Consider the following 140,223-nt stretch of genomic DNA (forward strand, 5'->3'; position numbering starts at 1 on the left):
ATGACAGCTGCAGGTTCGTGGACTGGACCCCAATTGCATTGGCATATCACTTGCCTGTAGCTGTTGGCAGTGATTCTTGCTTTCTGCTAGTTTCGATCAGTGCTGGAACAGAAACGCGTGTTGGTCAGGACGGACATTATGGCTGTGATAGCACATCTACAGTAGGGGCGGTATACACTCAGTGAGCAGTCTCAGCTCACTTGCCATCTGCTCCACTGACATCAGCACTAGCCAACCGGGAGAAAACTAAACTCATTCTCCCTGACCTGGAGATGTGTGCGCTTATTTTGCTCTGCTTAGCAAGTTATCAGGCGAACACTGAAGAGTTCGTCCGAATCAGTAGAGGAGATTGGTGCTTAACCCATTATGTTGTCAGGTATGCCTGCCTGGTCTGCCTGCAATTTTGGGGATTGGTGCCAGCTATGCATGATCCCCAATTCATATGCGTCAGTCAGTGGCGCATAATAAGGTGTGCGTCTCTCGTAGAAGTGGTCATTGTGCTTGCAGTGGTGCATAAGGTGTGCTTCTCCCGTAGGAGTAGTCACTGCGCTTGCAGTGGTGCGTAATAAGGTGTGTGTCTCCCGTAGGAGCAGTCACTGCGCTTGCAGTGGTGCATAAGGTGTGCGTCTCAGCCACGGTGAATTTCATTCTTCTGAGGTGGATCAGTGTCTCCCCTACCTGCTAACCATCTTATCATTGCTGGGGAAATTGAAAGGTTGCACCTAAGGTTATGCTTGAGCACTCACGATATGCTTCACGAGTTCACACTTACAGATGTTTAAGAATAAAGCATATTTGGCATGCTGTCCGGGGAGATGGCTCTGAGCTCGGGGAAGACGCCCCAACTCGTGTTATTCCCCTTATCAGAGAATAGAGAGAAGTTGGGATTCGAGCGAAGTATCTAGCCCGGCCCCAGAACGCTTCCCAAAATTGCTATATGGTTATAGGACAGCAGCCAGACAAGTGTGCGAGCCCCCCAAAATTTGCTAATCTTTAATATTTGGTGTGTTAATAGTGATGCGTTGTATGTGTCTCCAGCAGGAGTGGCCGCTGCACTGGTAGTGGTGCTTATGGGGTATGCGTCTCCAATGGGAGCGGTCACTGCACTTGCAGTGGTGCATGATTATGTGTGCGTCTCCCGTAGGAGCAGTCACTGCGCTAGCAGTGGTGCATAAGGCATGCATCTCCCGTAGGAGCAGTTACTGCGCTAGCAGTGGTGCATAAATAAGCTGTGCGTCTCCCGTAGGAGGGGTCACTGTACTTGCAGTGGTGCATAATAAGATGTGCGTCTCCCGTAAGAGCAATCACTGTGTTGGCAGTGATGCATAATGAGGTGTGCATCTCCCGTAGGAGCAGTCACTACGCTTGCAGTGGCGCATGATAAGGTGTGCGTCTCTCATAGTAGTGGTCATTGTGCTTGCAGTGGTGCATAAGGTGTGCGTCTCCCATAGGAGTAGTCACTGCGCTTGCAGTGGTGCGTAATAAGGTGTGTGTCTCCCGTAGAAGCAGTCACTGCACTTGCAGTGGTGCATAAGGTGTGCGTCTCCCATAGAAGCGGCCACTGTGCTTGCAGTGGTGATTAATAAGGTGTGCCTCTCTAGTGGTAGCGGTCACTGCATTAGCAGGGTTGCATAATAAGGTGTACGTCTCTGGTGGGAACACTCACTTCGCTAGCAGTGGTGCATAATAAAGTGTGCAACTTCAGTGGGAGCGGACGATGCACTAGGATTATAAAGATATAGTATAAATGTATGTTTCGAAGGAAGTGCCTTATAAATTGTCAATGACGGAATGTGTTGTGAGATGTGGTGGGGTGGGCTCTAGTGGATGTAAACTTTGGATCCTAGAGGGGTTGGTGAATAAGGGTTTGATGGGCTCTTCTAATGTGAGAGCGGTCAGATCGAATGTATCGCTTAAAGGCCTCTGAGGACCAGCGTCCAAGTGTTTGGATCTGCTGCTCGGAGAGACCAAAATAGGCACAGCCTCCACCGCAGCATAAATGAAGGAATGGTTGGAGAAATTGTCGGCTGGAAAGCCAGACTTAATTAGGATGCATTTGAGATGCTTCTGAAACCAGAAACGAGTGACTGGGCGTTTGTAATCATCTGTAAAAAGAGGGTCTGATGGGGAAGTGGCTCGTGATTTTCTGATTTGTGAACAGGCTAGCAGTGTTTGGTATGGACAAATAGGTTGAAGGTTGAAGATGTAAATGTAATGGCCTCTTTTTGCTTGATCAGTTTTGCTTTGTTTGATGAGAAAATAAATGGTTTTGTTATCCAGTGCTACTAGATCGGATATGGTGGGATGAAAATTTGGGTTAAACCCAGATGTAATGAGTTCGGAACACCTTAAAAATCTGAAGAAAGCTAAAATAAACATGGTGCCGAGTGTACGCGCTGTGTGGATTGATTCTTATCCTTTGCAAAGAGTGGATATGCATTTAGTGAGTGTTTTCAGTGTTATAGGTTGTCGGGTGTCTTGACGTGTGGGGTGGGTTCTTTGGATGCCTTTGATGAGAAGGGCTGTTTGAGAATTAGTTATGTGAGGTGCAGGGGAACCATAAATGAGTTTGTTGAAAAATGTAATTGCACTCAAATAGCCTTTGATGGAATTAACTTGGATTTTTTTGATAATTGTGAGGTAAGATATGTAAAAACAAATGGTAAGTGGAAAAAATAAATAAATAAATAAAAAAAATAAAAAATAAAAAAATAAATAAATCGGGAAATAGTATTTTGTAACATGCGTGGAATGCTTTAAAAACATTTTTCATGCTGTTAAATATGACTGGAGGGTTCTATGTGCTACTGCTTGGAGGATAAAGTCGAGGGAGGCTCCAAGCAGGTTTTTTAAAGGATGATCTATGGAAATATCAGCTCTGAAAAAGGATGGACTTGGATTGGAAACTGATCCGCCTCTGTTGCCAAATGTCTGAATTTCTGACATGATTTGGCACCTGATGATGTTGGAGACGGGTGGAGGATTTAAAGTGAGGGTGTTGGATGGAACGAGTAAAGACGTGGCTGTGGACAGAGTAAAGACTTAGTGTAAGAAAGTGGCTGTGGAATGTTAGAGGCTGGAGCCGTTTGCGGAGGCATGCTCGCACTACTGATGGCCCTTGAATCACAGGTGGAAGGAAAAGAAAAGAGAGGAGGAGCTGCCGGCATTAGTGACACCAGCGGAGGCTGCCTTACACTGGAGCTTGCGCCGGGGCCTGAGAAAACCTGGGGAAGAAGGGGAGGAATTAGAGGAGCTGGGGTTTGAGCTGGGAGCGGAGGCGGCCTCACGCTCGCATTGGTCATGGGAGCTTGATAGGGATGAAGAAAGCAGATTAGGAATTTGGGCCTGTGCTTCCTGTAGCGACCTTGCGCTTGAGTTGGAAGGAGGGGCAGCAGGCCAAGGATGGAGCTGGGAATGGGATTCTGGTGCCGCTAGCGGAGGCAAGTTCACGCTATACTGGCGGCTTGTGGGAGCGTGTGTAGAGCCGGCGTTGATTCCAACTTCCAGGGATTGAGATCCGATGTCATCGGGACCCGGGGCTCGACCTAGACTCGCTGACAGAGGACAGGGCTGAGGCGAATGAAGAGGCTGGAGAAGACTGCCTTCTAGGAGATGGAGATGGTGCGCCCCGTCGTGATTGAGCAGCTGTAGTTCAGGCTGAAAGGTGGCCTCGAGGTAGAGCTGCAGGCCGAGCTGGTGTGCCCTGCGGGGCTGCGGTCCTCTGTGTACCGGCGGGAGATCTAAGAGGAGCCTCGGAAAGGAAGGTGTCATCCTCTGTGAAGAGATTAATCTCGGACATGGTTCAGCGGTGATGGTTTGATGCTTAAGGCATGAGATACTGCTGGTAGGACAGCTTTGGTATATATAGGGGTTTGGTCAAAAACTGATTGGATAATATAATGATTGTCAATGAAGTATTTAATGCTCAAACATCTGCGCGTACTCCTTCTGAAATTTGTTTGCAAAACATCCTTTTGTAAACATCTCACCAAATGGCGGTGAGTTTGTGAGTGTTCAGCTACTTCAACGAGTAAAAGCCTGGCTTGCTCTCTTTCAGGTGCAGGTTGTATGCATTCCCAACGTCTCTGTAGACACAACGTCTCTATTCCCTTCTTTGGGGAACGTGGGTTATGAAAGTAACCAGGACCTTTCTTGTATTTGTGGCATTGGTTGAACTAAGATATATGTTTTTGTTTGATTTCTTCTAAATTCCTTTACATATTTACCTCATGTTACACATCCCCTAGAATGTGACATCCTCCATTGAATAGCTAACATCTTAATAATAGGCAGATAATTAGCCAGTAGTAAATAGTAGGGCTGTGCGATTTGGGGAGAATATCTAATTGCGATTTCTTTGGCGGATACTGCGATTGCTATTTGATTTACAATTTAATTCAAGCTTCAGCTCAATAATCTGTAAACTGTGGCAACAATTCTGCAACAGCTCTAATAAATTACCTGTTTTTGTTCGGTGTCTGTGACTTTGAATCCAAAATATTCCCATATTTTAAATGCTGTTTTTGTTTAATAATAATTTGTCTACTAATGCTTCTGAAGTAGCAGATGCCATAATCCCACTTGTCAGCGCTTTCCTGTTTGTTTTCTTTTTTTTTTTTATTATTGTGGGCTAAATTCAGTTGTGCAATTCTGATTGGGTAGAACAAAAGTGTGCTCACTCAATTGGCTAGTTATGAAGCCCAGGTCAGATCACATGATTTCGGCATGATTTCCATGACATAGTGTGTCGTGGGGAGTCGTAAACGACAAATGGACGTCATGACACAAGATTCAATCGTTTCTTCTCATGTAATGTGGCATAGTTCACAACAACCAATACAATGTCTGTGAAGCCTCACGACACCATCGCAAAGTCAAGCATGTTTAATTTTCTAAAGCATAGCGGACTGGTTCTGAAGATATTATTCGTTATTTTTGTTTACATATATACATATATATTTTATATTGAAGCCTCTTGCTATTAACTAATTGAAACATTTCAAATTGCGGTTGTGATTCGATTAATCGCACAGCCCTAGTAAATAGTTATTCAAAATTGTGACCCAAGCTTAAATGGTACAGAATATTTTTATTGAAGCAGCCAAAATCAACACGCTGTCGCCATTACCAATAACCAACAACAAAAGACTAAGTTAAAACTCTAAGACTGAAATTAGAATACATGGCCTTGAGAATAAAGTTTTACAATGTAAACGAAATCAAACTGACCAATTATCAGTTTGGCCCAAAAGCAAAAGCACAGGGGAGCAAGTAGCAGCAGTTCATATGCTAGCAGAATTATTGAAACAATGAGGTGGGAAATGGGACATAAATGGGCAACCTAGTACAAATTAGCATTAAATTCATAAGAGATATTTAAAAGCAGTACATGCAATATGCCTAAATTCTTAAATGATTGCAGTATATGTGAATGGAGTTGCAGGGGATGAGACAACTCGGTATATTTTGCTAATAATCGATTAACTATGATTTAACAACAACATTGAACTGCTGCATAGTGCAATACAAATTGGTCACACAACAACAATGCTTTCCCACATATGTTGCTATTCTAACTGCACTTAATTCTGTCATTGGTATATAAGTGACTATAAATGAATCATATAAATAAACAATAACTAATAAAACAAATACATTTTTACACCATCATGCTTTTTAGTCATTCGACAGCTCTATAGACTGAACCACTGCGTGTTAATATATAAATGCTAAATATTCATAAAAAAATTAGAAAAATAAATGTGTGAAATTGTTTCAGCATATGTGATCAAATAAAATGATTAAAAAGTATATAAAATAAATATTTATTGTGATGCCTGATTTATTAAGGTAAACTGTATTCATTCAAATGTTAAAGTGTCTGAATTCCTAACCCCACAGATATGTGGATATGAGAATCTTGAAGGCTTTCTGAAAACAAGGGTAGAAAAATCCATAAATCAAGGGGTTACAAGTGGAGTTCAAATATGCAAACCAAAATAAAGCATCAAAAACCTCAGCAGAACTTAAAAAGTTGAAAAAAGGGTCGAGAACAGTGAGAGTAAAAAAAGGCATCCAGCAGAACAAGAAGACACCCATGACAATGGCCAGAGTTTTAGCTGCTTTTCTCTCTCTTTGAGCAGAGCTTTTGCTCTTCAACCCTCCAGTCACTCTTTCTGACATAACCTTTGCATGTTTTCGTGCAACATAGAAGATTTTCATATACAGAGAGCTCATGATGGCCCCAGGAAGAAAAAATGCAAGAACAGGACATATAAGACTCCATTGTTTGTTAAAAAACACAACACAACTTCCCACACAGTAAGTCTGCAATATAAGCATCTCAAGCCCAACTGCAGTTATCCCTGAAAATACAACATAAAAACTGTAGACAAATGAAAACAGCCATATAAAGACAGTAAATACAATTACAGTGTTGTTTGTGACTGTTATTCTGTATCTTAGTGGGTCACAAATGGCCCAGTACCTGTCCACAGATATTAAACCGAGATGCAGTAAAGATGAGATACAGAAAGTCATGTCCAAACTCGAATGAACTTTACACACAACATCTCCCAGATACCAGCAGCCTTCAACAGATCGCACCATGCTGTACGGCATGACCAAAGAGCCCAGCAGACAATCACAAGCTGCAAGAGACTGAACGATCAGATGAGTTGGAGACTGCAGATGTTTGAAGTGAGAGATGGAGATGATGATCAGCAGGTTCCCAAAAACTGTGGTGAGGATCATCAGCAACAGGAAAACATACAATCCCACTTGAACTACAGCAAGACGATGCTGTTTCTGACAGGAGTTTGACAGAAGTGGATAGCAGAGAAGGATGTTTTCAGTTTGAGTCTCATTTGAAGTCATCACATCTGCTCAAAATGCTTAGATAATTTTCTTGGTAATCATAAAAAGGCTGACAATTATAAAAACTAGAATAAATATAATAAACTCATGAAATACAGTTTGATAAAGACCAACGTACAAAGAAAGATAAACAAATACATAGTACATGTCCCTCTACTGTAAGATCATATAATGTTGCTCATATATGTCCATATATATACTCTAATGTTCAAAGTAACCCCTTCTTCACCTTCCAGTGTAACCCATGGATACAAAAACAACCCAGCCTCAGGTGATTAGAAAAAAAAACATAAGACCAGATCTTTGATGTTCATATACTGTATCTTTATAAAGTGTCTTTAGAATATATCAGACCCTTATAATAATAATAATAATAATAATAATAATAATAATTATAATAATAATAATAATAATAATAATAATAATAATAATAATAATAATAATAATAATAACAACAACAACAACAACAACAACAACAACAACAATAATAATAATCATCATCATCAAAAAATAAGACTACGGCAATAGCTGCCATTCGCCAGAAGTTACTCAAAAATATGGATAAATGTTTATATTTTTCTTAAAAAAAAAAACATGGATTCACTACATGAGATCTCTATTCATCCCACAAAGCTCTATGAGGCATATTCTATATGAATGTAAATGCTTTATTAAATGTCTTTCAGACTTGATAAAGCACTAGACAACTGCCCATTTGCCTATTTAAAGCTGCAAAACCCCATTTTAAAATTTTCTAAAAGCCTTTTAACTGGGTTATCTGCGTCTCTTATGGCTAGAGCACACACCGCCACAGGCCAAGTTGCATTCGACCTGCACGACAGTACCAAGTGCAAGCATTGGCCGAGCTGCACGAGGGCAGTTCTTCCCCAGGCTTGATGCATGAGCTCTGCACGGTGGCTGACTATGTTCTCATGACAACCAAATTGGCCACCCGTGCCCTGGGAAAGACGATGGCCACACCCGTGATCCTGGAACACCATCCCTGGCTTAACCTGGTAGATATGTGCCACGCTGACAAAGCTCACTTTCTTGGTGCGCCCATATTCCAGGGCAGGCCTTTTCGGCAACACTGTTGGGGACTTCACCCAGGAGTCTCTTTGGGCTGTCCTTGTCTCCGCAGGTTTAAAAAGGTGCCCTAGCACCTCCTAAGGCTTGCCAGCACCCACATTCTCAGCTATTCTGATGAGTGGCTTAATTTAACATAGTATCAGTATCAGTCAATTATGCACAGGGACCTGGTGCTCCAGCATTTATACCTCTTGAGGCTTCGGGTCAACGGGAAAAGAGTAGAACATCTCTTATCTCTGGATAGAGCTGGACTCTATCTCTATGCAGCGCTCCTTACTAAAGAGAAGACCAGGCTGGCGCTGACGCTGTACAGTTACGACAGGAGAACAGTGGTCCCTCTGAAGTTTTTTCAGAGGCTCCTGCAGCGAATGACCCCTGCAGTTGCTCTCATGCCACTTGGGTTGTTTGAATGTGAGCACTACAGCACCGGATTCACATTTAGGTACCCAGATAGGTAGGACAGCTGCAGGTTCGTGGACTGGACCCCAATTGCTATGGCATATCACTTGCCTGTAGCGATCAGTCCTGGAACTGAAACGCGTGTGGGTCAGGTTGAACATCACTGGTGTGGTAGCATACATCTACTGTAGGGGTGGTATACACTCTTACCGCATGTCTCAGCTTGCTCACCATCTGCTCCACTGGTGTCAGCACTAGCCAACCGGGAGGAAACTAAACTCAGTGTTGGAAAATGCCTGCTGTGCCATTCTTCCTAACCTGGAGATGCGTGCGCTTATTCTGCTTTGCTTAGCAAGTTCCTTATCTGGCAAACACTGAAGAGTTCGTCCGACTCGCAGCCGGGTGCTTAGCCCATTATGTTGTCAGGTATGCCTGTCTGGTCGGCTCACAATTTTGGGGATTGGTGCCAGCTATGCATGATCCCCATCTGGTGATCTCATATGCTTCAGTCAGCCACGGTGAAGTTCCCTCTTCTCAGGTGGATCAGTGTCTTCCCTACCAGCTAACCATCTTATCATTTGCAGTGCAGGGAACATTGAAAGATTGCATCTATCGTGATGCTTGAGCACTTACTGTAACGCTCAGGAAACACACTAGTCAGATGGATCCAATTGCATGTAAAATTTAATGAATGAATCAAGAATGCTCAGCGAGCAACCACACAAAAACATCCAACCTCGGAAGAGGAAGTAGTCGAATCGGAGGTGATCATGAGTCCAAGAGAGTAACAGATCGAGGTTCCTGACAAAACACAGAGAGACCATAAACAAGAGTAACAAACTGACAATGAAGCACGTAACAACGCTTCTTAAATAGAAGAAGCTAAGTGCCAACAGTTGGGCTGAAGCCAGATCAGCTGATCCTAGTGGTGAGTCACGTGATCACAACACACAACAGAAATACAAAACATCCCACGTGACATGACTGAAAGAGCGCATGCATCATCAACCGTGAAACTTACGCTATGCTTGGTAAATATCTCACCAAACGTGTGGCGGGACCAGCTGCTGTGGCACTTTCCATACACATTCCCAAGTTGTCAGTTGACCCAACGTTGAAGTTCCCAATCTGAAGGGGAATGTCCTGGTTCCTGTCATATCCCACAAACTCCAAAGGAGGAAACAGAGATGTTGTGTCTCTTGCCACAGCAGCTAGGTCTCCAACTGGTGGCTGAGTGTTCAGCTACTTCAACGATTAAACGCCTGGCTTGCTCTCCTTCAGGTGCAGGTTGTATGGATTCCCAACGTATCTGTAGACACGTCTCTATTCCCTCCTTTGAGGAACGTGGGTTACGAAAGTAACCAGGACCTTCCTTGTATTTGTGGGCTTGGTAGAACTGAGATATATACATTTTTGTTTGATTTCTTCTAAATTGATTTACATATTTACCTTATCTTATACATCCCCTAGAATGTGACATCCTCCATTGAATAGTTAACATCCAAATAATAGGCAGGTAATTAGCCGGTATATATAAATGTTTGATAAATTTTAAAACACACTCAACTACCTACATTAGAAGTGGGAGAAAGAAGGGGGAATTGTTATAACTGAAGATGAATGGACAAAAAAAAATGGAGGTATCAATGGAAATGTTCTAAATCACAGAAATGGGGGGAATTTGGTTGGAAGAGTTTAATAAGATAAATGCGTGGATGGAAATTACAATGGAAATTTATAAAATCGATCAAATTACTGCATTTGTAAATCTGAAAATGGAACAATTTATTTCTTTCTGGGAAAAATGAACCAACTATGCAACATCCCATAGACCTGAACTTTTCTGTTAACCTAAAATCGGAAGGATCACTCCCTACATGTACATAGTTTTGTTGCTGATGTGTATGTGTATCTTATTTTACTGGTTTATTTGTTTATTTCTAATTAACTGCCCCCCCCCCCTTTTCCCCTCATATTTTATTTATTAATATTTGTTTATTTTATATTATGTATAACATTAGTGTACATGCGCACAAAAGGAAAGCATATGCTGCTGAAAGAGAAAGTGGATGTACAGAATTTGTGCTTATATTTGTGAGTACAGATGTGTGACCTCTGACATGTACCTGATGTAAGTGTAAAACCTTTTGAGAAAAGAAAAATGCATTTTAATTAAAAACAACAACGATCATCTAAATGCAGAAAATACTTGTTTCAGTATTGATGATCAAAAAGTGGTGTAAACAATCTGACATAAGAAAATGTAATATTCATTCATTTTCTTTTCGGCTTAATCCAGGGTCGCCACAGCGGAATGAACCGCCAACTTATCCAGCACTTTTTTTATTTTTTTCACGCAGCGGATGCCCTTCCAGCCGCAACCCATCTCTGGGAAACATCCACACACAGTCATTCACACTCATACACCACGGACAATTTAGCCTACCCAATTCACCTTTAATGTTTATTTATTTATTTATTTATTCTTTTTCATTACTATTACACATGAATATTCAGGACATTAATTGTTCCGTCATGTGAAATATTCTATTAGAACAATTATTCGTTTTTATTCTAAAATGAATAAAATCCATGTTAATTTGTTTCAATTACAACATATCAGACCTTCAAACACAGACGGACGCATTGCAGTAATGAGAATCTCAGTAAAAACAAATAATAATTAATTAATTCTCATGTTGAAATTACTCATTGCACTTGGTACAATATTGTCTTCATTCTTAGGATTTTTATATTACAAAATGACAATCTTTAAATATTTATAATAGGTGTCAGTTTTTGTTGTTTTAATGTCGTTTTGTTGTCCTTTCATGAGAATAACCCAGTTAATGCTGACATTTTAAATGGTTTCAGAATGTACCAAAGGAAAAAAATGAAATAAAAGAAATTGTGTGCATAGCATACTCAAGCAGATGTGTCTAAATTCCTGACCCCACAAATATACATGGATAAGAGAATCTTGAAGGCCTTCTGAAAACAAGGGTAGAAAAATCCATAAATCAAAGGGTTACAGGTGGAGTTTAAATATGCAAACCAGATCACAGCATCAAAAACATCAGCTGGTGTAAAAAAATTGAAAAAAGGGTCGAGAGCATTAACAGTAAAAAATGGCAACCAACAGAACAAGAAGACCCCCATGACAATGGCCAGAATTTTAGCTGCTTTTCTCTCCCTCTGAGCCGAGCTTTGGCTCTTCAACCCTCCAGTCACTCTTTCTGACATAACCTTTGCATGTTTTCGTGCAACATAGAAGATTTTCATATACAGAGAGCTCATGATGGCCCCAGGAAGAAAAAATGTGAGAATTGGACATATAAGACCCCACTGCTTGTTAAAAAACAGAACACAACTTCCCACACAGTAAACCTGCATGATAAAAGTCTCCAAACCAATTGTGTTTACACCTGAAAAAACAACATAGAAGCTGTATACAACTGAAAACAGCCATATGAAGACAATAAATAGAGTCACAGTGGTGTTTGTGACCCTTAATCTGTATCTTAGTGGGTCACAAATGGCCCAGTACCTGTCCACAGATATTAAACAGAGATGCAGTAAAGATGAGATACAGAAAGTCATGTCTAGACTTGAATGAACTTTACACACAACATCTCCCAGATACCAGCAGCCTTCAACAGATCGCACCATGCTGTACGGCATGACCAAAGAGCCCAGCAGACAATCACAAGCAGCAAGAGAGCGAACGATCATATGAGTTGGAGACTGCAGATGTTTGAAGTGAGAGATGGAGATGATGATCAGCAGGTTCCCGAAAACTGTGGTGAGGATCATCAGCAACAGGAAAACATACAATCCCACTTGAACTACAGCAAGACGATGCAGTTTCTGACAGGAGTTTGACAGGAGTGGATAGCAGAGAAGGATGTTTTCAATTTGAGTCTCATTTGAAGTCGTCATGATTGCTCAAGACGATGAGATGATTTAAAGATCATCATCCAATGAAAGAAGAGCATACAGATGCTCAGTCCATGCACAAAGCAGCTCAGATTTCTCCATTTATACTCTCAAGTCTGATGTAAACCTACCTACAGTTGTCGGTGTTACCCATAGTTACAAACACCATGAACTCAGGAGATTTAAATGTTCACTTCACTGAGTTGAAGACTGATTAATGCTAAGGTACACAAAGATAAAAGGCTCATTTTATTTGACTCTTACCTCTCCCCACCACTAGATGGAGCAAAAACTCATTACTGCACTTTTCTAAAATTGTTTGACTCAATAAGACATCCTCAAAGTAATAAGGGGCTGCTTATATAGTGTCTTTTTCATGCTTAGGTTTGTTATTTCAAATGGAGATGGCACTTGGCAAATAACACTTTCTTATCAACACTACAATTCAAAAACAGTAAGCAATACGTAAGGCCCTGTATATATCAAATTAAGTTCTTTATCCTCCTACATTTGAGGGCAAAAAGAAGTTTGAGAAGGCTGAGTGATGGTATGCTGTTTTTGAACCTTCCAACATGATTCAGTAAGCAGGGTTGTAAATGTGTCACACTTATAGAGGTCATGCTTGCGTGTACCCCAAAAAACAACAACAATGGTGGCTGTGAGAGAAGAACAGTTTCATAGACATCTGGCAAACTGCATTCCCTAGCCTGCCACGAGACGCACCACCTAAGCGTGCCAGATCTTTACATTATTTTCTAATTGCAAGAACAGACACCGAAGATGTTTAGAACTTTAAGACGAGATGCGATATGAAAGTGCATCTCTTCCAGTGTGTGACCCGCTGGCTCCCAGTCTTCTAAAATCTCTCTGCGAGCGATCGTACAGGCACGATCAGCACATTATCAATCTAAAACATTGCAAGAATTAGATTGTTTGTTCCCAGTGAAGACTTTGAGAGAACTTGTTCATGCTTTCATAACCTGCAGGGTGGATTACTGTAACGGCCGCCTCATTGGCCTTCTCAAAAAGACAGACAGTTGCAGCTCATCCAGAACGCTGCTGCCAGGATTCTGACCAGAACCAGGAAATCAGAACACATCACACCTGTCCTCAGGTCTTTACACTGGCTCCCAGTTACATTCAGAATACATTTTAAAGTATTATTACTTGTCTGTAAATAACTAACCGGCCTAGGACCTCAATACAATACAGATATGCTCACTGAATACAAACCTAACAGATCACTCAGATCATTAAGATCAAGTAAATTCCAAGAGTTCAGTCAAAGCAGGGTGAATCCACCTTCAGCTATTGTGCCCCTACTGCTGGAATCCGCTTCCAGATGTGATCAGATGTGGGACCAGGGGGGGCCAAGGCGGAGCACTGACTCTGGACCCCCTGGCTCTGCGCTGGTTGGGGAAATTCCAAATTGAACCAAAACAAATTATTACAAATGGCTTGAGATTGCAAAATTCGGGACATTGCAACCTGCAGAACCCGGGAACTTAAAAAAAAAAAAAAAAATCAGATGTGCTCCAACATTAGGCATATTCAAATCAAGACTGAAAACACATCTGCTTAGCTGTGCCAATAGTGATCCAACAGATCACACTATGTCTTTCTTTTCCATTTCATTCTTTTAAAACCATTTTTTTCATATTTTAATCATTTTAAATTCTTTTAATCATTTTTATTTTCCTGTTTCTTTTATTCCTGTTTATGTAAAGCACTTTGAATGACCATTGTGTATGAAATGTGCTATATAAATAAACTTGCCTTGCCTTCTATGTTAGACTGCTTTGACACAACCTACATTGTGAAAGCGCTACAGAAATAAAGATGAAAGATGAATAGTATACTTTGGACAATCGTTGGCTAAAAACATTGATGAAAATGTACACATAACCATATTTTAAAATGAATTAAATTCCTTATTTTCCTCAAAATTCTACAAAACAAATACCCTTAAAAATTATAAATAGTTCTATACCAGCTACATGCATGTTAGACCCAATTCTAACAAAATTACTGAAAGAGCTTCTACCTGTAATAAGAGAGCCTCTTCTTAACCTTATCAACTCTTCTCTATGTTTAGGCCATGTTCCAAATTCTTTCAAGCTAGCTGTTATTAAGCCTGTTATTAAGAAACCACAACTAGACCCCAGCAACTTAGCTGATTACAGGCCCATTTCAAAACTTCCATTTATGTCTAAAACACTAGAAAAAAGTTGTTTCTGCCCAATTTCGCTTCCCTACCGCAGATGAACAATGTTTTGAAGTGTTTCAGTCAGGTTTCAGGCCTCAAAGTACAGAAACCACATTAGTGAAAATAACCAACAATTTACTCTTAGCTGCCGAAGGGTGCATCTAGTAATTAGTTTTACTTGATCTTAGTGCTGCATTTGACACCATTGACCATAATATCCTCGAAGACCGCTTATATTCTACAGATGTCAAGGGACAGGCTTTACAATGGTTTAAGTCTGACCGTCACCAGTTTGTGAATATTATTGGACAGCCCTCACAAAACAGGCCAGTAAAGTATAGGGTGCCTCAAGGATCAGTTTTAGGTCTTTTGCTGCTTATTATACACATGTTACCCCTGGGAGACATTATTAAAAGAAATGAGATCAGCTTTCACTGCTATGCATATGATACTCAATTATATATTTAAACTAAACTTGATGAGAGGTCTGAACTGTCAAAGCAAACTGAGTGCATTAAAGATGTTGAAGACTGGATGACCAACAATTTTTTTTCTCTTAAACCCAGACAAAACAGAATCATTACTTATTAGGCCTAAATCCTGTACACAGCAGATCTCACAACTCGACCTACAATTAGAGGGATACAAAGTTAGCATTAGTTCTACTACAAAAGATCAGGTTATACAAGACAGCATTTAAAATTTTGAAAATCATATATCTAAATGTCACAAAAACCTTCATTCCCCTGAGAAATATTGCTAAGTTACACATCCTCTATTAACAAACTTCAGCTAGTACAAAATGCAGCTGCCAGAATCACCCCAATTTTATCCTCCTTACACTGGCTGCCTGTTAAGTTTCGTATTGAATTTAAAATATTGCTTCTTACATATAAAGCTTTAAATAATCTAGCTCCTGTTTATCTAACCAACCTTCTGTCTCGCTACAATCCAACTCGCTCTTTAAGATCTCAAATCTCAGGGCTTCTGGTAGTACCTAGAATAGCAAAGTCGAGTAAAGGAGGTCGAGCCTTCTCATGTATGGCTCCTAAACTCTGGAATAGCCTTCCTGATAATGTTCGAGGCTCAGAAACGCTCTTGCAGTTCAAAACTAAATCAAAAATCTATCTTTTTAGTAAAGCATACACAATGCATCACATAGTGGTATGATGCATGAATGTGCTCCATGCAGGTTTCTGCATCTCGTTTATATACACTATGAACAGCAGCTGCGCTAATTATTCTCTTTATTGTCTATTTCCAACTTGGGATACTCATGCTGAGGCCTCCAGAGATTATGGGGGCAGCGCTACTGATGCAATCTAAGACCTGTGAAGAAATGATCCCAAGGTTTACACAATCCCAGACCAGGCCATTTCCTGAGCAGCTGCTGTGGTGGTCATGGCGGAGTAGAGAGCATGAATCTGATTACTGTGAGACTCCAGGGACAGACGAGTCGTCGCTGACGTCCAGCGTTCTCCAGCCTCCGGTGCCTAGACTGCAGTTCTGCACAAACCGTTTGGCCATAGTAGAAATGGTCATGCCCAACTTAGCCTGGTTTCTCTCAAGGTTTTTTATCCTTCACTTTCATCAATTGGTGAAGCTTTTTCCTCGCCGCTGTTGCCTCTAGCTTGCATGGTTCGGGACTTCTAGAGCTGCGTATCAATGGATTTGCTCTTCAGTGTTTGGAAAAATAAACCAGTGCAGTGAATATTAAACCAAACTGAACTGATCTTAAACTATAAAAAAAACTGGATGGACAGTGATTAAATTTACTATGATCTTCTATGTGAAGCTGCTTTGACACAATCTACACTGTAAAAGCGCTATACAAATAAAGATGAATTGAACTGAATACCCAGCAATGACAACGTGAAAGTAGTTTCCTCAATCCTTGCAAATGTAAAAAAATAAATAAATGTAAAAAGCTATAACTTATTATTAAGTTCTTATTAATATTAATGGTCGCACTTTACAATAAGGTTCATTAGTTAATGTTAATGCATTTACTAACATGAACAAACAATGAACAATACATTTACTACAGTATTTGTTCATGTTAGTTAACCTTAGTTAATGAAAATACAGTTGTTCATTGTTAGTTCATGTTAACTCACGGTGCATTAACTAATGTTAAGCATGGACTTGGATGTTAATAATGCATTAGTAAATGTTCAATTATGATTAATAAATGCTGTACAAGTGTTGTTCATGACTAGTTAATGTTAGTAAATGCATTAACTAATGAACCTTATTGTAAAGTGTTACCACATTAATGTACCTCATTAATACTTGGGGCTCTGTGTGTTGTCATTTATACAAACAGCAAGGGAAGAAAAAAACAACTCACTAGCATGCATTTATAAATAAAAAAAAAAACTACATTCGTGCATTTAATGACCTTAAAATGTCCAATCAAAAGCTAATTTAGAGTTTAATAAAACTAGTAACTTTCTACTTAAGCAATTTCACTTTCTTATTGTAAAAACATTCATAATAAATGTTTTTGTTGTTGTTGTTGTTTTTTTAGAGTTAGAGATCTAAACCTGTCCAAAACTTGTTTCAAGCCTGTTTGAGATTCTTTCTTCCGTTAAACATGAAAGAAGATAATATCAAGAAAGCTCGAAGCCTGTAACCTATATAATTTGTTTCCCAATAGAATGGTCAATGGTTAAATGTTTTCCGCTTTCTTCCTTTGAGTTTCCTTCCTCTGCTGATTACAGAGGTTTGAAACCACATAAGGGTGAGTAAATGGTGAGTTTTTCATATTTGGGTGAACTATAGCTTTAAGGGATCCTTATCGTCTCCTTTAAAACTTAAATGTTTTTGAACATACTATAAACTGCATGAGCCAACTGAGCTGATGGTAACTTTGAAGGTCAGAGATTTGGGTCATACGGTCAAGGAATGGTTAAAAGAACATTCTACCTTTAGTTCTGTCTCTTATTATGTGCATCATTTTCTTTCTGGCTCTTGCTCTGGCTCTTTGGGGACCTGCTTTTCTCTCCCTTCCTCTCTCTCTCTCTGCTTACCTTTTACATTTATGCTGGATACAATTAATAGTATGCGTTTAATATTTCATGAATGTATTTTGTAACCATTTCAAGTAACCATAACAAAATAGAGTTAATAACTAATTAACTATTCTGTGAGTTGATGTAACTAACATTGAACTGCTGCATACTACAATACATTCATTCATTCATTTTCTTTTCAGCTTTGTTCCTTTATTAATCTGGGGTCGCCACAGCGGAATAAACCACCAACTTATCCAGCTTATATTTTACGCAGTGGATGCTCTTCCAGCCACAACCCAACACTGGGAAACACCCATACACACTCCTTTACACTCATGCACTACAGCCAATTTAGTTTATTCAATTCACCTATAGCACACGTCGTTGGACTGTGGGGGAACCAGAACACCTGGTTGGAAACCCACACAAAGCAGCAACCTTCTAACTGTGAGGTGATCATACTACCCACTGCTCCACCGTGACGCCCTTAATGCAATACAATATAATCAAAAAATAACAATGCTTTCGCACATATGTTCCTATTCTATTCTGCACTTCTGTCATTGGTATAAGTGGCAAAAAATAAACAATATTTACACCATCATGCTGATGTTTATACATTGTTGAGTGTTATGTTAAAACATGGATATGTTTTTAGTCATTCTACAATTCTATAGACTGAACAACTGCAGACAATATAAATATAAATGCAGAATGTTCATATTAATATATATAATGCATGTGTAAAATTGTTTCAGCATATGTGAATGCAAAAATAAGTATGGAAAATAAATTTTTATTGTGATTCATTCATTCATTCATTCGTTAAGGTGTTTGAACTCCTGACCCCACAGATGCAAGTAGATATGAGAATCTTGAAGGCTTTCTGAAAACAAGGGTAAAAAAATCCATAAATCAAGGGGTTACAAGTGGAGTTGAAATATGCAAACCAAAATAAAGCATCAGAAACTTCAGCAGAACTTAAAAAGTTGAAAAAAGGGTCGAGAACAGTGAGAGTAAAAAAAGGCATCCAGCAGAACAAGAAGACACCCATGACAATGGCCAGAGTTTTAGCTGCTTTTCTCTCTCTTTGAGCAGAGCTTTGGCTCTTCAACCCTCCAGTCACTCTTTCAGACATAACCTTTGCATGTTTTCGTGCAACATGGAAGATTTTCATATACAGAGAGCTCATGATGGCCCCAGGAAGAAAGAATGTGATAAGTGGACATATAAGACCCCATTGTTTGTTAAAAAACACAACACAACGTCCCACACAGAAAGTTTGAAATATAAGCATCTCAAGACCAACTGCAGTTATCCCTGAAAATACAACATAAAAGCTGTATACAACTGAAAACAGCCATATGAAGACAATAAATAGAGTCACAGTGGTGTTTGTGACCCTTAATCTGTATCTTAGTGGGTCACAAATGGCCCAGTACCTGTCCACAGATATTAAACCGAGATGCAGTAAAGATGAGATACAGAAAGTCATGTCCAAACTCGAATGAACTTTACACACAACATCTCCCAGATACCAGCAGCCTTCAACAGATCGCACCATGCTGTACGGCATGACCAAAGAGCCCAGCAGACAATCACAAGCAGCAAGAGACTGAACGATCAGATGAGTTGGAGACTGCAAATGTTTGAAGTGAGAGATGGAGATGATGATCAGCAGGTTCCCAAAAACTGTGGTGAGGATCATCAGCAACAGGAAAACATACAATCCCACTTGAATTACAGCAAGGCGATGCTGTTTGGGACAGGAGTTTGACAGGAGTGGATAGCAGAGAAGGATGTTTTCAGTTTGAGTCTCATTTGAAGTCATCACGTCTGCTCAAAATGCTTGGATAATTTTCTTTGTAATCATAAAAAGGCTGACAATTATAAAAAGTTAAATAAAAATAATAATTTCATGGAATACAGTTAAGAAGACCGTTAGTAAAATAAACAAATACATCCAGTAGTACATGACCATCCACTATAAGATCATAAACAGTGCTCAGTTATAGGTATGTCCTTATATATACTCTTAATATTCAAAGCAACCCCTTCTACACCTGCCAGTGTAACTAATGGATACAAAAACAACCCAGCATCAGGTGATTAGAAAAAAAAAGCACTAGATCTTTGATGTTCATATACTGTGTATTTAAGATATAGTGTGAGTTTACAGTAAAAGATATCAGGCCCTCATAATAATAATAATAATAATAATAATAATAATAATGATGATGATGATGATGATGATGATGATGATGATATCATTATTACCATAATATCATTAAGAAGTTGAATACAAATCAACTATGCATGTTATGATGAGTCTGAGAACTCTGAATCCATTTGCAGATTTTTAAATGCATACACAGTGAAACACAGAAGGATATGCAGGTAAATGGTCAGTCCAGTAAACATGGTCAGTCAATGCAACAGTCCAGATGAGCAAATAACACAAGTGTTACCAGCAAAAAAAGTGGATGATGGTTAGGGCAGACAGCAGATAATTGTAAACGATGACACAGGCTAGGGTCATGGGCAGGCAGCAGACAAGCGTGAAACTAATTACGGGCTTGGGTTTTGGGCTGGCTGCAAACAGTCAAAACGGGGAAATAATCAAGGCCAGCAACAGAGTAACTAGGGCAGACAACAGGTAAAAACACTCTGTGTTTATGTTTATGGGGCAAAATAAGACTTCGTATTGAGTGATGGGAGTAAGCAGTATATATGGGGCAATTGGGATTGTACTCAGCAGTACCCTAATAAGCGCCAGGCACAGGGTTGTGAGAGATGTACAGTAGTTCATAGAAAATTAGTACTCTGTTGATGGTGACCACTGCTGGTCAGTGAGGGGATTATTCAGGGCTGAACCAGTGACAGAGGCTGCGTCCGAAATTGCATACTTCCATACTATATAGTACACTATAATCAGTATGCGAGCCGAGTAGTATGTCTGAATTCATAGAATTCGAAAATCAGTATGTGAGAAATACCCGGATGACCTACTACTTCAGGCGAGATTCTGACGCTGCGCTATCCCATGATGCAATGAATGGGAGTGAAGCGACACATCGTACGTGGTTAGGTCACGTGATCATGACAAAATGGCAGATGTAGTATGCCCGAGTTCTATACTACTGACAGTCATACTGTATAGAACATACTTTTCTAAGGCCGAGTAGTACATTTTAATTCAAATGCAGTACCTACTGAGTAGTAGGAAGTGGACTCAGCCAGAGTAAACTATGTGAACAGCTACTGATGTGAAAGTCAAACATTGACAGGGCTCCCTTGGTGTAGAGGAATAGGTCTCTGCAGGTGTATTCTGTGAATTTCCATGAGCATGGATGGGTCAAGGATTTCCACCCAGTTTAACCAGAAACATTCCTCAAGGCCATAACCCTCCCAATTGATCAAGTACTTGAGTGTGGTTCCCTGGCATCTGAAATTGAATTGGCATCATAAATGATGATGGGTTAAGGCAGTGATTCTCAATTATGATCCTTGTGCCCCTGCCCTGCACATTTTGTATGTCGTCCTTACTTAACACACCTGTTTCAGATCACCAACTCGTTAACCAAGAGATCCCTGAACTGATCCTTGTGTGTCAAATAAGAGAGCCTTGCAAAATGTGCAGGGTGGGAGGGCACAAGGACCAGAAAAGAGAACCACTGGGTTAAGGGGCCTGAATACCGTTTGCCAGCTCCCTCTCTACCTTGACTGGACCAGCAGCGGGCTTGAACAAGCATACATGGAATGTGGGAGAAATTCGGTAGTTACTAGGCAAAGCCAGGTGGTAAGAGAAAGGTGTTATTTGAAAAGGACCCACAGAGTTTTTGCAGCGTAGATGAAGATGAAGGTCCCTTGTGGATAGCCATACCCACTGACCAGGAGTATACTCAGGATTGGAGTGATGAGATTGATCAGCTTGTTATGACATGTGCAATGTGGCCAGAGTTCCATGTGGCTTCACTTCTCTATAACAATTCAATTACTGCAGGGAGTTTGGAAGGTTCACCTGACCATGGGAAAGGGGGTGGTTGGAATCCTGTATGGTAGTTTGGGTAGTTCGGTGTAATGATACGGCATGACTTGGAGAATCTGTCTACAACATTTTAGATGGTGGGGGATCCGCGATAAAGTCTATAGCTATATGTGAGGGGTGGGGAGGGGTTGTAGTCCTGGTGGGTGTTTATGTGATGGTTTGTGCATATTGCATAGGGTGCATTTCTGAATGAAATTTGTGGTGTCTTTTTGCCTGGATGGCCGCCAGAACCTTTTTTTAGGAGCTGGATATTGACTTTGGTACCTGGGTGTCTGGAGCTGGTTGAATAGTGAACAAATTGAAGTAATTTTTCTCTGAGTGCAGACGGAATGAACGTTTTGTTAAAAGGGCAATTGATTATGGTGGGTTCCTGATCTAGGGCTTGAGATATTTCTGTCATAATATCCCTTATGACCGGGGGTACGTTGGATGTGTTGGGCAGTATGGGACATTCAGTGATTTCAGCGTATTCTCATCAAAGAGTTGTGATAGAGCATCTGCTTTAGTATTGTTTGAGCCTGGTCGATGCGACAGAGAAATCAAAGCATGTAAAGAATAGTGCCCTTCTGGCCTGTCTGGGATTTAGTCTCTTGGCTGAATGTATGCGTCTTCTTGTGGTTAGTAATTGTAGTAAATTGGTGTTTGGCTACCTCTAGCCAATGTCTCCACTCTTCTAGTGCTGCTTTCATATCGAGGAGTTCTCGGCTATCTACAATGTAGTTTCTTTCCGACATATTTCAGGAGAAGAATGCACATGGGTAAAGCGTAGCTTGTCCAGACAGTTTGAGAATGTTAATGCCCTTTTTTGTCATGAGGTGAGGGAAGCTACTATGGTGATGAAGTTCCTAATAAATCTGCTGTAAAAGTTTGTGAATCCTAAAAGTCGTTGTAGCTCTTTCAATGTAACAGGCTGTAGCCAGTTCAATACCTCATTTAACTTGGCGTCCTACATGGCTACACCCTCAGCTCCAACTACCTCTCCCAGGAATGATACAGACGTTTAGAGGAATTCACATTTTTACTGCTTTGGCATATCAGTTCTGATGTATAAGTCTCTGTAGGACAGCTTGGATGGGGTTAACATGGTCTTCATAAGACACAGAATAAACAAGGATGTTGTCAATTTATACAATTACCCACAGTTTTAGCATATCACAGTAGACATCATTGATAAAGGCTTGGAAAAATGATGGACTATTTTTCAGTCTGAATGGCATCACCCCGGTATTCTTAGTGGCCAGTACAGGTAAAAAACACCATCTTCAACTCATCCACTTCCTTGATCCATATCAAGTTCCATGTTTATATAACGTGGTACCTTTAAGATTCTTTAAAAGTACTATCTCTTCCATTTAGAACCAAATACCATTAAACTTTCAAACTTTAACTGGTCATTTACTCTGACCATGATACTCTGAAATGTAAATCATAAACCATGCCTTTTTGACTTTATTAGCAATTTAACAATGTTTAGACATGATTTAGTTCAGTTGATGAGACTTCTGATAATCAGTGAGATTCTAATGAGAAAATTAGTTTAAAAAAAATACATCAAAATGTCAGGGTTTCTCAGAGAGGGGCACATTTCAATGTAAAACCATTTAAAGTGTTATCCAGTTTAAGATCAATAAGTAGTAGTGCATGTATTAAAAGCATTTTAAAATGTTAAAACTACAGTAGTGCAGGATATTTAGTTTTATTCTAACTGAAATGGTTTTGAACATAGTAAATTGGCATGTCATTTACCATCTCAAAGATATAATACTATATTACCGCTTCTATTAAATGTAGAAATTCATATGAAAATACATGTGTAAAATGGTTTGATCATATATGAAATTTAAATATGTACAAATATTTAATGTAATGTCTTTATTGTGAGCATAAAAGCAGTATTCATTCAAATGTCAAAGGGTTTGCATTCCTGACTCCAAAGGTACAAGTCGATAAAAGAGTCTTGAAGGCCTTCTGAAAACAAGGATAGAAAAATCCGTAGATCACAGGATTACAACTGGAGTTAAAATACGCAAACCAAAATAAAACATCAAAAACTTCAGCAGAACTCAAAAAGTTGAAAAAAGGGTAGAGAGCAGTAAAAGAAAAATACGGCAGCCAGCAGAACAAGAAGACACCCATGACAATGGCCAGAGTTTTAGCTGCTTTTCTCTCTCGAGCTGAGTTTGGGTTCTTCAAACCTCCAGTCACTCTTTCTGACATAACCTTTGCATGTTTTCGTGCAACATGGAAAATTTTCATATACAGAGAGCTCATTACTGTCCCAAGAAGAAAAAATGTGAGAATTGGACATAAACCCCACTCTTTGTTAAAAAGAAGAACACAACTTCCCACACAGTAAGTCTGCAATAAAAACATCTCAAGTCCAACTGAAGCTATCCCTGAAAACACAATAGAAAAGCTGTAGACAAATGAAAACAGCCAAATGAAGATGATAAATACAGTCACAGTGTTGTTTGTGACTCGTATTCTGTATCTAAGAGGGTCACAAATGGCCCAGTACCTGTCCACAGATATTAAACCGAGATGCAGTAAAGATGAGATACAGAAAGTCATGTCTAAACTTGAATGAACTTTACACACAACATCTCCCAGATACCAGCAGCCTTCAACAGATCGCACCATGCTGTACGGCATGACCAAAGAGCCCATGAGACAATCACAGGCTGCAAGAGACTGAACGATCAGATGAGTTGGAGACTGCAGATGTTTGAAGTGAGAGATGGAGATGATGATCAGCAGGTTCCCGAAAACTGTGGTGAGGATCATCAGCAACAGGAAAACATACAATCCCACTTGAACTACAGCAAGACGATGCAGTTTCTGACAGGAGTTTGATAGGAGTGGATAGCAGAGAAGGATGTTTTCAGTTTGAGTCTCATTTGAAGTCATCACGTCTGCTCAAAATGCTTGGATAATTTTCTTTGTAATCATAAAAAGGCTGACAATCATGAAAAGTTGAATAAAAAGAATAATTTCATGAAATACAGTTTGATAAAGACCAACATACAAAGAAAAATAAACAAATACATAGTACATATCCATCCACTGTAAGATCATAAACGTTGCCAACTTGTGTCCACATATATACTCTAATGTTCAAAGTAACCCCTTCTTCACCTTCCAGTGTAACCCATGGATACAAAAACAACCCAGCCTCAGGTGATTAGCAAAAAAAAAATCATAAGACCAGATGTTATATTGTACGTGTTCATATACTGTATCTTTAAAAATTGTCTTTACATGTATCAGGCCCTTATAGTAGTAGTAATAATAATAATAATAATAATAATAATAATAATAATAATAATAAATTAAATATTTATATGTCATCAGCTGGAAAAGACTTTTTTTTCTCATTGTACTTAAGATATAAAAATAAAAAAAACAGCCCTGTCCAGCTGATGGTGCTAAATCCACCAAATAAATAGCCACTGCCCGCCAAAAGTTATGCAAACGTGGTTAGATATGCATAATTATTTTACAAAAACACATGGATTCACTACATAAGACCTTTATTCACCCCGCAAAAACATGAGGCATTGTTATTATGGACTTATAAGCTTAAGCTGACATGTTATGTACTGTTTTTACTGCCCTCTGCCATTGTAGAGCTGCAAAAGCCTAATATAATTTTCAAAATAACTTTGACAAAATGAATTTGCCTGAAAAAAGAACGACATATACACTTAGGATGCGGTGACGGTGGGTAAACATGGGATAATTTACATTTTGGGCCAAAAAGTTTGATGCTGCGTCCCAATATGCATACTATTCGTCCTAAATAGTATTTGAAAATAGAACTAGTATGTCCCAAATCGTAGTATGTTGAAAAGAGTATGCCAAAGGCACCCGGATGGTCTACTATTTCTGCTAAAAATTCAGTGTAGAAGCGTCCATACTCTAACCGTTGATACTGCCCACACTACATTGCACTTTGGAAATGAATTCCATTAGAACTACAAACGCTGGTGAAAAGTGTAAAACTACAAGCATGGTGAACAAGTAAAGAGGCTTTGGTAAAGTTGTTTGAATGACTGTTAATTAATATATTAGCCAACTGGAAAATATATTCATCTACAATCATTAGTTAGCCAATCAGATTAATCCACACTCACTATAAGTAGCTGAGCCAAAATCACTCTTATTTTATTTCCGAAGAAACCCCCCATCCACCCCTTCTCCCCCTTTACCACGGGGAGCTCTCGAGAACCACCTGATCTCGTACTCCCCTTACATGCTCTATTGACCAGGCGGGAGCCCTGGGCTCAATTATCTCCGAGCTCAGGGTTCTCTCCTGGGACAGCATGCCAAACCTGCTAATAGCATCGAGCAATATCGAAGTGTGAACTCTTGAAACCACATTTTCTGTGTTACTGCAACAACAATTCTGACCTTATATAAAGACGTGTTTGGACATTGACGTCTGAATGCAGAACTATCCAAAGACCTGAGGAGATTTCTCTGCATGAAAGACTCGTGAATGGGAGATTAACCTGCTGCTGAATAAGGTAGACAAGTATGACAGTAATGTGGCTGGATGTGTGAATGATTGACAGGGCTCATAACTAAAGCTACACAATGGCCTGTTAACAAGGTAGTAAGTCCCAAAACTTGCATACTCTAGTTACACACTCAAATGTATATACTTTTCCTACACAAAAATAGTACATACTTTTAGGGCTTAGTATAAGAATGCGAATTGGGACGCAGCACTGGATTTAGGTAAGCCATTTCACCAGCTTGTAAGTTTAAAAGGTCATGAAACCCTAAAAACGAACACACATTTTTGTTGATGTTGACAGCTATACAGGGGTTGGACAATGGGGGGTGGACAATGAAACTGAAACAATTTAGTCTTGGAGGTTTCATGGATACATTTGACCAGCCTGGTGGCCAGTCTTCATTGATTGCACATTCTACCAGTAAGAAAAGAGTGTAAAGGTTTAATTAGCAGAGTAATAACAGTTTTGCTTTAAATATTGCAATTCAGACAACATTATGGGTTACATATCAGAGTTCAAATGAGGACAAATTGTTGGTGCGGGTCTCTCTGGAGTCTTTGTAATGCATCAAGTGCCACGGTATGCAGGGTAACGTCAGCATACCACAAAGAAGGACGAACCACATTAAACAAGAGTAACTGTGGACACTGTCTAAAAGGGTTATCTTGAGTGCTAACTTGGATTGCATCCAAAAAACATTAAACCACAGCAGAATTAAATGTGCACCTCAACTCTGCTGTTTCCTCCAGAATTGTTCATCGGGAGCTCCACAGAGTAAATATTCATGAGCTGCTACAGTCAAAGCTTTCGTTACTTGCACCAATGTCAAATGTCAGTTTCAATTGTGCCAGCAGTGAAAATCTTGGGCTGTGCACAACGTGTAACATGTATTCTTCTCTGATGAGTCCATCTTCAGTGTATTTCCCACATCGGGGAGAGTTATGGTGTGGAGAAGCCTCAATAAAGCGTAGCATACAGACTGTTGCATGCCCAGAGTGAATCATGGGGAGGAATCAGTGATATTGTTATTTGTTATTTTAGCATTATGTTTTTTAATGGTTTATTTTCATTACACGTTCCTTCTTCGTATGACGGCTAAACACAAATAAAAGGTTAATACTAATTTATTGTACTGTTTTTATTTCTACAATATTATATTGTTTTATAGGAGAAGGTTTCTTGGAATTGTACAATTCACTTTGAGACTTTTTATATGCAGTAGGAGGCTTTTTAAATATTACATCCGTATACGAATTATATCTGATATCAGTCCAGCTCTAACTGTAACTCTTAAAAATACCATACATCAGTATAAAATGCATAGGCTATGTAATCCGTAAACCGTTTACAGTTTTTTAAGAAAGTTATTCTCAAGGTCATGTAATCAAAAAAAATCTGAAAGAAAGAGACAGCTTTATCTTAATATAACACATTATTTTAATAAATGACATGTGGCTCAGTAGTTAGCACTGTCACCTCAGAGCAAGAAGGTTGCTGGTTCGAGTCGTGGAGTTTGAATGTTCTCCCCCTGTTGGCGTGGGTTTCCTCCGGGTGCTCCGGTTTCTCCCACACTCATGCGCTATAGGTGAATTGGCCGTAGTGTATGAGTGTGAATATGAGAGTGTATGAGAGGGTATTTCCAGTACTGGGTTGCAGATGGAAGGGCATCCGCTGTGTAAAACGTATGACGGAATAGTTGGTGGTTCATTCCGTTGTGGCGACCCCTGATGAATAAAGGGACTAAGCCAAGGGTCACCAAACTTGTTCCTGGAGGGCCAGTGTCCTGCAGATTTTAGCTCCAACCCTAATCAAACACTCCTGAACGAGCTAATCAAGGTCTTACTAGGTACACTTGAAACACCCATCCATGTGTGTTGAGGCAAGTTGGAGCTAAACCCTGCAGGGACACCGGCTCTCCAGGACCGAGATTGGTGACCCCTGGGCTAAGCTGAAGTAAATGAATGAATGGTTGTGTAATTCTGATGCAGAAAGTGGGTTGTAACTTGTCAACGTAAAAAAAAAAAATCTTGCACTAATGTTAACTTTCACTTCAGACTCAGATTAGACAATAGCTGGCAAAAAAGTATCTCTTAGAAAGAGTTAATAGTAATAGATCTTCGGATTACAACGATATTGTCTTAAAGAACCATTTATAATAAAGTGTTTTTAAAGTTAAGGTATCTTTATCACCTTTGTAACTCTGTGTAAGCTCCATCTTTCAACTATACAGACTCTGTCGACACATTTTCAAAATACAGTGCTTCCAACACAAAGTCTTTACTTGGACGAGCCGCCCAGGTATATTAAAAGACACCCAAGTATATTTAGTGACACTTTTTAGTTTTTTTACTATTATTATCATCATCCTTTTACACTTTTGTATCTGCCCAATATAACCAAACATCCACAATCAAGTAGTATCAAGTAGTGGAAAATCTTTTCTTGTTTACCCATTTCGTACTGTGTGCACAAGACCTGTCAACACTCTCACAGACAGTCTCACAAGCTCTATAGAGGCCCACAGAGATGTGGCTTTTTTGGGACTTAAAAAATTGGCCCGGCTGGGGGTTTCTAAAGCATCTAAAATGTCCAGAATTCAACTTTTGCTTTCTAAAGGTCATATGCATTTTTGCATTGTCTTTTTATTTACATCTAATTTTGATCGACTTCGCAGCTGACTGCACATGCACAGTCACAAGAGCGACAGAAACATAAAATAATTCATTCTTGAATCTAAACGACTCAGAAAAACCGTACTATATACTATCTACAAGTTTTATTCTTGTAATTATTATATTTTTAGATATAATGTCTGTTTTTATTCTGTCATTAATTTCTCATTTGTTGTATATTTTATTAATTTGATGATCATGATCATATATTATACATATCTAAAATGCTTTGGATTCAAGTTTGCTTTGAATTTGAAAGAAAAAAAGAAGCAGATTACCTGTCAGTGGGTGCACATTGCTCCTGAATAGCATAAAAGAAAGAGAAATATATTTCTCTTATATATATATATATATCTTTTTATTTCAACAGTCATTTTTTACTTTCACCTTTTGAAAATATATTGTGTATAACAGTGTCGTAATAAATAATTACTGTTAAAAATTAAATTATGTTTTGTTGATCGCACATGTTACTATATATGTGATGTTGGTAAATGGCGTTTTTCAATTCGGCCACCACCGCAAGTACACTGTAAAGCCCAACAGTCAACTTTATCAAATGAAATGAGTGTAGTTAACTCAAAATTGACAGAAAGTTAATTCTACTCATTTGAAAAGAGTTTTGAACTCAGTGTTTAAGCTAATGAGTTAATTTAATACCTCATTACTTCAACTTAAATGGAGTAAGTTCACAGTACAGTCATATAGATCAGTTTTTTTAACTCAAATTGTTTGTAGCGAACAGTTTCCTTAAACGGTTTGAGTTGCCTTAACTTACAGGGTTTTACAGTACTCAGTTGGTTTGAGTTCTCTTCATATATTGAGTTTTACAGTGTTAAAATTGCTTGGTTTACTCAAATGGATTAAGTTCACAGTACTCATTTGGATTCATTTTTGTACGTAAATGGTTTGTTGCAATCGGATTCCTCAAACGGTTTGAGTTACCTTAACTTTTTGGGTTTAACAGTGTATATTTTAAAACTGTGAAAAGCATTGGAATATTTACCCTGGATACAGAGGCTCTTGATACATCCCAAAGACTTGCTGTCTAGGTCACAGATGCGCCAGAGAGATGCACATTAACAGTTTGTTTTGAACTCGGATATGTCACCTATAATGCTGTGTGCATTGCAACGTTTTAAGCAAAACTGTGCTATTGCTCTGCCAATTAAACCTTCACACTTTAATCTTATTAGTGGAATGTCCAATCAATGAGGATTGGTCACAGGGCTTGAAGCCATGTAGCCTCCAATAGGAAATGACACCAGCCATTGTAGAGCTGCAAAAGCCAAATATCATTTTCAAAATAACCTTAAGTGGACTCAACGGAAAAAGAAAGCACACCTACGATGCTTTAAATAAGTCACAGAATAATTTTCAGTTTAGGATGAACTAACCCTTTAAAATAAATAAAAGGGGGAAAAAGTTAGGCAATTTCACTAGTGTGGAACTTTAAAAATGAAAGTCCTTGAAAGTGATTTTGGGCCTTTTTTAAAAGCACTCCAGTGTTGTTTATTAGCAGAGATGGATTTAATTGAATTTGAACCACCAGGTGTCCATATCACAATTAATACATCAGTCACCTATAAGCGTCCATCATTTGTGCTGTGAATTGAGGCATGTGAATAACGGTGGTAAAAAAAATAACTACAATTCTTGGGAAATAATATGAAAAATGGAAATTGCATGTAAAATGGATTAGAAACTTTGCTCCTGACATGTAAACATTATATTGCGATTACTCTGTCCTTACTCTGAGCATTGGTAATAAATGCATTATTCATTTATAACCAGACCCTAATCAGAAAAATGTATAATAATAATAATAATAATAATAATAACAACAATAATAAAGGTACTGGCCCAGTACAGATATTAAATCGAGATGCAGTAAAGATGAGATACACTGAACTACACTGTTCCTATTTACTATGACCTTTTATGTGAAGCTGCTTTGACACAATCTACATTGTAAGCGCTATACAAATAAAGGTGAATTGAATTGAATTAATAAAGTTAGATCAACAAACAGCCAAAATGTCAATGTATAAATCTGTATCATTATGATCCAGTTTAAGTTTAATGAATTCAAATAATTTTTTTAAAAATAATTTTTTTTTCAATAATTTTTAAAAAAAATCAGAATATTGTAGGATATTTAGTTTTTTCTAACATTATTATTTGGTACAAAGTACAAATGCATGTGTCATATCATATCACAGATTACCAATAAATTTAAATAAAACAAATCCAGAAAAGGCAAACGGTTCATAATAAAATACACAATTAAATCAGCATGTGAAATACAAATACATACATAAAAATAAATATTTATGGTGATCCAGCCATAAGCATAGCAGCTGTATTCATTCAAATGTTGATGTGTTTGCATTTCTGATTCCAAATATATAAGTGGATATGAGAATCTTGAAGGCCTTCTGAAAACAAGGATAGAAAAATCCGTAGATCACAGGATTACAACTGGAGTTAAAATACGCAAACCAAAATAAAACATCAAAAACTTCGGCAGAACTCAAAAAGTTGAAAAAAGGGTAGAGAGCAGTGAAGGTACAATATGGCAGCCAGCAGAACATAAAGACCCCCATGACAATGGCCAGAGTTTTAGCTGCTTTTCTCTCTCGAGCTGAGTTTGGGTTCTTCAACCCTCCAGTCACTCTTTCTGACATAACCTTTGCATGTTTTCTTGCAACATGGAAGATTTTCATATATAGAGAGCTCATGACTGCTCCAGTAATAAAGAATGTGAGTATTGGATATATACTCCACTCTTTGTTAAAAAACAGAACACAAGTTCCCACACAGTAAGTCTCCAATATAAGCACCTCAAGCCCAACTGCAGTTATCCCTGAAAACACAATTGAAAAGCTGTAGACAAATGAAAACAGCCATATGAAGACAATAAATACAGTCACAGTGGTGTTTGTGACCCTTAATCTGTATCTTAGAGGGTCAAAAATGGCCCAGTACCTGTCCACAGATATTAAACCGAGATGCAGTAAAGATGAGATACAGAAGGTCACATCCAAACTCGAATGAACTTTACACACAACATCTCCCAGATACCAGCAGCCTTCAACAGATCGCACCATGCTGTACGGCATGACCAAAGAGCCCATGAGACAATCACAGGCTGCAAGAGACTGAACGATCAGATGAGTTGGAGACTGCAGATGTTTGAAGTGAGAGATGGAGATGATGATCAGCAGGTTCCCGAAAACTGTGGTGAGGATCATCAGCAACAGGAAAACATACAATCCCACTTGAATTACAGCAAGACGATGCTGTTTCTGACAGGAGTTTGACAGGAGTGGATAGCAGAGAAGGATGTTTTCAGTTTGAGTCTCATTTGAAGTCATCACATCTGCTCAAAATGCTTGGATAATTTTCTTTGTAATCATAAAAGGCTGACAATTATGAAAACTAGAATAAATAGAATAAATTCATGAAATACAGTTTGATAAAGACCAACATGCAAAGAAAGATACAACAAATATATAGTACATATCTATCCACTGTAAGATCATAAACGTTGCTTAGTTATGTCCATATATATACTCTAATCTTCAAAGTAACCCCTTCGAAACCTGTCAGTGTTACCCATGGATACAAAAACAACCCAGCCTCAGGAGATCATATACAATTCATAAGGTCAGATATAAACAGATGAAATAACTTCCTGTAATGTCCATATACTTTATTTAAATGAAATGCATCTTTATCAAAGATACATTGTCATTAACAATCATAATCATTCATCAAAATACAATACAAAATACATACAGGCTGGTAGCCAAAAAATAATTAATATTAAAACTCTAATCAATTTTAATATAATAAACTAAAATCAGTAATTAAATGTTACATTTAGGCACCAAAATATGCCAACATACCATATGAAACGTCCTGGTTACTCAGTACGATGTTGGTATGCCTGCCTGCCTGATCTGTGCCAGCTACCGCTCATGTAACCCCGCCGGTCCTACACCACCTAACCCGCTCCGAGCTGGGATCAAACCGACAGCCTTACGCATGGGTGTTGCTCTACCAAGAAGGCTAAAGACCCTGGCCTCTAACGGCTGTTGCTAGAGCACCTTTAGAGGACAGAGGAGTGAGGTTTACCTGGACAGCGCTTCACTAGCTGGCCTCTGCTACACTCACTCCCATCCGGGTCATGGCACCAATGTAATCCTGCTGGTCCTACACCACCCAACCCGCTCCGAGCTGGGATCAAACCATCAACTCTTCGCATGGAAGTCGATTGCTCTACCAAGGAGGCTAAAAACCATGAGCTCTAGCGTCTGTCGCTAGAGCAGGTTTAGCGGTCAGAGGAGTGAGGTTTACCTGCACAGCACTTCACTAGCTGGCCTCTGCTACACTCACTCCCATCCGGGTCACGGCACCAATGTAACCCTGCCGGGCCTACACCACCCAACCCACTCCGAGTTGGGATCGAACAAGCAACTCTCCGCATGGGAGGTGGATTCTCTACCAAGTAGGCTAACGACCATGGCCTCTAGCGTCTGTTGCTGGAGCACATTTAGAGGTCAGAGGAGTGAGGTTTACTTGCACAGCACTTCACTAGCTGGCCTCTGCTACACTCACACCACTTACATGATTTCTCTGTGCAACTTAGGCCCAATCCCAATTCTATTTTTGTACCTCTACCTCAGTGTTTCCCAACCCTGTTCCTGGAGGCACACTAACAGTACATATTTTCGGTGTTTCTCTTATCTGACCCATTAACTTCAGGTTTTGGAGCCTCTTCTAATGTTCTGATGAGTCGATTCAGGTGTGTTTGATTAGGGAGAGGTTGAAAATGTGGACTGTTGGTGTGCCTTCAAGAACAGGGTTGGGAAACACTGCTCTACCCCATCCCCTTCAAACAGAGTGTGAAGGGGAAGGGCTTTAAAAAATAAAAATAAAACAATTTCCCCATGACAAAACAGAAACTGATAAGGTTGAAGGGAACATGTACAGGATATAAATGAAGTTATGTTAATGCTTTAACATTATTTAAAAATTCAAAATGCTTAGTTTTATCAATATTTTATTGGTATTTTGTATGACAATGCAAATTAAATATTGAGAGGTAAACAATAATATATTGTCCATTGTAAATCCCATCCCCTAACCTCTCATTCATTAACTCAACAAAACAACAATAAATAAATAAATACATAAATAAATACATAAATAAATAAATAAATAAATAAATAAATACATGCATACAAAATTAAGAAAATTAAATACATAAGAACATGACATCAGAATAACTGGATACAGATGGGAAAAAAAAATAATAATAATTAAAATAATAATAATACTAATAATAATAATGGAAAAAAACTTAATAAATTGGTAAATGTTACAGTTTTCCAGCACCAGGTGTAATAGGCAGGCCTTTGATGTGGTCAAGAAAGGAATCCCAAGTCTTATGAAAGAAATATCGTGAGTCAAAAAGTGAGCATCTCAGCTTTTCAAGTCTGATACAGTAAAAAATGTCCTGTATCCACTTGTCATGTGTAGGGGGGAAAGTGTGTTTCCATTTAAAAAGTATGGTACGTCTGGCTAAAATTGTGGTAAAGGCAACAAAAACTTTTCTGTCAAATCAGGTCAAAGGGATACACCAAAGAGGGCTAGCAAAAGATCAAGTTTTATCATTGTTTGACTGAATTTATTTTTCTGAACATAGTATAAATGGTATCATACAGACAGTTGAAGTCAGAATTAATAGCCTCCACTTTGAATTTTCTTTTTTAAATATTTCCCAGATGTTTAAAAGAGCAAGGATTTTTTTCAAAGTATGTATGATAATATTTTTTCTTCTGGAGAAAGTCTTATTAGTTTTATTTACATTTTTTAAAACCATTTTAAGGTCAATATTATTAGCCCCTTTAAGCTATATTTTTTCAATAGTCTACAGAACAAACCATCATTATACAATAACTTACCCAATTACCCTAATCTGCCTAGTTAACCTAGTTCAGCCTTTAAATGTTACTTGTATTAAATGTCAGCTGTATAGAAGTGTCTAGTAAAAAATATCTAGTAAAATATTATTTACTGTCATCATGGCAAAGATAAAATAAATCAGTTATTAGAGATGAGTTACTAAAACTATTATGTTTAGAAATGTGTTCTCTCCGTTAAACAGAAATTGGGGAAAAAATAAACAGGGGGGCTAATAATTCTGACTTCAACTGTACATAGTATTTTTTGCCCTATATCATGTCCCAACTCCTCTCTTCCACCAGATTACTCAAAATATTCAAAATTACAGTTCCCAGTAAGTGTGGCGAGTTCATAAAATACATTTTCAAAATGCAGAATGCAAACAAAAAGTGCTAGGGGGATAGCTTAATTAGTCTCTGTGCTCTTTGAGTAAGGGATTCATCAGAACAAACAGCAAGTCCAAGACACTTGAAAAATGTGGAAAAAAATATTTAAAATCCTTCATTGACATGCTGGTCGTGTCAATAAAGGCTTTTATTATGATTTAAATTTTTTATTTTCTTTAATAATTTAACAGTACTATCAGTTTACAAATGTTTACCTCCTTTTAACACCCCCTTTTCCCTTCCCAAGAGCGGCAGTGGATGTAATTAGATGTTGCTCATAAACCCAGTAAATACAGATTAATAATATAAACTTAATAAATAAAAAAACACACATACACATAATAACAGTAAAAAAATAAATAAATAAATTTTTTTTAAATACATAAATACAATGCCAACACAATAATTATAATACATAAATATATCAAATAATTCTCCGATAAACATTCAATTTATCTAATAATCTATATGTCATTGTTTCATATGCTGCCACCCTCCCCAATTCTGTAACTCAATAAAGGCTTTATCTATTTATCCCACATTTCTCGAATGCCTTGGACTTACTTTTGACATTTTCAAAACTCATGTAATTATTTTATTTGCTAGTTTATAATGATGAATAAGAACTTCACTGTGATGCTTTAAATAAATATTTGTGCCATATTATTCATATATTAAAGTGTCTGAATTCCTGACCCCACAAATATAAGTGGATATGAGAATATGAAAGGCTTTCTGAAAACAAGGGTAGAAAAATCCATAAATCAAGGGGTTACAGGTGGAGTTCAAATATGCAAACCAAACCAAAGCATCAAAAACATCAGCAGGGGTAGCGAAGTTGAAAAAAGGGCCAAGGATAGTAACAGTAAAATACGGTAGCCAGCAGAACATAAAGACCCCCATGACAATGGCCAGAGTTTTAGCTGCTTTTCTCTCCCTCTGAGCAGAGTTTTGGCTCTTCAACCCTCCAGTCACTCTTTCAGACATAACCTTTGCGTGTTTCCGTGCAACATGGAAGATTTTCATATACAGAGAGCTCATGATCATCCCAGGAAGAAAGAATGTGAGAATTGGACATATAAGACCCCACTCTTTGTTAAAAAACAGAACACAACTTCCCACACAGTAAGTCTGCAATATGAGCATCTCCAATCCAACAGCATTAATTCCTGAAAACACAACAGAAAAGCTGTAGACAAATGCAAACAGCCATATGAAGACAGTAAATACAGTCACAGTGTTGTTTGTGACCCTTAATCTGTATCTTAGAGGGTCACAAATGGCCCAGTACCTGTCCACAGATATTAAACCGAGATGCAGTAAAGATGAGATACAGAAGGTCATGTCTAGACTTGAATGAACTTTACACACAACATCTCCCAGATACCAGCAGCCTTCAACAGATCGCACCATGCTGTACGGCATGACCAAAGAGCCCAGCAGACAATCACTGGCAGCCAGAGAGCGAACGATCAGATGAGTTGGAGACTGAAGCTGTTTGAAGTGAGAGATGGAGATGATGATCAGCAGGTTCCCGAAAACCGTAGTGAGGATCATCAGCAACAGGAAAACATACAATGCTACTTTGACCACAACAAAATGATGCAATTTCGAACAGGAGTTTGGCAGGAGTGGAAAACAGAGATGGACATTATCAGTTTGAGTCTCATTTGAAGTCATCTGCTCCAGGTGCTGAGATAACTGTAAAAAGCCAGGGAACTAAAAACAGAATAATTTTGTAAAATATAGACCAGTAAATGCCAATAGACAATGAAAAGTGAACAGACACAGTACATTCTCATCTAGTTGAACCCTAATGGATTCAGAGCAGCTCAGAATTGTCCATATATACTCTCAGATTTGAGGTAAACCTCCCGATCTGTCAGTGTTACCCATGGTTACAAACACAACATGAACTCAGGAGATTTTAATGGAAAAGGGATCAACCTACTTTAGAATGGAGAACTGGAGACTATACTGTATTGTTTTCCAGCTAGCCTGGTCATCAAAAAAAAAAACTGTTATTATTAATTTCTAATTACAGTCATTTAAAGCCAGCAGCTATGCACATACATTCATATTAAGCCAATAATTATTAATCTGTCATGGCTGAAAACTGAAAAAAAAAATGCTTGATATTATAAATTATTCGCTATTTTGTAAAAATGAATTACTAAAACCTTAACTAAAATAAAACTCAATACACTGATGTCCTTTAAAGACCTTAATGAAAAATTTGGAATCCCAAAGATGCATTTTTTTTTTTAAATACTTACAAATTCGCAGCCATATTAATGCCAAGCAAAACTACGCACTAGCTAGACCTCTACAATCTGAATTAGAAAAAATAAATGTTCATCAGAATCCTATGACAAAATATATTTCATTGTTTTATAGCAAATTGGTCAACGGCTCGTAAGAAACATCAGAATCTAAGAAAGATTCTTGGTGTACAGATTTACAATATGACCTGGCAGATTTAGAATGGAGCCAAATATGTGTTAAAGCCCAGAACCTGTCAATTAATACTAGATTTAAAATGATCCAATATAACTGGGCAATGCGCACCTATATCACACCTGAAAAGCTAAACGAGTTTAACCCAAACATCCCAGATATACGTTTCAAATGCCAAAAACAAAGGAACATTCTTTCATTGTATCTGGGAATGTGAGGTGATAAAGATTTTCTGGCCAAACCTAATCACATTCATCTCCTCAATTATTTTAAAACCAATTCCAGTTATACCTGAAAGTTTGTCATTACCAGGTTATCAAACTAGAATGATTGATATGCGTCTTGTTATTGCAAGGAGTTTGATAGCACTCTATTGGAAGAACATAGAAAGTCCATCCATTGATCATTGGCTGAAAGCTTTGACATTACATTGCACTGGAAAGAATCACCTACACTATAAAGGGAAATTAAAGGAGTACCATAATATTTGAGATTTTTTTTTAATACAATTTTTGGAACATAACTATACAATGCACAAGTAAATACCTCTCACGCTATTGGTTAATTGATTGATATATGTATGTGTGTATTTTTGTATGTGGAATGCAGTATATGTTTGTTTTTTGCTTTAGCCCCTGTATAACAATACATTTACCAGTTCAACAGAATCTGGATGCTTTGGGTTTTTTTTTTTTTTAAGTGTATTTTTATTCTAAATTTCAAGTGTTTTTTCTGCAATAAAAAAAAACATAAAAAGACTCAAATCAATTATTCCAGCATATAGTGTGAAATGTGTATTAATCAAAATGTATTTTCCCCTCATCAGAGCAGTGGATGCCCTCCCAGACACAACCCAGCACAGAGAGTACACTAATTTGTGAACTCCCATTGTTGGAAAACACCCATACACACTCATTTACACCCACACTCATACACTCCGGCCAATTTTATTCATTTTCTTTTCAGCTTAGTCCCTTTATTAATCATGGGTAGTCACAGCGGAATGAACCACCAACTTACCCAGCACATATTTTACGCAGCGAATGCTCTTCCAGCCACAACCCAACACTGGAAGCACCGCAAGCATTTAAAGCCCCGACAGACCAGTGTGTGGTGTGCGCTCTGCCTCGGCGTACCTTTTGTGCTCCACGCAATTTGTTTTTTGCCATGCTTAGGCGGTTTAGTGATGTATTATCTCAGTTTACTGTGGTAACACGAGTTAGCTTGTTGAACTTCGTTGGCTTTAAGTAAAATAATGTGATGGTTGTTGTTTGATTCTAAACGGAGCCTTTGACCGTTTTGTTAGGTTTGTTTAAGTTTAGGTGGATTTTTGTTAGATTAGTTTGAGTGTTTTGCCACCAGCATAATTTTGAGTTTTGTAGTTTATTTAGTTGAGTTCGGGTGTCGTGTACACTGAAGATCTCGGTTTTTATTTGTGTTATTTCTTTTTGTCGCCTAGTTCAGACCTTAGATTTAAGGATTTTGTTTTGTTAATTTCTTTGCTTTGGCTTACACTCGGTTTTGGTTAAAAAGAGAATAATTGTAAATGTTTCTTTCTTTTTTCCATTTACTATTGTTACATGTTGTTTAAACCACTGAGTAAAAAAGCTTAAATAGAGAATTGATTCCTGCCTCATCCTTGATCTGTCGCACACATTACACTTGTCCAGGGGCGTAGCAACCGAGGGGGACAGGGGGGATCCATCCCCCTCACTTTTAGAGACAGACCATTTAGAAAAAGACGATTAATAATAATACAGCGGTCCCCCCACTTTTAGAATGTCTGCTACGCCCCTGCACTTGTCTCACCTAAATGTTACAGCATCCCACTTAAACATCTTAAACTCGTAACAACGGCCAATTTAGCTTATTCAATTCACCTATAGCACATGTCTTTGGTTTGTGGGGGAAACTGGAGCACCTGGGAGAAATCCTACGCAAACACAGGGAGAACATGCAAACTCCTCACAGAAATGCCAACTGACCCAGCCGGGGCATGAACCAGTAACCATCTTGAGGCGATTGTGCTACCGACTGCGCCACCGTGCTACCTTATGGCCAATTTAGTTTATCCAATTCAACTACTCGAACTATTGACCCTTCGCTAAGCCCCGCCCTCCATAGTTACTGTTGTTACGTCTGTCAAGCTTTCAGGCCTGGCACATCTATTACAGTATGCGGAGGTGTCAGACATTGCCAAGGATGTAATTAGTCATTTTTGGCGAACAGGCAAGATATCTGAGAAAGCCTGACTAAAAAGGACTGCAGTATGCATTACAGGGGTATATTCACAACAACCGATTAGAAAATAATTTAATCAAAAGTGAAGCTAGGTTAGCCTAGCCGCCTCATACGCTGACCATTCAACAGCTTAGTTCATGCACAGCAGGAGAGGTGAAAATTAAAAATAATCTAATAATAACAACAACAAATTAAACCCTGATTTCCCTTTTTTAGCCAAAAGGCCTGATAGACTATTGTTGTGCAATGAAATATAGCCTCACTAACCGACGAGGAAACACATATGGACAGTGCTTCTACATCAATTCATAGAAAGAACAGCCAGAAAGGGAAATTGATGGATTTGTGTCGAATATTAGCACCATTGACCCATAACAATTGTACAGTAGCTATAGCTGTCAGTATGTTTGTGTGCTCTTTATCCAGTTTCTATTCTAATTTGCAGTTAAGTTGTAATCAAAGTATAAATAGCAGAAGTGAACAAATACATTTTCCCTACCAGCAAATATTAATCAGACACCAAATAAAAAAAGCAGACAGTAACCCGCTATAACATCGTCTCCACTGACTTAATCTCCAAAAGACCGATGAAAACATCAGTGAACTGTAGCTCTGACATGGACATGAGGGTTATAAATGACTGAAAAACCGCTGCGGGTGAAGTATGTTGATCGCAAGTGCTCCGATTGTGATTATATCTCAGTTTTGTTCTGTTGATATGCAATTTCAAATATTCGTATTATGAAACAGACGGAAATATGATTGCTATTAGTATGACTACTATGGCGAGGGCTTAAACAGAGCAGTGCTCATAATATCAAGCGAAAAAAAAAAAAAAGAAAAAGAATGCTGGCAAACATAACCTGCTTTGTATTTTTGTAAGAAACACAGTTTAGATCTTTTCACGATTGGAGCTGTGTGTTATTGCAGTCTATCACTGAATGCTTCAGGAATATCGAAAACAAAACCAACTGAACTCGCAGAGTTTGATCCACGCTGGTATTTCTCCCCTTGGGTTTTGAAAAAAAAAAATTCACCACCCTGGTCAAACTTTTAGGATACCGGGTATCAAATTTGCACAATGCATATGCACAACGCTTTGGCTTGTTTCCCTCGCACGAAAGCTGACAGACCTCCTGCGCGTAGCTACAGTTGCTAAGCCACGATTGGTGTGTGGCGGTTTTCGGGTGTCGCTTCACAAAGCCCTGTTTACTGAAATCAAGTGAGCTTTCCATATTGATATGTGTGCCAAATCACTGATTTCAAACAAAAGATGTGTGAAGGCTTTCGAAGCTTCATAGAGCAATGCTTCGAAAGCAGCCATCACAATTAACTCATTGTAAAGTTTGTATTGCCTGGCTGACATTACGGAGTGCTTTTCCCCTGTTACCTTCACTTTGCACTGCTTTCCCTTCCAACACTGAGCTGTGCTTTATCCATTATGCCTCTTGTTTTGTACATTATTTAATAAAGCTGCAAATGGATCATCACTTCCTGACCATATTTACAAATTGCCTACTTTTATGACATGCATAGCCCGACCATCCCTATAAGCAAACTTAGCAGCTGCTTAGGGTCCCGCTGCCACTAGGGGGGCCCCCACAACACACTAGTGGTGCAAGCCGTTTCCTTGCTGAAATCGTTTTTATTTGCATTTTACAATTATCTTTATTGACAGTGCTTTAGTACTTGATCGGATGGCTATCCAATCAGAAAAAACACAAAGTGATTAGGTGTAAAGTCGAATCAAACATCTTCATAGCCCATTAAAAATGCACCCCAAAATATTTAAAATGCAGTCTTTGGTCTTGTTATAAACAGACATGTTTATCTGAATATAGTGCAAACAAGACATTTACAGTTTTCTAAAAATGTTTTCCCCATTGAATGACTAAAAGAAACTCATTACATCCAATAAATGTTCAATGGAAACAAATACAATTGCGAAACGGATTCAACATATTTATGGTTGGAATTGAAATAATTGTGAGTATTAACTTATATATCAAAGTGTCTGAATTCCTGACGCCACAGATATAAGTGGATATGAGAATCTTGAAGGCCTTCTGAAAACAAGGGTAGAAAAATCCATAAATCAAGGGGTTACAAGTGGAGTTAAAACACGCAAACCAAACCAAAGCATCAAAAACATCAGCAGAGGTTGAAAAATGTAAAGAAGCATCGAGAGCATTAACAGTAAAACACCAAGCACAATAACTATAAATATAAAAAGATCAAGTTCTAAAAATCAACAATGCTGACAATGCTAAAGATGTAGAGAAGAGTTATCGTCGGGATCACTTCCAGACTTATTTTTTACAGTAAATAAATGATAATTACCGGCAGCCGTTCAGGATGTATTGAAATATAAAGGGCTCACACAATTGAATGCTACAGACAACATTAGGGAGAGGTACAATAATCATTTTAAGGATTATTTAAAGATAAACACCATTTAGAAAAATAATTGGTTATGCCACGGGAAAGAATGATAAAAATACACGGAAGTCATTCACAACTGAAGTATAAAAATAATAGTGCAATGGGTATCCAGTGCTAGCTGTCTTTGTGTTGGCTCCTCTGAAAAAGCTGGGGAAAGTAGTTTGTTATTTTTATCCACTCCACTGACTGGGATTGCTAAATTAGTTTGATTAGATTATTACATTTTCAAATAAAGATTCACTGGTCACATGCGCTAGTAGCACACTGAGGTAAGGATGGGCCGGTATAAGATTCTGACGGTGTGATAACTTTGGATAAAAATATCACGGTTTCACGGTATTGTAATTACTTCTCTAGAATATGTTCTCTTTAAATGTCTCGATAAAAAACAGCAACTTTTTTCCCCATTGAACATAATATATTTTATCATAAGAAACATTTAAAATGATTTGTAACAGTAGCTTATGTTGTGGAGGGTCCTTTTCTGCTGGAGATACTGTTGCTCTAACAAACTAAATAAATTAGTCACAAAAAACACAGGGAAATAAAACAAAAATAAACTTGTGAATACCGTAGGAATGGTATAACAGCAAAGGTTGGCGGTTTTAAAACCTTGACTCTTCCCAAATCTTGGTAAACCTTGAAAATGGTTATCGTGCCATGCCTACACTGAGGCCTAAGTAATGACAAATGAAAATGACCTTCCATGCAGTGTGTAACACAGCTCTAAGCGAAGTGAAATGTCTAGCTGAGGGTTAGATCTGAAAGTGCACCATGTTTAAAAATAGATTTTATAATAAAAGATTCAACTCGAGTCATTTAAATGATTTGTCGTTCATCCAGATCTTTTGCCTGTTCGTATTGACGTCGATTTAAAACAATACCAAATATGTTCTGCGCTGGCTCCGGTAAAACGTGAACACCTCAATTTTCTCAAGCTTGCAAAATATGTATTTAAATGTGTTTTGTTACTTGCAACCGCTCCACGCAGCTTGTAATGTATCTGCTTAACTCTTTATATAAGCCACATTGAAAACGCGACGCATTCCGCTTTGTTTACGGATTTAAATGCGTTTGCAAGATCGCGATCCTCTGTCATTTGTCATTGCTATGGCGACCGCCAGCTGTTACTGCACACGCGCATCGGTCAAGTTTCAAAATAGTTCAGCTTTTCCTACTATGATACTGTGTGTCATGGTTAAGAATAGAGTATATGCTGGTGTTCAACTGCATTGCTTTGATGCACTCCTGCATTGGGCCCACACATACACTCTGACTACTTCAAAATTGTTGATAAGCCATGGTGGGCATTTCTCTCTGTCTCGCACTAAACCAAATCGCAATAGACTGTGTCATCGGACCAATCAGGACAGATTAGCATCGCGCTAAGGAGGTGTTTGGGAACAAATGAATCACTGAACGAATCATATGGGAGTCGTTGGGATAATTAGGCAAAAATAAATGCAGATTATAAGACAACGAAAGTGTTTTTTGACTTTGCATGCATATCAGTCTGTTGTTGGAGATCCCTAAAACCAAAATATGTCCCTTTTAAATGCATAATAGGGTCTCTTTAATTAAAGTACTTCAATGGCATTATGTATACGACAGTGACAAATGTACTTTAGCCTGTGTATTACCATGCGCGTGATTAGCCCTCATTCGGTATTCACCTGCTTTCTTTTGCACAAACACAGTTATTTTTGTCAGTCGTGCTGCTTCTCAATTCTAAGATCACATTTGCATGCATATTGACAAACGGTTAAACTAAAATTATATTCTTTAGTGACGAGCCAGCACTGGCCCACTCAGGACACATGCCAATCTTGTCTACTGTGTCAAGCATCTTTCACGTGGTTCCATTGGGCCATACATATTGTTGAATCCTGCTTTTAAGAAAACCACAATTTAAAAAATCTTTTCAACCAGTGAAAGTGGCGAGTGGAAGAGGCTGTCTAACCCACCACAGCAGAAATCTATCTGCATCTGGTGGATTGGCGGTGGAAATCGAAATTTACAACCTATAATCGATCTAATTTTTCCAGGTCAGTTTTTTCAATTACTTTCCCCACCGCGTGTGGAGTCAGGTGACCTGGCTCTGTTTACACATCTGCGTTGAGGGCAGACTGACTGTCTGACTAACAGTGTGATGACGCTGACACTGACCTCTTAAAAAAATGTAACATCGTGATGCCTTATAGCGCAAGCTCTGTGATTGGTCAGCTTGGTAGCGAGTGTGGGCCACGTGGACAGGGCAATAAAATAAAATAAAATAAATAAAAGAATCGTTCATTAATCGTAATCGAGCTTAAAATGTTCAATTAATCAAGATTTTGATTTTAGGCCAAATCGCCCAGCCCTACTGGAGGGTCTCTTTGCAATCGCCCTGATCTTTAGCTCCCTTCACACATTCTCAATTAGGTTAAAGTCAGGAATGTGGCTGGGCCACTACAAAACATTAATGTCTAGGTCTGCTAACCATACAAACACAATTGAAATTATCATTATGTGGGTGAACTGGGGAGATGTGTGGGGTGAACTTAAACCAGAGATGCCCAAAGTAGGGCCTGCGGACCAAAGTTGGCCCATTGTAAGCTTTGATTCGGCCCACCATTCCATCCAAGAGGACAGTGAGTGAGTGAATGCCTTTAACACAGAGATGTAACCTCTGTTGTTTTATTGCAGAGCTAAAAAAAAAAAAAACTAACTAATATTAAATGCTTGAATAAAATGTAAATGAATCAGATTTTTTTTTAATGTAAATACTGTCACTCGACGGATAAAGGACTAGGCAGCAAATCAAGGCAAAAACTAGTGCAATTCTGTTATAAATGAGATTGTTTCTACTGTAATAGGTTCATTATACAATGTAAAAAATTACTGTTTTAGTTCATATAAAGCAATGTTTTAGTCATTTTTCAATTACCCATGGCAACTATATTTACATTCGGCCCACTAGCCTTAATCAAGATTGGTTTTTGGTCCTTCATAAGAAAAAGTTTGGGCCCCCCTGCCTTAAACAAACCAACATTTTACATTTAGATGCTGCTATCTTTATATCCCAAGTAATATAACTTGGCATGCAAATAAGCAACAGTATTGGATTATTCGGAAATATTAATTCACATATAAGATTGACAGCAAGACATATAACATTAGGGAAATTAATACTTGTGAATAAGGTGACTTGAGTAGCTTCTGCTCACATTGATACAACAGCAGCAACTGGTAATGTGTGAGAGCTGCAAAAATGCAGGAGAATTGAGACAGAAACATCTGAAACACTGCACACAATTGTGTTCGCTGTGAAAAAAACTTTTAAATGAAACTTGTAAATGATATTGATGCTTCTTTCTCATTTCTATGAATTCTGAAGTTGAAAAGATAGTTCAACCAAAATGGGAAATTCTGTCATCATTTATTCACCCTTCACTTTTTCCAAACCTGCTCTTCTGCCAAAAACAAATGCAGATATACAACAAAAATGTTGGGAAAAGCAGCCACTGACATGCATGGCATTTTTTTGTCCCTGCTCTAGATGTCATTGTCTGCTTTATTCCAACATTCTTCAGAATATTTTGTTCTGGGTTCAATGGAAGATATTTATTCCTGAAAAGTTTATGTAGAGCACAGCGCCATCTGCTGATCAAAAGTGAAATGCTTTCTGCACAGACATCTCAGGACACCATTATTGCTAAATCAGGTATGTTTTTTTGTCTGAAATATTTGATTTTTGAACAGGTTACCACCACTTCTATAAACCTTCAATAAAATCGAAAGTAAATCTAGGACACACACAAGAGCAGATGTCCTTCAATATGAGTAATTTAAATGCAAAAAGTCATTCAACGGTAAATATTCACCCATCATTTGGTGCCTTTGTTCATTTCTAAATAAAGTCAAGTCAAATCAAGTCATCTTTATTTCTAAAGCGTCTTTACAGAGTAGATTTTGTCAAACAGATGAAGAAATGAGAATAACAAACATAAGTATTTAAGATTGTGAAAACACTGCACATCAGGCACGAGAGATCTAGAATTCTGGTGTGGATCTAGATAAATAAAAACTGATTCAGTTCAATTTAATACAAATATCACTCTTGACGTTTAGCTCAGTTTTATTCAGTCCAATTGAAATCAAATGTCACTCTTGACGTTCAGTTCAGTTTTATTCAGTCCAATTGAAATCAAATGTCACTCTTGATGTTCAGCTCAGTTTTATTCAGTCCAATTGAAATCAAATGTCACTCTTGACGTTCAGTTCAGTTTTATTCAGTCCAATTGAAATCAAATGTCACTGTTGATGTTCAGATCAGATTAATTCACTTTAATTTAAAATAAAATGTCACTGTTGATAAATTTAACTAAGCCTGATACTCAACCTTGAACTACATTTGGTTAGAAGTGCTTAAGTAGTATTCAATAGTTAAGCTCAACTTTCAGTAAATGCAAGAAGTTCTAATAAGATACAGTTGATGTCAGAATTAATAGCACTCCTGAAATATTAGCCCCCTGTATATATTTTCCCCCAATTTTTGTTTAACGGAAAGAAGATTTTTTTTTTAGAAACATTTCTGAACATAATAGTTTTAATAACTCATTTCTAGTAACTGATTTCTTTTATCTTTGCCATGACCTCAGACTATGTGCTCACCTTTTTGACCTTGTCTATCTGCGCCTACATGTGTGTAGTGTGTTTTTCTAAACACATTTATCATCTTTCACGTATTATTGTCTCTTATGTATTACTGTCAACATTGCTCATTGTATATTGTTTTGTTTTTGGGAGTATGTTGTTGTATTTTGCACTGTCTGTAATTTACACTGTTTTGGAGCAAGCAGCTAAGCTTTTCACTCATCACAGTACACGTGCTGCTGCTGATGTAACAATTAAAGGGATTTGATTTGATGACAGTACATAATAATCGACTAGATATTTTTTCAAGATGCTAGTATTCGGCTTAGTGACATTTAAAGGCTTGACTAGGTTAATTAGGCAAGTCATATATTGATGGTTTGTTCTGTAGACAATTGAAAAAATACATAGCTTAAGGGGGCTAATAATATTGAAAAAAATAAAATGGTTGAAACAAATTAAAATGGCTTTTAAAAATTTAAAACTGCTTATATTCAAGTCGAAATAAAACAAACAAGACTTTCTCCAGAAGAAAAAATATTATAGGAAATACTGTGAAATTTTTTTTGCTCTGTTAACCATTGTTTGGGAAATATATACAAAAAATGACTAATAATTGTGACTTTAACTGTAAGGGGCAGTTTATTTTCTATATATAATTTGTACTGTCCAAATTACTTCAGCATGCACGAACTAGCAGATAAAATCATGCATGTTAGTAGGGGGATTTTATTATTCAAATGTCAAGGTGCTTGAGTCACCAAAGCCAAAAAATAGGGATGAAATCAGAATTTTGAAGGCCTTTTGAAAGCGAGAGTAGAAAAATCCATAGATCAATGGGTTGCAAGTGGAATTAAAATATCCGAACCAAATCAAGACGTCAAAAACACTGGCAGGAGTCACAAAATTGAGAAAAGAGTCAATAATTGAAGCGATAAAAATGGGCATCCAACATAATAAGAAGACCCCCATGACAATGGCCAGAGTTTTAGCTGCTTTTCTCTCTCTTTGAGCAGAGCTTTGGCTCTTCAACCCTCCAGTCACTTTTTCAGACATAACCTTTGCATGTTTTCGTGCAACATGGAAGATTTTCATATACAGAGTGCTCATGATGGCCCCAGGAAGGAAGAATGTGAGAATTGGACATGTAAGACCCCACTCTTTGTTAAAAAACAGAACACAACTTCCCACACAGTAAACCTGCATGATGAACGACTCCAAACCAATTCTGTTTACACCTGAAAACACAATAGAAAAGCTGTAGAGAAATGAAAACAGCCATATGAAGACAGTATATAAAGTCACAGTGTTGTTTGTGACCCTCATTCTGTATCTTAGAGGGTCGCAAATGGCCAGGTATCGGTCCACAGATACTAAACCGAGATGCAGTAAAGATGAGATACAGAAAGTCATGTCTAGACTTGAATGAACTTTACACACAACATCTCCCAGATACCAGCAGCCTTCAACAGATCGCACCATGCTGTACGGCATGACCAAAGAGCCCAGCAGACAATCACTGGCAGCAAGAGAGCGAACGATCAAATGAGTTGGAGACTGAAGCTGTTTGAAGTGAGAGATGGAAATGATGATCAGCAGGTTCCCGAAAACTGTGATGAGGATCATCAGCAACAGCAAAACATACATTGCCAGTTTCACCGCAACAAAGCGCTGCAATTTCGGACAGGAGTTTGGCAGGAGTGGATAGCAGAGAAACATATTTTCAGCATAAACGTCAGTCTCATTTGAAGTCATCACATTTGACCCAGTTGCTGAGATGATTTTTTTTGTAATCACAAAAAGGATCACAGTTATAAACAAAAGCATAAAAACAACTAGTTCATTAATTAGAGTTTGATTAAAACCAACACGCAATGAAATATAAACATATATATAGTACATGCCCATCCAGATTAACTCCATGAATGGTCTGTGTTGCTCCGTTCTATCCACATATACTCTAACATTCAAGATAACCCTCCCACACCTGTCAGTTCAGCCAATGGTTGAAAAAACTCGAGATAAAAAAAAAAAAACATATCTATTCCTGAAATGTGATGGGTAAGACTGGCAAATAAGTTGCAAAATATTATATATACACTAATAATCAGTTACTTGTGGCTTAAAATGTACAGTATGGTCATGACCAGTATTTTGTTGTCGAAAAATTTGTCAATTTTGTTACGAACAAGTTTCTACCGACAAAAACGAAATAAAAATTGAGTGATGATGACAACTATAATAAAAATATACTGACATTTTCGTTGACTAATAAAAACAAGATTGTGATTGAGGGACGTTTTTTGGAAAATATCCAATCAGAATTAATCTTGGTGTGTGATGCATGACGCACATTTAAAAAGTAACTGTTTCACAGTAGACACAGGATGCGATTACATCATCTTCCATAGGGGCATCTGTCAGATTAAACTGTAATAAAACGGCAACAGCTGAGAGAAAAGGAAGATTCACTGTAGATGTCAAGACAAATACAAAAAAACAGAAACTGTATGGGGAGCAAATAGCTGATAAAAACAACAAAACTAAAGCGACATCAGTATACCAGGGAATAATCCCGAAATTCACACAAAAGGTAAACCCGGATCTTTTTTATTTACCCAAGTGTGTGCTAAAACGGACTAAAACTAAAGCTAAACTAAAACAGAACAGCCTCTCATTAGAGTAGATTTAGTCGACTAAAATCTTATAAAATTGTGTCCACTAAAACTAGACTAAAACTAAAATGATTCAGAAGACTAAAATATGACTAAACTCAAATGGAATATTAGTAAAAAGACCGAGACTAAATCAAATTAAATTTCAAAATGAGCACTGGTCGTGACCAGACAAAATCTGTGGACTGTTTTTTTTTTTGTTGTTGCTATTTCTGCCATAAAATTGAAAGCAGCAGCAGATCACCTCAGAAAAATGAAAATAAAATACCTAACAGATAGTTTGAAAAGATTTTGAGAGTAACATCGTGTCCTAACTACATGCGATGCAACAAAATTCCAGCGACAAGCAATTTGTCAGTCCAAAACACACCAAAAACAACGAGACATGACAGAATAGAGTTTAGATTGCCTGCCCAAGCCCAGACTTGACCCGACCGGGCCGTGAAGCATTTGTGTGGTTTTTTTGTCATTACTTAATTAGCCTAATTGGGTGGAAAGCTATGCCCTAATTAGAAATGTTTTACGAATATTTTATCAAAGTCGGCCTGAGCAACACGTGTGGGTCTACACAGTTGCACAATTCGCAATGCGTGTCATGCGCAGCAACACTCTAGCTCCTGCAACAGCATCTCTTCCATTGCTACACATTCACACCGCGCACGTGCAAGCAGAGGCAGTGTGTGTGTGCATTTATCATGTAAAATTGCAACTTTTTACAAAATGAAGCGGGACTGATGCTTCAGCTCTGCTCCGCACTGACATGCTACTTCTACTTAAAGCTCTAATCTGTTAACATGAATGCTGAAAAAACACACTGCTCACGCTCTGCTTACGCGTGCGATGTGAAAGAGGTGATGACAAAAAAAATAATGAACATAAAGCAGGCTTGCCATGGCAGAATGGATGATAGTCCTAAAATCTAAAAAAAAGAAAAAGTAAATAAAAAAAATCTTACACATACTATACCTTGGGAATGGTATAGCAGAAAATTGACGGTTTCAAAACATTGATTTTTTCCAAATCACTTGAAAACAGTGGTCGTCCCATGCCTGGTCAAGATAGGCCAAACATGGCCCACATATACATTTTTGACATCTAGGCCAAATGCTACATTTAATCTGGCCCAAGTCTTATGTGCAGCTTTAAAGACGGTGCCACCTCTGCCAAACATAAGTCATGTTTGGCCCACATGCTGTATGCCAGTGCCTGACATCTGCCAGCTTTATGCCAATCTGGGCAGGAATTCTTTGCTGTTGTTTATGCTGTTGTTCTGCTGCGACATCATGGTCATCGAAAGCATTTCAAAAATTTTGAGAGTCGCAGTTGCAGATGGTGTGGACAAAAACTCTTTTTTAAAAAGGGAAAGATATCTTTTATCATGTGTATAGGAGCTAAAACATCAAATAAAAAATAACTTAAAGTTTATAATGTAAACTCAATTAGAATCAAGCTACAGCAGGTCTCTCATATAATAAATCACTAAAAGACAGCAAATATTACTTCAAATTGTATTGCACCTATATTATCAAAATATTTGAATTTTACTTAATAATATTACTGATATTAATCTAACAACTGGATACATTTACATGTATGCACATTTACATTAGTAAATAAATAGATTGAATGATGGGCTCAAAAATCTGCGAATTTCTGCAAGCGCAGATTCTGTGTGGCCCTACTTATGGGTGTTTTCAGTGAATTTATGCTTTTGAATTGTCCACTTCTCTATTTCTTTGACTTTATTTAACTTTTAATTTATTTTTATAGGGTAGAGCAGGGACAAAAGTAACAACGTGATGTTCTCAGAACACTGTGACAACATCTACTCTCCAAGCTATAGTATAACAGCACGTTCTGCATCCAACCCTTAACAGAGCTGCCAAATATCACGTGATTTCATCACCCTTATACAACAAAAGTGACCCAAAGCATCATCCTCTGCCAACAAAGTGGACTGTTTATTGTAAAACGACACTATTAAAAAGGGACAGAGTCTGAGCTTGGAAATGCCAGACTGATGTCTGAGGTACACATCAAAGTTTTGGACCTGAATCTTGGGTTTTCGGATCCAGATGCGGGCCAGTGAAGACCTCTAGTGGGATTTACTTCAAAACACTTTGGAAATGATTACAAAGAAACAGAAAGTAATCATGTTTCAAGCAACAGGACTGAATTAACTTCCAGTTATAAACTCATTCATTTTCTTTTCAGCTTAGTTCTTTTATTAATCTGGGGTAGCCACAGCAGAATGAACTGCCAACTCATCCAGCATATGTTTTACGTACAACCCAGGCTCATTCTGAGAACATAGTCCCGGGGACGTTTCTGGAGACCGCGAAATACATCCCGGGAGGTACGTATTTTTGCAGTTTTTGTTTTCGCGAATCCGCGAGAGGGCGCTGTGCGCGCTTTTTCCCCATGCCGTTTTCGCGTAAACCCGCTTGAGGTCGCTGTCGAACGACCTTCCGCCTGTCTGCCTGGATGACAGGATAATTGATTGAATTGAATCTGATTTTTACCACGTTTTCGGATTTTGACCACATTCTCGCCCTGTGATGAACTTGTTCCCTTCATTTTTTGGACTTAGTTTTTGTTTTCTTACCTGATTTCTGGAACCGCTCTTCCCCAGACTCGAACCCGGTCGTCGTCATCGTCGTCAGCCCCTCTCTGCGCCTCGAGTCCGCCAGAGTACACGAAGAGCTAACCGGACAAACTGGTTGCAGTGGGAAAGCCCTCCACATGGAGGCGAGCGGCCGGCTGGCCGGCCGGCAAGCGGGGAAAGGAACGGCGTCACACCGCCCCGCAGCGTTCGCTTAAAAAAAATGAAATGCAGCCGTACGTACCCCCAGTCTCCAGAAACGTCCACGGGACTACGTTCTCAGAATGAGCCTGGGTTGTTTATGTAGCAGATGGCCTTTAAGCCACAACCCATCACTGGGAAACACCCATACATTCTCATTCACACACATACACTATGGACAATTTAGCCTACCTAATTCAACTATACCACATCTTTGCACTTGAGGGGGAAACTGGAGCACCCAGAGGAAACCCACGAGAATGCAGGGAGAACATGCAAACTCCACATAGAAATGCCAACTGACCCAGCGAACTTCTTGCTGTCACTGCACCACCGCCAGTAATAAATTTAGAATCCAAATCAGTGTTAAATTGTTTAAATAATCAAATTACATACAGTTAAAATCATTGTATAATGATGGTTTGTTCTGTAGACAATTGGAAAAAAGATTGCTTAAGGAGGCTAATAATATTGACCTTAATTAAAATGAAATAAAACAAATAAGACTTTCTCCAGAGGAAAAAAAAATATAGGGAATACTGTGAAAAATTCCTTGCTCTGTTAAACACCATTTTAGAAATATTTTGAAATAATAAAAGGCTAATAATTCTGACTTCAATTGCAAGTTTCATAGTAAGTTAATATCTCAGACTAAAGTATTTCTTAAAAAAGGTTTTAAAAAATATTTGTAACTATATCCTTTTATTATACATTAAAAATCAACCCAGAGATGGTAAATGTCTAAATCTGGGCCTCCAAATCCACAACTGTCAGTCACACACACCTCATTAAAGTGTTGGACCCATGAGACTTGTTATCATTCTCTGAGTGACTCTCTAAGGTGCCTGACCAATCAAAGGTGTTAAAACCAGCGCTCACCTTCTCAACACTTGTGCTCAAACGACGCTTATTAACTGTCACATTATCACAGCAAACATGTTTACTCATAATGCCCTACAGAGTAGTGAACTTTTATCATTAGGGAGATGGGCAGGACAAATAAACTTTTAATGTATCTGCACTTTAACCTTAATCACATACAACTAGACAACAGGCGTAAAAAAATACTAACAATATTTTCAATAAATTTATTAAATAAATATGTATGCATGTATGGTACATTTTTAAGACTACAATTCCGAGGTCACTACTTACTCCTATTAAGAGTTATCCAATACCAGGGGGAAATCAGCGGTGTTTATTTCATGACCCTTTTAGGCATAGTGAAAGATGTTTGACATTTTAATTCTGCAATGTCTAGAATGCTTCATCTTTTTAAATGTCACTGACACATTCAAGTCCTCCTAAAATGGTCATCCACACCAAAAACAAATGTAGACAGGATAATACAGACAATCTCAATGTCCAATTGATTCAACACTGAAGGTGATTTTGCTCTTTATTTCAGTACTGAACAAGACATGGATCTGTGTCTCCCCATACATTAAAAGCTCACACTGATCAATCTTCCAACAAAAAAAGGATTGAAAGGCAAGACTAACATTTGCTGAAGAGCATCTTGTGTCAACAGAGAACTGGTATAAAGTTTGTTTTAATGAAGATAGCAAGTTTAATTTATGTAGGTCTGATGGAAATTTTATTTATGTACAGTAGGTCTGATTATCTCAGCTTAAAGCACATAGTGCAGGTGTGCAATTATTAGGGTTGGGTCGATCATCCATCGTCGATGGCCATCACGATGCTGAGCTGGCGTCGCAATCCTCCTCCCTGCCCCCCTTCTCAAAATAGCTTGCGAAAAATACACACTTAGACCCCGTTTACAGGGTGACGCAGTGGCACAGTAGGTAGTGCTGTCACTTGCTGAACCAGCAAGAAGGTCGCTGGTTCGAGCCTCGGCTGGGTCAGTTGGCGATTCTGTATGGAGTTTGCATGTTCTCCCTGCATGGGTTTCCTCCGGGTACTCTGATTTTCCCCACAGTCCAAAGACATGCATCCCACAGGTGAATTGGGTAAGCTAAATTATCCGTAGTGTATGAGTGTGAATGGATGTTTCCCAGGGATGGGTTGCGGCTGAAAGGGCATCCGCTGCGTAAAACATGTGCTGGATAAGTTGGCGGTTCATTCCGCTATGATGACCCCAGATTAATAAAGGGACTAAGGCGAAGAGAAAATTAATGAATGCACCCCGTTTGCACTAAAACATCTTATTTTTAAAATGGCATTTTAAAACAAAAATTGTCCACATCCACACTGGCGTTTGCATGCGCAGATTCCGTGTGGGCCTAATGTGATTATTTAAAGTGCTTGAATTGAGTTAATATTTAGGTGAAATCTTTCCAGTGATCTGAACAATGGTCCGCGGGCTGGTGGTTGAGGACCACTGTCCTAGAGTGCTTCCACACCTGCCTCATTTAGTTCAGTTGAAACGTTGTTTGTTTGTCTTTTGGTGAGTTTTCATATCCTGCAATCATACTCGGATGTGCACTAAAACCTGCTGGAAGAGGTGGTCTCGGTACACTTTCTAATAGAGCATGGAGTGGTCTGTTAATACCTCCAGAGCGTAGACATACTCACGCGTTCTGCTTCAAGCTGCTTCCGTGTTCTACTTTGCTGGCATTTAACCAATAGCGTCTCTGCAACAAAGTGATGTCATGCCACACGAGTTCCTGTTTCTGTGTGAAGTCACGAAAGAGGTCTAACTCTGTGTCACCGCATAACTATAGATGTCTAAAAAAAAAAAAAAATAATGAGAAATATATACAGTATATATATATATATATATATATATATATATATATATATATATATATATATATATATATATATATATATATATTCAAGTCCTGATCAGAAGGTAACGTTCAATTCCGATCGGGTCTGAAACCGATCTGGACATCCCTTGTTAATACTGACCAATCAAATAGAAGTTCAGGAAATTTGTCTAGCCAATGACTGATGTGGATGTTGTCACGTGACTGCTTTTTAATTTGTTTCAACTGGTTTAGTTTCAGAGCAAGCGGCAACCTCCCGCTCTCCCTCGGGAAGCCAATACGGAAGTAACTGAAACTGCAATTCATCAAAATTTCGCTAGTCCTGGCTCCATAATAGAGCAAATTGCAATTGAGAGCACTGTTAGAATGGCCAACTTTACAGCAGAAAAAAAGGTGTTTACAGCCTGGTACAAAAAACGATTTTGGTTCATATAGCTATTATTACCCTCCATGACAACTGTGAGGGGGGTGAATTTTTTTATAACTCATCCATTTCCTTTATATTAGGTTATATTAAGTTTGCATAATTAAGGGCGTGGCCACTTGAGTGACAGCTAGGTCTCGCTGGTCGCCGTCACTTCACCTCAGCTGAATCCGACAGATTAGCCACTGATCTCGGCATATTCATCGGTTTTTTGTGTTGTTTTATGTGGCTTTACACAGTCAGCTGCCTTTTGGACTTATTTCTTACAATTATCAGATGATATGGGATGCTGTGTGCATTTAATAGTGCTCACAAACCATTCATGTGGCCTCCGTTTCCCATGTGAGTAAAGTTATATACTTGTATACCATCTCTATAAATGTATTTGTTTTATTTAAGATCATTTATCATTTATAATGTTCTTTAGACCCGTAAAGCACTCCAGAATGTGACAGATTGATTAGCTGTAGGCTCTAGAACAGTCATCTGAAGTGTTATCATACAGTGTTATGCTGGAGTTCATCAATAGTCTTGCATTTACTAACACACACTATATTTAAAGTGTTTGAAAGTAATTCGCGTTTTCCTCCTGTAGAAAAACATCATAAGAACAATGCTTAGGGGCTCAATGTATTACTACAGTGTTTTTGAAAGGCTAAACACTTTATTGATATAGTATACAGCCAAGCACATGTGGTCAGAACACAAACGAGTCGCAGGTAATAAAGTATCAAGCGTTTCTCCCAAAGTAAAGTCTGTCTGCCAGGTCTAAGCAAGCTCCGCCCACTCTCCGCCTCTTTGCCCTTGTTTGGTATCCCGCCGTGGGTGCGATGACGCACGAACAAAATGGCGACGGTTGGCCGCGCCTACTTGTGGCTTCTTTTGCGCTCTTCAGAAACCTATGGGTGACGTCACGGATGCTACGTCCATATATTTTACAGTCTATGTTTCAGAGCAGTCAATCTGGTGTGAAACAGACCCAAAACAGCTGAAAAATGCTACAATTTGGCCTTTTAAACCTTGGTCCAGACCAAAGGAATTGTACTACAGGTTTGAAAGTACCTTATACAGATATATGTTAGAGTGAATGAAAAATCATAAGGCAAAGTCATTCTCATAGCAATAGGCCCAAAGTCTTAGAAAACATCCCAAAACATTATGTCCAGAGGCTGAAAGTGAACAATAAATTACATGAATTAATTTATTTGTTTTAAATTACATGAATTAATTGACATTAAATTACATTTCCCTTGGTTTTCTCTCTATAGTTAAATAAACACGCATGCATAAGGCCTAAACTCCCAATAGACAATTTTGGTGAACAAAAGTTCCTATGAGACTTGTTACAGCCACACCATCTTAATGACTCTCAAAACATGCCTCCAAATCCAAATGTGTGAAGTCCCATCATTAGCACGGCCACTCATTAGGACGAATACAACAACATCCTCTTTGTGCCACAGCCTCATGTGCAATGACATCAACATGTTTACCCATAATTACTTTAATCACAAGTGTCATATGAAATGCCAGTCATGAGACACTCGGCACACATCACAACTTTAAATCAAAACTCTCTAATTTGTTAAATGAGAAAAATGAAAGAATTTACAATCATTACAAACTATTACTAAAAACTGGCCCACATAAATGGCATAACATGATTATCCTCTCCATTAATTATCTTAATTAAATCATGCATTCTTGGTGTATAGCATTATAAAAACAGGGTAACATGATGATGAAGTACATGGCTGTGATAGACCATTAATAATCAAGCATTAAAGGCCTGTTATGCAGTTTAATTTACTTTTGTCAGTCTTCCTTTAAAAACTTTAGCCCTGTTGAACATTTGAGCCTCTTAACATTTTGACACTTGTTCTGTACTTGACCACTTGATGTATTTCCTGTATTTGGTATAAGTGTTCAAGTGGACATGTACTTGTGTTATACATTTAGTAATACTTTAAACTTCATATGGTTTGTTCTGTAGTCACAATTATATTGTGGTGATTCGAATTGTGATAAACAGTTGCAAATGCATCACAAAATACACATACAGTAACTCGGTATCAATAAAATATGCAAAACTTTGTTTAAATGTGATATTTGAACAATTACAAAAGCAATGTGACTGTTAATATCCTCTTTTTTCCTGATTAGTCAAGGCCTAGTGACAAAACAAACAATGTAGGCCTACGAATTGCTTCAAAACACACATATACAGATATTAAAAGCGAAGCAACTGGTCCAACAGACTCTTAATAGTAAAATTTATCACACTAGAGCAGAGGTGCTCCAAATAATGCCCGCGGGCCAAAGGTGGCCCATGGTAACCTTTGGTTTGGCCCCCCATCCCATCTGAAAAGAGAAGGAGAATGATAGGCAGTTGATTGGGACGAATGCCTTAGACAGATCGTCATTTCGAACTTAACGTTGTTTCTTTGTTTAATTGAGGAGCTTTAAAAAAGCCAACTAAAATTAAATGTTGTAAATGAATCAGACTTTTAAAATGTAAACACTGCCACTTGACAGATAGAGGACAATGACCAAGACATCAGCAAGCAAGGCAAAGACAGGAGCAGCTCGACCTCCATTGTGTTATAAATGGAACTGTTTATGTTTTTACTATAATAAGTGATACTGCATCATTAATTAATATGTTTTAAAGAAACATTTTCCTGTTATTTTTTAATATTAGCTAATGAATTTGGAAATTACCCCTGGCAAATTTAATGTAATACAGCTTGGTATATTCAACTTCGGCCCTCAATCAAGTTTGGTTTTTGCCCCTTTTGCCTCAATCAAGTTTGGGCACCCCTACACTGGAGTTTGGGCATGCAAAATTCTGCAATACGGTGCTGCGAAAAGGTGCGGAATAAAACAAGATGATGCGACACTAATAAATGAGTGATTATTCCATAACTGACAAATCTGTATAGACAAGCCACCTCTGCTATTAATCTCACGGATTAACGTGATGCAAATTTGCAGGTCAGAGTGTACCAAGCTCAAACTTCAGAACGCCTTCTGGTCTAGTGCATTCACATGTGTATGAACAGAAGTCAAAGGGGCAAAAGTCCTGTGTGACCATGTCTTTAGTGTTTACACAACAGTTTTTTTTTGTATTTTTATTCAAAAACGGCAGATTTTTTTGTATTTGAAACATTTTAAAGGCCTGAAAACACACAATCATGAAAATGAATTTCAAAGTGCAAGTTTTTAAAACACTACCAAAAGTGAACTAGTGAAATTTTTCCAACCTGTAACTGAATATTAACCGTTAACTGATAAGATTAATATTAAATTATCATTTAATAAAAACATTAATTGACGCGTGTTTAAATATTATACACAATAAAGGTGCAGTAGGTGATTGTCTTCAGAAAAGTTTTTTTGTTGTGCTGGTTGAAAGTCCCTTCACATTCCAATAGTAGTCCAAATTGTCTGTCGGCAAATGTAGATTTGTACAACGGCGCATCTCTGTTCACGCAGATCCGCCATTGGCGCGTGTAAACGGGCCGCGCTTTTAAGCACACACGAGACACAGCAGTAAAATCAAATGCTGACTCAAAACTTTTTAAAATGCCGAATCAATATTGGAGCTACTTTTGCACGATGGAGGAAGGATGACACCATGGCTGGAGTGTTTCTTTTAGACAGGGAATGTTCGGTTTTAAAACTAATTTAGTCACACAGAGCTGATGTAGATTGTGCTGTTATGTATGGGTTATATGCATGGAAGTGTTGTTTAGCCCCTGAAATCATCCGGTAAACGATTGAAATTACTATGAAACTGAAAATAAGGAACCTTTTACAGCATCGATAACATAGATTATTTAGTTACTGAGAAGTTTATTTTATATTCACATTGGTTCATTTTTGAACAATGACAACATGTGACGTGGTTCCTATAGTTTACCATGCTACTCTGAATATTCTATCTGAAATAGCATGCAAGTATGGCTTAGTAATAATGCTGGGCGGTATATCGAGTTCTGGGGATATATCGATATGATTCCCCAACGCGATGCGGGACTATCCAATATCTTTCATAACGATTTGGTTTGAGGCCACACGTGCGCTTTCTGCGCAAAACAGATCACTTTAAGATAGCACGCGAGCTCCACTTGCACAAATGAGCACATGCGCAAATGAATGACTCCATGAGTCATACAAAAGATTTGTTCAAAATTGCCCTGCGGCACGTTTTTCTGCAGTTTTTGTTTTCGCGAATCCATGAGAGGCCGCTGTGTACGTTTTTTGAGATGTCAAATTTCCCTCGCGAGTGCCATTTGTGCCTGCTGTTCTCGCGTAAACCCATCAGAGGCCGAAGTCTTTTTGACTGACCAAGTGAACGATCGACTCATCCACCCTCCCCCTTCCCTAAACCCAACCAATTTTATCGATTGACCCCGTCCACCCACTTCCCTAAACCCAACCAACACGTTTCAAAAGCAATCCAAAAAAAAAAGAAAAGCCTTCGTCTGATTTTTTTTTTACTACGTTTCCAGATTTTACCACATTCTCACCCTGCTATTTACTTGTTTGTTTTATTTTTTGGATTCTGTTTTTGACCATCATCCTGGTCAACTTCTCTCTGCGTCTCAAGTCCGCCGACGTACATGGCGCACTAATGGGACAAACTGGTTGCAGCCGGAATGCTGTCCTTACGGAGGTAAGCAGTCAGCTGGTAAGCGTGAAAAGAAACAGCTTCACACCACCCTGTAGCGTTAGTTTAAAAAAATGAAATGCAGCCATACATGCCTCTGGCTACATAATTTGTCTCCAGGGCTACGTTTTCAGAATGAGCCTGTGTTGGATCTTTTATAAGGACCATTAATCAGTCAAAGAGGAATCCTTTCAGTTAATGGTTAAAAATGTTCAATATGACCATCCCTAGTTATGCACATATTGAACATTATTACATTCTCCTCTATTAATCCACAAGTACATCGCCAACTACTGGCCAGACATAACACAGCACCTTTAGTCATTTTTTTTGGATACTTCAGAAAAGGGATCACTTTGACAGTATCCACACATGGTCCGCATAACACAAAGAAAAAAATTGTTATAGTGTAAATATACCCTTAGTAGAGTCATCTGCACATCAATAACTGTCTGGTTTAGCTCAGCTACTAAATACGATCTCCAAAGACTACGTCGAATAGTTCGGACTGCTGAGCGAATCACTGGTACAACCCTTCCTACTCCCCAAGAACTGTACCTATCCAGAGCGAGCAGAAGGGCTCCCAAAATCAATCTGGACCCCTCACACCCAGCACACTGCCTCTTTGAACTTTTACCTTCTGGTCGACGCTACAGAGCACTGCGCACCAGAACAGCCCGACACAGAAACAGTTTCTTCCCTCAGGCAATCCATCTCATGAACACTTGATGATAATAATTGTGGAACTAACATCACTACTTGCTATACACTTTTATACACATATACACTTATTTAACAACACACTTTACATGCCAATTTGCACATAACAGCTGCACATATAATGTTGTGTATAGTAATAAACACGTACATACACTTGTCAATCTGTATATTTGCACTCACTACTTCTATTTTTTTTTTTAAATATATTTATTATCTGTTTTTTGTCCGGTCTCTGTAATCCTGTTGCACCGTAGAAGCTCTGTCACGAAAACAAATTCCTTGTATGTGTGAACATACCTGGCAATAAAGCTCTTTCTGATTCTGATAGTTATAAGTACAAGTCTTTTCTGCTGCTGTTGTTTTTAAATATTTCTCCAGTTACTATAATCCTTACCGCTTTTCGAAACCAGGAATGCATGAATGCGTAAATAAAAGGATTTAAAGTGGAATTAGCATAGCCGAACCACACAAGCGCATCAATCAGCATTGGCGGTGTTGTGTATCCAATAAAAGGATTCAGGATGTTACACAGAAAAAAGGGAGTCCAGCAAACCAGGAAAGCTCCAACCACAATAGCAATAGTAACAGTTGCCTTGCGTGTCCGAAGCTGCACATCTCTTGATGGATAAACTCGCCTCAACTGATTCAACTGAAGATGAATAGATCTCTCCTGCTTTCGAGCGACCATGTAGATTCGAGAATAGATGAAAATAATTATGAAGCCAGGGATGTAGAAGGAAAACATGGAAGTGAGCACTGCCGGACCGTGACTAAAAAACACATGGCATCCTTCAACACAGCGTACATGAGCATCGTAGAAGTCTTTGCCTCCGTGGATGTTGAGCTCGAGGAAGGTCATCACGTAAGCGAATATGCCAGGGATCAACCAGCTGATAGAGATCATCAACAGCACCGTTGATAATCCAAAACAGGAATGATACGTTAACGGTCCACACACAGCACAACAGCGCTCTGCAGACACACTCACAAGATGGAAAATGGAAGAGGTGCTGAGAGTGATGTCAATGCATGTGTGTAACTTACACAGGAAATCGCCAAAGTACCAACAGCCCTGCATGGAGCGAACAGCACTCAGAGGCATGACAAACAACCCGATCAGAAAGTCACAAAGGGCGAGAGACAGAATCAGCTGGTTTGTTGGTGTGTGGAGTCGCTTGAAATGTCCAATGGAGATGATGACCAGCAGATTCCCAATGAAGGTCATTGAGATGATCAACATAGTAGCAATGAGCATCGGAACGTGGACGGCAATCGGTCGTACGTATTTCCGACAGGATCCATTCAGCGCCTCATAACAGAGATCCATTTGGTAGTCCATTTAATATGATCTGAAGATGAATCTGAGCAAATCTCAGGAAAATAAAATAGCAGATGGGCTGGATTTAGTTTGTTCACTTCTGCTGGCTTCTGTATATCTACATTGTAAAACAGCTATAAACAATGCTGTAGTTTAAATTAGCAGCAGCCCATAAAACATACGCAAGAGAGAAATCAATTTCCCTAAATATTCCATTTATGGATTGCCAAAGAAAAGAGCTGCTATAAATATTCGTCTCTTTCCAAGTAGCAACTTTTTCCATAAATTACGCTTTTTTTCCCAACAGAAAGAGCTCAACTGGTCTGTCTGACTCCTGTTAGGAGGTAAAACCAGTATTAATTAACTTCACCTGCTTTAAATACACCTAAAGGGTCAAAGTCTAATAAATCTGTCTATATTTATTATTTATGAGTCATGTAATAACAGCAGCCAAGTCTTTGTGTTTGCATTTGAAGCTAATGTTGACATCTAGAGCAAACAGATGCATGTTAAAAATAAAAATCAATGCAGAAACTCCTGACTCCAAGAAAACACATCATTCATGTATACAAGATGCTAACTTGTAAAAAGGTCAATAAGAAATTATTAAAAAGCATTGTGTAAGATTACCCTTACAAAATGTAAGAGTAAAAAAAAACTGTTTCAATCAATTTGCAACCTTGTACTTGTATAAAAAGGTATTATGCCACAGAAAGTAGTCCAGATGTCACCTTTTAAAGCAGCAAAAATATATTTAAAATAAACAATAATGGTTTGTTTTCTGTAATGAATTACTTTCTTAAAACTATTCTTTAAATACTTTATGAAAGCTGACTTTACAATTTAGTATCTAATTATAACAAAAAAACAGTAAGTTTCTTCATCCAATTTCTCCATTGACAGCCTTATAAGATGAAGCGTAAAGGCAAAATATTTGGCTTTGTTCCACTTTGCTTTTAGACACACACACTTCCAAACTGCCCTTCCCAAGCACTTCCCCTGAAGGCGAATCCCTGCGGTCATTTTAAAGTGCATTCCAATTCATGAAGTGGACGAGCAAAGTTTACAGTGCATGCGGAAAGTATTGATAGCGCTTCACTTTTTCCACATTTTTTAATGTTACAGCCTTATTCCAAAATGGATGCAATTCATTAATTTGCTCAAAATTCTACACACAATACCCCATAATGACAATGTGAAAAAAGTTTTTGAAATTGCTGCAAATTTATTAAAAATAAAAAAAGCTGATAAAATTCACATGTACATCAGCATTCACAGCCTTTGCCATGAAGCTCTAAATTGAGCTCAGGTACATTCTGTTTCCACTGTTCATTCCTGAGATGTCTTCAGCAGCTTCATTGGAATTCACCTGGGGTAAATTCAGTTGATTGGACATGATTTGAAAAGGCATACACCTGTCTATTTAAGGTCCCAGGGTTGACAGTGCATGTCAAACCACAAACCAAGCATGAAGACAAAGGAGTTGTCTGTAGACCTCAGAGACAGGATTGTCTCGAGGCACAAGGCTGGGGAAGGTTACAGAAAAATTCCTGATGCTCTGAAAGTTCCAATGAGCACAGCGGCCTCCATCATCCGTAAGCGGAAGATGTTTGGAACCACCAGGACTCTTACTAGAGCTGGCCTGAAAGCTGAGCCATCGGGGGAGAAGGTCCTTAGTCAGGGAGGTGATCAATAACCCGATGGTCACTCTGTTGCAGCTCCAGCGTTCTTCTGTTGCGAGAGGAGAACCTTACAGAAGGACAACCATCTGTGCAGCAATCCACCAATCAGGCCTGTATGGTAAAGTAGCCAGATGGATATCCAGTCTGGAATTTGCCAAAAGGCATTTGAAGGACTCTCAGACCATAAGAAACTAAATTCTCTGGTCTGAAGAGACTAAAATGTAACTTTGAGTGAATGCCAGGTGCTACATTTGAAAAAAAAAACAGGCACGGCTCATCAGCAGGCTAATACCATCCCTACAGTGAAGCATGGTGGTGGCAGCATCCTGCTGTGGGGATGTTTATCAGCAGCAGAAACTGGAAGACTAGTCAGGATAGAGGGAAAGATGAATGCAGCAATGTACAGAGACATCCTGAATGAAAACCTGCTTCAGAGTGCTCTTGATGTCAGACTGGGGTGACGGTTCATCTTCCAGCAGGACAATAACTCAAAGCACACCGCCAAAATATCAATGGAGTGGCTTCACAATAACTCTGTGAACGTTCTTGAGTCCAGAGCTAAATCCCATTGAACATCTTTGGCTTCCCATCCAACCTGATAGAGCTTGAGAGGTACTGCAAAGAGGAATGGGCAGAAATTCTCAAAGACAGGTGTGCCAAGCTTGTGGCATCATATTCAAAAAGACTTGAGGCTGTAATCGCTGCCAAAAGGTGCAAAGTATTGAGCAAAGGCTGTGAATACTTCTGTACTTTTCAGGTTTTTTATTTTTAATAAATTTGCAACAATTTAAAAAAAAATTATTCACATTGTCATTATGGGTTATTGTGTGTAGAATTGTAAGGAAATAAATGAATTGAATCCATTTTGGAATAAGGCTGTAACATAAAATGTGAAAAAAGTGAAGCACTATTAAAACTTTCTGGATAAACAGTACACAACATGATACATTAAAAAATAAATACTTCAGATATGCAATATAAAGCCCTTTTTATACGTTTGACAGCCTATAATAAAAGAATATAATACAATATTTCCAATTAAATCTAAAAGAAAAAAAAAATCCCAAAGCAAATATCAACTGAAAATCATAAGAAAAATCATACTCAAATCATCTACCAGCAGGCAATGGACTTTGCTGACCAGCCAAACTGACCATCACATACAGTAAACACACATAGTTCACCCTTAAACATCTTGAGAGCTGAAAGCAAATCAGAAACTTCATGTACTCACATGACACCACCAAGCCCATTTTCATTGGTTCACAGAAAGTTCCTCTCTGAGTTGAAGTATTCAAAAGGCAAGAAAGTGCAGATGCACCATCATCTGTTTAGGATGCAGGGAGTCTTCCTGTGGTAAGAAACAAACACATAAATTACAACAAATATTAACTGAAACATAAGATGGGTTTTACATACGACTAAATTGCAAATATTACGTTAAATATGTGATATTTATTCCAACCTAATCTCTTAATCTTAGAATGTAATGTTTACATGTTAGGCCTAATCAATCTGTTGTCTCGTTCTAGGTATTGAAGTGGCTGTATGATGAATCAGAGTCATCAGTGGTCAGCAGAGACGTTCAGCCTCTGTTTTGAATCCATAAATGACTCCTGCGTTAAGACGGTCTATTCTCCGCTCTTCCGCGCTCCTCTATACCTCCTTTTTATTATAACCATCATGCTGATAGTGTTTGGCAACCTGTGGGTCATCTGCACCATCTCCTTTTTCCAACAGCTCCACACACCCACCAACTACCTGATCCTCTCAATGGCCATATCGGATCTGCTGCTAGGCAGTTTTGTGATGCCTCCGAGTATGTTGCGCTCTTTGGAAACGTGCTGGTACTTTGGAGACTTTTTATGCAAGTTTCACTCTGCTACCGATTTTACACTGTGCAATGCATCCGTTTTACACCTCGTGTTTATCTCGATTGACCGATATTATGCAGTGTGCCAACCGTTTCACTATCAGAGCAGAATGACCACACGTGTGAGCATATTCATGATCCTGATCAGCTGGAGTTTCTCTGCCTTTTTCGGCTTCGGGATTATATTCTCAGAGCTGAAGATCGAAAAAAAAAGAACCGAGGAGTTGCATGTCGCTTGTAAAGGAGGATGTTTAGCATTGCATGGCCGAGAAATCGGAGTGACATATTCGCTTGTGTTTTATTTCCTCCCCATGTTTATAATCGTCAGCCTGTACAGCAGGATTTTTGTTATAGCACTAAAACATGTCCGTGTTATTAACAACAACGCCGCAAACTCACTGTCAGCTACGAAAATGGATTTGAAAGCCACTAAAACACTTGCTATTATCGTTGGAGTTTTCATGTCTTGTTGGACGCCTTATTTCATGTGTAACATCATCGATCCTATTGTCAACCATACAATACCAGCACTGCTGTATGAGATACTGATGTGGGTGGCTTATCTGAACGCAGTGTTCAACCCCTTGGTTTATGCCTTTTTTTACAGCTGGTTCAGAGATAAATCCAAACTCTTGTTTGAGAAATTGTATAAACTGTACTAAATCTATAGGCACACCTGCTTATTTCACTCACATCCTTCCCTTGTATTTGTACATGTGAAATATTTTAGTAGATTTTAAAGTAAGAACAACATTATGTCAAGCTTTTATCTATTAAATCTTTTAACATCTTAACCATCACCCCACATTTTTAATTCACACTTAAAAATTTCAGATGATATTGCATGTAGTTTGTCCATATATTATCCATATATTGTCCAGAAGTTAGTTTATTTTATATAGCACATTTTTTACAACACAACGTTGCTCAAAATGCTGAACACACTCAATACTAATTAAAATAACAAGTCATAAAGCACATACAGAACAACTAAAACATAAAGACAAACATTAAAAAGGCTGCAGATAAATTCAGGTTTAGTCTTTTTTTGTGTGTTATTTTTTTGTGAAAAATGCACTGAAAGTCATCTTGAATATGAGATGGCAACAGTTAATGGTATAAACCACATAGCTTTCCTGATAATATAATTATATGTAAAGGTCATGTGTGTATTTTAGTGTAGAACATGCATGCACTGATTCAAATCGCTTCTATAAACGTTCCTATTTTCTGTTTTGTTGATAATTACTTTATTTTTTTTATCATATACATTTTCTATTGCCTTCTGAATTACCTACAAAATTAAATGCTTATTGGTGATCGAAACATAAAATGAAATCTTCAATGTGTTTTCAGTCAATGAAGATCAATTGAGGCCTGTCCCGTCATACTGCATGGCATATTGCATTGGCTATAAACCTATTTGTGATACAAATGCAGCATCTTCCACACATTTTCTGTCCGTTAACCTATAAAACAAACACTAATCCTAATATTATTTAGTAAATTAAAAGTATGCTCTAATTGAAGTTTACATACAGAGGAACATTCTGCTTTTATACATTAAATCCAAATGTTTATTTTTCGTGTCAATAAATTGGCCTTCCAAAATCATTATGAATCACTAATTGATTTGTAATATCTATTTAAATAAAGAATATCTCTCCCACTGTATTTAAAAGCATAACGTTGGCCTCCCAGTTCCAACAGTCTATAGGCCAAGCACAAGAATGAATTGTGGTCACATATACTGCATCCTTTATGTAAGTTATTGTATAACGATGGTTTGTTCTGTAGACAGTCGAAAAAAATATGTACTTTAAAGAAGTAAATAAACTTGACCTTAAAATGTTCTTTAATTTTTTTTTTTTAAACTGCTCTTATTCAAGCCGAAATAAAACAAAGACTTCTCCAGAAGACAAAATATTATCAGACATACTGTGAAAATGTATTTGCTCTTAAACATCATTTGGGAAATATTTTAATTTAAAGGGGGGCTAATAATTCTGACTTCAACTGTAAACGTCCATTTTAGGTCTAAATGCTGCTTTAAAAGAGTCTACTTAATTATAGGAGCACTTTAAAAAGGAGATAACAGAAAAAGGCATTTGCTGCCAGACTACAGTTACAGTGCAGCAACCACCAGCAGGGGCTAAACAGGTCAAACTAAAGCAAAAAAATTTAAATAAAAACATGACCCTTAGTTACTTAATGCTGATTATGTTGTAAACACACACAGCTATCTTTATGCGCTGTAAAAAAAAAAAAAAAACTCAACACACATTTTCTTCATGTTGCCCCAACACAAATGGATTAAGTTAATGTAATAGTTTAAAAAAAACTTAAGTGGATTGAACATAAAACAAGTTGCCCCCAAAATAACCCTAAGAATTGTTTTGTTGCAACTCATTTTAAATAAAGTAGTTTGAACAAGCACCAAAAGTCATTTTTTCAGTGTGGGGACTTGCCACAGACATGATGAATATTCTTATACTGTGCTATGCATGCTTATACCCTCACAAGAAACCTACAAGAGCTGCCTTTTTAGCTTTACTAAACACCTCAATCTGAGTGATTTATGAGCCATTTTCACACAGGGACTAAAAAAAAAAAAGGCCAACATTTACTGCTATTGCTCAACTTGTGGGGACATACAAGTCATTCAAGTCTTTCATACACACAAATCAGGGAGAGGATCATTTCAAATCTTCAATGTGGGGCCTATTAATGGCTCCTGTGGGCTACAGTAGGTGAGGGCTGCCTATCAGCTTGTTAAGTGTGACATCACATGAAGCAGCTTCCGGGTCCAAGCGATATATCAAACTGTATGGGGAGATTCATCAAATGGTAATAATAGATGTTTATAAAGCGCTTTAATACTTTCAAAAATCCCGATCGCAATGTATATGTCCATGCCTAATATCAGATGGCCAGAAAGTGATATATTTTTTATAAACTGTAAACATTTTAGTATTTGTGACGCAGCGAGTCCAGAGAATTCAGAAAGAGCTTTATTGCCAGGTATGTTCACACATACGAGGAATTTGTTTTCGTGACAGAGCTTCTACAGTGCAACAGGATTACAGAGACAGGACAAAAAACAGATAATAAATATATATTTTTAAAAATAGAAGTAAGTAGTGAGTGCAAATATACAGATTGACAAGTGTATGTACATGTTTATTACTATATACAACGTTATATGTGCAGCTGTTATGTGCAAACTGGCATGTAAAGTGTGTTGTTAAATAAGTGTATATGTGTATAAAAGTGTATAGCAAGTAGTGATGTTGGTTCCGCAATTATTATCATCAAGTGTTCATGAGATGGATTGCCTGAGGGAAGAAACTGTTTCTGTGTCGGGCTGTTCTGGTGCGCAGTGCTCTGTAGCGTCGACCAGAAGGTAAAAGTTCAAAGAGGCGGTGTGCTGGGTGTGAGGGGTCCAGAGTGATTTTGGCAGCCCTTCTGCTCGCTCTGGATAAGTACAGTTCTTGGGGAGTAGGAAGGGTTGTACCAGTGATTCGCTCAGCAGTCCGAACTATTCGACGTAGTCTTTGGAGGTCGTATTTAGTAGCTGAGCTAAACCAGACAGTTATTGATGTGCAGATGACTGATTCAATGATGGAGGTGTAGAACTGTTTCAGCAGCTCCTTTGGGATGTTAAACTTCCTCAGCTGACGAAGAAAGTACATCCTCTGTTGAGCTTTTTTGACAATGGAGTCAATGTGAGTGTCCCACTTCAGGTCCTTAGAGATGGTGGTGCCTAGGAACTTGAATGACTCCACTGCTGCCACAATGCTGTCCATGATGCTCAGTGGGGGGAGAGCAGGGGGGTTTCTCCTGAAGTCCACTATCATCTCCACTGTTTTGAGCGTGTTGAGCTCCAGGTTGTTGTTACTGCACCAGACAGCCAACTCCTTAACCTCCTGTCTGTAGGCAGACTCGTCACCGTCCTGAATGAGGCCGATAAGTGTGGTGAACGATAGAGAACGATAAGTACGAACGATAAGTACACAATGATTTTATATAAAATTCACTTTAAAGGGTGATATGACTAAAGAGTGTCCATAAACAAATATTTTCTCAATTCAAATGAGTAGCTACTTGGACCCAGAAGCAGTATTCTGTACGTCACGACTTAAGCAGATGCAGGGCCAACACTGATGGGTTGATGTTTTGCCATTGAGCAAACTCTCATAGCTGCGTTTCCACTATCGTGCCTAAAGCGATTGAGCCAGCCAGTGTCAGTCGCGTTTCCACTGTCACTTCTGGGGCCTGATCAGGCCAAAGTGGGGCTTCCATTTAAAAGGTTTAACTGAGTTAATTAGGTTCACAAGGCAGGTTCAGGAAATTAGGTAAGTTATTATATAACGATGGTTTGTTCTGTAGACAGTCGGAAAAAAAAAAAGTACTTTAAAGAAGAAAATAAATTTGACCTTAAAATGTTCTTTAAAAAAAATTAAAACTGCTCTTATTCAAGCCGAAATAAAACAAAGACTTCTCCAGAAGACAAAATATTATCAGACATACTGTGAAAATGTATTTGCTCTTAAACATCATTTGAGAAATATTTTAATTTAAAGGGGGGCAAATAATTCTGACTTCAACTGTAAATGTCCATTAAATGCTGCTTTAAAAGAGTCTACACAATTATAGAGCACTTTAAAAAGGAGATAACGGAAAAAGGCATTTGCTGCCAGACTACAGTTACAGTGCAGCAACCACCAGCAGGGGCTAAAGAGGTCAAACTAAAGCAAAAAAAAGTGGGGCTTTCATTTAAAAGGCTTAACTGAGTTAATTAGGTTCACTAGGCAGGTTATGGTAATTAGGTAAGTTATTATATAACAATGGTTCTGTAGACAGTCGAAAAAAATATGTACTTTAAAGACGCAAATAAACTTGCCCTTAAAATGTTCTTTAAAAACATTTAAAACTGCTCCTATTCAAGCTGAAATAAAACAAAGAAAACACTATCGCGCCAAAACTGCGCCTAAAGCGAGCGAGCCAATGCGAGTCAGGGTCAGTCACGTTTCCACTGTCACTTCTGGGGCCTGATTGGGCCAAAGTGGAGCTTCCTCGGGGCCAGCCTTTTATGGCCCACCAAATACCTTGGGCCAAAGAGGGCCAGCTGGGGCTTCGAGGCGTAGTGAAAGGAGAGGCGGACTTTGCTCGAGTCTGGTAAAGATGGCGTGCTGCCAATACACTAGTTTTCTGATCGCACACGAGTACATGCACCAAAAATAGAAAGGCTACTCCATAAAACGCCTTATAGGCCAGGGGTCTTTTTGAGTATGATTTGCTTTCTTTCTTATTTATTCATTTGGGAGATAATACAAAATATGAATACAACAGAAAGATATAAAACTTTACAAATTACGTGTCCACTTCTGTAGGGTCCACACAATCGTATCATATCTCGATAGAATAGCCTAAGCTGTATTGAAATAATTTAAAGAATTACAAATATCGGATATAATAAAATCAAATTAAATAAATAAACCAATATAAAACCAACAAAAGCTATAACAATGTAGATAAATACAATATATAAATTAAACCGTTTTATGCCATATTAAACTTATTACAAAAGGCTTATCTGAAAAAAAAAAAAGATTTTAGATATTTTCTAAAAACAATAAACAATGGAGGAGATTTGAAATGTTTATCAAGTATTTGGATACGATGATATTAATCAAATCGTGAAAACAGCATTTTTTGGTTGAGTAAAATCAGAAACTAGGCTACCTTCTTTTCTGTCCTCCAGTCCTGCGCAGTGCTGCTTTATAAACGTACTGGGAAAAACTGCAAGCAAAAATTTTAAAATGACATTTAAAATGTAGAGCTTTATTAGTGGATAGCTGCTGAGCACAATGAAATATAGGCTATATTTTATTACTTGCTATTTTGTGCTGAAACATTTAACACTTTCTTTTTCTTAAGATAACCGAATAATGTGCAATATCCTTAAATAAAGGGGAACTACCTATTAAGTGTCATATAGCCTAGGGATGAGTTCATATGTTTTAGGTCTCTCCGGAGCATTTGGGCTGAATGATTGATGACATCTATCAGAACGAGGATGTTATAAAATACATTTTATACGGAGTTATTACCGGAGAATTTCTGTGGTTGTATATTATGGATGGGTACGCTCAGTGCGCTGGGTCCCCCCGTAAGTGACGAGACCACTCGATGCACGATGCCAACAGTCGGTCGGCGAGTAAACAAACAGAATGAATGAAAATACACAGGCCTGTGTGTATAGACATATACGTGTCATTTGTTTGTTTCGGTTGTCTTTACATATAATATGTTATCATAATAATAAAATGTGGCAATAAGATCGTAACTGTGCTGTTCATTTACACAGTGCCCATATTGATCTTTGTAAACGCACCAAAATCAACAATAACATTATAGCAGACACTGTAAAAAAAGTCATTCCCAGCCAATAGACTTTTCTTACAGGGTCTTTGAGTGTCAGAGTGACAGAATGTTGTGGGACTGCTGTACAAGAGTTATTATTAGGGATTATAGATTGCGAAATTTAGCGGTTTTTGTTTTATTTTAGTGCTTTTTTTTTTTTTTTAAAGCATTAAAACCGTAAAACACGAACGCGGTTATGAATATATTAAAACATATGCTTGTTTGTTGTAAAAATTAATAATAATGACAAAAAAAATTAACAAATTTGTGGATCTTCTTACTTCCGGGTGCAGTGATTCTGCCGATGTGGCTGGTGTATTCTGGGAAATTTTCTTACCCCTTGGTTTCGAGTGTGGAAACCAACCACTTCCCCTTAGCCCTACGCCTTCAAGCTAAAGAGAATTGGGACACCCCTACCCCTTGACGTGAATGCGCAAAACAAGGGGTAGGGGTAAAGGGAAGGGCTAATGGGTAGAATTGGGTTGGGCCAAAGACTTTCAAAGAAAGGAAGACTGATTACTGTAGACAGAAGAGAGAATAAAAAAAAATTTACTGTCCTGCCCATTACAAACGATACATTACAAATTCCTCGCTCAAGCGGAAATTTGTTTTTGTCATTTGATGCAAGAATGATATAATACATACACAAATACATATAAATGTTCATACATTTAAAAAATATATCTAAGTATTAAAAACTTTTATGCATTCAACATGCTGATGACTGTTAGACGCATGTGAAAAGGGTCTTGTGAAAAGGGTTCATAAGTTATTATTAAAAAAAAAAAAAGAAGTATACTTTGTCTTATTGTACTGACATTTACAGTGTACATTTGAAGTGTAACTTGCACCTTTACATTTAACTTGTTGACATTGGTTAATAAGTTCAGGGGCATTTACAGAACCTTTTTATGCAAATTTGCTGTTCACAACAGCCTGGAAATACAAGTTTTTGAAAATAGGTTTAAATAGTGCTAGTTTGTGAATATAATACTATTATCACATTTGTGTAAAGCAACAAACTGTGGAAAAAGTCATGATGTCATGTGCATCATGTTTTCTGTGTAGTATTTTTCCCGCTGGGAATGGACGACAAGCTCAAATGACATTGATGAAAGCTGTGTTTTACCATATGTTGAATAGTCCTCAAATGTTCTAATGTTAAAAATGTAAAAGATTACTGTACACTGTTAATAAAAAATAATAAAGAGTTCAACATTCTCTGAAAACAAAAAATTGTGCACATTTTTCCAAAAAGCTCTAGAGATTTTTAAAATAAAAAACATAGATATAAACTTTTATGAATTATGATTGGGGTTGTGGTGTGGGCCAGATCTGATTCGAGAGATGATTAAAATATACAGTAGATGGAATTTATTTGTATCTTGTGGAGTCAGTTTTGGGCATAAATAAAAATACAGTAACGGGGCCACATTAGGTAACACAAAAAAGCAATATAACAGCTAAAACATTATGAACAAAAGCAATGTGTGCATGTTTCAACAAAGACATCTGGCATTCCATTTACAGTAGTATTGTTCTTGAAGAATTGCTCTGAAATATTCTTCCAGACAGAATGACTCTGAAAGCATGTCTGAACCAGCTGTAAAAGAAGGTGTACACTATAGGATTACATGTGGAGTTATAATATCCAACCCACAAGAATAAGTCAAAGAGAAGTGGAGGAACAGAGTAACCAATAAAGGGATCAATAAGATTACAGAGGAAAAAGGGAATCCAGAAAGTCAGAAAGACCCCCATGATGATGGCTAAAGTCTTAGTGGCTTTTCCCTCTTTTTTCAGTTCAGAATTCACACTCTGGATGGCCTGAACCTGCCGTTGAGCTTCATGTAAGATCTTCAGATACACACAGAGCATGACAAATGCAGGAATATAAAAACAGGCCAATGACATAAAGACAGCTACCTCTCTGCTCTGAAACACAAGGCATCTTCCATTACAATCAACATTTTCATAGTAAAAATCTTCAATACCAAGAATATTAAGCTCCATGAAGATCATGCCAAACCCCAGAACAGCTGAAACAGTCCAGCAGATGATAATCATAACCAATGTGGCAAGTGACGTCATTTTACTGTGATATTGGAATGGGTGACATATGGCGTAATATCTGTCTAAAGAAATGATGCAGAGGTTTAGAATTGAAGCGGTGCACAATGTGACATCAAGACTGCTGTGTATTTTACACAACAAATCTCCCAGATACCAGCAGGTCTCGATGGAGCGCAGCATGCTGGGAGGCATCACAACTCCTCCGACAAGCAGATCGGACACAGCCAGAGACAAGATGAGGTAGTTAGTCGGTGTGTGAAGCTGCCTGAAATGAATGACCGTTATGATCACCAGCAGGTTTCCTATGATTGTGATTATTGAAGAGATGCTGAAAAGAATGTATAGCAATATACGAGTTTCCAAAGGATAGACAAACTTCTGACAAGACCTGTTACTAAACTCATAACAGAGGAAAGGTTTCTCCCAGAGTCCATTGTGGCTGATGTTGATCCGGATGTCCATTTAAAACCATTCACTGAAGCTTTCCTGTTTGAAACAAGGGAGTGATATCAGTCCCAGCCTTCAAATACTGTAGAGTGCAGCTGATAATGAATATGTATGAATGTTAAGATCTCAATGGATTGTAAATGCAACACTTCAACTGAATAAATAAAAGAATAAATCTCTATCAAGGAATTCTCAGACTTTCATCCATGCGCTTACCTTTCTTTCTACAATGCACCAAAGATACCAGACAGAGCACAGGGGGCACATTTATAGCAAAGAGTTCAATAACAACCTCCCTCCTGTAAAATCATTGCATTTCCATGGAAGCTTTACCGAAAGTCTAAGTCAGAAGAAAAAAAAAAAAAAAAAAAAACGCTGTCTGAATAATAATAAACAATAAGGGGAAAATCTAGGAAAAGTTGCACCTGAGAAAAAAAAAAAAAAAAAAAAAAAAAAAAAAAAAAAAAAAAAAACACAAAAAATATTTATATTTAATAATTCATATTTGCTAATAACTCACTTCATCAATTGAAGTGTGGTTCAGTTCAAACTGTTGTTTAACAGCAAGGTAAGGGCTCTGCTCAGAATATAGGAAAGTGTTTAATTCTGGAGTCCTGGAGGCCTACAAAGAGGCATGAACAGGTCTAAGAAGGGGCGAATGCAGGTTTAAGCAAGAAACGATAAATCACTCTAGTAATGTGCAGTCAAAGGTCCAGAACAATTGATAGGGCTCGTAATTAACCTTTTTTCTTGGTAGCACTGGTGCTCCTAACTTCAAAAATTTAGGCGCACCAGACAAAATTGTCGCAGCCACCAAAAATTATGAGCACTGTTACTACACGTTTCATATAAACAGATTCTAATATATATTAACACTGTAATCACAACTGACAAATAAACAAATATCTGCATGCACTCACCGGCCCTGCACGCACTGCTTGACGTGAATGAGATGAACTGAATTAACAATAGTAACTGTGCTGTTCTCACGGGTGCTGTCTGATATTGAACAGATGATATTGACATATAACTTATTTGCATAAGTCATCTTAAAGCAATAACTGTCTTTTCATGAGCTGCAATATTGGTTTCATTTCAGTGAATGCATGCTCTTTAGCGATGGTGAACACGGTGCCAATCGCACGACGGACAGCAACATGACGATTAAATGAAGGATTAAATAACGTTAGAACATCTCGTGCTTAAAATTAGATTCAGTGGCTAACATGGTACCTGAAAACTCCCACCGGGTTTACAGTGAATGCTTTAGTCATTTTCATAGCGGACTTCAACCACTGGAAGTCTTTTAATTCACTCTTTGAAAGGTGTAAATGCTGGATAGACATTATTTGTAACTTTAGGTGGTTTCTAAAACTAAATCTGCCAGTGTTGTTTTCATTCTCTCGTATCCAGACATGTAGCTCCCTGTCATCGGAACTGAGTGATTGACAGCTGTTATTAACCAATCCATTCGCGTTCTCTTCTAGTGCAGTGGGCCAATAAGAAAAGCTTGAAGGTGGGGCAAGCATTGCAGGCTTTGTTTACTGCAGCCAGTTGACATGTGAACTGTTTTAAACCATTCCTGAGCGCTGCATTTGGTGTTTTTAGGTGCAAAGATGCTTAATGCGTGAATGCCTCCTAATTCCGCGCATGTGATAAATTTTGCTGTGAAAACTGGTCGCACGACAAAAATTATGCACTCGCACAAAAGTCCCAAATATATTTTGAGGTCACACAGATAAAATTTCGGGTACATTTGCGACCAAAACGGTCGCAATTTTGAGCCCTGATTGATATAACATAAATTGTTTTTAATAAACATTCATAACATGCACCACACAATTTATTTTTCCTTAAATAAAGGGGCATTTGCATAAAAAAAAACATTAAATACAATGCACACAGTCGGACACCTCTTGAGTCTTCTGGTTTTTGAGTCGTTCATTCATTACATGGCAGCATGTAAAGAGAGATGAATCAAATCCGAAGACTTGAGTAATGAACGAATCAAATGTCTTTCACGCGATGAACGAACGACTTAAAAGCGATAGAAGACTCGAAAAAGGAACTAATCTTCTGCTCCCCCTGCGCAATTGTGCATGTGCGCAAATGAACGAATCACTCCGAAAGGACTCTGATTGTTCAAAATGAACAAATCGTTCAAGAACGACCTCTCGCTAGATCACAGCTGATACATGATAGACACGGTGGAGAAAACTCTGCAGGCACGCGCTCATGTCTGTATCCAGAAGTATTGCTGTAAAACAGCCTAAAGAAGAGGAAGAGTCATGCCAGCAGGTCAAATGGGCCACAATGAGTGAGAAAGAGAGAAAGGAAGTTTACTGTCATTCTCTTAAAATCGCAGTGAAATAGAGTCTTCTGCTGTGTCAGTGAAAGACTGATCCAGCAAACACACATGCAGTGAAATTGTGCAGTTTCTGTGTTTTTAAGTAGTTGGAGTGTTGTAAATACTCGCGCTCAGCCGCTCTCCTCCCTCATAGTCAGCTATAGCGCATATGAGATAAATGACGTCAGTACATAATAACCAGTTATGATTATTACTGAACCGATACTGAATTGTCTGCGTCTGCATCGCAGTGCACGAAGAAACAAATAATTTTGACACCCCTAATGCCAAATATCTCACGGGCGCCGGCGACTCATCTGCGATTCTCTCGGATGGCGCCTTTGATAGCAGGGGCCCTCTGACAACCTTCCATGGATGACAATGAGTATCGGGTGGGGGGCGGTGGGTGTTGTGGCGATGACGAAAGTGTAGAGCGGGGGGGAAATCACGGACCAAAGTGAAGAGCGAGGGGGTGGTCGTGGGGCCCGAATAACATGTCTGGGGGCCCCCAAAATGCGTGAGGCCTTAGAATCCTCCTAACTTCCACCTCCCCCCCTAGCAGCGCCCCTGTTTGGTAGTTCACACTGTGTGATTGTTACTTGCATGAACAAGCACAGATTTGTCTGTGATTTGAGACATTTGTCCGCAATTTCTCAAAACCTGTCGGCGAGTCAAAATCAGGGCTAATGTCACGCAGTCTGAATTCGGCATTAGGTGCGGGCATTGTATAGCATTGCAGCTCAAATTGCAACTACACCAGACCTCTCTCTAAAAAAAAGGTGAAAAATACAAAAGGTGTGTAATGAAAACTTTAGGTATTGTAGTTTTGAGGTCCTTATATGTATTTTGTGGATATGGTCATTCAGAATGTCAGTGTTTCGTTTCATAGTGGCATTTCACATTTCTACTCTTTACAACTCCAATTGTCTCATTACAAATCAAGCAGAATGGCATTGTGCTGGCTTATGGCAAAAAATAAACAAATACTTATCGGTCTATTCAACTTAGAACTGTAGCTTGTAGCGGTAGTTCTACCAGGAAGACATAAAGGTCACATCACTCATCACAATCAGTTCCAACCAATAGCCACGAGACACAAGGAATATATAAGCCGTCCATTCATTTCATTCATATGGTAGCAGGCACCAACGCAGACGTTCACCCACCATCCTCCCCACCACCACCAGGTTGGCCCTGTCCGGGGGGGGGGGGGGTTCCTTCGGCAAAGAAATCCTGTTTTATGATGCTCTTGTCAACCAATACTCATCAATAAATTTAATTCAATATCATAATTATCTCCCTGGTCTTCTGATAGAACTGTCTATTCTCTTCATCAATTTTTCTTTTCCGTGAGACAGACATCTTCATCCATTCAAATGATTGCTTTGCTGCAGTGCGTTAAAGTAGTTAAATGTGCGTTAAATGTGAAGCTTCGTATGATCACTGGATGTCCTGACAAGAGTCACGCAGGAAAACTTTGAATATTTAACCATTGATTTTATTTTTTCCTGTACTTTTTTTTTTTTTAACAAAAATGCAAACAACTTAATTGATTTACAAAGCTTACGCATTTATCAATGAGGGAAATCCACAATTTCAATCCCTTACACATGGTCTTACAATGCAAAATGAAGTCGGGTCCGGATTGAATATCCTCGTAGTCCGGATCCAGACCGGAGTCCGGACTTTGAGAAGCCCTGGTCTATAAAGAACAGCAAAGACAAGGTTTGGTTCTTGGTTCCACAAAAGTAACTTTTAATGCTTCAGCAAACCAAGACATCAGGGCTGCATGATTAATTGAAATGAAATTGAGACCGCAATTCAGCTAAAAGATGCTATTCTCATGCACATCTTGCCAGAGAAGCAAGGCTCTGTGTTCGGTAGTAACTCTCCTCTGATGGGCGCTCACATGTGGAAACTGCAAATATGCCACACAATCAAACAGTGCACAATATTTAACTTCTTTTATTGATTAAACAAGGCTAATAAACACACAACAGTAGAATCATCTCACAGAAAAAAAATTTTTAAACTCGGCAGAAATTATGAGTTGAGTTTAGAGTAAGTATGCTATTAAATGTGGCATTTCATGTAATTCAAATCAGCAGCAACACAGAGCCATAGTTCACAAAGAAGTGACATAACAGCTTTCAAATCGCAGGATGATTTTCTTTTGCAGCGATTGAATTGTAAATGATTTTTTGTGTGTAGCTTGTCAGTGGACTTTGGTTCTCTGTAGTACTGCTGATTACAGAACTGTACATGAAAAACTGCCTTTGATTAATTGTGCAGCCCTACTAAGCTTGTCACAATACAGGAATTCGGTTCCAACCGGTACTGAAATTTTAAAAATGTCCACTTCCCGTGAACATTTGAGTTCTGTGGAAGAGATTCTTGAACACGCGATTTGCCATCGTGTTTACGTGCTCAACAGAAATGACTGTAATTGGCCGTGAAGGTCATCAGTTCCCTGAACTCACCGCTGTTTACCGAGTGTAACCACAGATAAACGGACACTTCCAGGTGCACCTAGTTGAAAAACATCTGAACTTTTCCGAATGCCACAAGCGTACTGCGATTCATGCAAGTAGAATCTGCTTGGAAGCTATATATGGAATATACAAATTTCCGTAATAATGGTAGACCAAACATCTGAGACAAACACAGCGCTTTTTACTTTCTCCATAAACTTGCAATGGAGCTGCAGCAATGGTTTGTCCGTTAGTCATCCTCTGAGAAAATGGTCGATGGATGCCTAGTTACGAAAGACGCCAAGGGAAACAAAGTGCATTGAAAATGGTGAAAGAAACCACACGCTCACGCTTGTCACGAGTGCCATATATCAGCAGTGAAAAACTGTAAATAATTATTTCATATATATATATATATATATATATTTATATTATATATATATATATAATATATATATATATAATATATAATATATATATGTATATATTATGTTATATATATATATATGTATGTATATATATGTAATATAGTATATATATATATATATATGTATATATATATATATGTATATATATATATTATATATATATATATATATATATATGTGTGTATGTGTGTATGTGTGTATGTATGTATGTATGTATGTATGTATGTATGTATGTATGTATGTATGTATATATATATATGTATAGTATATATATATATATATTATATATATATATATATATATGTGTGTGTGTGTGTGTGTGTGTGTGTGTGTGTGTGTGTGTGTGTGTGTGTGTGTGTATATCTATCTATCTATCTATCTATATCTATCTATATCTATCTATCTATCTATCTATCTATATCTATCTATCTATCTATCTATCTATCTATCTATATCTATATATATATATATATATATATAGATATAGAGATATATATAGATATATAGATATGTATTGTATGTCACCGGAGTGGCTTTTTGGTTTCTTTTCTTGTGCATCTCAGCCACCTAAAAGATTTTTTAGCATAGGGGTAATGTAGTCATTCAACTTCACAATTTGTAATGTTGCAGTATGTATTTGAATAATGATGGCTGGATCCTTTACTTGAAAGCTCAGATTATAATAATTGGTTTTGCTTACAGAGTTTGAGGTTTACTTCATTACCATTTACACCTTAGAGATGTTGATCTACCTTTACCATTGCACACACTTTGTAACATTTATCAAGTTTAAGAGTCTAAAACTTGTTTATTTTATTATAAAGAGATCGGATATTTTGTTTAAATATTTTTGTTATTGACTATTAAAACTATTGGCCTTATTATTGTTTGTAAATTAAAATAAAGTGGTTAAATAACAAAACAAATTCTTATATTTTTCAATATTTAATAATTATCGATACTAAAATGATTTGAAACATGATATTGTGATTTTTTATTTATTTTTTGCAATAAATCAAATTGCATTGAAACATTATGAAACAGAGCCCTACATTATCGGCACTGAAAATACACTTATTAGGCTAAAAACACAAGAGACGGGAAGTAAAAAAAAATTTAACTAGTTTGAGACTCTGCCGAGAGGTCAGGCAAAAGTTTGAAAGGCCTGAAAAAAATTTGCAACGTACGTTTTGAATATTTCCCATTCACAGCAATGTAACTGGATAAAAGAAATAAGTGCATATTCTTGATAAGTCACACTGAACTAATGACGTAAACAACTATTGAAAATGAACTGCAGGCCCCTAGTATGTATAATTACAATGAATCCAATTTTTTTGATCTTGTGCTTTGAACGATTAGACTGAAAGTGAGTTTGTGGAGGAGATGGATATTTTGTGTGTTTGTGGAACTGAGCGCAGACCCTTTTTCCTAGATACAATGTTCAACTTTAATACATAGAGTATCTATGGATGAGAGGAGCAAAGTTAAACAATGGTGGGCCTGTATGCCAAAACATTCAGTGAAGGCATTTATTACATACAGGGTTTCTAAAACATATTTATTTTAAAATATTCACTTTAGAAATCATATACAGAAGAAAATATAATAAATAGTTCAACTGCAATACGTACCAATCAAAAAATTAAGCATCAGTAAAATCCATAGCTATAATTGTATCAGTTTAATTTTACAACAGCACAGTTCTTGAAGAATTTGTCTGAAATATTGCTTTGGACAGAATGACTTTGAAAGCATGTCTGAACCAGCTGTAAAAGAAGGCGTACACTATGGGATTACAGGTGGAGTTATAATATCCGATCCAACAGAATAAGTCAAAGAGCAGTGGAGGAACAGAGTAACCAATGAATGGATCAATAACATTGCAAAGAAAATAAGGAACCCAGAAAGTCAGAAACACTCCAATGATGATGGCTAAAGTCTTAGTGGCTTTTCCCTCTTTTTTCAGTTCAGAATTCACACTCTGGATGGCCTGAACCTGCCGTTGAGCTTCATGTAAGATTTTCAGATACACACAGAGAATTACAAATGCAGGAATATAAAAACAGATTAGCGAGTACACAGTTGCTACGGTTTTACCCGTAAATAGTGTACATCCTCCATCACATTTAATGTTCTCGTAGTAAAAATCTTCAATACCAAGAATATTCAGCTCCATGAAGATCATACAAAACCCCAGAACAGCTGAAACAGTCCAGCAGATGATAATCATAACCAATGTGGCAAGTGACGTCATTTTACTGTGATATTGGAATGGGTGACATATGGCGTAATATCTGTCTAAAGAAATGATGCAGAGGTTTAGAATTGAAGCGGTGCACAATGTGACATCAAGACTGCTGTGTATTTTACACAACAAATCTCCCAGATACCAGCAGGTCTCGATGGAGCGCAGCATGCTGGGAGGCATCACAACTCCTCCGACAAGCAGATCGGCCACAGCCAGAGACAAGATGAGGTAGTTAGTCGGTGTGTGAAGCTGCCTGAAATGAATGACCGTTATGATCACCAGCAGGTTTCCTATGATTGTGATTATTGATGAAGCACTAAGAAGAACGTAGAAAAATATTTGTGTCTCCAAAGAATAAACAAATTTCTGACAAGACCTGTTACTGAACTCATAACAGAGGAAAGGTTTCTCCCAGATTCCATTGTGGCTGATGTTGATCCGGATGTCCATTTAAAACCATTCACTGAAGCTTTCCTGTTTGAAACAAGGGAGTGATATCAGTCCCAGCCTTCAAATACTGTAGAGTGCAGCTGATAATGAATATGTATGAATGTTAAGATCTCAATGGATTAATGAAACACTTCAACTGTATAAAAAATAAAACAACTGCATCAAGGAATTCTCAGACTTTCATCCATGCTCTTACCTTTCTTTCTACAATGCACGAAAGATACCAGACAGAGCACAGAGGGCACATATATAGCGCAAGAGTTTGATAACAACTTCCCTCCTGTCAAATCATTTGCATTTCCATGGAAACTTTCCCGAAGGTCTATATGAACTAAAAAAATCTAGACAAAAACAAAGCACCTGAAAAAAAAAACATGTTTAAAAAACACAGATTAGTTTTAATAATTCATGTTTGTTAATTCACATCAATTAAATTGTTATCCAATCCAAAACTGTGATTTAACAGCAAAGCAAGGACTCTGCTCAGAATACAGGACATTGTGTTTAAGTCTGGGGACCTGGAGACCTACAAAGAGGCATAAACAGGCCTAGGAAGGGACAAATGTAGATTAAATCAACTTAAAGAAGAATACATTATCAGAGATCAGTCCAGTGAAATGTGGCAAAGGATAAGAGTGACAGTAAGTACAGCAAAGACAAAGCTTGGTCCTTAGTTCCAGTTAAAGTAACCCATATTGCTTCAGCAAACCAAGATATCCACAAAATCATCCCATCTGAAGTCTGCAAGGCTGTGAAAAGTCTCAAAAATGACAAAACTCCTGGAACAGTGGTTTACCAACAAAATGCTGAAGGCTGGCGAGAACACTCTCAGCAAATCCCTTGTCTCGATGTTCAATGACCGTCTACAAAAAGTTTATGTGCCGGACCAATGGAGGAAGTCATACCAAAAAAGGTTACCGTGAAGATCTGAAGAACTATCAGCCAATAGTTCCTCTACCAACAATCTACAAGGTTTCACCAAAGTGCTCGTCAATCACATGACAAAATGGACAGCCATGTGAACAGGTGGTTTCCAAAGTACTTCTTAAAGCAGACCTTTTACAGGCTGTCAATTAGGTACTGGAAATTATCTGCATGATTTGCATTGACTATGAAAAGGCGGTAAATCAAAGCCATTACCAATGCCCTGATCCGACAGAACATCCCAAAGTAGTACATCCAAATACTGCCTGTACTGGCTGCACAACAACAATCAAGCTGGCGACAAGGTGACACCATCTCGCCAAAATTACCCAATGCCGCAATGGAAGGAATCTTCCAAAGAATGGATTGGGACAACAGAAGCCTCTGAATCGACGGAGAGCTGCTACACACTCTTTGATTTGCTGATGACTTCATCCTGTTTGCCTACGACGAACAAACTGATGAGTCGATGCTAAAAAAAACTCAAAGTTAATGCAAAAGTCGGCCTGCAAATCAACAGGAACAAGTCCCAGATAAAGAAGAACAGCTGCTGCACCAATGAACCCAATGATGCTAGATAGCCAACCCATCGGCTTTGTTGACAAATATGTCTACCAGGGCCAACAAGTCAAAAAAAAAAAAAAAAAAAACGACAACGAGAGTCAGAGACGATGCAGCACAGCATGGAATAGCTTCAAGAGCATGCAAGATGTCCTCACAAAAGCAATAGATGTCAAAGCCCATACCCAACCCTTCAACTCCACTGTTCTACCTGCACTTAACTATGGCTGTGAAACGTGGACAATGCGGGGTACAGAAGAGAAGCTGCAGACAACAAACAGTGATGGTGCGGATAACCCCGAAGCTCTAACTCAGAGACGAGGTCCAAAACGATCACATTCAACAGGAAACCAAGTTCAAGGATGGTTATGAACATGCTAGAGAGCAGAAGCTCAGATGTGCTAAACAGGTGGTGCACCAAGACAACATTTGGACAACTCCACCAAATTTCTGATGGCCACACATCTTTAAACGACCACAAGGACGTCCCCCAGACTGCTTGCCGAAAGAAAATGGAAAAAAGCATTCGAGAAAAACTGGGATCAATTAGCCAGAAATCATGAACTCTTTAGGTGACTGAAGGACCTGCTCCACCACAACGGTGGATAAACCAGGTCTTCAAGTATCAAGTATTTAAGACTAACACAGGCTAGAATTCCTAGTGGAAGTATCAATTTGTCTTGAAAATGATACAAGTCCTGCACAGTGGCCAGATGGATTTTGAGCCATTCATCTTGCAGAATAGTGGCTAGGTCACCATGTGATGCTGGGTGGAGAAAAATGTTTCCTGACTCGCTCTTCTAAAACACCCCAAAGTGTCTCAATAACATTTAATTCTGGTCACTGTGCAGGCCATGGGATATATTCAACTTCCGTTTCATGTTCATCAAACCACTCTGTCCACAAGTCTTGCTGCATGTATTTGGTGCATTATCATCCTGATACACGACACCGCCTTCAGGATACATGGTTTGAACCATTGGGTGCACATGGTCCTCCAGAAGGGTTGAGTAGTTCTTGGCAGTGACATTCCCATGTAGCACAAGTATTGGGCCTAGGAAATGCCATAATATTGCAGCCCAAACCATCACTGACCCCTCCCCATGCTTCACTCTGGGCATGTAACGATGTGTGTTGTACACTTTTTGGGGGGCTTCTCCACACCATAACTCTCCTGGATGTGTAAAAGACAGTAAACGTGGATTCAAAGAACAATACATGTTTCACACTGTCCACAGCCCAAAATGTTTGCTGCTGGCTCCATTTGGCATTGACACGTGTGACCAAAGGTTTGGCTGTAGCAGCAGTTTTGGTTGAAACGGAAGAGTTGAGGTCACCAAGCTGGTCAAATTTATCCATGAAACCCATAACAGTAAATTGGCCAGTATTTCAGTTTCATTGTCCAACCCCTGTAGATGAGTGAGTGTAGTGTGGAGTTCTGAGCTCAAAATAACGGAAAAAATTTGGGATGAGTTAGAGAGAAGACTGCGAGCCAGGCCTTCTAGTCAAACACAAATGCTCCTCTAGAAGAATGGTCAAAAACCCCATAAACGATCCTAAACTTTGTGGAAAATCTTCTGAGAAGAAGCTGTTGGAAGGCTGTGGATGAATTAAAATAAAGCACCACCAACTTAACCAGCATATGTTTTACGCAACAGATGTCCTTCCAGCTGCCAACCCCATCACCCGGAACACCCATACACACTCTTAGACACAGGCCAATTTAGCTTATTCAATTCACCTATAGTGCAGGTCTTTGGACTGTGGGAGGAAACCAGAGCACCCGGAGGGAATCCATGCCAACACTGGGAGAACATGTAAACTCCACACAGAAATGCCAACTGATCTAGCGACCTTCTTGCTGTGAGGCAATAGTGCTACCCCACTGTCCCACCATGACGCCCTGTAGCAATTTATTAATATGATTAAACCATGAGCTTTTTTAACCAGGTATTTTCATTGAGTTTGTTACATTATCGATTATAAGACTGGAAACTGGAGACTGCAAATTTAAAACATAATACTAGTATACTCTGGCAAGAGTTTAGGGAAATGTTGGAAAGTCCTAAAATGTTTTCCATGTTTTGGATATTTGCCATTTATAACACTGTGATTAGATAAAAATGTTTACATTACATTCTAGATCAGTCATATTGAATTAATGATGCAATAAACGTAGAACGTAGAAGTTAAATAAATATAAAGCCTGCACTACTTATACATTTATAATGGATTCAATTCTTTTGATCTTGATCTTTCTCACTTTGAAAGCAAGTTTGTGGAGGAGGGAGATATTTTGTGTGCTTGTGGTAGTGAGCAAGAAAGTGAGCATGTGCCCTGCAAAGTGGATTTTACAGGATATTGTGCCATGATGCAGAAGGTATACTCATTTCAGACAGGCTAGGTCCAACAGATATTTACATTCATTTGTTCCAACTGCAGTTAACAAGCTTTAAGTTGTATTTGCAGTTTTTTTTTTATTATTTACTTGATCATGACAAATTTTATTGTTTACTATTATTTCTATGTTTGTTCGAGTGTTGATCTGTAAGAGTTTAAATAATCAATTGCATTTGTTTACATGGCAAAACATGTCTTTTTCACCGAGAAGGTCCACAAAGTTTCCAAAGGCAGATACTGATTAGATAAGAGTCTGGTTAACATTTGTGTGGACTTTGGGGGTTTTACGATGTGGTCACATGTTGATTGGTCAGTTTGTATGTCTCAGTATTTGGGCTTTGGTCACATGGTCAAGAAAGATACAACATAGATGTTAAACTTTGCACTTGGCTCTTTTTCTGCTCTGCTCCTCTCCAGCTCTGGAGTCTATCTTCTCTGGCTATCTTTGGGGCCTACTCTCTTTGTCTCTCCCTCTTTCTCTCTCTCTCTCTCTCTCTCTCTCTCTCTCTCTCTCTCTCTCAAGTAACTTTATTTTACATATAAGCTAGGTACAATTAATATCAAATTTCATGTTTTACCCTTTTATACAGTTATTTTATAACTAATTCAGTTGTAACCAGAGAACTATTGTCTTTAAATCACTTCATTTTCAAGTATTTGTGAATTACTTTTGATTTAACATCAACACTTAATTACTCCATATTGCAATACAATACAATCACATAATAGCAACGCTTTACCACATCTTTAGCTATTAATTCTGCCCTTATTTTCGTTTTTGGTACAAGATTACAGAAGGATGATTTGACAGAAATGTACAGTTTTTCACCATCATACTGACAACTTTTTAGTCATTCGACAAAACAACAGTTTGAACCGCTGTAGTTAAAAACCCATTCTTTACAATTTGTCGGCTATTGCTGTTAACCAAATTGCCACTCAATGACAATAAAGATATTCCAACCCAAAATGATTTCAGTTTGAAGAGAACATGCTTCGTTAAAATGGTTTTTAATGTGATATAGTCCTTTATATTGTATTTATTTATGGAAGTAAAACACGTCATGCTCCTCTAGTAAGATCCTGCAGGTAGTACCACTGTGTAAATATGGGAATGAACGTTCTGAACTAAAATAAGGGAGTTCTCATGCTCAGATACAGAGCAATGAATGAGAAGGTGCTATGGGAACAATGCATATAACTTAGGGAAGTGAAATGCACAGTTCATACATGGAGCTCTACATCTACATCTAATTACAGGCATTTATATCGGTCACACCTTTATTTTGATGGTCCGTTTGTTTAAATTTAGATTACATTGCATCTCATGCCAACTAATTCCATTAGATTACACAGTAAGTAGACTATTAGGTTGGGGTTAGGGTTAGTAAGTAGACTATTAGGTTGGGGTTAGGGTTAGTAAGTTGACATGTACTTGCTTGTTTCTTATAGTCAGTTAAATGTCTGTTGAAGGAGCAGTGTCAGCAGACATTAAGCAGACAGTCTACTAATACTCAAATGGACCACCAAAATAAAGTGGTACCTTTATATCACATACAAGATTTAAAAAAAAACACATTTATTTATTTTTTTTTTTAGTTTAGAACATTTATTTTAGAAAAAACAGAGTAAAAAAACTATTTAAATAGTCCAACTGCAATATACTAATCAGAAAATTACACATCAGTAAACCCCATTGCTACATTAGGTTTCAGTTTACAACAGCACAGTTCTTGAAGAGTTAGTCTGAAATATTGCTTTGGACAGAATGACTCTGAAAGCATGTCTGAACAGCTGTAAAGAAGGCGTACACTATAGGATACAGGTGGAGTATAATATCCGATCCAATAAAACAAGTCAAACAGCAGTGGAGGAACAGAGTAACCAATGAATGGATCAATCAATATTGCAAAGGAAAAAAGGAACCCAGAAAGTCGAAACTACTCCAATGATGATGGCTAAAGTCTTAGTGGCTTTTCCCTCTTTTTTCAGTTCAGAATTCACACTCTGGGATGGCCTGAACCTGCCGTTGAGCTTCATGTAAGATTTTCAGATACACACCAGAGAATGACAATGCAGGGAATATAAAAACAGATCAGCGAGTTACACCAATTGCTACGATTTTACTCTGAAACAGTGTACATCCTCCATCACATTTAATATTTTCATAGTAAAAATCTTCCACACCGAGAATATTCAGCTCCATGAAGATCATGCTAAACCCCAGAACAGCTGAAACAGTCCAGCAGATGATAATCATAACCAATGTGGCAAGTGACGTCATTTTACTGTGATATTGGAATGGGTGACATATGGCGTAATATCTGTCTAAAGAAATGATGCAGAGGTTTAGAATTGAAGCGGTGCACAATGTGACATCAAGACTGCTGTGTATTTTACACAACAAATCTCCCAGATACCAGCAGGTCTCGATGGAGCGCAGCATGCTGGGAGGCATCACAACTCCTCCGACAAGCAGATCGGCCACAGCCAGAGACAAGATGAGGTAGTTAGTCGGTGTGTGAAGCTGCCTGAAATGAATGACCGTTATGATCACCAGCAGGTTTCCTATGATTGTGATTATTGATGAAGCACTAAGAAGAACGTAGAACAATATTCGTGTTTCGAATGCATAGACAAACTTTTGACAAGACCTGTTACTAAACTCATAACAGAGGAAAGGCTTTTCCAATATTTCAGATTGGTTGAAGTTTATCCGGATGTCCATTTACACCATTCACTAGAGCGTATCTGTTTTAAAACAAGCAAGAAGTTAATCTGTACCATTAAATGCGTGCATCTCTATGTTCCACATTTTAATAGAGCATATTCAACACGCACAACAGTTCACTGTAAGCTACTATCAATTCAATTCAAATTGCCCAAATAGTCAAATAAATCTGCACAGAAGTCATAAACTCTATATGCTAATAATCCAACCAAGACATTTTACACATTCATCTATAATCATCTCACCCAGGTTCTTACCTCTCCTTACACAAAATCAAGACTACTTCAAAGAGCATAGGGGGCATAATTATAGCACCAGAGGTTCAAAACAGCCTCCCTCTGTCAAATCCCATAACATTTGAGAAGACCTCATCAACAGGCAAACGCAGCCCCTATAGGTCAAAACCAGCCCACCACCTCATTTCATGCAGTCTGCAAAATTAATTTATTATTCTGGGAGTCTGTCATTTACAACAGAAATGTATGAATGAATCCTCATATTTAGAGTTTTTCTCATTAACATTATACATGGCCGCTGGCTTGCTTGGTTTGGGACTTGTGGAGCTGTGCATCGATGGATTTGCTCTTCCGTGTTTGGGATTTCAGCAGTAAAAATTTAACAATACTGAACCTAAACTCTGAAAACTGGACTGACACGGTTTCAATTTCCTAGAACTTCTATGTTAAACTGCTTTGACGCAATCTACATTGTAAAAGCACTACAGAAATAAAGATGAATTGAATGGCCAAAAATGGCTTCATAGACCACAAACATACAGTAAAGTACCGTAAACACATGTGAAATGTAATACATCTGAAACAAAGGCAACAACCTTAACCTGTTAAGATGCAATATGGCACCAATGACCCTCTGTTTTCTTTTAAATATCTCATGGTGAAAGTTGTCTAATTTTTGTCAGGAGTCCATCCAAGAGTGACTTTATATATTAATTCGATGAGTTAAAAACTGCAGTACACCTTTCATCAGAAGAGTATCCTTTTATTCTAAAAGTGTGCTCAGTTGGAGAATTGTTTTGCTTTTCAAATGTGAAGTGAGTGCTATGGATTACTAAATGCTATTACACAATGCCAGTTCCATTCATACTCACAGCTGGAGGGCGCCCTCATGCAATTATGAACATGTTAAATTTATTAAAGTGCTGGTTTCAGTTTATAGGCAAAAAATGTATGTTATCTGTAACATTATTTTAGGTTGTACAGAAATATGATAATATTAATAATAATAATAATAATAATAATAATAATAATAATAATAATAATAATAATAAGCATACAAAATCAACATTAAGAGCTTGCACATGCATGAAGGCACAGACAAATGACATGTTATGAATGTGTAGGGGTTTTGCTGAAAAGGTAGTCTAATAAAATACAAGGTTAACATTCAAACAAGTTACAACTTAAGAACTTCCGAACAACAAAACATTGCTCGATAACGAAACTAAAAAGAAATAATTATATCAAAATGTAACTTTGATAACCTAGTACATGACTAGCAGATACATGAGTGCTAAAAACGCTTATAAATATATATATACACACACACACGCCAAGCACTAACCATACGTTCAGTGCTTGACTATGCTGCTGGTATTCAGCTCGCTTATCTACAGTGCACATAAACTTTTTTTTTCTGGTGACTAACCAATTGACAAAATCTTAGTCGATCCCTCCCTTAGATGATCCCTCGGTTCCAGCTCGCATTTCAGCCTGCCTGTCAGACATTTCACACTGGATGAAAGATCATCATCTTCAGCTTAACCTCATGAAAACGGAAATGCTTGAAGTTTCTGCCAACCCGACTCTTCACCATAACTTTTCAATCCAGATGGATGGGGCAACCATTACTGCATCCAAAATGGTAAAAAGCCTTGGAGTAACGATTGATGACCAACTAAACTTGTCTGACCACATTTCTAGAACTGCTCGATCTTGCAGATTCGCACTCTACAACATCAGAAAGGTCCGACCCTTCTTATCTGAACATACAGCTCAACTTATTGTTCAAGCTCTTGTTCTCTCCAAACTGGACTATTGCAACTCTCTACTAGCCGGGCTTCCAGCTAATTCTATCAAACCTCTTTAGCTGCTTCAGAACGCAGCAGCACGAGTGGTCTATGATGAACCCAAAAGAGCACATGTCACTCCACTACTCACCCGTTTGCACTGGCTGCCAGTTGCTGCTCGCATCAAATTCAAAGCTCTGATGTTTGCTTACAAAGTGACCTCTGGCTTTGCTCTTTCTTATCTGCTCTCACTTCTGCAGATTTATGTGCCCTCCAGAAACTTGCGTTCGGTGAATGAACGTCGCCTCGTGGTTCCATCCCTAAGAGGGAAGAAATCACTTTCCCGAACTCTCGCATTCAATCTGCCCAGTTGGTGGAATGAACTCCCTAACTACATCAGAACAGCCGAGTCACTTGCTGTCTTCAAGAAACGACTAAAAACTCAACTATTTAGTCTCCACTTTCCTTCCTCATCTTAACTGCCTCTCTGGCTATACCACTAACTGTACTCTCTCTCTCTCTCTCTCTCAAAAAAAAAAAAAAACATTACTAATGCTTTGCTTCTTAGACTTTAAACACCTGAAACTTGTCTATAGCACTTGTTCACTGCTGCTCTTATAGTTGTGTAAATTGCTTCCTTGTCCTCATTTGTAAGTCGCTTTGGATAAAAGCGTCTGCTAAATGACTAAATGTAAATGTACCGACTATCTACTATTAGGGAGCAGCCCTAGTATTTTCCTATACTATTTTTATGAATGGTCATTAACAAACTCGTTTCTGAAGCAAGTAGTTTGACCATTTTCCTAGTTTGACCTAGTCATTTCGTCATTGGCAAATGAATCTATAGTCTCTTTCAAAGAAAAGAGCTTATTTCTGCATTGCAAAATAAGAAGAATACAATGATTTGCTGCTATCGATTGGACTATTCATGTGTGAAACAATAAATTGGATAACCAATAATCTGTGAAAGTTAAAGGTATATTTACCCCCAACACTAAAAATAATGCGATCATTACTCGACATTCACAAGCATGTTTGGGTTTCTTTCTTCTGTTGAACACAAAAGAAGATCTTTTGAAAGATGCTGAAAACCTGTTGTTTTGAACAACGTAAAAAACCTGTAACCACTGACTTTTATTTATCAAAACAACTTATTTTGTGTTCAACAAAATCAAAATAAGAAACTCATTAAGGTTTGAAACCCCTAGATGCGGAGTAAATACTCTGTAGCCTACATTTTCATTTTTTGGTGAACTATCCCTATAAACAGGGAGGGGGGAATAGTTTGCCTTGGGGTTTATTCAAAATCCGGAAACTTGTTTCTGGTTCAAATATTCCTTCTCTGATGATAAGGGCAGGATAGCGTATCATACATGCTTGCAGCGTACAAGAGATGTCAAGGAGGATGGATAATACAAAACCCACCATTTTATGAAACATTGTACCAGAAATGTACATTTTCACTTATAAAAAATGTGACAGGGCCTGACCTTTAAGCTTGTCCTCCTTAAAAAAATCTAATAAAAATAAGCAAAAAATCATACAATTCAATGATAGAACACATCCTTGATCACTGTCAGCTTCTCCTCCATCAAATGAGGTCACTTCCTCTGAGTCATAGTCTTAAAGGTGTATTGCACGCATGTTAAATTTAATGCAAATGTGACAGGACTGACAGACACATGGGGACAATTGTAAAATAGTATTTAATTTTAGAATTTATTTATAATTTCATATTTTTTTAAGGAACTGATGTGAATGATAATTTAAACTTGCTATTTCTGAAGTTTTTTTTATATATAAAAAACAGTTTTTAGCATAACAAAACTATTAAAGCTGTAGGTTCAGTTGGGCTGAGGACAAGGACAAGGTTTGTACATTTGTAAAGCGTTTTAATAAAGAAAAACTATCTGAGAACGAAATGAATGACATATTCCTTTACAGAACAACTCACAGAAATCAACCATCAGTCCATTTTAGACATTTTTGGGATGAAATACTTTTTATTCACTGCATTTATAAATTTATTTCAGGGGCAGATAATGTACGTTTCAAGTAGAATGTTCCATATAATATCAAGAAATTCGACATGCACACAAAGATTTCAGCCAAATACAGGAAAACATGTCAAATACAAGTTGTCAGATGAAAAAAAAAAACGCAAGTCTGGGCATTAGGACAAGGTAAACTACTTTCTCTTATACTAATGATAAAACTGCATTTACAGGAAATCCCATATGACTGCCGCTTTTATTCTCCTATCCAGCCAACGAGTTGATCCATGAAAAAGCTTTGTAACTGATGCAATGTTGCGTGATGTTGACAAAATGGCAGACATTTATTTGAGTTTCATTCATACTAACGTTACACAATATTCATATGACATAAGAACATTTTTAGCGATCATGAAGCAAGTTGATGAAGTAGGCCTAACTCGGAAAGTGACTTCATACACATAAGTTGCATATAAGTAATAAATAAGCTTATAAAATACACGTAAGGTCTTTGGACGGTCATTAATCAATCATGTAGAAACATTTCACAGCTGAATTTTGTTTACTTACTTCAAGTGTTGGTAACAGATCCAGATAGCACGTAGTAATCGGCCGGAGTCGTCTGCCCTTCGGCTCAGACTCGGCATCGGGGTTTACGGTTCTTCTCTCGGTTGAATTAACATTCACTTTAATTTTAAATAACAAAATCGCGTTTGGCAAAAAAATAAATAAATAAATAAATAAAGGAAGTATCAGTTATGCTATGGTAGTTTCCAAAAGGATGGTTAAGCACGACCCGTGTACCACTAACGTTACCAGAAGCTGATTCAAATTAAAGTAAATTGTTTTTAAAAGCACCGTTGTCGAGAGTTGGTCACGTGCACAAAAGGTTAATCAGGGGTGCCGAGTCCGCGGTTTCTCCTCGGTATCGGTCTTCTATCGGTCTTTGTCAGTCACGTGCGTTTGTTGTGTGTGACGTCACACCTGCGCCATTTTTGTGGTATCGCTTCCCGAGACAACTTGAGAGACACATAATAACGCAAGAGGTACATGCCTAAAAAAAGGTCAAGCTGGAGAAGTAAAAGAAAATCGAGAGTACACGGGACCGCAATAAACTAATCAAAGATGCCAGGGATTGTCATTTTGATAAACTGTCTTACATTCTGGATATAGATCTGTTTAAATTAACTGCAAACCAACGGAGTGCTCTGCCGCCTACCCATTGCTGACATGTCATACTGTATATCATCAATGTTTTAATATACGTTGTTTTAGTTTAAAAACCATTATACCACAGTATTTCTAATTATGTATTGCAGTTTTTCATTTTATTTCATTAGTTACATCTAATATTTACATTAACAAACTATTGGAAAGATGTTTGTATCCAAAATATTTTACAAATATGAACAATAAATGTAATGAAAGCAACAGAACAAAATATGTAAATACTATTATAATTTTATTTAGTCAAATATATTGAGTGCATAGAGAACAAAAAAACATTAAATAAAATGAATACACACAAATATTAAGATATGTTGAACATAAATACAGATATTATGATAAAAGCTGAAAACCTGTAACCATTGACTTCCATTGTATTTGTTGGTGTTCCTACTATGAAGTCAGTGGTTACAGATTTTCAGCCTTCCGTCATATCTTTATTAGTGTAAAGAGAAAAAATAATGATGGCAAGTAAGTAGTAAGTCACTTTAAATTTGTGGGTGAAATATCTATTCAGCTCAAACTACTGATTGATCTAATGTTTAACTTTGAGCAAAAGCACTCGTATCAGTTCTTTAAAGGGTTAGTCAGTTCAAGTAATAACTGCTTACCTTGTTTTGATGTACCTGTTTTGTTATTGTGAAGAACAATAAATGAGTTAAGAACTAATTTTAAGTCATGCTCCATTTATTTACATTTATACAAATGATTTTTATTCAGGCACTGAGGGAAAAGTTATTTATGGAGTAATGCATCATATTGTTCACATAAGACAGGATGAAACATCAGCAAAACACACTCATACACACAGTGAAAGAAACAAAGCTACAAAAATGTGAAGGAATTTGCAAAGAATGTATCAATTAAGCACAGAATGCATTTATACACCTGAGCTTTTAACTCCTATTGACAACTACAGCTCTTCTACACTACAGTTGGACATTGGTTTGTTGAGCACAACAGACAGTTACAATCCTGTGCTGTGGTGTGACATCTTCACCTTCACAAGCCAGTATCATGTTGAGGGTCAGTGCTTGTTATTAAGATTTTGCGTCTTTTTATTGTTTGGTACTTGAGCATCATTATTATCACAAAATCCATCAGACATCCTGTATTCTTTCAGTTCACACAGCACCTGTCAGTTCTCCTCCAACAGGCGGTTTACTTCTACACATCTGTCCATACACAATTTACACTCAGTTTGTCTCGGCTACCTCCTTGGTGTGTCTCCTCATCAGTGTCTCTCACCATCTTCAACCTCACGTGTCTCCTTCTCTGCATGTTGTACGCCCACATCTTCAGCTGACTGTAGTGTTGGTTTTCTTTCGATCCTCTTAGTTTGTCTTGCAGAGTGTGCAGCGTCTGTCTGTGTAGCATCTGTGTGGCCCAGATGTAGAGATGGTGCTCAGTCTGGGTCCGTCTCCATTATCTCATATACAGGTTGGCTGGCAATGACAAAGTTAGAAATGTGTATAAACAGCAAAAATATTACACATAGAAAGAATAAGTAAAAACAAATGTACTATAATGCTACATGCTTATGGAAAATGACAGTTTGAGCATAAGAAACCTAAATTGAAATTTGAACTTTTAAAACATTAAGAATGAACATTTACTGATAATCCCTTTGTCATCCAATATATTTATTTTTTTTAAACTGCAGTTTTATGAAGCTACAGTCTGAAGGTTTAAAATATGTGTAATGTTTTCAACAAAAACCTTTATTTGTTTTAGAAAAAGGACAGTCAAAAATGTACTTTTTGACAGGGAGTGAGTAAATCAGCAAATGTAAGTTGTAATTAAGATTTAAAAAGTATTTTACGATATTTTAACAATCAATTACTTCACGATCTTAAATCCATATGCACTAAGTTGACTCGTTAAGATTTAAATGCAGTGTTACACTGAATTAAAATTAGTATTTGAAGCTGAAGCAATGACAATTGTAAAGTTACTTAAATATTCTTACGTACTTACCTTTGTGAAAATGTCGAGAGCATAAACGGAGCTATGCCAGCAAAAGATATATTTTGCGTCTCAATGCTGCAGGCCAGGTCACCCGACGCTCCGCTACAGTCTGTCAATATCCTTTCTTCTGAGTGGGAAATTTAATATATATGTCGTCGCGATAATTTGTTTACCTTTTTGATCGCGTTATTTGCTATTAACTTACAGCCCTTAACACAACAAAAACGTAACACTTTATTTACTCTGCGAAAGACGCTAAACATACAACAGCTCACGTTAACTCGGATACAACACAAATAGCGGCTATGTCCCATAATGCAATTCGTTGTTTACGAGGGTGACGTAACCTGACAAAGACCGATTAAAACTGTGGCATTATTTTATTTATTTTGTATTATTAATTAATATTAAAGGTAAAAGGTTTAACATATTGCAGTGAGTGAAACATTTTACTCTACCAAATTGATATTCTACTAATGATTAAAAACTGCTAGGATGCTGAAACAATACTTTGTGAGGTGCAGGGGCTCCAGAACGTCAAAACTCCAGGACTGTTGCTATATGCATAGTATCTACAGAAGAAAATCTGTCAATTTCAGTTTAATTAAAATTACATTGGATTTTTATTTAATATTTTTAAAATATCTTTAATTTAAAATTCATTTCACAAGTTTGGGGTTTACTACGGCCAGAGTTTACCCAGCTGATATGAGAAACAACAATTGGTAACAACATGCGAGGCTGTGCTATCAAGGTAAGTGATTTATTAAAATACAATCTTCATTATCAGGCCCATAGTCAGCCTGATAAAAGGCATGATTCTTTTTTCTCAAAAAGTGGACCTTTTTGCTCTTATTCGCCTCATTTTCTATTTAATTATGATATAAATACTGCATTTTAGTGACATTTTAAGCAATATATTTAGCTGGGTTACCTTATCAGATGGTAAAATGTACCAAAAATATTCATTAAATTTTCTTAGGCTTAGTCTCAAGTACCAAAATATTTCCTAAAGATTTAGAATAAAGAAATATGAATACATACTTATTTTTAAATACAAATTTATTACATCATTTATTTTTAGAAAAAAATATCCTTTTTTTAATTAAAATTTAATATAAAGTTGTAAATTAAAAACTGTAGCCAATTGTTCATTATTAGGCAAAAAACAGGCCAGCACATTCAAATTTCCTCAGTCAGAATTTGGCTATTTAAATAAAAAAATTAAAACCTAATACAATAATAATAATGTAGAGGTTCACAATTTTTCTAACCTCTCTTGTAAAAAGTACATTTGAAAAATTGTGTTTAACAATAATATCCAAATTAGTATTCAAATTAATTGTAATATGGTCCGCTTTTGGTGCTTCACACCTTCTTATTGATCACTTTTTGTTTCAAGAATAAGCTTCAAGTTTTAGAATAAAAGTTACCTGTAAGATGTTTTCTCTATCTAAAAACAATACAGTAGCAAAAGATGACTTCACTTATGTCAGATTGTATGTTTTCTTGCACAGCTAAATGTTAAACTCATGAAAAATAATTGTGTACATTGGCCAAAAATAATTAACTGAAGTCACGCCAGCCAACACAGGATTCCATTTGGTCTTAAAGCCTTTTTCAATGGGTTGATTTATGATGGCATAGCAGTCAAAGTAGAACAAATGAGCTCATGTATGAGACAAATTGTGGACCCTTGTCAGTGAGAGGTGGGTCTTTCGAACCACCCGAACCCCTCCTGGCTACGGGCCTGATTATAACTAAGATAACATGTTTTTTTAAAGAAAGAAACAGTGTATAAGTCATGTCCATGCAGTGATGTAAAATTTACAAATGGTAGTACCATACAGTATTTAATGTCAATATTAGTTTTGTATTAGTATTAATTTTCAGTGTGACATAAAAAAAAAGTCATGCGGAAATATGTGTAATAACAATTTGTTTATTAGTGATTATTATTATTAGTGATAGTGTCCTTGATAGGGGGAAAGATCAGCACTTGTGGACTCACAAGAGCCCTGAATGCCAAGATTTACAGCACACATAAGCACTTAGATCACATAGGCCTACAAGTGTTTAAAATAACAGATTTGCCCTGCACTTATATTAGTGAAAAGGTTCAGTTAAGAAATACAAAACTGTATTTGCACCACATTTATTATTACAACAATATTGTTCTTGAAGAACTAGTCTGAAATACTCTTTTGGACAGAATGACTCTGAAAGCATGTCTGAACCAGCTGTAAAAGAAGGCATACACTATGGGATTACAGGTGGAGTTATAATATCCAACCCACAAGAACAAGTCAAAGACCAGTGAAGGAACAGAGTAACCGATTAATGGATCAATAAGATTACAGAGGAAAAAGGGAATCCAGAAAGTCAGAAAGACCCCCATGATGATGGCTAAAGTCTTAGTGGCTTTTCCCTCTTTTTTCAGTTCAGAATTCACACTCTGGATGGCCTGAACCTGCCGTTGAGCTTCGTGTAAGATCTTCAGATACACACAGAGCATGACAAATGCAGGAATATAAAAACAGATCAGTGAGAACACAGTACCTCCGGTTTTACTCTGAAACACAAAGCAGCCACCATCACATTTAATGTTCTCATAGTAAAAATCTTCAATACCGAGAATATTCAGCTCCATGAAGATCATGCCAAACCCCAGAACAGCTGAAACAGTCCAGCAGATGATAATCATAACCAATGTGGCAAGTGACGTCATTTTACTGTGATATTGGAATGGGTGACATATGGCGTAATATCTGTCTAAAGAAATGATGCAGAGGTTTAGAATTGAAGCGGTGCACAATGTGACATCAAGACTGCTGTGTATTTTACACAACAAATCTCCCAGATACCAGCAGGTCTCGATGGAGCGCAGCATGCTGGGAGGCATCACAACTCCTCCGACAAGCAGATCGGACACAGCCAGAGACAAGATGAGGTAGTTAGTCGGTGTGTGAAGCTGCCTGAAATGAATGACCGTAATGATCACCAGCAGGTTTCCTATGATTGTGATTATTGAAGAGATGCTGAAAAGAATGTATAGCAATATACGAGTTTCCAAAGGATAGACAAATTTCTGACAAGACCTGTTACTAAACTCATAACAGAGGAAAGGTTTCTCCCAGAGTCCATTTTGGCTGATGTTGATATGGCCATCCATTTATTCAGATTTCACTTTCTGCAATGAACAAAAAGGTCAACACTTACAAACAGACTTTTTGGGCATTTCAAATATGCAGTAATTATTGTTCTTCTACCGCTCTTGTGTTATTTTTCTAATAGCTATAATTTAACACAAGTGAACAAACATCTGTTACTTATAAACAAATAAACAAAGAGAACATATAATACATATTAAAATAATCACTAGCATGACTTTACCCTCCAGGCAACAGCACTCTGTGTATTACAGAGCCCCAATTTATAGTAAAAGAACTCCCAGAAGTACCTCCCTTTTGAGTCCTGTCACCAATTGTGGGGATTTTCCTCCAAGATGGACATAAGCTGTTAAATGCATAAAAAATATTCATTCATTCATTCATTTTCTTTTCAGCTTAGTCCCTTTATTAATCTGGGGTCGCCACAGCGGAATGAACCGCCAACTTATCCAGCATTTGTTTTATGCAGCATGCCCTTCCAGCTCATCACACCCACACCAACACGGGGAGAACATGCAAACTCTACACATAAATGCTAACTGGCCCAGCTGAGGCTCAAACCAGCAAACTTCTTGCGCGATCGTGCTACCCACTGTGCCACCGCGTCACCCGTATACAAAATAAATTGCATCTAACTTGAAAATCATTATAAAAATTGTATTAAAGAATTGCATTCACCTGTTTTAAACATGGCAGAGCGGTGGCGCAGTGGGTAGCGCTGTTGCCTCACAGCAAGAAGGTCGCTGGTTCGAGTCTCGGCTGGGTCAGATGGCATTTCTAAGTTCATTTTGCTGTGGCGACCCCAGTTTAATAAAAGGACTAAGCTGAAAAGAAAAAGATTGAATGTTAGAAACTAAGAAAAAGCTTTTTTAAACTGGTAAATTTTATTATTTTTCTAATTATTTACTGTCACTGCAACATATGATTTTATTTTATCATATCATGGGCGACTTGGTGGCGCAGTAGTTAGCACTGTCACCTCACAGCAAGAAGGTCACTGGTTTGAGTCTCAGCTGGGCAGGTTGGCATTTCTGTGGTTTGCATGTTCTCCCTGTGTTGGTGTGGGTTTCCTTCAGGTGCTCCGGTTTCCCCCACAGTCCAACGACATGAGCTATAGGGGAATTGAATAAACTAAATTGGCCATAGTGTATGAGTGTGAATGAGTGTGTATGGATGTTTCCCAGTACTGGGTTGCAACTGCAAGGGCATCTGCTGCGTGAAATGTATGCTGGATAAGTTGGTGGTTCATTCCACTGTGGAGACCCCTCATGAAAGGGACTAAGCCAAAAAGAAAATAAATGATTGAATGAATTTTAATTAATATTTTATTTGATAATTTTTTTTAAAAGGTGCTATTCATTAATTTTACCACCAGATGGCCACAGTGTGCACGCAATACGCAGGTTTTTTTTAAGTCACCATGAAAAAAGTTAGGATTACCCGTTTTTCCCCACATTGTGACATACACTCACTGGCTACTTTATTAGGTACACCTTACTAGTACCATGTAAGACCCCCTTTTGCCTTCAGAACTGCCCTTATCATTCTTGGCATAGATTAAACAAGGTACTTGAAATATTCCTCAGAGATTTTAGTCCATATTGACATGATAGCATCACGCAGTTGCTGCAAATTTGTTGGCTGCACATCCATAATGCAAATACTCCTTTCCACCACATCCCAAAGGTGCTCTATTGGATTGAGATGTTTGAGTCTGAGATGATTCACGCTTTATGACATGGCGCGTTATCATGCTAGAAGTAGCCATCCGAAGATGGGTACACTGTGGTCATAAAGGCATGGAGATGGTCGGCAACAATACTCAGATAGGCTGTGGCGTTGACACGATGTTCAGTTGGTACTAATTGGCCCAAAGTGTGCCAAGAAAATATCCCCCACACCATTACACCACCACCAGCAGCCTGAACCGCTAATACAAGGCCATTCTCCTCTGGCATCATCAAGACATTTACATCCACAGAACTGCCGTAAAACTGAACTAAAGCTATGCATATATTGAAGTGGATGGAAAAGTTTAATAAACATTTCAACAAAGTTTAATAAAGTGTACTGACACACATTCATTCAAGTTCATCATAAATATTGTAAAAAAAAATACAGGTCTTGTATTTCATTCATTTATTCATTCATTTTCCTTAGGCTTAGTCTCTATTTCAGAGGTCACCATAGTGGAATGAACCTCTAACTATTCCGGCATATATTTTATGCAGCGGATGCCTTTTCAGCCGCAACCCAGTGCTGGAAACACCCATACACACTCATACACTTTGGCCAATTTAGTTTATTCAATTTACCAATAGCGTATGTCTTTGGACTGTGGGGAAACCAGAGCACCCGGAGGAAAAGCACGCGAACACAGGAGAACATACAAACTCCACACAGAAATGCCAACTGACCCAGCCAGGACTTGAACCAGCGACCTTCTTGCTGTAAGGCGACAGTGCTAACCACTGAGCCACTGTGCCAACCAAACTTAAAACTTAAATTATGTCTGTTAGATGTTATGATTATACATGTGATTTATTAGGTATTGCAAAATTTGAAGCTCCTGGTAAAACTGAACTTAATATATGCATGTATTAAAATGGATGGATCTCAAAGTTGAATAAAGTGTACTGACACACATTCATTCATGTTCATCATAAATATTGTAAAAAAAAATACATATTTAGTATTTAACCTACACAATTGTTATGTAGTGGCTAAGTGAGGGAATGGAAGTCTTGAGAAAGGAGCTTGCTTTTGATACAGAAAACACCCTTTTTTATGAAGATCCTTGCAATATGTTATGAATATACAACCAATTTATCACTTGTTAAGTGTGACATAATGCAGCTCTATCAAACTGTATGGGAAGACTCAACAAATAGCAATAATAAATGTTTAAAAAGCGCTGTAATACTTTCGAAAGTCACGATCGCAATACATATATATATACATATACATATATATATATATATATGTATATATATATGTATTGCGATCGTGACTTTCGAAAGTATTACAGCGCTTTTTAAACATTTATTATTGCTATTTGTTGAGTCTTCCCATACAGTTTGATAGAGCTGTGTGACGTCACACTTAACAAGTGATAAATTGGTTGTATATTCATAACATATTGCAAGGATCTTCATAAAATAGGGTGTTTTATATATATATATATATATATATATATATATATATATATATATATATATATATATATATATATATATATATATATATATATATATATATATATATATATATATATATATATATATATATCCATGCCCAATGACTGATGGCCAGAAAGTGATTAATTTTTTTATAAACTGTTAAAATATTGGTGTCTGTGATGCTACAAGTCCAGGGACTGTAGTGTGCACCATGATTTTATATAAAATTTACTTTAATGTGTGATCATAAGTGAACATTTTCTCAATTCAAATGAGTACCTGGAAACCTTGGACCTGGAAACAGTATTCTATACTGATAAAAACATGTATTTTTTCAGTGTTTCAGTGTTAAATAGCACAGTTGAAATGCCTAAAGTGGACACACATAAAGTGGATGCACAAACATTATCCAGGACATTTCTGTTTATTTACATGTATAGAGTATTTACCCAAAACTGTTGTCCCTACTCATGCCGTCCCATCAAGTCAAGCTGTGAAGAATTCACATGAAATATTTTGGCCAAAAGAATGATTCTTAGGGCTTTTCTAAACCACCTATAAAAGAATGCATACACAAAAGGGTTGCACAGAGAATTAAAATACCCAATCCACAAAAGCACATCAAATACAGCCGGTGATATTGTGTAATTGATGAACGGATCCACTAAATTGCAGTAGAAAAAGGGCGAGATGCTGATAAAAAACACCCCCATTATGATAGCCAGTGTTTTGGTGGCCTTCCTCTCACTTTTGTTCACAGATAAGCTGTTTTTATTGCTGACATTTTGTATAGATTTGGACTGCCTTCGTGCAACAAAGAGAATCTTTAGATAAATACTGACAGCGATTACTGCAGGAAGGCCGAAAGCAAGAAATGAAGACATAATACTTGCTGCAGGGGTTTGAAATATGATGCAAGCTCCATTACAAGCTACATTATCAAAGTAAAACTCTTCCGAACCCAAAATATTGAGTTGTAGACACACCATAGAAAATCCAACAAAGGCTGCTAGACCCCAGCTTAGAGAAATCATCGTGAAGGAAACAGGCGGTGTGATTTTACTTCGATATTGGAGAGGGTGACACACAGCATAATAGCGATCAATAGAAATAAAGGATATGTGCAAAAGAGATGTGATGCATAGCATAATATCAACGCTGCTGTGTATTTTACAGAACAAATCTCCCAGATACCAGCAGGTCTGGATGGAGCGCAGCATGCTGGGAGGCATCACAACTCCTCCGATTAGCAGATCGGCCACAGCCAGAGACAAGATGAGGTAGTTAGTCGGTGTGTGAAGCTGCTTGAAATGAAGGATGGCTATGATGACCAGCAGGTTCCCACATACTGTGATGAACGCTATGGCACTGAAGAACAAGTAGAGCAAAATTTGGACCTCAGATGGGTAGATATATCTCACGCAGGAGTTGTTGATCGACTCAAAGCAGAGAACAAGCCCTCTGTCAAATGGAATCTGTGTTGAATTGCTTAGGTCCATCTCTGGTTGGACATTGTCTGTTAGAAAACCAACAAACATAGATGGATTCATACATTGAAATCATACAACATACATTGAAAACATGTCTTACCACTATCATAAGATCAACAGATGATTATTTAGTATACTTCCTCATAGACTTTCTGTTTATTATAAGTTTAAGTTTGAATCTATATGTAAACTAACTCTCATTATAGTCAATCGAGTAAGTTAGCTAGTTGACTTATAGTCTATAAACTGTTTAAAGTTGACCATCAAAATAAAGCGTAACCAGACAATCTACTAATACTTTAAATGAATAATTGACCCCAAGATAAAAACATTCCCCTTCATTTACGATGAATTAACCTGAATTTCTTTCAATTGTTGAACACAAAACAAGATATTATGAAGAACATTGGAAAAAAGCTGCCATTGGCATCCATATTGGGGACAGAGCATACTATGGATGTCAATGGCTGATTGTTTTCCAAACATTTCATACTTTAGGATATCTTCCTTTGTGTTCAACAGAAGAAGAAAAAAACTCAAACACATCTGGAACAAGTAGAAAATGAGTAAATGATGACAGAATTTTCATTTTTGGGGTGAACTGTCCCTTTAATATCGCATTGTTGGAAAGTTATTTAAAATCAAAAAGGGAGCCAACAAAATAAACTGTTACCATTACATTCCATTTCATAGCCATAACCACACAAGATTAGTATCAGCCTTGCAGCATGAATGTAAATCATACCATTATACATTTGTAGCATAGATCCTTCCACTGCAAATAAGAGCGAATGTCCAGAAAGCTTATATTTATATCTCTTTCATCCCTCCTGCATTGCATCACTACTGTCACTACATCCATCATCTCCCATAAGATCTTCCTCTATATGGATCTTGATTTGCAAGAATCAGTGAATGCAGGCTGTTAAGCTCATATTTTTCTTCATATTGGTTCATTTTGTGTTTCTGAAGTATATTAAAACTAGTTTAAATTCTTGAAAAGAAAGCATCACGTATTTATTATTTGTCTATTCCTTTGTCAGATTGATAGGTATATGTTTTGTGTAATTTTGCCTCTGTACCAGACCAAGGCTTTGAATTTAAAATAAAAAAGCCCTTTATGAAAAATAAATCACATTTCAAGAAATATGAAAGTATTTCTTTAAATCATAATCCTTTTTATCCTTATGTGAAAACAACTCGTTTTACTGCGATTTACAACTGTCCCATTGTGGCCAAGATTTAATGCTCATCAGAGTCAGGGAATTAGAGTTTCAATGGATTATTATAGTTAACTACAACCATAAAACTAAAATAATTGTTTAAACGTTACGTGAGGTAAAATATATATAAAAACTAGAAATATAGAAGGTTGAACATAAACACCACTAACTTTTCCAAAGCATGCTTATCAATAAAAGCCAACTGATACATCTTAATGTACAACTCCATTGGGAGCCCATATAATTGCCCATATTGGTTTGCATTTGAAGACGCCAACTAGATAAATTTGTTAGGAGTACCAGCTGGAGTGCTTGTAAGATTACCCAGAGGGAAATCCAAACATAACCTCTGACACTCACCTGAACTACATGTACCATCATGCTTCGCACCAACACACCTGATTTAGTTTATCCCAAGCTACTCGGCTCCCATACTGATTTTAACCTTCTATATAGTATGGAAGTATGCAATTTTGGACGCAGCGGCAATCATTGCATGTTTTTCTCATTCTAGTACAGTTTTAAAACTAAAATGCATTCATGTAAACAGGGCCTCAGTGTTCCAAATGTGTGACCCCTGATGTACACACGTTTTGGCCTACAGGCTATGATCTATATCAGCACTACTCTGTGGCTTTAGGAATTTGAATAGGCCCTTTTGGTAAAAAAAAAAGAAAGACATGTGCTGCATACCAATTCGCATACTGTCCATCTTAAATAGTATTTGAAAATAGAATAGTATGTCCCAAACCATAGCATGTTGAAAAGAGTATGCCAAAGGTACCCGGATGGTCTACTATTTCTGGTACAAATTCAAACTGTAGAAGCGTCTATACTCTAACCGCTGATATCACCCACAATACATTGCACATTGGACATGAATTTGATTAGAACTACAAACGTGGGTGAAAAGTGTAAACTAACTACAAACATGGCGGACACGTGAGACCAGCAGTCAAATAAAGAGGCTTCAGTAAAGTTGTTTCAATGACTGTTAATCAATATCTAGCCAACTGGAACATATTTAAACCGCGTTTTCCGTGTTATATTCCATCTGCAACAACAATGTGAACTTATATCTAGATACATTTGGATATTAACTTCTGAATGCATAATCATCCAAAGACCTGAGGAGATTTCTCTGCATGAAAGACTCGCGAATGGCAGAATAACCTGCTGCTGCTTCTCAAAAGGGTAGGTAATTAAATATGAAAGAAATATGGACGATGTGTCGAGATGATTGACAGCAATATTCTTAAAATCCTTAGCAGATGTTTTTTGATTCCTCCAGTGAATCTGTGACCTACAGGTGTAACGTCTGTCTCTAGAGAAGTCCTGTTGTGGAAATATCTAGTAGATATTGTCATGTCTTCGTCTAAAAATATTTGCGAGCTGAGGGACTTATTAAAAGTGTTAAACTTGTTTGCAAATAGTCTGTTTATCCGCACATTCACACCTGTCCTCATTAAACCACAGAAGAATCACACAATATTCTGATTGATCCCTACAGGAGTGAAAACATTCACCTGCGCTTCTGAGCATCTGGAGTTACATCATTGTGATTATGCTAGTTAGATAATACACTCAACAAGCAACCAGTCTAGTGAAGTCTACAGAAGTCTAATTAGAGTTATATGAAAAAAAAGAAAGGAAAATTAACGAGAAACAACAGCCTTTCTAGTGTTTTTGTATAAAAATGTATTCATACAGTAGGTAGAAAAATAGCTCTGTTACAAACTTAGTGAGAAAACTATTGTTATAGTATTGATACATTGTGTATAATATGGACACTTCCAACAGGTGGATTAAAAAAATATTAACCCAATTAAATATTTAAATTTAACCCAAGGTCTGTCCATATTGTATCCAAATTGGGTTCAAATATGTTTAGAGTATATCAATAAAATATAGAAGTTTCCCTACTAAAATATGGAACAGAGCGATTTTTATTCAAATTCTAGGACTTTAACCATATATCATAGGCCTTGATTTCTTTCCCCAAATTTGGACCAAAATAACGAAGCATTTTAAACAGGACACTTTTTAGAATTAAAGAGTAGTTAACCTCCCGCTGATAATCACCACTCACTTCCATGTCCAGAATGATTGGTCACCGTTGAATTGCACTTCCAGAATGATTGGTTACTATTGACTTCCACTTCCAATTCATGATTACCAAATTGATCACCTTCAGTTGATTGCCACCATTGACTTCCATTTTGAGCTGATGTTCACTATTGAATTCCACTTCCAGTCGATGGTCAACATTGACTCCCACTTCCAGTCGATGGTCAACATTGACTTGCACTTCCAGTTGATGGTCACAATTGACTCCCACGCTCAGTTGAGGGTCCCCATTGACTTCCACATCCAGTTGATGCTCACTATTGACTTACCATCTAGTTAATAATAACTTTCGACCTCCACTTCTAGTTGATGATTACCATTGACTTCCACCTCATAGGCCTTGATTTCTTTTCCCCAAATTTGGACCAAAACAACGAAGCATTTTAAACAGGACACTTTTTAGAATTAGAGAGTAGTTAACCTCCAGCTGATAATCACCACTCACTTCCATGTCCAGAATGATTGGTCACCTTTGAATTGCACTTCCAGAATGATTGGTTACTATTGACTTCCACTTCCAGTTGATGATCTTTTCCACTTCCAATTGATTACCAAATTGATTACCTCCAGTTGATTGCCACCATTGACTTCCATTTTCAGCTGATGTTCACCATAGACTTCCACCTCCAGTTGATGGTCACTATTGACTTCCAGGTCCAGTTGATGGTTATAATTGTCTCCCACTTAAAGTTGAGGGTCAACAATGACCTCCCGGTCTAGTTAATGAAAATCTTTGAGTTCCACTTCCAGTTGATTGCCACCATTGACCTCCACTTCCAGCTGATATTCACTATTGACTTACACATCTAGTTATTAGAAACTTTTGACTTCCACTTCAAGTTGATGATTACCATAGACTTCCTGGTCTAGTTAATGGAAACATTTTAGTTCCACTTCCAGTTGATGGCCACCACTGACTCTCACGTCTAATTAATGAAAACCTTTGACTTCCGCTTCCATTTAATTACCACAATTGACTTCCACTTCCAGTTGATGCTCAACATTGACTTACCATCTAGTTAATAACAACTTTCGACCTCCACTTCTAGTTGATGATTTCACTAACTTCCACCTCCAGTTGATGGTCACCATTGACTTCCACCTCCAGTTGATGGTCACCATTGATTCCCACTTCCAGTTGATGGTCACTATTGACCTCCCAGTTTAGTTAATGGAAACATTTGAGTTCCACTTTCAGTTGATGGTCACCATTGACTTACACATCTAGTTGATGATTGTCATTGACTTCCACTTCCAGTTGATGGCCACCATTGAATTTCACTTCCAGTTGATAGCCACCATTGACCTCCACGTCTAATTAATGGAAACTTTTGACTTCCACTTCCATTTAATGGCCACAGCTGACTTCCACATCCAGCTGATGCTCACCATTGACTTCCACTTCCAATTGATGGCCACCATTGACTTCAACTTCCACCTCATGCTCACCATTGACTTCCACTTCCAATTGATGGCCACCATTGACTTCAACTTCCACCTGATGGTCACCATTGACTTCCACGTCCAATTGATGGTCACCAGTGACTTTCATTCCCAGCTGATGATCACAATTGACTCCCACTTTCAGTTGATGATTACCAATGACTGTCATTTCCAGAATAATTGATCAGCATTGGTTTCAATTGATGATTCCCATTATTTTCCAAAAAAATCTTTAAATTACATGAATAAATTACAAACATTTAAAAATCTCACCAGCCTCAGATATTTAAATAGTAATCTATGTACCACAATAGAGATTGGCGAAACTGAAATAATGTATATTTTAAGCACTCGACTGTCATTTGCTGCATTGTCATGTAGGAGGGTCAGAGAAGACAATGAGGAGTATTTAAGGTGCTTCTTTTAAGTTGCTATACACGAAATGTGGCAGGATGGATTTATCATCACAAGAATACGATCCCACTCAGTTTTGTTTTCCTGCAGTGAACAACTCTTGTCTTAAAGGCACACATCATGTGTCCACTCAGACTGTTGTGTATCTCATATTGGCGTCAGCAATGACTGTGACCATTCTAGGAAATTCAATGGTCATTATTTCTATAGCACACTTTAAACAGCTCCAGACACCGACAAATATCCTGGTGATGTCTCTGGCTCTGGCGGACCTGCTGCTTGGACTGGTGGTCATGCCTTTCAGTATGATCCGTTCTGTTGACGGCTGCTGGTACTATGGAGAAACCTTCTGTTTGCTTCACTCTAGTTTTGATATGTTTCTCACATCTGTATCTATTTTTCATCTTATTTTTATTGCTGTTGATCGACATCAGGCTGTGTGTTATCCGCTTCAGTATCCAACAAGAATAACCATATCTATTGCATGGCTCATGGTGATGATAAGTTGGAGCATGGCTGCATTATATTCTTATGGTGTAGTGTACTCAAAAGCTAACTTGGAAGGACTGGAGGAATATATTGAATCAATGTACTGTATGGGAGGATGCACTCTGCTTTTTAATGCATTATGGGGGGCTATAGACACATTAGTAGCTTTTTTCTTGCCTTGTTTTGTCATGATTGGGTTGTATGCACATATTTTTATGATCGCAAAAAAGCATGCTAGAAAACTTGGTGAAGCAAACCAGCATGACAATGAGAATGTGTTCAAAAGCTCTCGACGATCTGAAAGAAAAGCAGCAAAAACTCTTGGTATAGTTGTGGGTGCTTTTATTATGTGCTGGTTGCCCTTTTTTATTAACTCTCTGATGGATCCCTACATCAACTTTTCCACCCCAGTTGCTCTGTTTGAAGCTTTCGTCTGGTTAGGCTACATGAATTCAGCCATAAACCCCATAATTTATGGTCTTTTCTACCCATGGTTTAGAAAAACCCTTTATCTCATTATAACACTGAGAATGTTTGAGCCAAACTCATCTGACATCAATGTTTTCACAGTTTGATGTCATTGTGCATTGTGTTCTTTTTGCAAGATATTCATTTAAGTTTACACAAATAAAATGTTCCCCCTGAAGGTGTTTATATATTGTTTTTCTATCACTGGCTCAGTGGTTAGCACTGTCACCTCACAGCAAGAAGGTCTCTGGTTTGAGTCCCGGCTAGGCCAGTTGGCAATTCTATGTGGAGTTTGCATGTCATCCCTGTTTTGGCGTGGGTTTCCTCCAGGTGCTCCAGTTTCCCCCACTGTCCAAAGGCATGCGCTATAGGTGAATTGAATAAACTAAATTGGCTGTAGTGTATGAGTGCGTATGTGAGTGTGTGGGTGTTTCCCAGTACTGGGTTGTGGCTGGAAGGGCATCCGCTGTGTAAACATATGCTGGATAAATTAATTAATTTAATTTAGTTAATTCCGCTGTGACGACCCCTGATGGATAAAGGGACTAAGCTGAAGGAAAATAATTGAATGAATGAATGTAAAACAAAAAAATCTGTAGTCTTTATTTTTATACTTCTGAATCATGCTATGTTGGTCGTTTCAACTTACATTACTGAACTTTAAATCTACTTTAAACATTATGTTGAGCTTAAAAATAAATTTGAAACATATATAACTTAATTAAAAAAAACATATAATGACACTACTTGCTGAACAAATATTTTGACGGGATGGGAAAGTTTTTGAATTCGAATGAACCGCCAACTATTCCAGCATATGTTTTACGCAACGGATGCCCTTCCAACTGCAACCCATTATTGAGAAACATGCATACACACTCATTCACGCACACTCACACACTACGGCCAATACAGTTTATTCAATTTACCTATAGCACATGTGATTGGACTGTGAGCGAAACCAGAGCACCTGGAGGAAACCCACACGAACACGGGGAGAACATGCAAACTCCACTCAGAAATGCCAACTGAGGCGACAGTGCTAACCACTAAGCCACTCTGTCACCTTTTTCAGCTTTGTCATGAGATTAAATTATACTCTATCATTGTACAATAAAATAAGTCCCTGATAGTAAACTAATGCTCTATTTTATTTAGGATCTATCATGGGTCATCGCGATACACTGTAAAAAATGTCTGATTTCAACAGAAAAAAACTGTTATGCTGCGTTCACACCAGACGCAGCATGCGCAAATAAATAAATTGTGCAATATTTGCGCGTAAATATACGTGTGAACATTTTGAGATTACCTTCACACATAAAAATTTGTTTCATTAGCGCGTCAAATTCACTTCACAGAAGATGCGGGTTCGAGTTATGGGCAGTGCTTCTTTCTGCACAGTGACTCTAGCTTCGTTGCTAAATGACTAACATGGATTTTATTGAGATGAAAGCTGTGATTTATGTGCTTTAGGAAGGCTGAAAAACAGCATAGATTCCTTCGGCGTTATGTCTGAGTCCACTAGATCTTGATTTCAGAGGTGCACGCAGCTCTGTAAGTTCACCAACTCCACCAGAATCTATTCCTGAATGATGGAGGCTTTCAGAGGTGGTTCCGACTGAGCCGAGCCCAGTTTAATCAACTGTTGTCTGATGTCAAGAGGATTTCCCCTGGGGACACCAACACAGGCGCTACATCATAATTACGCCTGTACAAGAGCAAGCTCCTGATTGGTTAATGCAGCGCAATGTCTGCTGAAATACCGATTTTCCAAGTCGAGTGATTTGCACGAAATGCGCATCAAACCTGTAAAATCGCTCAACTCGTGCCATAAGATGTCCATTTGTGTCTTTGCATTGATATAGCATGTAAATCACTCGCACTTGATGCTTCTTCCGCATCTGGTGTGAACGCAGCATAAGAATGCAACAGTAAATATCCCTAACCTGGTTAACAGTTAGTTTGCTTAATAAGAAACACAAAGAGATGTCACAAATAAACAAATAAATTGGGGAGAACATGCAAACTCCACACAGAAAGGCCTCCTAGCCCAGCCACAAGGCTGTTGGCTAATACATATCTGGGCCTAAATCGTGCAGTGTGAACCAACTACACTATGAAACAATCCCACATTCATTCATTCATTTTTCCTTCGGCTTAGTCCCTGATTATCAGGGGTCACCACACAGTGGAATGAACCACCAACTGTTCTGCCATATGTTTTATGCAGCAGGTGCCCATCCAGCCAAAACCCAGTACTGGGAAAAACCCATATACTCTCACATGCACACACACACTCATACACTACTGCCAAATAGTTTACCCTACAATCCCAGTTGTTCCTCTTAATTTTAATGAGTGGCTGATTATCATTTGCTCCCATGCACAATATGGGAGGATCAAACAAAAGAGCAAGAAGACTATTTAAAGGCCAACTACACTAAATTAAACAGCATTTTATAAGATCTATATTGTCAGGATGGATTTATCATCACAAGAATACGATCCTACTCAGTTTTGTTTTCCTGCAGTGAACAACTCTTGCCTTAAAGGCGCACATCATGTGTCCACTCAGACTGTGGTGTATCTCATATTGGCGTCAGCAATGACTGTGACCATTCTAGGAAACTCAGTGGTCATTATTTCTATAGCACACTTTAAGCAGCTCCAGACACCGACAAATATCCTGGTGATGTCTCTGGCTCTGGCGGACCTGCTGCTTGGACTGGTGGTCATGCCTTTCAGTATGATCCGTTCTGTCGATGGCTGCTGGTACTACGGAGAAACCTTCTGTATGCTTCACTCAACTTTTGACTTGTTCCTCACATCCGTGTCTATTTTGCATCTTGTTTGTATTGCTGTTGATCGACATCAGGCTGTGTGTTACCCGCTTCAGTATCCAACAAGAATAACCATATCTGTTGCATGGGTCATGGTGATGATAAGTTGGGCTGTGATTGCAATCTATTCATATGGCCTGGTGTATTCAAAGGCTAATGTGGAAGGACTGGAGGATTATATTGTATCTATATACTGTATGGGACATTGCAGTCTGCTTTTCAGTAAATTGTGGTCTGTTTTAGACACATTTATAACTTTTTTCTTCCCTTCTTGTGTCATGGTCGGACTGTACATCAGAATATTTATTGTTGCAAAAAAGCATGCAAGAGTAATCACTGAGGCAAACCAGAATGAAAATGAGAATGTGTTTAAAAGCTCTCGGCGATCTGAAAGAAAAGCAGCAAAAACTCTTGGTATAGTTGTGGGTGCTTTTATTATGTGCTGGTTGCCCTTTTTTATTAACTCTCTGGTGGATCCCTACATCAACTTTTCCACACCAGTTGCTCTGTTTGATGCACTTGTCTGGTTAGGCTACATTAACTCAACCATAAACCCCATCATATATGGCTTTTTCTACCCATGGTTTAGAAAAACCCTTTATTTGATTATAACAAGAAGAATATTTGAACCAAACTCATCTGATATCAATGTTTTCACTGTGTGATTTCATTTCAATGTTAGCACATTGGACAAAAGTTGATATTTTTACACTTTAGGACAGTTAAACAGGGAATGCTGCAAAATTTGATGTTTTATCTGTGCAAAATTAAAAGATATTTTTGGCAAATATCAAAAACAGTGTCCTCTCTAAAAAGCAAAAGCTTATATCTTCAATATTACTGAAAGCTTAAACTCAAAGGTCAATATTACTGAAAGTGTCATGCACATGCATGTGTTGTGTCATGTCAGTCTTGGTATATTATCATAATGCTCTACTCCTTTGGTGCATGAGCGACAACAAACATGGAGAAACAGATGTGATGGTGTTTAATACTTATCTAATACATACTAGGTCCAAATCTACCCACTATATGAGGGAAAACATGGCCAAAATGACAAAAGTCACACTAATAGGTATTGTAAGCATTCATTCATTTTCTTTCAGCCTTTAGTCCCTTTATTAATCTGGGGTCACCACAGCGGAATGAACTGCCAGATTATCCAGCATATGTTTTACACAGCGGATGCCTTTCCAGCTGCAACCCAATTCTGGGAAACATCCATACACGCTCTCTCACACACTCATACAGACAGTTTATACACTCATACACTCCCAAGCGCAATTTAGCTCAGTGTATATCTTAGGACTGTAAGCACACGGAGGAAACCCACGCCAACACAGAGAGAACATGCAAACTCCACACAGAAATACCAACTGACCCAGCCGGGGCTCGAACTAATGACCTTCTTGCTGTGAGGCGATCATGCTACCCACTGCGCCACCGTAACGCCAGGTATTGTAAGCATTATGTACAAAATTAAAGTCAGATTAATGGGTTTTTAAACTACAGCGGTTCGAACTGTAGTTTTGCTGAATGACTAAAAAGTTATGAGTATGATGGTGAATAACTGTGCATTTCTAGTCAAACCATCCTTCTGCAGTCCTATACCAAAAAAACTAAAATAAGGGCAGCATTAATACACTGTTAAACCCAGCAGTCAACTTTATCAAATGAAATGAGTGTAGTTAACTCAAAATTTACTGAAAGTTAATTCTACTCATTTGAAAAGAGTTTTGAACTCAGTGTTGAAGGTAATGAGTTAATTAAATACCTTTTTATTCAATTTAAATGGATTAAGCTCACAGTACTCATAGATCAGTTTTTTTTAACTCAAATGATTTGTAGCAATCGGTTTCCTCAAAGAGTTTGAGTTGCCTTAACTTATTGTTTTTTACAGTACTCAGTTGGTTTGAGTTCTCTTTATTTATTGAGTTTTACTGTGCTCAAATTGCTTTATTTACTCAATAGGATTAAGTCCACAGTACTCATTAGTAGGGGTGCCCCCAGGGGCAGGGGTGGGGCGATGGGTGAAGTTATAGGATGATTCTAAGGGCCCATACATTTAGGGGGCCACCAGAGACGTTATCAAGGGCCCTCTTCTACAACATCCCCCCCCCCTTTTTTTCACTTGCATCCGCTTTCTCAACCGACTTCCCCCCTCCCTCTACACATTCAAACGCGAACACATCCCCCCCCACCCCCGCTCTTCATTTTCTAACCCAACCACACACACCCCCAGCCACGCTCTTTACTTTCATCCGCGATTACTTGTCAGAGGGCCCTTGGCAGCCAGCGGCACCTCTGCTAATTAGGATTTGTTTTTGAACGTAAATGGTTTGTTGCAATCGGTTTCCTCAAATGGTTTGAGTTACATTAACTTTTTAGGTTTTACAGTGTAGCTAAAATGTGGTAGAGCAATACGGAGCAATTAAGTATTGATGTTAAATCAAAAGCAATTCACAAATTCTTGAAAATTAAATGATTTAATGACAATAACTTGCTATGGTTACAACTGAATTTGTTACAAAATTACTGTATTAAAGGATAAAACATGAAATGATAACAAAATATGATAGTAATTGTACCCAGCTTAAATGTAATTACAGTTACCTGAGAGAGACGGTGAGACAGAGGAGGGAGAGAAAGAGAAAGAACTAAAAGTAGGCCCCAAAGAGAGCCTGAGAGCAATCAGAGAAGATTCCAGAGCAGGAAAAGAGCCAGAGCAAAGTTTACCACCTATTTTGTATCTATCATGCTCGTGTGACCAATCAACACGTGACCACATCGTAAAACCCCCGAAGTCCACACACATATTAACCAGACCCTAATCTTATCAGTATCTGCTTTTGGAATCTGTATGAACTTCCTCCTGAAAAAGACATGTTTTGCCATGTAAACAAATGCATATGATAATCTGTATTCCAACATTATTATTCTGATCTGATGGTCTAAATAATTTTTGATGACACATGATGTCAACTACTTTAACAAAGATTGTGTAAGGGAGCTTTCATCGTGTACACTTAGGTTCATTTGATGTCAGAGCTTGATTCGTTTGGGGAAATGTGAACTGAGTGGTCTACAGTACAATTCGTGCAAACTCTGGTTTGTTTCTGATGTGAGTGCAATCCTACAAAATCTTGACTGAAGCAAAGCAGAGATCATTTCTATTAACCCTAGGATCAAATTTATGACAAATAGACACATGTCCCAGACTTTGTAGCTGCCTTCAAACTAAAACTATGGGGCAGATTTACTAAACACAGCAAATGAGTGTGAACATGAACAAAAGAATGAACCCAAATAAACACATTTTAGGTTTCAAACAAGCAGAGCTGAAGATACCGTGCATGAAATGCAACATTTGTGAAAAATCTGTTAAAATATTCTTTTTCAGGTCATCAGATTTTCCAACTCGATGCGCACTGCAGGATGTCTATTCGCGTCTTTGCATTAACGTGACATGTACATAACTCGCGCTTAACAACCTAACCACTTAAACAAGTTTAAGATAATGTTGTCCATGTAAGAGATTAGGGGCTGTCCCAAAACCCAGCAATATAGTGCACATGAACTAAGGACGGGTGAACTGCCAGAGGAAACCACAGGTTTACTCAGTAGGTGAACTATTTTCTGTGGGAAAAAACATATGGGACTGTCAAGTAAAGAATTACACTTGAAGGGCTCTGATCCCCTGTATATGGTCTGATATATGGGCTGCCCTTGATCACCAAGTAACTGACTCCTCCACCATGTCAGATGCTGGGGCAATGGAGGACCTCCTAGGGTTTAAAAGCTGGGGAACTTATGCGAGAGAAAGGCTGATGACCAAGGGGGGGAATACAGTAGTGGAGCAAGGACAGAGAGTGACACAGGATGGGTGATGGCGAGGAGCAGAGAGGCAATAGTGAAAGGAAACAGAAGAGGCTGTCAGAGAGGAGTAGATGGAGAGAGGAACCAGGAGGGGAGCTGAAGCAGGAAACAGGTGGAGACCCAGGACCAAGCCAGGAGGACGGAGCAGGTGGAGTTGAGGAAGGGAGAAAAGAGGAATGGCTGACGACTCCCAGTGGGCTGAACCAGAGGAGATGCAGTTGCTAAAGGTGGAGTCCAGGGAGGAGACGGAGAACCACAGAGCCAAGGCAATACTGAGGCTCCAGAGGACCAAGGTGGAGATGGTGGCTCAGCAAACCAATGTGGAGATTCGGAAAACCCAGCAAAATCAAAGCAACCGAGGACAGAAGTTGAGATTGACTGCATTTGGGTCCTCCTCTATTGAAGTTCTTGATTGACTACATTTGGGTCCTCGCCTCTTCTCCTTCACTCCCAAACCCTGACAACTAGCCAGACCAACACTGACTGACAGCCTGACAAAGCCCAACAGCCGACTGTTGGCTTGGTGTGTCCCGGCCCTAACATTCAAAGTCTTTTACTAAATGGCAGATGATGTAGTAAAAATTAGCTACTGTAAACTTTGAGTTAGAAATAGTAACAACGTGCCAAAATATGCATTTATTGCAGCGTTCCTAAAGAAGTTGTATAAGTGTAGAATATTATTTTAACATTTTAATCAAACTATATAATACAGCACAGCCGCAAGTCCTTTGTACACTTAAATCATTGAGGCATAATTAAACTGGAATACAATAGTAGTACCTTAAAGGTAGGCTACTGTTCAGTAAAGGGTAACTTCCATCCAGTTGATTGTTCTCACACAATAAAGCCATACAGGTTTATCTCCAGCTGTCGTATCAGATTGAAGGGATTTATTCTGTAAAAAAACAGCCACCTAGATGTACATTATCCTGTTTATTGCAGGACGACGTGCTGCAAAACTGAAGTATTAGACACCAAACTCATCAGTAACAATTTACTCTTTAACTAAACAAAGCTGATTTAAAAACTGATGGATGCAATCTTTTTCTTATTATTATTGTTTTTTAAATTATTATTATTATTATTATTATTTTGTCACTCAGTCTTACGCCATAATTACCATTATCCATTTACAAGACACCAAAAAAGTCAATTCATGTACTCTTGGGGAGCCCCTGGTGGCCATGAAAGCCTTAAGCAGCAGCCATGCATCGGCTCTCTAATGGACAAACCAGAACATTTTAATAATTGCATTTCTCCCTCTTAATTTTAATGAGTGGTTGATTATCATTCGCTCACATACATGATGTGGGAGGGTCATAAAAGACATAAAGAGTATTTAAAAGCCCCACTACACTAAATAAAACAGAAGACCCTATAACCCATGATGGATTTATCATCACAAGAATACGATCCCACTCAGTTTTGTTTTCCTGCAGTGAACAACTCTTGTCTTAAAGGCACACATCATGTGTCCACTCAGACTGTGGTGTATCTCATATTGGCGTCAGCAATGACTGTGACCATTCTAGGAAATTCAGTGGTCATTATTTCTATAGCACACTTTAAACAGCTCCAGACACCGACAAATATCCTGGTGATGTCTCTGGCTCTGGCGGACCTGCTGCTTGGACTGGTGGTCATGCCTTTCAGTATGATCCGTTCTGTCGACGGCTGCTGGTACTATGGAGAGACCTTCTGTTTGCTTCACTCAACTTTTGACTTGTTCCTCACATCCGTGTCTATTTTGCATCTTGTTTGTATTGCTGTTGATCGACATCAGGCTGTGTGTTATCCGCTTCAGTACCCAACAAGAATAACCATATCTGTTGCATGGGTCATGGTGATGATAAGTTGGGCTGTGATTGCAATTTTTTCATATAGCCTGATGTATTCAAGGGCTAATATGGAAGGACTGGAGAATTATATTGAATCAATATACTGTATGGGACACTGCAGTCTGCTTATGAATAAATTGTGGTCTGTTTTAGACACATTTATAACCTTTTTCTTCCCTAGTTTTGTCATGGTCGGACTGTACATCAGAATATTTATTGTTGCAAAAAAGCATGCAAGAGTAATCACTGAGGCAAACCAGAATGAAAATGAGAATGTGTTTAAAAGCTCTCGGCGATCTGAAAGAAAAGCAGCAAAAACTCTTGGTATAGTTGTGGGTGCTTTTATTATGTGCTGGTTGCCCTTTTTTATTAACTCAACAATGGATGCCTACATCAACTTTTCTACTCCAGTTGCTCTGTTTGATGCACTTGTCTGGTTAGGCTACGTTAACTCAACCATAAACCCCATTATATATGGCTTTTTCTACCCATGGTTTAGAAAAACCCTTTCCCTCATTGTATCATTGAAGATATTTGAGCCAAACTCGTCTGACATCAATGTTTTCACTGTGTGATTTCATTTCAGTCTCACTGCACTATTTGTTTGCACTGTTTGCATATTAGTCAACAGTTGATGTTATTTAACTTTTTGACAGTTAAATAAAGAACCATGTAAAATTAGATGCTTTATCTGTGAATAAAATTCACAGATGAAACAGATTCATGGCAAAGATAAAAAAAAGAGTGACCTCTATTAAAACTCAAGCCTGTCTTTGTTCAGTATTACTGAATGTGTCATCCACATACATGTGTTGTGTCATGTCAATAACGGTATTGAATTGTGATGCAATTATGCTCTAATGGTGTGGAAACATACAGTTGAAGTCAGAATTATTAGCCCCCTTCCCAAATGATGTTTAACAGAACAAGGAAATTTTCACAGTATGTCTGATAATCTTTTTTCTTCCGGAGAAAGTCTTGCCTAAAACTTGCCTAATTACCCTATCCTGCCTAGTTAACCTAATTAACCTAGTTAAGCCTTTAAATGTCACTTTAAGCTGTATAGAAGTGTCTTGAAAAATATCTAGTCAAATATTATTTACTGTCATCATGGCAAAGATCAAATAAATCAGTTATTAGAAATGAGTTATTAAAACTATTATGTTTAGAAATGTGCTGAAAAAAATCTCTCCGTTAAACAGAAATTGAGGAAAATAAAATAAACAGGGGGTTAATAATTCAGGGGAGTTAATAATTCTGACTTCAACTGTACATTGAGAGACTTACATGACTGCCTTTTAAGCATTATTAGATGAAACAGGTCCAAATCTTGCCCTATGGGTGAATCATGGGTCATTTTGTGACACATTATAGATATTGTAAGCATTATGTATAATATTAAATACAGGTTATTCAAGATTTTTATTCAATAAATAATAATTAGACACTAAAGCACATTTAAAAGTGACATAATAAAAGGCTTAGGTCAGAATTTTGTCAGGTTGTATACATTCAGTATGTATTTACCCAGTCTGTATAAGGGGGCTTTTATTCTAGCATCTTTTTTCTGCACACTTATGTTCATTTAATGTCATGGTTAGCTGTCCCTTACCTTACTTACATCTCTCCCCTTACTTTAGTGTTCCCGGTCAAAATTGACTGCATTTACATTAGCAAGAAAAACATTTTTCTCCACCAAATTTTAATTCAACGTTCTTTAGCTGTGAATAATGTCTTAAAGTAGTGTTTAACATGAACTTGTAGAATTAGACTTAAAATAACTGCATTGAAAATACAAATAGGTCAAGAAAATGTATTACAAAATAAACAATAGATGACAGAAATCAAAATACCTTGTTTCATTACCTATAGACAGCTTGCTAAAATAACTATCACAAGCTCTGACCAAAGAAATTGACATTTTAATCCATCTGAATGATTTATCAACCAGCAAAGCACAAACAAACAGAAATTTTCATTTTGTCCTTCAATTGAACTATTAGTGTACTAATGTAGGGAATAGTGAAAGAGGGTATAGACGGTGATTAAGGACACAGCACTAGCTTAGTTTTACTTTGGTCATTTTTGAGCGAGATGCTAATAGTCTAATCCAATAAAATAATTCATGCTAAGCTAAAAGTGCTCCTGCCAGACCCAGAGAGGAGTATAAATTCGTACAGTCTGATGGGTGAATATAGTCTGAATACCTATTCATTTCCTATGGCGGTCACTTTTGACCGGGAACACCACAAGTGTAACAAGGTTGATTAAAACACTTAAAATTCAATGAAAGAGTTGACCATCACTTTTATTTGTTCAAGTGCAAAGTGTGGAGGATATCATAAGGCATCAGGCAATCAGATGTAAAACACAGTATTTATGAGTGTTTTAAGTTGTAAATCGTTAAGATTTTACCCGAACACGACAGGAAGGTTAAAGCACACTGTGGACTATACCCAAGAATACATTAACTGGGTGGTGGTGGGCATAGCAAGGCAAGGTTTGTTTATATAGCACATTTCATACACAGTGGCAATTCAAAGTGCTTTACATCAACAGGAATAAAAGAGACAAGTATAAGAAAATAAAAACAAATAATAGAAGTGATAAAAAAAACAGATAAAAACACATTAAAATGTGTTAAAACAGGTTATAAAAGGATGAAAATGAAAAAAGACATAACATAATTCCTACAAAATCACAGAAGTGAGCCGCTATTGATGATAAGGCAAAAAGATAAGCTTCACTGGCACACAGCAAGCAGAGGTTATTTCCAGTAATATTCAAGAGAAATTGGCTTTCGTCACGTTCACTGCATTACATTTATGAAAAATGCACAAGTTCCATTCACTGTTGCAGCTTCAAAAGTAAAACTAAGGGCAAGACTTACTATAATTACCACAATCCCGTAAAAGTGTTAATGATAGTGTGAAGGTAAACTAACGGCATCCATAAACCAACACAATTAAAGTAAAAAGCAGAGTTGAGGATAAGTTGGGTGTAATAGAATAACAGCACAGATAAGTAATTTAGGGCAATTTTTGAAATTGAAACCAGAACCGGACCCAGCCGTGGCTCGAACCAGCAACCTTCTTGCTGTAAGGCGACAGTGCTAACCATGAGCCACCGTGACGCCCCAAATGCTTTTCAACTAGCCACATTTTTCAATTTATTTGCAGAAAATAATATATACAAATGCTGTCAGACATAGACATGCATCAATATTGCAACATTAGCATTGACTAATTTTTCTGCAAAATCAACTCGGTTCATTTCACTAATAATACAACATTAGCACTGACTAATTTTAGTGCAAAATAAATCCACAGTCACCACACTGAATACTGCACGATTCACTAACAATCCAATATTAACAAATAGTTGTAGTGCAAAAGTAAAGCATACTGTCACCAGCAGCAACAGATCTCATGAAAGACAAAAGCCACAATCAGGCCAAACAGTTTTGTTTGCTTAAACATTCCGACCGATTGGGTCCAGCCAACATGAAAACATTTTTTTTTCCATGGTGAAGCTGATAATGAAACTTTTTGGAATGTTATACAAATGCGTTAGTCACTGCCTCAGTAACTCAAGTGTAATGTAAACAGTGATATGAACGATTGTCAGATATTTCTATTTCTAGGGCTTCCTTTTTTTGTAATATTTAATTTGTTGAATAAGAACAAAATAATCAAATTAATAGTTCGCTTCCGTCTAACCAGCTATGGAGAAACTGGCAGCCAGGGAACAGAGTAATGTCACATACACTACCAATTTAGCATGGTTGTCTTACCATTGCTAGAATTATATTTACACAAGCTATAAAGTTTGCCACACCTGGAAGGAGCGTCAAATTTGCTCTGCCCACCCTGCCATTGGCAGTTTGATGATCAAGCACGTTTACATGTTTTCTAATGAAATAACCTAATTAAAAACCATTTTTGTAGTGAGGATTTTGTGTTCATGTTTAAGTACTAGTCTAAGTCAACATGCAGTTTATAGAAGACGTTTACAAGACTTGGTCTTCATTTAATTCATCTTTATTTCTACAGCGCTTTTACAATGTAGATTGTGTCAAAGCAGCTCAACGTAGAAGTTCTAGTAAATTGAAACAGTGTCAGTCCAGTTTTCAGAGTTGAAGTTCAGTTTAGCTCAGTTCAGTGTGGTTTAATTTTCACTGCTGAAAGTCCAAACACTGAAGAGCAAATCCATCGATGCGCAGCTCTACAAGTCCCAAACCAAGCAAGCCAGCTTGAATCACCAAATGCACGCTCTGTTTTCAGATAATTGCCATCCATTTAGTGTGTTTCTGTGCAGCTTTTTGGTCGAGACCAAACTAGACACAAGCCAACGCAACCTGATAACACTGTTGGTTTTTGACAGCGCTAGTTGTTTCGTGTAGGCTTGGTGCCCCCTGACCTAAGGTGACCACACCCAACCCCTAAAAAACAACCCCACCATCAAACTTTACATGCACTCAGACAAGTCCTATTCTCCCGGCAACCACCATCTGATTAACAGACAGAGTTCCCAATTACCTCCACTTTGTTAAAATACCTCTAACAGTAGAAATTTCATGAATGGACTTGTTGCACAAGGGGTAACCCATCCCGATAAAGCGATCACTAAACTCCTAAGAGGAACCCATTCTTTCACAAAAGATTGCAGAAGCAAGTGATTGGAAGGGTGTCACAAGACTTTCAGCAATATAGTGTACAAAGGAACTAAGGACATGTGAACTGCCAAGGGAAACAGGTTTACTCAGAGGAGAAAATATTTAACATGGAGAAAATACACCTATCGGATTGTTGAGTAGGGAATCATGCATATGGAGCACTGATCCCCAGTATGAGGGCTGACCAAATGGGTCTACATTGCACTTACTTGGCCAAGTATGTCACTCCGCCGCCAAGTCAGATGCTGGGGGAACTGGATGATCCCCATAGGGTTCAGCAGCTGGGGGAACTGGAGGAGCAAAAAAGGTTACAAATTTCAGGTAAGGGAGAATGGTACTGCAAGCATGATACCCACCAATTTTCTCCCTGATTACCAAATGTTAGCTGGTACACGAAAGGAAATTGACCCCTCTCCGAGACTTTAGAATCTTTCTGAATGTGTTACTGTACGTGTCGCCCAGCCCACAGCTGTACTGATGTCTTTTAGAGAGGCAAAGTGCATTAATGCCCAGTACACTCCATGTTGATTGAGCCCTCAATCCCAGGAAGTATGGCTAGATACACCAAGACAATAGTATCTACTGTCCAATATGCCAATTTCTGATTGTAAATGGCACATTCCTTCTGCTGACCTCCAAAATAGACGAAGAGCTTCTCAGAACATATAAAGTTCTGTGTATGGTCCAGAGGTTGTATTCCTGGACCACTTATGTGGGCACCAGGGAGTGCGCATTATTTTTTATGGCCAGTAAGGTGAAGTGAATTAGCTGTGTGCAGATTGTGCGATGGCAGTTCTTGGCGTCAGTTAGGGTTGTACGGTTTACCGGTACTATGGTAGTATCGCGATGCTATGGCTCCAAAAACGGTTTGTAAACGGCAGTATAGTCATTATTTGTTTATCTACAATATATAATGTTGCATGTGGAAAAGTCACTAAAATGCTCACGTTTGTGCAACAATAGACTATTTTATTTTAATAGTCTGTGGAGCCATTTAGGGTTGCAAAACTGTGTAGAATTCGTGCCTTTTATGGTAGCACGTTTATATTGCATGTTACTAACGCTTCAGTTTGAATGCACATCTGAATCTGTTCAATTCTGTTCCTGTCAATATGATTTAGTAGCTACAACTGCAGCAATCTCTTTAAAAGAACGACTCACAATGTGAAATTTAAATTACTTTGAATTGTTACCTGATAATACTTAAAAAAAAATAGATGAAAAACCCAAAATAACAACAGAAAACATTGAAATAATTTGTGACCACTTCATATAGCCTAATCATGTTGGAAAAATGCTTTTTTGTAACAAATTTCATTTGGTATAATTTGCATCTTTATTTTGATGTATTTTTTGTTGGTCAGTTATCTACAAAATAAACAAAGAGAATGAATACATTTTAGGTGAAGTGCGGTGCAAATAATACTTTTTGGCCTTAAGGGAATTATGAATTACATTCAAGTATGCCTATTATAACATAAAATATAGTATTTCTGACAATTTTCTTTATAATTTAAGTTATGGATTACAGTATCGCAATACTACTCGGTATCAAGATACTTCGGCTGGTATAGTATCGTAAAATAATTAATGGTATCGCGACAACCCTAGCGTCAGTTAGACGACTTCAGCCACAATATTCTTAACCATGCCTCTCTTACCTTTAGTTTGCTACCAGGGAATGATGTGCAAAAAAAGAAAGCCCCGACTCAGTGTTCCACTTCAGTTGGAAGTACATTAACAAACTAAAATAACAGTCTCACTAACATCCGTTTCACACTGAATTTAATGTCCTGTAAAATAGCAATGACGTGCAAACAGACCTGCAGCAGTACAAGATCTGGCATTTAGCCAGAAATCTGTACACCTTGGTGGAATAGGGAGCAATGCCACCAGGTGGAGGCTCCATCTGGGGAATGCCCCAAACCTACATGCCACCTCATTCCCGAGGGCAGTAAGGAAGTAAAAGTTTAATTGGCCCATATTCGTAGAAACTTCGTTGATTGGTCATGACAATTTGTAGTGACTGACTAAAATGGAAATATTTTGATTTATTTCGCAAATTAACTCTTTAGATGCACATATAATAAGGTCATTCACAATGATCATCAAGTGGTTTTCACACCATTCATGAAAAGCCATGAGATTAATAGCATCCCATCATTATTTACATAATTTTCTTATTACTACATTTTTAAAAGTTCCGAGGTGGATAATTATTGAGTAATGGTAAACCATGGAAATAAAAATAAAAATCCTCTTAATTTTAATGAGTCAATTTTAATGTTTGATTGTCATTTGCTCCCAAGCATGAAGGGGGAGGATCATAAAGGAGCAAGAAGAGTATTTAAAAGGCCAGGTAGACTAGATTGTTAGAATAGTTCTAGTTTGGCAGGATGGATTTATCATCACAAGAATACGATCCCACTCAGTTTTGTTTTCCTGCAGTGAACAACTCTTGCCTTAAAGGCACACATCATGTGTCCACTCAGACTGTGGTGTATCTCATATTGGTGTCAGCAATGACTGTGACCATTCTAGGAAACTCAGTGGTCATTATTTCTATAGCACACTTTAAACAGCTCCAGACACCAACAAATATCCTGGTGATGTCTCTGGCTCTGGCGGACCTGCTGCTTGGACTGGTGGTCATGCCTTTCAGTATGATTCGTTCTGTCGATGGCTGCTGGTACTATGGAGAAACCTTCTGTATGCTTCACTCAAGTTTTGACTTGTTCCTCACATCTGTGTCTATTTTTCATCTTATATTTATTGCTATTGATCGACATCAGGCTGTGTGTTTTCCGCTTCGATATCCAACAATAATAACCATACCTGTTGCATGGGTCATGGTGATGATAAGTTGGAGCATGGCTGCGTTATATTCTTATGGTTTAGTATACTCAAAAGCTAACATGGAAGGAATGGATGAATATATTCAATCAATGTACTGTATTGGAGGTTGCACTCTGTATTTCAATGCATTGTGGTCAGTTTTAGACACATTAATAACTTTTTTTTTGCCTTGTTCTGTCATGATTGGATTGTATGCTAGAATTTTTGTAGTTGCAAAAAAGCATGCTAGAATAATCAATGAGGCAAACCAGAATGAAAATGATGGGACATTTAAAAGTTCTCGACGATCTGAGCAAAAAGCAGCAAAAACTCTTGGTATAGTTGTGGGTGCTTTTATTATGTGCTGGTTGCCCTTTTTTATTAACTCTCTGATGGATCCCTACATCAACTTTTCCACACCAGTTGCTCTGTTTGAAGCTTTTGTCTGGTTAGGCTACATTAACTCAACCATGAACCCCATAATTTATGGCTTTTTTTACCCATGGTTTAGAAAAACTCTTTCTCTTATTATAACAAGAAGGATATTTGAACCAAACTCATCTGATCTCAATATTTTCACTGTGTGATTTTATTTTAGTCCTATCCACACATAGGATAACTGTTAATAATTATACACTTATTGAGAGTTAAATAAATAACTATCTATGAGTGGATGTTTTATATGTGCAAACATTTTGATATTTTTGCCAAAGATCAAAAACAGTGCTCTATTTAAAACTCAAACCCATTTTATTATTACTGAATGTGTATTACTGAATGTGTTATGCACACCTTCATGTGTTGTGTATGTCATTTATGGTATTGTATTGTGATGCTAAAATCCTTTGGTGCATGAGAGACAACATATATGGAGAAACAGACGTGATTGTGATTATATACATTAATTCTCTTGCATATTTGTTACTAAATTAAATGCAGATTAATTGAGACTTAATTCTGATGCGATGCTAAAGATATTTAAAACTAAAAATGATAGTGTGTGTGAAGTTTTGGGCACAATTATTCAGTCAGGATTTATTAATTCAGCGCATTTGTACGTATAAAGGGGCCTTCATTCTAGCACTTTTTTGCTGCACATTTGCTGGGTTAATTTGATGCCAAGGTTTGGTTCATTTGTATAAATGTAATCACTTTTTTCTTCTATACTTAAATGCACGGCCCCAAACGATATTCAAGTCCAAACAAACAGTATGGTTTAGGGCAGTGGTTACAAAAGTGCGGGTTGCAGGAGGGAAGGGGGGGAGGGGTCGCTTGGCGATTTCCAAAAATGACATTTAATAGAATTACCATATTTTATCCATAATCTACTGAAGAACAAATTATTAGTTAATAGTAACATTGTTTACATGTTAACAATAAACATTAAAAACCAACATGCAAATAAAAAGCCATGCGACCCCTGTAGTGATTACGTTATATTACAGACACAGCAGTATTGTCAGATGCAGCACATTGATTTTATGGCACCAGGTTAAACTTTCTGACACCTTTACAGCACTCACATATATTAAAAATAAATACAGGCCACAACTAAACATGGAGGATGGTCTCTGAGGGGCATTCTTCAAAATTAAACCATGAAAGACTTGTGTCTATTAGAATGTGTGCGCCGTTGTGTGCAAGATTTATATATTTAAAACCACCTCAGAGAATATTGAGGGTCGCAAGTCACTAGCAATGTTATTGTGGGGGTCACCGGCTGAAGAGTTTGGGAACCTCTGGTCTAGGGTACAATTCATTCAAACTCAGGTTTATTTCTAATGGGAACACAATTGACTAATTCATGGAAGTGAGCTGCTATTGATGATAAAGCGTAATGACAAGCATCACTGACATATAGCAAGCAGGGATTCCATTCCATTCCATTTATGTTCAGCAGATATTGAATCCCTTATCATTCTTTTGAACCTCATGACAAAAAGATGCATAGACAAATCGATGTTCTGTTGTGTTGCTGAACTAAAGGGCCAAATTTACTAAACAGGGCAAATTAGTTGTCTCCCAAATTGTGTAATATCCGTTAAAGTGCAGTCTCAAATTGATGTTTGTAAAGTTGAAAATGAAACTAATTTACCAACAGAGGGATTACACTAACAATGGTAGACCGGGAATAATGGCAACATGGGGGTTATATATATCAAACAATGGGGATAAGGTGACAGGAATTTACATTGGGAACTATGACTAAAGCTACATTCACACTACTAGCGACTCGCAGCGGCAAAGCAACAGGTGACTTCATTTCAATGAAGAGTGAGTGACTTCCGGCAACCTACGGCTATGCGAGTGACAGTGACTCTTGGCAACAAGGTGAGTATGTAGAGCAACGCGACAAAATTGAGAATCCTTCAACTTTATGCAAATGAAGAGCAACTTTCTTGAGCGACAGCTAATAGGAGTGCCAGTAGAGCTCCTTACTTATGATCCTTTCTTAGCTCCTGCAGAATCCGGTTGTATTCTCCATCCATAAAGCTGGCATGGGCAATACTGCAAGAGCAGGAAACCACCAAGCATCAGAAGGCCATGGTGGAGCTGAGAGATGGACTGGAGGGGTCTCTAGAGAATTACAAGTAGTGGAGCTGACAGATGTCCGCGTTGTCTTTGCCACTTGACAGTATTAATGAGGTAAGGGTTTAACCAAGCTCTGCATATGCAAAGTCCTATGTCCATGTCTTGTAGTGCCCCAAAAAATCTTTAGGGGAAACTTGCAAGGGTGGCTGTGGCTTAATGAAGCTCTGGGCAGGTGGTTGTCCAAGAGGGGTCTGGGGGCAGACCTGGTGCGGGTGCAATCTAAGCTTCATGCAATGCTTTTAAATGCCCACAACTAACCCCATACCTCACAGTGACGTCACTTACTCCATTGAGTGCAAGCTCAGCTTGCATCATAAAGGCTGCATCCACATACTATTGGATTGTCCTGGGAAGAGGGTGAGGACTGACGGCCATCTTGAACAGGCATGGTGTGAGCAGGCCCTGGAGTGAGAAAACTCTTGTGTGGCAAGGAAACCATGGTGGAGCAGAGACATGGACTGGGGTAGGCTCTAGAGCTGAGACATGAACTGGAAGGCTGAGACATGAACTGAAGTGGGCTCTAGAGCTGAGACATAGACTGGAGTGGGCTCTAGAGCTGAGACATGGACTGGAGTGGGCTCTAGAGCTGAGACATGGACTGGAGTTCTGAGACATGGACTGAAAGTGCTAAGACATGGACTGGAGCGAGCTCTGGAGCATTGTAAGTAGTGGAGCAGTGTGTAGCCCAGATATGTGTAGACTGCTTGGTCCTTGGCACTTGAAAGCATTGAGGAGGAAGGAATCTCAAACTCGATTCCTAGAGGGCCGCAGCTCTGCACTGGTTTGCTCCAACCCTAATCAAACACATCTGATCCTTCTTATAAAGTTATTCAAGACTACAAGAGACTATTTAGCAGGTGTGAGTTGGAGGTGGTTGAAGCTAAAGTCCGCAGAGCTGTGGATCTCCAGGAATTGAGTTTAAAACCATTGGATTAAAGCAAGCTTTGCTTCTGTGGGAGCTTGTGCCCTATAGTCCCCCCCAAAAAAATCTTAGGATCTTAGAGATGGCACGACCAGGCCATGGCATGAGCATCCATGGTATAAGTAGGCATAGTCTGAGCAGACTATTCTGTGTAGTATATTGCAGGTGAGAGGTACCTGTAGCTGTGGGTAGGTGCTCATCTTGGGAGGTGCTTCTGGGCATGTGGCAATCCTGGGAAGAGCCTGTGGACTAGTGGCCATTTTGAGCGGCCCCTGGCATGCCAGGCAAGTTGCGAGCAGACCCTGGTGTGGCGGGCATGCCAACTGCTGGGTTTGTAGTATGGTCTAGCTTTCTGTAATGAGGTCCATTGAAGGTGACAGATGAACAAAGGACCACATGGCAGGGGTACAATCTAGAATGAATACAGCTGTGGCTCGAAGCATGCACACATCAATATAGCTTAATTTTTAGGACACTGTATAACAATAATTAGAATTTTTACGTTAATGTGAATGGTAGGTTTAGGGTTGGGGTATGATTAGGGTTGTAAGGGAAGACTTGAATAAAACACAATTTAATAAACAATATAACTAATTCCCAGACCAAAGTTGTATCCCTTCTAGCAACAACCCATAGCAGTAAACAAAGCAGGAACAGGACTGGTTAGCACTGTCGCCTCACAGCAAGAAGGTCACTAGTTCAAGTCCCGCCTGGGCCAGGAGGCATTTCTGTGTGGAGTTTGCATGTTTTCCCATGTTTGCATGGGTTTCCTTTGGGTGCTCCGGTTTCCCCAACAGTCCATTTATGAGTGTGTGTGAATAAGAGAGTGTATAGGTGTTTCCCAGCACAGTGCTGGGTTGCGGCTAGAATCAGCTGAGTAAAACATATGCCAGAGTAGTTGGTGGTTCATTCCGCTATGGCTACCCCTGATGAATCAGAAACTAAGAAAAAGGAGAATACATGAATGTTTAAAGATGTGCTTTTTAGGCATGTTTAAAGGAAATCTCCATGAATGTGCATGAAATAAGGTCAGTAGCAAACATTTCTGTGTCCATGCCCTTTCAGTCCTAATGTTTTATCTCATTGGCAGTAATAAGATTAACAGTGTAGTAGTCTGTGATTTATTCTTTGCTCTTGAGTGGTCACTACCAAGTTTTTTTAAGTAATTAATACCTTTTTCAGTTTTGCCATTATATAAATTGCATAGCTTTCATTTACACAGTATTACTGAAACTATATTTTTCTATGTACCAAGATGGATAATTCTGAAATGATGGACAAATCAAAAAATTTAAATAATGCCTTTTCTCTCTTCATTTTAATGAGTGCTTGATTGTCATTTGCTCTCGTGTATGTTGTGGGAGGATCACAAAAGAGCAAGAAGACTATTTAAAAGCACAACAAGAGAAAATAAAACAGCATTTCTAGCAAGATCTAGTTTGGCAGGATGGATTTATCATCACAAGAATACGATCCCACTCAGTTTTGTTTTCCTGCAGTGAACAACTCTTGTCTTAAAGGCACACATCATGTGTCCACTCAGACTGTGGTGTATCTCATATTGGCGTCAGCAATGACTGTGACCATCCTAGGAAATTCAGTGGTCATTATTTCTATAGCACACTTTAAACAGCTCCAGACACCGACAAATATCCTGGTGATGTCTCTGGCTCTGGCGGACCTGCTGCTTGGACTGGTGGTCATGCCTTTCAGTATGATCCGTTCTGTCGACGGCTGCTGGTACTATGGAGAGACCTTCTGTTTGCTACACACTGGTTTTGACTTGTTTCTCACATCTGTGTCTATTTTTCACCTTATTTTTATTGCTATTGATCGACATCAGGCTGTGTGTTATCCACTTCAGTATCCAACAAGAATAACCATACCTGTTGCATGGGTCATGGTGATGATAAGTTGGAGCATGGCTGCGTTTTATTCTTATGGTGTAGTGTACTCAAAAGCTAACTTGGAAGGACTGGAGGAATATATTGCATCAGTGTACTGTATGGGAGGATGTACCCTGTATTTCAATGCATTGTGGTCAGTTTTAGACACATTACTAACTTTTTTCTTGCCTTGCTCTGTCATGGTTGGGTTGTATGCACGAATTTTTGTAGTAGCAAAAAAGCACATTAGATCAATCACTGAAGCAAACCAGAATGAAAATGATAATGTGTTTAAAAACCCTCGACGGTCTGAACGAAAAGCAGCAAAAACACTTGGTATAGTTGTGGGTGCTTTTATCCTTTGCTGGCTGCCTTTTTTTATTAACTCTCTGGTGGATCCCTACATTAACTTTTCCACCCCATATGCTCTGTTTGATGCGTTTGGTTGGTTAGGCTACACAAATTCAACTCTAAACCCCGTCATATATGGTCTTTTCTACCCATGGTTTAGAAAAACCCTTTCCCTCATTGTAACATTGAGAATATTTGAACCAAACTCCTCTGACATCAATTTATTTACTGTTTGATTTCATCAATGTAATTTTTGCTAATTGTTTTGCATTAGTACATTTTGTTTAGCAATGATTTGTGTGCACAGATTCTGAACAATGTCAACATGTTGAAACTCAGTTACAATATATGCAAATTATTACATAGAGAAAATTTACATACTGTAATAGCACAAACTTAGGCAGTCAGTGAGTGGCCTTTATCATAAGTCAAAGTTATAAGCAGCCAAAGGAATCATCCAAATCATTCAAAGGACTTTTTCCATCGTTAAAATTTTATGGGAGAAATATTTGTGAATTGGCAGGTCACGTATTTCTGTTTGCTCTATATGAAAATGACTGGATCGACACATATAGCAAACAAAAGAATACATGTTTCTGAGAATGAAATTAAGAAATTAATTAAAACGTTTTCTGACTCTATGCTTTCTTTGTATTGATTCTTTTTATTTCTTAAAGTAACTTATATTGTTTATTTTGTTAATAACATTGTATTGTTGCATTATTGTGGCATAACAAATAAATAAGGCAAACTCTTGATATCTCTTGAAAGCGCAATATATATATATATATTTATTTATTTATTTATTTATTTATTTGTGTGAGCAATTCTATTAAAATGTCAACCTTGCCATGAAAAAAAAAAGTTTTCACCAAAATACCGAAACCATATCGAAGTTTTTTTTTTTAGAAGCAAGTATTTTACAGTACTTTAGAAATACTTAAAATGTCCCTGTCAATGTTTTTAAACAATTTTATTTGATTTACCAAAGTCACACAAGTGGCAATTTCACATCTGTCACATCCATAACGCAGAGGTGTCACATCCCTAACAAAACTTTTTCCTCATAAATGCAAAAATATTAAATAAAATAATATCAATCATGTTTGTTTTATAGTGAGCCAATTTTTATCCTTAAGATCAGAATCAGAATCAGAATCAGAATCAGTTTTATTGCCAAGTGTGCTTCACACACACAAGGAATTTGTTTTGGCTACAGAAGCTTCCAGTGTACATAAAGTGACAAGTGACAACACAAAATAAATCTGAAAAAATAAGATAATAATAATAAAAAATGATGAACATTAAACAGATGCGGTTAGTGAAGAAATAAAGATTAGCATTATTTTGGGGGGGTGTGCAGTTTAATTTACAGAATTTCTACAACGTATGTCATATACTGTAAACTTGCATACTTCCTTGAAAAAATATTATCAGATATACAGTACTGTAAAAATTTCCTTGCTCTGTTAAACATAATTTGAATAATATAATAAAAAAAAACAGGGGAGCTAATGAATTTGACTTCAACTATATATATATATATATATATATATATATATATATATATATATATATATATATATATATATATATATATATATATATATATATATATATATATATATATATATATATATACATATGTATAGAGAGAGAGAGAGAGAGAGAGAGAGAGAGAGAGAGAGAGAGAGAGAGAGAGGCATTAAATTAAAAGAATAGTTGTAAATGTAAATATATTAAATATTTACTTCACCCTCAAAAGGTTCAAATCTTTGAATTTCATTATTCTATCATAAACTGATGAAGATATTTTGAAGAAAACTGAAACCCTTAACCACAGACGTCCATTGTAGGAAAAACAAATGCTATGGAAATCAAAGGTTTCCAGCTTTCTTCAGAATAGATTATTTTATTGTCATATACTGTGTATTATAGGGTTTATTGTGTACATTGTATTTATACAAATACTGTGTGCAAAAATTGCAATATATTAAATACAAAAGGCCTACCAAAGCACATGGACATGGCTGTCAATAAGAAGAAAGAAACACAGAAGAAATTGTGAGTAAATGATGACAATTTTCAGTTTTTAGGTGAACTGTGCCTTTAAGTATACGTTTTTCTTAAACTTTAAATTGTCAAAAAGTCACTTTTTTCAATGCTTTGCTTGTGAAATTGTTTGCAAATATGCAAATCCTCTACATATGGAGTAAATGAACTCAACAGTAGTTGACGTGTTAATTATTAGCCTCTCCCATAAACAACGCCTATCATTTTCCTTATATAAACAAGCAGGCAGTGAAGCCTGCTTTAAGATTTTCCTCTTTAAAGCAGTCAAGCCTTTTTCCATGGAATTTCTGGAGCATAACTGCCTTTCTCACTGGAACACAAGCTGCTCTCTGGACTTTCATTTGAGTTATGTCAATGTATTTTTGTTTTTGTACATATCTGCAATCTCTGTTCTGACTGTGTGTGGAAATCTACTTGTCATCATCTCTATAACAGTTTTCAGGCAGCTTCACACACCAACCAACCTCCTCATCCTCTCACTGGCCTTTTCTGACCTGTTGGTGGGAATCTGTTTGATGCCGGTTGAAAGCATCAGGAGCATCAACTCCTGTTTTTACATGGGAAAGTCACACTGTCGTATCTTTCATATCATTATGTCCATTGTTGGCTCTGCCTCCCTTATGAACATCATGTTAGTGGCTATTGATCGTTATTTTGCTGTATGTAATCCACTTCTGTATATGTCCAAAATGACAATCAGAAAAGCTCTGATCTGCATAGGTTTAGGATGGACTGTGTCCATCGGTTATAATATTGTACCACTGAATATGAGAAATTTAGACCCGACAGGAGCTGTTGTGGTCTGTTTAAGGGAATGTGCAGTGGCTTTCAGCAATTCATGGGGTCCTGCTGACTTAATAGTGACCTTTATTGCTCCATGTATTATGATGTTAATTCTGTACATAAGAATCCTCACAGTGGCCTTGAGACAAGCCAAAGCCATTTCCAACATGACAAAGAAAAATGCATCTCAGTCATCCAGGAAATCAGAAGTAAAGGCAACCAAAACATTGAGCACTATTGTCTTAATTTATTTAGTTTGCTGGATTCCCTGGTATGCAAGCATGCTAAATATGGAACAATTTAACAAGTTTCCTACTAGCCTCTCTGCTTTTTTATGTTTATTTTACACTAATTCATGCATCAATCCCTTTATATACGCAATATCTTATCCCTGGTTCAAAAGGTCAGTGAAACTTGTGCTTAGCCTAGAAATACTGCACACAGCAACAAACCAGTTGAACTTATTTGCTGAAGACTGCTAATATTAAATATAATTGTTTTGATTATCTTCTTTGACCCTTAAATCTATTGTTTAACATGATGCAAACTGTGCAAAAAGACATTGACATAAAACTAAATCTCTAAAGTATAATGTGTAGACCCTTATGAAAAAGAAGTTCATTCAAGTGCACTATTCCTACACTTAGACTAAAAATAAGAAGGTATACTTAGTCTTCTTTTAATGTACTTCTCTAAAATGTACTTTCGACCACTCAGTTAAGACTAAGATTTTCTATTAACTCTGTCCTGCTCTGCGCGTCATTCATCAACTCTTGCAATAAACAAATGCACTACTTTCTGTCTTATGCCTCCTGCATTGACGATAATATTTGAAAATGACAATCAGAAAAGCTCTGATCTGTGTAAGTCTAGGATGGACTGTGTCCATCTGTTGTAATCTTGTACCAGTGAACTTGGGAAATTCAGACACAACCGGAGCTGTTGTGGTCTGTTTAAGTGGCTGTAAGCTCCATGTATAATGATGTTAATTCTGTACATAAGAATCCTCACAGTGGCCTTGAGACAAGCCAAAGCCATTTCCAACATGACAAAGAAAAATGTATCTCAGTCATCCAGGAAATCCGAGGTAAAGGCAACCAAAACATTGAGCACTATTGTCTTAGTGTATTTTTTATTTGCTGTATTACCTGGTAGGCCATGGGATTATGCTGAACATGGAACAATTTAACAAGTTGCCTGTGAGCATTTCTGCTTTTTTGTGTTTGTCAGCAACAAACCAGTTGAACTTATTTGCTGAAGACTGTTAATATGAAATATTAATTAATGCTAAATATAAATCGCTTTGATTGTCTTCTTTAAATCCTTAAATCTATTGCCTAAATGACATGTTTAGCATGGGCGATACAATGGCTCAGTGGTTCTCACTGTCACCTCACAGCAAGAAGGTTGCTGATTCTAGTCCCTTCTGGGTCCGTTGGCATTTCTGTGTGGAGTTTGCATGTGCTGAGTAAAACACATGCTGGAACAGTTGGCGGTTCATTCCGCTGTGGCGACTGCTGATGAATAAAGGGACTAAGCCGAAGGAAATTGAATGAATGAAATGTTTAGCATGATGCAAAAAGACATTGACATATAATTGAATCTCTGAACTATAATATGTAGACCTTTATGAAAAAGAAGTTCATTCAAGTGCACTATTCGTATACTTAGACAACAAGAAGTATACATTTAGTCTGCTTATGTATGTACTTTTATTCAACGTTTATTCGTTTTTATGACGTTTATTCAAGTGTACTGTAAGTATACTTTATTTAAAGTAGAAAAATAAAGTAACTGACATTCTACACATTTGATGTACTTCTCTGTAATGTTCTTTAGGTATTGCACTTAAGTATATTTGACTTTTGCTGACAAATGTATCTACAGTATACTTGGTCGTTGACATGCAGTAGTCAACAGTGAAGTGGATCAAAAAGTCAAAAATTGTACTTAAACAAGACCGGGTGTTTTTCGAAAGTCATATGACATTCATTCATTAATTTTAGGCTTAGTCCCTTTATTCATCAGGAGTCGCCACAGCGGAATGAACTGCCAACTTATCCAGCATATGTTTTACACAGCGGATGCCCTTCCAGCTGCAACCCAGTACTGGGAAACATCCATACACACTCATTCATACACATACACTACAGCCAATTTAGCTTACCCAATTCACTCATAGCGCATGTCTTTGGACTGTGGGGGAAACCAGAGCACCCAGAGGAAACCCACGTGAACACAGGGAGAACATTCAAACTCTACACAGAAATGCCAGCTGACACAGCCGGGAATCGCACCAGCGACCTTCCTGCTTTGAGGTGACAGCGCTAACCACCGAGATACCATGTCACCCATTTTTAAAACAACTTTGATGAAAGTATTTGATCCATTTCAAATGTTGACTACAGTATACCTAAAAGTATAATTGCATATTCTAAGTATACTTGGTTTGTAGATGATTTTACTCCTTTGACTGAGTGGGCTATTAAATATTTTTCTTACATAATATTACATTATAGGGGCAACATGCTGTTTTTTTTTTGTTTGTTTTTTGGCATGATGTTATTTTACGTAACAAATAAATATTATTTTTATCTTCTGTAAGTTATGGATAAAATATGGTAATTCTAATAGCTTAATAACTTATAATAAAGGGAAATCACCAAGCGACCCCCATTTTGGGGACCACTGGCCTATACTACACTATAAAACCCAACAGTCAACTTTATCAAATGAAATGAGTGTAGTCAACTCAAAATTGACTGAAAGTTAATTCTACTCATTTGAAAAGAGTTTTGAACTCAGTCTTGAAGGTAATAAGTTAATTGAATTCCTCATTACTTCAACTTAAATAGAGGAAGTTCACAGTACTCATCTAGATTAGTTTAACTCAAATGATATGTAGCAATTGGTTTCCTCAAACGGTTTGAGTTGCCTTAACTTATTGGGTTTTACAGTACTCAGTTGGTTTGAGTTCTCTTCATTTATTGGGTTTTACTGTGCTCAAATTGCTTCTTTACTCAAATGGATCAAGTTCACAGTACTCATTAGGATTAGTTTGTGAACTTAAATGATTTGTTGCAATCAGTTTTCTCAAAAAAGTTACCTTAATTTTGGGGTTTTACAGTGTACTAGTAGCCTACATTGATGTTACTATGTGAACTATACTTAAAATATACTTCAGTATTACTTAAGTAGGCGACGCAATGGCGCAGTAGGTAGTGCTGTCGCCTCACAGCAAGAAGGTCGCTGGTTCGAGCCTTGGCTGGGTCAGTTGGCGTTTCTGTGTGGAGTTTGCATGTTGTCCCTGCGTTCGCGTGAGTTTCCTCTGGGTGCTCTGGTTTCCCCCACAGTCTAAAGACAGGTGGTACAGGTGAATTGGGAAGGCTAAATTGTCCATAGTGTATGAATGAGTGTGTATGGATGTTTCCCAGAGATGGGTTGCGGCTGGAAGGGCATCCGCTCTGTAAAAAATGTGTTGGATAAGTTGGCGGTTCATTTCCCTGTGGCAACCCCAGATTAATAAAGGGACTAAGCTGAAAAGAAAATGATTGAAGGAATTAATTAATTACTTAAGTATACTTAATAAAAATTTACGTGAAGTACACTTTTTTTTAGTAAGGGTAGGCTACTTATTACCCATGTGGAAATCAAGTTAAAAAGTCTACTTTATATTTGTTATGTAGGCTAGTTTGTAAAAATAAACAAGTTTTTTTTTACATTTTTTTAATTTATAGACATCTCTCTAATATTTGTGAATCAAAAAATAGTACATAAACTCAGAATATTCTGGTATATGTTTGTAGTTCTTTTTTTTTTTTACAATAACAGCATAATACAAATTTGTTACGTAGATTGTACATTTTTACAGAGTTTTTACAGAGAGACTTTCACAGAGAAGTAAAGCATCAAATAAGCACAAGAAAAAAAAAACAAAAAAAACAAACAACAAATAATATAAAATCACGTGTTAAGAAAATGTAAAAAATGAAAATAAGTTAACAGTTCTTATAGCTTTTGAAGTTTTAAAAAAACTTTAAAAAAACAATAAAGCAAGGTATACGTTGAAAGAATTTGCAACAGTGTATATGGAATTTTGCAAGAATTAAAAGCAGATTACTAATGAAATATTCCTTAATTTTATCATCAGGGGTATTGAAAAAAACCAACAGGATTTACTTAAAAGATAAAAAGAATCCCAGTAGTATTTTGCAAAGAATAACCAAAGAAATTTCAACCCAAAAAGCATTGTGTATGAGGGCAATTCCAAAAAATGTGATCAGCAGTTTCACTGGGTATATTACAGAAAGAGCAGCACGTATCTATATCAGACTTGAATCTTTTCAAAAATGTCTTGGCTTGGCTATAACAGTTTAAATGAAATTTCTCTAATTTTGTTAGTTGTTATATATTTAACAGACAAATACCAAACTTTTTTCCATTGAATCTGGTCACATATGAGGTTGTTACAATTTCCTTTTGAAAGAGAGACCTCATTTTGTAATTACGTGAGGAAGGTTGTGATAAGAAACATATATTTTTCCACTGAAGTTTCCAGACGAAACACTGGATACTCCACCATAGCCTCTAAAAAGCATTATAACACCTTTAGGAATTGCATCAAATTGCACAATGGAAAATTCTTTTGGAGTTACCGGGAAACCAAACTTGCCTAAAAACTCTTTATAATTTAAGAGAAGACCTTCTGAAATAAACAACTGAGATACAATCAAACTATATTTTCATTTAAAAATAAAGATTTGCTTCTATACAAAATGTCCTGATTGTTCCAGATGAAATACTGATGAGGAGAAAAGTTGTGTTTGTAAATCAGTGACCATGCAAGTAAAGCTTGCTTATGAAATTGGATAACTTATAAGGGATTCTGGCAATATTATAGTAACAAATCAGTAAAGGGAGACCTCCCAGTTTTGAAAAATAGTAATTAGGGATAAAATTCCAAGTTGAGTTTGAGTTACTTATAAATAGCCTTAGCCAGTTAACTTTGAAAGTATTGTTTAAAGAT

General features: G+C 37.8%; 17 protein-coding genes and 3 pseudogenes across 17 annotated transcripts; 7 read left to right on the plus strand and 13 right to left on the minus strand.

Moving 5' to 3' along the window:
• Window positions 1–5,889: 5,889 nt before the first annotated feature.
• LOC130213671 (trace amine-associated receptor 4-like) lies at window positions 5,890–6,876 on the minus strand. The gene has a single exon (XM_056445421.1). It carries the CDS (start codon window positions 6,874–6,876, stop codon window positions 5,890–5,892), a length of 987 nt encoding a protein of 328 aa, XP_056301396.1.
• Window positions 6,877–11,289: 4,413 nt separating this feature from the next.
• LOC130213667 (trace amine-associated receptor 4-like) lies at window positions 11,290–12,303 on the minus strand. Its single transcript, XM_056445418.1, has one exon. It carries the CDS (start codon window positions 12,301–12,303, stop codon window positions 11,290–11,292), a length of 1,014 nt encoding a protein of 337 aa, XP_056301393.1.
• A 6,034-nt stretch (window positions 12,304–18,337) lies between these two features.
• Window positions 18,338–19,396, minus strand: LOC130213709 (trace amine-associated receptor 4-like; annotated as a pseudogene).
• A 4,071-nt stretch (window positions 19,397–23,467) lies between these two features.
• On the minus strand, window positions 23,468–26,152 carry LOC130213649 (trace amine-associated receptor 4-like). Its single transcript, XM_056445398.1, has 2 exons — window positions 26,113–26,152; window positions 23,468–24,486 (listed from the first exon to the last, which is right to left on the minus strand). The coding sequence occupies exons 1-2, from the start codon at window positions 26,150–26,152 to the stop codon at window positions 23,468–23,470; spliced, it is 1,059 nt and encodes a 352-aa protein (XP_056301373.1).
• A 4,977-nt stretch (window positions 26,153–31,129) lies between these two features.
• Window positions 31,130–32,140, minus strand: LOC130213670 (trace amine-associated receptor 4-like). Its single transcript, XM_056445420.1, has one exon. It carries the CDS (start codon window positions 32,138–32,140, stop codon window positions 31,130–31,132), a length of 1,011 nt encoding a protein of 336 aa, XP_056301395.1.
• A 3,649-nt stretch (window positions 32,141–35,789) lies between these two features.
• On the minus strand, window positions 35,790–36,802 carry LOC130247408 (trace amine-associated receptor 4-like; annotated as a pseudogene).
• A 4,845-nt stretch (window positions 36,803–41,647) lies between these two features.
• On the minus strand, window positions 41,648–48,652 carry LOC130247409 (trace amine-associated receptor 4-like). Its single transcript, XM_056480633.1, has 3 exons — window positions 47,838–48,652; window positions 41,819–42,022; window positions 41,648–41,651 (listed from the first exon to the last, which is right to left on the minus strand). Exons 1-3 carry the CDS (start codon window positions 48,650–48,652, stop codon window positions 41,648–41,650), a joined length of 1,023 nt encoding a protein of 340 aa, XP_056336608.1.
• A 356-nt stretch (window positions 48,653–49,008) lies between these two features.
• taar1b (trace amine associated receptor 1b) lies at window positions 49,009–62,250 on the minus strand. Its single transcript, XM_056480634.1, is given in 2 exon segments — window positions 49,009–49,092; window positions 61,234–62,250. Coding segments are annotated over 2 exon segments (1,101 nt in total).
• Window positions 62,251–63,847: 1,597 nt separating this feature from the next.
• On the plus strand, window positions 63,848–66,458 carry taar11 (trace amine-associated receptor 11). Its single transcript, XM_056480635.1, has 4 exons — window positions 63,848–63,926; window positions 65,456–65,469; window positions 65,550–65,790; window positions 65,863–66,458. Exons 1-4 carry the CDS (start codon window positions 63,848–63,850, stop codon window positions 66,456–66,458), a joined length of 930 nt encoding a protein of 309 aa, XP_056336610.1.
• Window positions 66,459–73,746: 7,288 nt separating this feature from the next.
• LOC130248167 (trace amine-associated receptor 1-like) lies at window positions 73,747–74,757 on the minus strand. Its single transcript, XM_056481723.1, has one exon. The coding sequence runs from the start codon at window positions 74,755–74,757 to the stop codon at window positions 73,747–73,749; it is 1,011 nt and encodes a 336-aa protein (XP_056337698.1).
• A 6,921-nt stretch (window positions 74,758–81,678) lies between these two features.
• Window positions 81,679–82,689, minus strand: LOC130248131 (trace amine-associated receptor 1-like). Its single transcript, XM_056481674.1, has one exon. The coding sequence runs from the start codon at window positions 82,687–82,689 to the stop codon at window positions 81,679–81,681; it is 1,011 nt and encodes a 336-aa protein (XP_056337649.1).
• A 5,601-nt stretch (window positions 82,690–88,290) lies between these two features.
• LOC130248194 (trace amine-associated receptor 1-like) lies at window positions 88,291–89,302 on the minus strand (annotated as a pseudogene).
• A 9,379-nt stretch (window positions 89,303–98,681) lies between these two features.
• Window positions 98,682–99,692, minus strand: LOC130248169 (trace amine-associated receptor 1-like). Its single transcript, XM_056481726.1, has one exon. It carries the CDS (start codon window positions 99,690–99,692, stop codon window positions 98,682–98,684), a length of 1,011 nt encoding a protein of 336 aa, XP_056337701.1.
• Window positions 99,693–103,333: 3,641 nt separating this feature from the next.
• taar10 (trace amine-associated receptor 10) lies at window positions 103,334–104,377 on the minus strand. The gene has a single exon (XM_056481704.1). The coding sequence runs from the start codon at window positions 104,366–104,368 to the stop codon at window positions 103,334–103,336; it is 1,035 nt and encodes a 344-aa protein (XP_056337679.1). The 5' UTR covers window positions 104,369–104,377.
• A 5,227-nt stretch (window positions 104,378–109,604) lies between these two features.
• taar13e (trace amine associated receptor 13e) lies at window positions 109,605–110,630 on the plus strand. Its single transcript, XM_056445395.1, has one exon. The coding sequence runs from the start codon at window positions 109,605–109,607 to the stop codon at window positions 110,628–110,630; it is 1,026 nt and encodes a 341-aa protein (XP_056301370.1).
• Window positions 110,631–113,005: 2,375 nt separating this feature from the next.
• Window positions 113,006–114,031, plus strand: taar13a (trace amine associated receptor 13a). The gene has a single exon (XM_056445457.1). The coding sequence runs from the start codon at window positions 113,006–113,008 to the stop codon at window positions 114,029–114,031; it is 1,026 nt and encodes a 341-aa protein (XP_056301432.1).
• Window positions 114,032–118,629: 4,598 nt separating this feature from the next.
• taar13b (trace amine associated receptor 13b) lies at window positions 118,630–119,655 on the plus strand. Its single transcript, XM_056445460.1, has one exon. The coding sequence runs from the start codon at window positions 118,630–118,632 to the stop codon at window positions 119,653–119,655; it is 1,026 nt and encodes a 341-aa protein (XP_056301435.1).
• A 6,496-nt stretch (window positions 119,656–126,151) lies between these two features.
• LOC130213714 (trace amine-associated receptor 13c-like) lies at window positions 126,152–127,177 on the plus strand. The gene has a single exon (XM_056445474.1). It carries the CDS (start codon window positions 126,152–126,154, stop codon window positions 127,175–127,177), a length of 1,026 nt encoding a protein of 341 aa, XP_056301449.1.
• A 4,374-nt stretch (window positions 127,178–131,551) lies between these two features.
• On the plus strand, window positions 131,552–132,577 carry LOC130213763 (trace amine-associated receptor 13c). Its single transcript, XM_056445534.1, has one exon. The coding sequence runs from the start codon at window positions 131,552–131,554 to the stop codon at window positions 132,575–132,577; it is 1,026 nt and encodes a 341-aa protein (XP_056301509.1).
• Window positions 132,578–134,692: 2,115 nt separating this feature from the next.
• LOC130247503 (trace amine-associated receptor 13c-like) lies at window positions 134,693–135,679 on the plus strand. The gene has a single exon (XM_056480758.1). The coding sequence runs from the start codon at window positions 134,693–134,695 to the stop codon at window positions 135,677–135,679; it is 987 nt and encodes a 328-aa protein (XP_056336733.1).
• The last annotated feature ends 4,544 nt before the right edge of the window (window positions 135,680–140,223 follow it).

The sequence above is a fragment of the Danio aesculapii genome, chromosome 20 (assembly GCF_903798145.1).
Source record: "Danio aesculapii chromosome 20, fDanAes4.1, whole genome shotgun sequence".
Classification (NCBI taxonomy): domain Eukaryota; kingdom Metazoa; phylum Chordata; class Actinopteri; order Cypriniformes; family Danionidae; genus Danio; species Danio aesculapii.

What these genes read in the sequence shown, in the direction of transcription:
- LOC130248131 (XM_056481674.1), bottom strand. Translation starts at nt 82,689, where the DNA reads ATGGACATCCGGATCAACATCAGCCACAATGGAATCTGGGAGAAACCT.
- taar13b (XM_056445460.1), top strand. Translation starts at nt 118,630, where the DNA reads ATGGATTTATCATCACAAGAATACGATCCCACTCAGTTTTGTTTTCCT.
- taar11 (XM_056480635.1), top strand. Translation starts at nt 63,848, where the DNA reads ATGTTTGGAACCACCAGGACTCTTACTAGAGCTGGCCTGAAAGCTGAG. An exon ending in GTACTTTGGAGACTTTTTAT is followed by an intron (nt 65,791 to 65,862) that starts GCAAGTTTCACT and finishes TTATCTCGATTG; the next exon opens with ACCGATATTATGCAGTGTGC.
- LOC130248169 (XM_056481726.1), bottom strand. Translation starts at nt 99,692, where the DNA reads ATGGATGGCCATATCAACATCAGCCAAAATGGACTCTGGGAGAAACCT.
- taar10 (XM_056481704.1), bottom strand. Translation starts at nt 104,368, where the DNA reads ATGGACCTAAGCAATTCAACACAGATTCCATTTGACAGAGGGCTTGTT.
- LOC130213714 (XM_056445474.1), top strand. Translation starts at nt 126,152, where the DNA reads ATGGATTTATCATCACAAGAATACGATCCCACTCAGTTTTGTTTTCCT.
- LOC130213671 (XM_056445421.1), bottom strand. Translation starts at nt 6,876, where the DNA reads ATGACTTCAAATGAGACTCAAACTGAAAACATCCTTCTCTGCTATCCA.
- LOC130213649 (XM_056445398.1), bottom strand. Translation starts at nt 26,152, where the DNA reads ATGAGCCCTGTCAATCATTCACACATCCAGCCACATTACT. An exon ending in ACACATCCAGCCACATTACT is followed by an intron (nt 24,487 to 26,112) that starts GTCATACTTGTC and finishes AAGCATTTTGAG; the next exon opens with CAGACGTGATGACTTCAAAT.
- taar13e (XM_056445395.1), top strand. Translation starts at nt 109,605, where the DNA reads ATGGATTTATCATCACAAGAATACGATCCCACTCAGTTTTGTTTTCCT.
- LOC130247503 (XM_056480758.1), top strand. Translation starts at nt 134,693, where the DNA reads ATGGAATTTCTGGAGCATAACTGCCTTTCTCACTGGAACACAAGCTGC.
- taar13a (XM_056445457.1), top strand. Translation starts at nt 113,006, where the DNA reads ATGGATTTATCATCACAAGAATACGATCCTACTCAGTTTTGTTTTCCT.
- LOC130213763 (XM_056445534.1), top strand. Translation starts at nt 131,552, where the DNA reads ATGGATTTATCATCACAAGAATACGATCCCACTCAGTTTTGTTTTCCT.
- LOC130247409 (XM_056480633.1), bottom strand. Translation starts at nt 48,652, where the DNA reads ATGACTTCAAATGAGACTGACGTTTATGCTGAAAATATGTTTCTCTGC. An exon ending in TTATTATGTTGGATGCCCAT is followed by an intron (nt 42,023 to 47,837) that starts TTTTATCGCTTC and finishes TTGTGCTTGGTG; the next exon opens with TTTTACTGTTAATGCTCTCG.
- LOC130213667 (XM_056445418.1), bottom strand. Translation starts at nt 12,303, where the DNA reads ATGACGACTTCAAATGAGACTCAAATTGAAAACATCCTTCTCTGCTAT.
- LOC130213670 (XM_056445420.1), bottom strand. Translation starts at nt 32,140, where the DNA reads ATGACTTCAAATGAGACTCAAACTGAAAACATCCTTCTCTGCTATCCA.
- LOC130248167 (XM_056481723.1), bottom strand. Translation starts at nt 74,757, where the DNA reads ATGGACATCCGGATCAACATCAGCCACAATGGACTCTGGGAGAAACCT.